The following is a 144,179-nucleotide window of genomic DNA, read 5'->3' as shown; positions in this document are numbered from 1 at the left end:
TCGCCCCGCGAGCCCCAGACCATCGCCCCGCGAGCCCCAGGCCACCGTCCCGCGAGCCCCAGGCCACCGCCCCGCGAGCCCCAGGCCACCGTCCCGCGAGACTTGTTTCCTGTGCTTAGGGGTGGACGGTATGGTCTAAAATGTATATCACGGTATAATTTGAAGCATAGACGGTAACGGTATATATCACGGTATCAGTGTTTCCGTTAGAATAATTTTTTTTGCCTGATGATAGGCAGGCTATATAAAGAATGACATCCTCCTTGGGAGCTCCAGTAGCTCACCGCGTACCTCGAACGCTATTTCGGAGTCGGGGACAACCGTGCGCGTCACAGATCTGGGGTAGCGAGTTTGACTCCCGGACAAGCCGTACTTTCTCAGAGTGTCTTTCCCCCCATCTATACCCCCATTCAAACCCGTTTCTGTCGGTCATACTTGACCAGGAAAAAGCGATAAACGCGAAAAAGAACCAGCTGACTGGTCAAAGTTTAAAAAAAAAAAAGACATCCTCAAGGCATGTAGATTTATAATATTTTAACTTAAAACTAGGCTACTTTTGCGTATAAAGTCATTATATTCCAAATAAAATAAGTCCCGAGTCGAGACTCCGTGCTGCTCCCATTGCAAACAGCGAGGCTGGATGCTGGATTTTGCTAGAAGCATATGTAGCTGCAGAGCCGCAGAACCATGGGCGCTTTCAGGAGCCATTGGCAATTCAGCCGTTGGGTGGGGGGGGCGCTGTTGAGCGGGCCTGTGACCAGACCTAAAAGCGCCCATGGTTCTGCGGCTCTGCAGCTACATGCTATTCGCAACTCCACTGCTGCAGCCGTCCTCCCGCTGCAGCCGTCGTTATCATAACACTACACACATATCATAATGTTTACAGCAAACTGTAGTTGATCACCAGGTATGTTTTATTAACGTAGAATAATTCATATAAGAAAAACGATAGGGAAATCCCATACCTTTCTCCACTGGTTAAAAATGCCAGGAACTGAAATTGAAACTTGCTGTGCGCCGCGGTGATATGTGTTTATTATGAAATGACAATTGCGTGTTGACACGCCCACTGCGCGAAGCCTCCTAAATAACTTTTTCCAGTTTGCACATATCTATTATCTATGACTAATTCTATCTATTTTTAGGGGCAAATGCGATTGAAATAGTCACGCTGTGGTTACATGACGTCATTGCTCTTTTAGAGCTGCTCTACCGGTTACACAGTATAGTCAAAATACATACCGTAGAGCAAATTCATACCGTTTATACCGTATACCGTTTATACCGTCCACCCCTACCTGTGCGCCTAAAATTCGACCTGGTCTCGTCCTGTGGGGCTCACGGGACGCCGGGGACGGTGGCCTGGGGCTCACGGGACGGTCCACACACCGCTATCAGTGTTCTTCTTCCCCGCCAATGAAGTATTCACCCAAAGACCCAATACCGTGGCAACAACTACCGCACTACCGGTAGAATAAGTGCTGAGCGAGAACTGTGGGAAGTGATGCAAACTGTCTTGTCATCTTTTGTTGTTATATATATTATATTTTGATTATATATTGTAACTATATTTATTGTAGGGCAAATATAACTGAGAGGGCATACATACCCTCATCTTGCACCTTGTTGCCCATATGCGCATGTCCAGATTTAATTATATTGTTAGTTTACACTGCCTTTTTATTCTATTTTTACTTCTCCACTGTACTATAATTCTATTATAATGACATGTACCTGTATGCAGGGAACAAAATAACTGGGCGCCCATCGCCAAATGCGTGTAGATTTACCGTCTGGCGTCTAAAAATAATAGTCTGCCCGCCAGCTGGCGTGTAATTCATATCGATACTCTTATTTTGAAAATCCTGTGCGGGTCTCATTGCCGCACCAAGCGCAGCTTCAGTCATAATATCTGGGCTCTGGCAGCTAGCAACGTTCAGGTTAATATGATACTCTTATTTTGAAAACCCTCTAGCAACTCCGCGAGTCTTATGATATCCGCCCAGTCCGTGTTGTTTCTTGAAAACAGAGCAGCGTTGTAAACAGAGCAGCGTTAACACAGCAGTTCGCCTACAGACGCGAAATAAGTCTGATGTTTTTTTTCTTCTCACAACGAGTCCAATGCAGCTACATGGTTTGCACCGTCGCCATTCCTTTATGCCCACATCGCCCGAAATTAACGTTTATGTACCAATCACTACAACGTTAACGTCAGCTAACAAGCTAATCCTGATGATCAGACGAGGCAGAGCCACAGTAAACAGCACTGAGGAAAGGGAAATGGGGGGGGGGGGGGGGGGCACTCTCCCCTTCCCTGTGTGTGTGTGTGTGTGTGTGTGTGCGTGCGTTTGGAAAGACGACAGAGTCACTAGTCAGGACTCAGGACAGGAGTATATTATAGTAAACTGAGGATTACTGAGGATGGACAGATAATGTTGATATTCAAATATAAAAATGTTTGAGAGGAGTGGAAGTTTGAAGACAGACTACAATATGATGCGGGGGTGGTGAGTTGAAACAGTGTGTGTGTGTGTCCCGACCCCACTTCTATGTTTCAATAAATTATTTGCATTTAAAACTATTAACGCTGACTCATTCCTTCAGTCCACTCAATTATGCAAATATTCCTTATGTTGTTTATGATATTAATTGAAAATAGCATATGAGAGTATTATATGTAATAATAACACATGGCGATATACTAAAAAGTAGGGGTGCACCGATATGAAAATTGGCCACCGATACCGATACCGATTGTTCAACTAACACAATCGGCCGATACCGATACCGATAATTGTGGCAAAAAATAAGTATTTTTAATTTTTTTAATTTTTTTTTTAATTTTTTTTTAATTTTTTAATGAAACTACTGTATATTTGTATGTGTGTTTGTATTTGTAGGCCTCTTTACTTACTGTAAAAAGGAAACATCAAGAAATATGTTTATGGTATCACTGATCCCTCTCCCAGTATCGTCTGGCGGCCTGCAGAGGGATACTATTTTCTCAACCAGAGCTTTCAACCAATGCAATGGAACCATTCTGGCGGCCTGCAGCGGGATACTATTCTCTCAACCAGAGCTTTCAACCAATGCAATGGAACCATTTTGATTGACAGTCGATTCGGCCAATTACGCCACACCGCTAGCACCCACCTCCTGCTTACCACCAAGCGTTTATTCATTTTTCTACTTCGGGGCATGCCGCCATTGATCTGCTTGCGAGAATGCGAGTCAAACTTAGAACCACAACAAGCTAATACGTTAGCTGCCCGGCAGTGCCCGCCGACCAGCGCGCTCCACAGGATGGCCAAACGAGACACAATGATTTTACTGCAACAAATTTTATAATAAAACAAAGCCTTTCTATACATTTGTCTGGTTGAAAACTTTATTAACAGATTGCAGAATGTGTAGTTGGGTACGGAATGAGCAACGGAATGTAACCGAGCTATGAATGAATGAATGAATGAAAACTTTATTTAACAGATTGCAGAATGGGTACAATACAGTACGGCTCAATACATACAATTGTTAAGGGGATGCAGACCTGAGAAAGACGTTTGTCTTGTTTCCATCAGGGTCCCCCATTTTCAATTCATATAGACATATATGACATACATGACATACAGATAGTCAGTACTGCTACATCTATACATTTATGACATACCAGATTTGCAAATACAGTACTGTTTGTGATACAGAAGGAGTCAAGAAAAGGGAGTATATACATTTGACGTAGAAACTGTACATTGGAGGTTGGGTGGGGGGGGTTGGGTACATTGGGATATTGACAACCATACTGGGTAATTTACATTGGAGGTGGTTGGGGGGAGGGGGGGGGCGGGGGGCATACTGTATAAACAAGTAACACTGTACATTGAGGGGGGGGGGGAGGAGACACTGTACAAACAAACACAATTGTACATTGAACTATTGACAAAACCATACTAGGTAAATGACTGTACATTGGAGGGGGTTGGAATGATTGGGTTAGGATATTTACAGGGGCCAGTGTTGAATTGCAGTCTCCCGTAGGTGTCCCTTGAGAGAGGTTTTGAAAGTGGGTAGTGATCCACATTCCTTTACAGCTTTGGGTAGGGCGTTCCACATTGATGTGGCATAATTGCGAAACGTGTTTAGTCCCTTATTTGAGCCGAATCTGGGTTTGACATGATTTGTGGAGCTCCCTCTGGTGTTGTGATCGTGGTATTCACTGACCTTTGGGAAGTATTTTGACATGTACATGGGTACCTTGGTCGTGTAGTGTATCTTGTAGACCAGGCCCATTGCAAGTTGTTGTACTCTGTCGTCTACTCTAAGCCATCCTAGGTTGTCGAAGTGGGCAGGGGTGAGGTGGGTTCTAGGAGTAAGGTCAAGCAGTAGTCTGACCAGTTTGTTGCACGGCTTGCACGGCTTGCACGGCTTGCTTGCTATCTTCGGGTAAATACTATGCTGATGTAATTGAACGTGTAACTAACTATAATAACGTTAATGCCACAAAACGAATGTTTGTGTCATTTTAACAGCAGATACTTTCTTAAATGCCATCCTCCCGACAGAGCGGTGTTGATGGGGAGCTCTGATGGATTCGCTTGGTTGTGTTATTAACATTGAACAGCTAACCGAAAGCTAGGGTTAACTAATGTTAAAGGTTTAGCCATAACGTTACGTTGGCTAAAGTTGGGGCTATTCTTAATCCAGTAATAATGGCTGCAGACCTGCAAGCAAAGTACAGCAAGTTGGCAAAGGAGTATTCCAACGTAAATCACATTTTCACCAGTAACGTTAGTCTTCTGCCTCCCGGCTATGAACGGACTCGGAGTAATGCCTTGCTGCTATGGGTAATAATAATATGCTGATGTTATTGTCCGTGTAACACTAACTATATAACGTTAATGCCACAAAACGAATGCCTTGTTAATCATAAATAGTAACTTTGATGCAGTAGCTTGTGTGTGTGGGGGGGGGCGGCGGGCGTTGTGCAGGTAGGTCGCGAGTGAATTTTTTTTTTTTGCCTTTTGACGCTACACAAATGGATGGTTAGTTATCGGCGACTGCTATCGGCACATTTGAGCTTATCGGCCGATAGGCCGATAGCAGTCAACAAGGCACTTATCGGCCGATACCGATACCCGACCGATATATCGGTGCACCCCTACTAAAAAGCTATTTATAATTTTTGGCTAGTAAAAAATCTGCCCGGCTGGTACTTTTAAAAATCTACCAGCCAAATGGCTGGTAAGTCAAAAAGTTAAGTTTGTTCCCTGCCTGTATGTCTTCTACTACCTGTACCTCCCCTCCCCCCTCCTGCTATGACGCCTGAATTTCCCCAAGGGGATCAATAAAGAAATATCTTATCTTATCTGGCAGCATGAAAGCCTACAATTCCACCCAGGAAGGCTTGGACTAGGCTATGTAAACACATTCAATCACAGGAAGTGACAAATAGCCTCAAAGGCTCAAAAAGTGCCCTTAACTTAATTGCAGGGCCTAATTGTTGGCACGTAGGCCTAAAGTTCCAGCCAATAGCTTACAAGAGCAACTTTGGCTAATATTAGGCTTGGAATAGGCTATAGTATTTCAACTTCAGTTACAGGATGTAATGAAGACTCAAAAAGTTCCCCTAAACCTATAAATAGGTTAGATAGCCTAATTATTTCATATAAGCCTTGCTTAGACCTCATCTGGTTGCACAAAGGGCAACTATTCCAGCCAGTAAGAAGAGATTTGGCAAAGGCTTGGACTAGGCTATTTAAACAAAAGTGGAGAATGCTTTGTTGTTGTTTTGGGTATGCCCTTTAAGTTATATAGAATGTTAAAGCTCATTACTGCAATTTTTATTTATATTTCTCTTGCTTCTTATCATTATGACCACAATACTTGATTTATTTTGTTATTATTTATATAACACATGTTTTGTTGAACGTTTAACTGATGAATACATGAACTGTGATGTATGCATTTTTGGCTGTTATTAAAGATTAGCCAGAAAATGAATACAAACAAGAGAAATTACCTAATATTGTTGTTAATAAAACAGACATTGTTCTTTTGTAATCCATGGAGAAATATTTAATTGTATACATTTCTTTCAGAGTCAATCACATTTTGTGGCAAGTTTCGTGACAATTTGGGTCTTAAGCCAAAGTTTAAGACTCAAGAGCCAAGACACTCTGGATTCAATGGTCCAAGAGTAGCCACTGCCAGTATAGCCTACAGCTAAAGAAGCTAATCTGCAAGCCAAGTCACCAAGGTCACTCTGAATGAAATCGAAACTGTACAGCTCAATTGTACACAGAATTCTGATAGTTGAACCGTCATCTGCCTGACTCAACAATTCAATATTTTATTGACCTCTCTCAAGCTCCGCCCTTCTTTCTTGATCCTCCAATCAAAACAGTTGCTTCCCTCTGAGGGTCAATTGCAAGGGGAATATGTCACTGAGGGAGGATGCGTGGCACACAAATTATGCCTTGCATCCCTTTTCCTTCAAGGAAACATTTTTAAATAAATAAACTAACCTTCTTACGGTCTTATACTATCATGCACTCTTCCTACTATACTAATATGTCTTTACTATGCACTCAATACTGCAGCACCCAAGTTTCAGCACTGTTTTATGAACATTATGTGCTCATTTCTGTTGTGAAGCACTTTGAGCTGCAATTCTTGGATGAAAGGTGTTATACAAATGAAGTGTATTATTATTGTTATTATTAACATCGTTACTCAGTTGTACCCTTCATGCTGGGAAGAGTTGTACATCCCATTTGTGGGAAGTTAGATGGTTGCTACAGATCATAAATCATCTTTGGTGGGTAGCTTGCATCAATTAGCATTGAGAAGAACCCATTATAATTGCAAAATGTATAAAAACGGAGGATGGGATGCAGAAACATTTTCTGTATTTCTGGATGGGATGTTTCACCCGTGAGATTTTCTATTACAGCTGCTTTTCCCACAAGACTTCCAAACCATCTTTTAACCCAAAAACGTGCCTGTCAACACCCACAGTCAATGGGAGTGACCCCTCTACAAACAGCAACTTGCCCCAGAAATGTGACATCAGTTTCCCAAGCCCTACACACTTCAATGAGTCTGAGCCCCCAGGACAACACTAAATTTGGCTGTAAAACTTTTAAGATGATGTGCTTTATTAGCAGAGCTGTTAAGTTTGAAATATAGCCTAGCCAACATTAGAACATTACAATAAAAGAAAAGAAAAAAAAACTAAAACATTTCCAGGTTGAATTTGTGATTTGCGACATTCATATAGCTTCTTGTTGAGCACTAAATCATAACAGGCTGATGTTGTTGTGCTTTTTGTGTGAATGTTGTATGTTGTGTTAGTGTATAATGAGTACCTCAGCCGAAGAACCTGCATGGGACTCAAGTCTTGTTTTCAGAGGAACAATGTTTTCAAACTGTATCATCAGAGCGTTGCGTGTACATTCACAGTTAAAGACTGTAGAGGTTGAGTACTTTCTTGTGATATATCACATTCACACGTCATTAGGATGGACTGCAAATTGCAAACACGTGGGCTATTAAAATAAATGTAATAAATGAAGACAAGACAAGAATATCTTGAGGGGTGCCTTTCTATTCTACTCTGTGTAGTACTTGCAGCTACCGCTTTTATACATTCAACTTCGAAACGAATCACTGAAGAGAGAACACAAGTCGTGAAGTGACAAGACAACAATCAGTCAGCAACATACTTGTTCATGTGTGAAGAAGACTCGGTGGCGTTAGCCCCAAAGGAGACAAAAGCTGACCCACTTTAGAAAACTTTGGATCTGCAGGGGGCAAGAGTCTGAAAAGTTGACCAACTTTCTCCCAAATCCAGTGGCCTTGCAACCATCCAAACAATTGTAATCGTGGCATAACACACCCATGATGGTTGAAAAGCACCCCGATCGACAGTATTCAGTTGAATGTATACGAACAACGTGCAGAGCAGAGAAAACAGGGGTGTTTACCATTGAAACGAGCCGAGCACACTGCTAGCTAGCGAGCTGGTTAGCTAGTATAGCATGATGCATGTAATGCTAGCGGCTCACACTGACATCCGCGTGCTGCTAACAACAAAGAATAGGTGACGTTAGTGCTTACAGCTTTGAGATCCAACACTCCGTCCTTCGCCTCTTGTAGTAAAGTGACGAATTTGGTGGTGAGTAAGCCCAGGCTCTTCTCGTGTCTGCTCGGGGTCTGTGGTTGTATCGCATCCCCCATCATCGCTCCCAGTTCGGTTCTAGTCGCTGCCGACTCGAGCTCCATCATCTGGGACCACAGCCCCGGAGATCTCTGCACAGTTGCGCGAATCCGTAGTTTGTTCCGAAACAAAGCTGAAACAAGCTGTCCCCAAGACGCAGTTCGTTAGCGAGAAGAGTGTGTGTTAAAAAGATGATGGGTTGGTAACTGTGCTGGTCCTGATTATTTGTCCAGATCTCCCCGAACAGGGCCGGATATTAATATCAATGAGCAGCGAGCAGACGGTCAGGAGCCGTTGAACACGCGAGGTATGCTGGGAGGCTGTGGCACCGTCGTCGAAGAGTCGGGGAGTCTGAAAAGCGTCAAATACACACAACGTGTAATAATAAATAACCTATGGAGTTTAGTAAGTCTTTCCCAACTTCATATTTGAGACTAAATGTCCGTAAATAGCCGTTAAAGTCGTCCGGTATTTTTTTTAGGGATAAAAAACATAATGTTTTCGTTATTTGAAATGTCGACCAGTTGTACTCTTTGACATTATGCCCTCACGGACTCAAACTTGTAGAGCGCACAAATATTAGAACTTTATGTGGCACGCGCGCACACACACACGCACGCACCATAATAAAATATGTGACATAGCCAGGCCTTTCATTTTTTTTTTTAATGTAGCAATTCATTCTTTTATAAAAAAAAAATGAATACTCAACTCACTACCCAGTTTACACTAGCAACAATGCAGTGATGGAAAGTAACTACCTATTTTTACTCAGGTAAAATCTTTAGGTATGTGTACTTTACTTGAGTATTTTCATTTTAGGGAACTTTGTAATTTTACTCCACTACATCTGAACCCATTAGTTACTTTGAAGAAAAATATTTCGCATAGAAAACATGGTGTACTGCTATGATGCCTGAATTTCCCCAAGGGGATCAATAAAGGAATATCTTATCTTATCTTATCTTACTGCCAACTTCAAGAGGACATAATCAGAGCAGCATAACTGTGGACCACATACCACTTTAACATGATTGATTGATTGATTGATTGATTGATTGATTGATTGATTGATTGATTGATTGAACACTTTAATTAACAGATTGCAGAATGGGTACATGGGAACTGCAATTAGAAACTGGCCCCTGTAAATGTCCTAACCCAACCCCCTCCAATGTACAGTAAATGACCAAGTATGGTTTTGTCAATATTCCAATGTACAGTTTTGCTTGTACAGGTGTACAGTGTTCCCCACCCACCCCTCCTACCCCCACCCCTCCTACCCAACCCCCCCACCCCACCCATCCAACCACCTCCAATGTACAGCCCCCCCCCCCCCCCCCCCCCACCCAACCCCACCCCACCTACCCAACCTCCCCTAATGTACATGTAGACACCTGAATATGTCTGACAATAATTCAATGTGTCTAACACTAATTCCTTGCATTCCCTGTGTTCACGAGGACGTTGTGTAACCGGCTGACCGTTCTTGATCCTCCCTACCCTAACATTGACACTTAACTTGCTACCTCTCTTGATGGGTCCCTATCCTAACATTGACACTTCATAGTGGATGGTGCCGCCAGGGGGAGCTGGTGACGACGTTGGGCAGGGAGATACAGGTGAAGAAGGATGGGCTCAGGGGCGGCGCCGACGGGAGGCACTTCCCTTTCAGCGTTTTCCACAGAGGGGAGAGGACGCACAGATCTGGAGCTCCGGAGATCAAGCACACGAGATATAAACCCTGTTACGAAGCGGGTTAGTAATGAGTATGCGATAGCTTAGCTTTTAGTTAATGCGGAAGAGACATTGTGAACGTAGAAGCAGTCGAGCGACTGCCGAAGAGTGTGGTAGAGATTGCCCACATTGCGTTTTAGTAAGTATATGCGTCATGACAGGGGGTTCACCACGACCCACAGCTTAGCTTTGTTTAGGCTAGCACCACAGTTTAGCCTGCATGTCGGCCCCCTTCAGCCCAGCAGCGGACGTCACTACACTACACGCTCCTCCAGCCCCTCCGAGCCGTTGCCCCAGCAGTCACCTGCCCAACGTCTACCCAGCCCGGCTGCCTGCTATCACAGGACCTCCAGACGGCCATCTCACCACACGGACGGTTGGTGGTGAGAGCGGGCCTGCCATTTGGATAAGTACAGCAAGCGCTCCGAGTGCTGAAGTTTTATCGGTAGACATTCGCCACTGGGCGGCGCGGGCTCTGTAAGGGCGAAGAGAAAACAGTGCTTTGAACTGATGCTGATAACAGTGTCTTGGGGCGCCCCGACCATTTATTATTTTGGGGAAAAGCCGGCTATATATAGGACTTTTATTTGTAACGTGGGCCCACTGTCATTTGGTTGAGTGTAATAATAACGTGTGTTCTTTTACAAAAATCCCATTGAACTCCTTTATCCCTCTCCCTCTTCTTCCCCTCTCTCCCCCACCTACGGAGAAGCGGAGCAGTAGATAACCCTTAACACTTTCCGTGCCACTCACGAGATTTCTCGGGTTTTTTTATAGGTGGTTGCGTGCCACTCACTTTTTTTTTTTTTTTTTTTTTGCGATCTGAAAAATTATTGCATCACCCGAGCCTACCCGAGTATAGCCGAGCTGCGCCGGTGATCACTGTGGAAAAAAGCGCCCCCTGTCGTCTCCCAGATGACATAAGTGATTTTGGAATGGACTCAATGAAAATGAATGGGGAAAAAAATCCGGTACTCCACATTTTCCAGTTCACTGATCCAGCCAGGGTTACCACAGTTCATTCTGGAGCCTCAGATCCCTGCGGATCATGGAGATCTACAGTCTCGCGTTGGATCCATACACTTATCGATTTTTTCGAATGGTGATCAGGAATTGGAATATACCAGTTGGATACCATCTGATGTCAGGTAAGGACTCTATGTTATCAGTGGTAGGATAATCAGAGTAAGTTTGATGAAGTTATAAGCTGTTTTGTGAAATGTCTTCTTTCGGTTTCACTGTAAAAGTCTGTGAGGAAATCAACGGAGCGATTATCAGTGCGCGGCCGTAATGTGCTTGCGTGCACGTATAATATTGATCATCTAGCGTTTATTTGAAAACGATTCATAAAAAGGCCGACGAATATCAACGTTGTGGAATATTCCACTAAAAGACGATTTTCATAGAATGCTCCAGAATGAGCTGTTTTTTATATCAAAACGGGGGCTTTTCTAACTGCTCTGAAATGGAAACGACGCGATAAAAAAACAATCTGCCTTCACAGAACTGACTGGAAAATAGTCTTTGATAATGCGATGGGCAGATTAGACACATAATTTAAAACATAGATTAGGCGATATTAACATTAACATTGGCGCCGATGGTGGCATTCAAGCGGTAAAACGGAAAACCAGGCGTGGCGCTCAAAGTGTTAAAGGGAAGAGGTTATTACTGTGTCTAGCCCAGTGTGGGAATAACTTGAGTCTGTAGTATAGAGCGAGAGCACTAGGTGCCCAGTGTGGAAATAACTTTCATAGGTGTGTAATAATCTGTAACGTGCATCAGACTTCCAGTAAAGGAGAAGTAAATGGGACCACTGTGTGCGTGTCTGTTAATGTGCATTCTGTCTAACCCTTTCCTTCCCGGGTAATGCTCATTACAGTTTAACCCTTTCCCCACCCCCTGCCTATAGTTCATTGTGAAAGGTCTCTACTCATCATTAAGGAAGGGTACTGCTTTGGGGAGCGAATATATCATCCATCTTTACTGCCATCGGGTGTGGGAGGGCCCAGGAAGTATTGGGGGAAGTGTGGGTGTGTGGGGAGCTACTGCTGATCGCCCTGGAGGGCAAGAAGGACCAGCGTAACATCCCTAGGTCAGTGAATCCTAGGCCCCATCCGCTCCTGCTGCTCGACCTCCACTTCAACATTCCTGGCCTAAAGTCGGGGACTCAGCTGGACCCAGCTCTGCTGCGTCCTCACTACCAGGTGGCCGTGTACATCTACTCCCATAAAGCAGGGATAATCCACCCTGCTACATACAGTTTTTACGTCAAATGTATATACTCTCTTTTCTGGACTCTTTTTGTATCACAAACAGTACTGTATTTGCAAATCTGGTATGTCATAAATGTATAGATGTAGCAGTACTGTCTAGTATCTGTATGTCATGTATGTCATATATGTACTGATGAATTGAAAATGGGGGACCCTGATGTAAACAAGACGAAAGTCTTTCTCTGGACTGCATGCCCTTAACAATTGTGTGTATTGAGCTGTACTGTACTGTACCCATTCTGCAATCTGTTAATAAAGTTTTCAATCAATCAATCAATACAGTACAATACAGCTCAATACACACAATTGTTAAGGGGATGCAGACCAGAGAAAGACTTTCGTCTTGTTTACATCAGGGTCCCCCATTTTCAATTCATAATGACATTTATGACATACACAATATACAGATATACAGATATAAAAATCTAATCTAATCATCTAATCTAAACTAATCATGACATTTATGACATACATGACATACAGATATGCAGTACTGTTACATTTGTTGTGACATACAAGATATGCAAATATGCATTACTGTTAAACAGAGATCCTAACAGTAAATATATACATACGAGGGGGAGGGAACTGTACATTAGGAGGGGGTGGGTGAATGAATGAATGAATGAATGAATGAATGAATGAATGAATGAATGAATTAATGAAAACTTTATTTAACAGATTGCAGAATGGGTACAATACAGTACGGCTCAATACACACAATTGTTAAGGGGATGCAGACCAGAGAAAGACGTTTGTCTTGTTTACATCAGGGTCCCCCATTTTCAATTCATAGTGACATTTATGACATACACAACATACATGACATCATGACATTTATGGCATAGGCCATAGGGACATACATGACATACAGGTATATAGTACTATATAGGTGCTCTTTGAGAGCGGTTTTGAAGGTGGGTAGGGATTCAAATTTTTTTACGGCTGTGGGTAGGGCGTTCCACATTGATGTGGCATAATTGCGAAACGTGTTTAGACCCTTGTTTGTGCCGAATCTGGGTTGAACATGATTTGTGGAACTCCCTCTGGTGTTGTGGTTGTGGTAGTCACTGACCTTTGGGAAGTATTTCAACATGTACATGGGTACCTTCGTGGTGTAGTGTATCTTGTAGACCAGGCCCATTGCATGTTGCTCTGTCGTCTATAAGCCATCCTAGGTTGTCAAAATGGGCAGGGGTGAGGTGGGTTTTAGGAGTAAGGTCAAGCAGTAGTCTGACCAGTTTGTTTTCTGATGTTTGTAATCTTGTTTTTAGTGCCTTTGAGGTGCTTTGGTACCATGAGGTGCAAGCATAGTCGTAGTACCCTTGAATGAGTGCTCCTGCTAGAGTCTTCAGGGTATTCTTGTTTACCAGAGTGGAGATCCGGTACAATTTATTTAATTTTTATGTTCTTCCATTTCATTGGTTGTTTTATTCATTTTAATTGTTTTATTCATTAAACTTTTTATCTTTATCTCCTGTAGCACTTTGAGATTTTCACAAATATAAAGTGCGGTACAAATTGAATTTATTATTATTATTATTATTATTATTATTATTATTATTACAAGAATCTTGTTCTTTGGTTGACTTTTTTGATTACATTGGATGCCATTTTGTCACAGGAAAGATTTGCCTCTAGGATGGAACCCAGCCCAGGTAATTTCATCTTTCCTTGTGACAATATTATCACTCACTGTAACAGTCACATCTGTAGAGGTCAATGGTTCAAGGGTTGAATGCTCCCAAAGACTGCATGGTGTAGGAGCCGCATTTAAGTTATTTTTGCCACTACAACTGGAATACACAAACATCATGTAGAATGGGTACCTTTGATACTTACATTCAAGATCAAATACTTCTGAACTTTTACTTAATCCAAATTTTGAATGGAGGACTTTTACTTTGACCAGAGTACTATTTTATCTGGGTATTTCAACTTTTACTTAAAGGTCCCATGTCTTATAAATGGCATTTTCCAGTGTTTAGCATTGTTTTCTAGCAATGTGGGGTTGTATCAATGAGGTCTGTGTCTCTAACTCATTTTGGCTCATCAGTCCAGTCTCGAGTTTTGATTTTGATTTTATTTTATTAGGGATCCCCATTAGCTGGTGCGATAGCAACCAGCTATAGTCTTCCTGGGGTCCACACACAAAAAAACATACAAAAACAATCACTATTGCAAAAACAAAATTATTAAAAGTCAGTACACACAATGCATAATGAAACTACTGTAACAATTAAGATAGCTAAAATTACATTAGTGTAAAACAAAAACAAAAAATTACTTTACAGTGTTAAAAACAATTTAAAAACAATTTAAGATTCTTTTTAAAAGTGAATCTATACTGTAAATGCAGCAGAGGTTCCGAGGCAGGCCATTCCAAAGAGTTAATGCTCTAAAAATAAAAGATCTCCCCAAAGCGCTGGTTCTAGGACCTGGCAATTCAAGCTGCCCACTACTGGAACCTCTAGTGTAATGCTCGTGCACAGTATTACTAAAAACAATCTGATTATGTATAAAAACAGGAGTTTTACTGCTCATGACCAACTTGAACAGCACAAGTATATTAAAAGACAATCTATTTTCAACGTTAAGCTAAGAGAGGCGGGCATGCATACAGCTCACATTAGACCTTAGTGAGCAGCCCAGTACCAATCACGAGATCCTCCCTCACTGAATTAAGCCATTCTGATTTGACTCGCTCCCTGACGTCAGTTAACCTCGTTCCCAGTTTTATCTCCTCCGTGAGCACTACGATCGAAAGTGTGAATTTCCGGTGTACTGTATGTACTTCCCCTGGAAGCTGCCTCCGAACGGACCAAACTTTTCCCGAATCCTGTCGGCAAACAAGCTAGAAAGTCCCGGTCATGTAGTATATTCTTCAGGCAAAGCCATTGCAGTGGCTTAAACGAGGAAATATTGTGCACTTCACACGTTTCTATAATTGTTTTGTCAAAACCGGAAAGCCTGTAGCCGGTACTTCCTGTACTTCCGTTTACACACTTTAGGAGGCATAGCTTTGCTTTACCAGCCTAGACGTCAGTAGGTGCTGCTGATCTGCATAACTACGCCCCCTCTATGGTTGTAGCGCACTCAACAACAGAGCAAGTGGAAATACTGACACTTCCTCAAACGGGTTGACGTGGCGCGGGTGCCGACTGAGAGAGCAGAGAACGAGCGAGCGAGAGAGAGAGAGAGAGAGAGAGAGAGGGACACGGAGCACCCCACACACACTCCCGACCGCTCGCAGAGAAACACACGCAGTCGGGAGCACTCGCATATCACTGTCAACCTGCTGCAAAATATCATTGCGCACGCTCCCGCGCGCGCGCCCGTATTCCGATCCGTGCAATAATATTCACAGGGGTATATATTGTCATTTGAAACAAGTTACCAATACATTGTCCCGTGGGATTATGCCCCTCCACGGCGAAATTAATTAGTATCCCCCTCAATCGCTCTATGTCTCTCTCTGTCTGCAGACTGTGGGTGACTGTCACTCAAAGCGCTTTGCGAGTATGGGCGGAGCCCAGCCCAAAACAGCTTGAAATCTTCAAGTGGAAAAATGCTGCTTTAGAGTACTTGATTAGACATACAAAACAATGAATTTTTTTGAAAAAAAACATACAGATGTGTTCCATAGACTCACAGGAATTGTGTAACATTGCCCAAATAGTGAAAGGAATAGCAAAACATGGGATCCAGTACAATGATGTTTGAATTCAGTCATAAATAGCTTATTGTGGAATGTTAATTTCATAAATATAATCTATTCAGCTTCAAATGCATAATTTGATTTGTTATACGTGTTTTAGTGCACCCTCTCTGGACATAGCCAACTCTCAATAGGCTGAGGGGATGTGGCCTTCTGTTTACTAGAAAATAAAAGAAAAATCGGAAGTTCCTCAGCAGTTCCTCTAAGATCCCCTGGGTTCCCGCAAGAACATAAGGGTGCCTCAAAGTATGAAATGGTTCCTATGAGAAACTTTGGAAGCACTGTCCTCTCGGTTAAATGTGACAGATGGACCAATCAGACATAGTGGGATTGACTGATGGGCCAATCAGAGCAGCTACAATAGATGTGACTAATGGGGCAATCAGTGTAAACTGTGTGTATTATGCAATATTTCAGAGGAAGCAGATTGGATATCTGAAATGTCTTTATTTTGTTTATATTCAGGGTATAGTGATCAAAGGGCTCATCATTTTCACAACAACAGTTCTGACAGAAGGACAGACACGCACTATAGCACCACCATCTGGCTAAATGGCACCATTATCAATACTGCACTCTTCTCTCACTCTCCTCACTCTCTAAGTGTGAAGTCGATTGGATAAACAGTTCTCGAGATATGTGAAGGAAATAACAGACATGCACACAGAGATTATTTCCTTCATAGTTAAATGGTTAATGGCTGCATATATATAGCAACTTTTATCCAAAGCGCTTTACAATTTGTTCCTCACATTTTAACCATTCACTCACACATTCACACACTGACGGCAGAGGGTTAAGTGTCTTGCTCAAGGACACTTAGACACGTTGCCCGGGAGGAGCGGGAATCGAACCGGGAACCTCCGGATTACCAGACGACTGCTCTACCTCCCGAGCCACTGTGCCCTAGCACTATAACCAGTGCAGGGAAGCAAAGCCCTCCAAAAGTACCCCCGTCAAACCCACCCATGTATCGCACAAGCATCAGTTCATGCAGGACAGGTTGGACAGGCTGGCTGGGAAAGACTCCTCACTGCTTATAAGAGTGAGAAGTCCTAAATTAGAGACCCCTATATTGTGTTGAGTTTCCAAGCCCTAGACATAAGTACATAAGCACAGTACTATCCCGGGGCTATACGCACTGCTTCACTCCCTGTCACATAAAACATATACAGTACGTATTCTATAGATACATGACATGTATATGTTTAGATGTACAGTATACCTGAAAGGGTTGTTGTGAACCCCAACCCGTTCAGTAGGTGCATACCAGAACAAGTCTCGGCAGGAGGAGAAAGTAACTCACGTCGTCTTCCAAAGTAAGTAATATTTATTTAAATAAAGGGGAATGGAACCCACAAGAAAGGCCTAAGGTAAGGGAGAACAAAACAGAAATACAATTAAACAAACAAAGCACAGCAAGGGGTAACACTACAGCAATAACCCCACTTAAATGGGGAAAACAAGGGGAAACACTAACAAAACATAAGTAACCCAAGTGTCACAGGGCACAATCACACTCACGTGGTAAATACACCAGCAAGAACACAATAAGGCTACTGAGCGTACAAATGTATAGTCCCACAACAGTGGCATAAGGCAATGAAGGTGTGTGGGATCTCAGGTTGTATCCACCTGCCCCTTAATGAGTAATTGCCCTCAGCTGTAGTCATCACCGGGCACTCAGGAGACTCTACAGGAAGGGGGGCGGGCGGTACCTGAGAAGGGGAAACAGAAAGGGGGATTACTAAAAGGTACTCAGCACCATACTATATACCAAATACAAAATCACTTACCTATACTAACCTGACCTGATGTTTAACATGTTATTATAAATACAATACTAATGACCAACCTACCTATGTAACACTCCCTCACCAAATTCAACACAGATTGCGAGAAGGAAGAAGATGACACATCCCTTAGGTAGACCTTGACAAAGGGACAGGGCCAAACACATGTCCTTCTCACTGATCCCAGGAATCATCAGTTCAAAGGGAGCCTGTGACATACCAGTAGCATTCAGGACGATGAATAGGTCTGTCTGACCACAGGCTTCATTCTCCTTGCACCATAGAGACGTCTCTTCACCAATGATTGGTTAGAGACTGATTTCTGACAGGAAGATATGGCACATGCATACATTTACATTTAGTCATTTAACCGACACTTTTATCCAAAGTGACTTACAAGTTCTGTGGGACAAGTCAGCAGGAACGGTACAATTTTTACAACTCTTTGAGTAACAATGTTCATCAAACAGTGCTGAAACTTGTGTTGGATTCTTCGGTAATCAGCCAGTATCACCTCGTCACCTGTGGTTCCGTGAAGTTTTCTGCGTTGTGTTTATCTCTTTCTTATCGTACTGACTGATTCCCTCTCTCCTACCCCGTGGATGCATTCGTCTCAAAAACAATTCGACACTGGCAACGTGATCTCTTTCCTTAGATTGTGATGTTATTTTCATAAACATAGACTTGTACAAGATGGAAACAGTCTGAAAGTCTTTGAAAGTCTTTGAAGGAACTAAATTCATTATTCTAATGATCTCTCCTGTTGCCTGCTCGGTGATTGTTGCGGCCTAGCTGTTATTGATTGATTGATTGATTGAAAACTTTATTAACAGATTGCAGAATGGGTACAATACAGTACAGCTCAATACACACAATTGTTAAGGGGATGCAGACCAGAGAAAGACTTTCGTCTTGTTTACATCAGGGTCCCCCATTTTCAATTCATCAGGACATGACATACATGACATACAGATAGTCAGTACTGCTACATCTATACATTTATGACATACCAGATTTGCAAATACAGTACTGTTTGTGATACAGAAGGAGTCAAGAAAAGGGAGTATATACATTTGACGTAGAAACTGTACATTGTAGGAGGTTGGGTTTTGATTGATTGATTGAAAACTTTATTAACAGATTGCAGAATGGGTACAATACAGTACAGCTCAATACACACAATTGTTAAGGGGATGCAGACCAGAGAAAGACTTTCGTCTTGTTTCCACCAGGGTCCCCCATTTTCAATTCATCAGGACATATATGACATACATGACATACAGATAGTCAGTACTGCTACATCTATACATTTATGACATACCAGATTTGCAAATACAGTACTGTTTGTGATACAGAAGGAGTCAAGAAAAGGGAGTATATACATTTGACGTAGAAACTGTACATTGGAGGAGGTTGGGTGGGGGGGGTTGGGTACACTGGGATATTGACAACCATACTGGGTAATTTACATTGGAGGTGGTTGGGGGGGGGGGGGGGGGGGCACACTGTATAAACAAGCAAAACTGTACATTGAGGGGGGGGAGACTCTGTACAAACAAACAAAATTGTACATTGGACTATTGACAAAACCATACTAGGTAAATGACTGTACATTGGAGGGGGTTGGGTTAGGATATTTACAGGGGCCAGTGTTGAATTGCAGTCTCCCGTAGGTGTCTCTTGAGAGAGGTTTTGAAAGTGGGTAGTGATCCACATTCCTTTACAGCTTTGGGTAGGGCGTTCCACATTGATGTGGCATAATTGCGAAACGTGTTTAGTCCCTTATTTGAGCCGAATCTGGGTTTAACATGATTTGTGGAGCTCCCTCTGGTGTTGTGATCGTGGTATTCACTGACCTTTGGGAAGTATTTTGCCATGTACATGGGTACCTTGGTCGTGTAGTGTATCTTGTAGACCAGGCCCATTGCAAGTTGCTGTACTCTGTCATCTACTCTAAGCCATCCTAGGTTGTCAAAGTGGGCAGGGGTGAGGTGGGTTCTAGGAGTAAGGTCAAGCAGTAGTCTGACCAGTTTGTTTTGAGATGTTTGTAATTTTGTTTTTAGCGCCTTTGAGGTGCTTTGGTACCATGAGGTGCAAGCATAGTCGTAGTACCCCTGAATGAGTGCTCCTGCCAGAGTCTTCAGGGTATTCTTGTTTACCAGAGAGGAGATCCGGTACAAGAATCGAGTTCGTTGGTTGACTTTTTTTATTACATTGGATGCCATTTTGTCACAGGAGAGATTAGCCTCTAGGATGGAACCCAGGTAGGTAATTTCATCTTTCCTTGTGACAATATTGTCACCCACTGTAACTGAGAAGCCGTCGGTCTTGCTGAGTTTGTTATTTGAACCGAAGAGAATGGACTCTGTTTTGCCCATGTGTAATGATAGTTTGTTATCAGCGAGCCATATGCAGATTCTGCCTAGTTCCGAGCTGAGGGTTTTTTCAACCTGTAACTTGTTCTTGTCAGAGACCAGCAGGGCTGAGTCGTCCGCAAACAGGAACAAGTTGCAGTCACAAGCTGACGACATGTCATTTGCATAAATTAGGAACAGTAGCGGTCCTAGTATGCTTCCTTGTGGAACACCACAGCTCACTGTGAGAGGGGGGGATAGGGTACCGTTTACCTCCACCATCTGTTCCCTCCCCTCAAGGTAGGATTGCATCCAGCTCACTGATAGACTATCAAAACCAATTGCTTTTAGCTTGTCAATCAGAATGGAGTGATTGACCGTGTCAAAGGCCTTTTGTAGGTCCAGCATGACCATGCCGCAGTATTTGCCTGCGTCCACCTCTTGTTTGATGTGGTCATTCAAATAGAGAAGGCATGTGTCAGTGGAGTGGGATGTTCTGAAGCCAGATTGGAATTCGTAGATTAGATTTTTTTCCGCTAGGTACTTTTCGACCTGTTCGTAGACTATTTTTTCCATGACTTTTGAGATGGAGGTGAGAATAGAAACAGGGCGGTAGTTGCCTGGGTCTAATTTGCTGCCCTTTTTGTGCAGAGGGGTCACCCTCGCAATTTTGAAGTCCTTGGGGACGTGTCCCTGTTTTATGGAGAGGTTTATTATGTGTGTGATGATTGGGGTGATGGCGGCTGCTGAGTCTCTGAGGAATTTGGAGGGGATGTTGTCATGGCCAGTGGCCTTGTTAGGTTGGAGGGCGCTCAGTTTATTGGGTGGGGGGGGGGTTGGGTACGTTGGGATATTGACAACCATACTGGGTAATTTACATTGGAGGTGGTTGGGGGGGGGGGGGGGGGGCACACTGTATAAACAAGCAAAACTGTACATTGAGGGGGGGGGGGAGACACTGTACAAACAAACAAAATTGTACATTGGACTATTGACAAAACCATACTAGGTAAATGACTGTACATTGGAGGGGGTTGGGTTAGGATATTTACAGGGGCCAGTGTTGAATTGCAGTCTCCCGTAGGTGTCCCTTGAGAGAGGTTTTGAAAGTGGGTAGTGATCCACATTCCTTTACAGCTTTGGGTAGGGCGTTCCACATTGATGTGGCATAATTGCGAAACGTGTTTAGTCCCTTATTTGAGCCGAATCTGGGTTTAACATGATTTGTGGAGCTATCCAAAAAGCCTTCCCTGTTAGCCAAAGCTAGCTCGTGGCCACCGGAGGGTGGGGCTATGCGTCCCTTCCCCCCACCCTCTAGCTCCGGAGGTCTCTGTCCACGTCTACACGTCTCAGCCTCGTGTCCTAGTCTGGTTAGTCTTCTGAAGAACTCACAGCTTACCGTCTTCAAGTCTCGCGATGTCGGACTCTCTCTCTCTCTCTCTCTCTCTCTCTCTCTCTCTCTCTCTCTCTCTCTCTCTCTCTCTCTCTCTCTCCCAAATCGAACTATGGTTCAAAATGTCCCACACCCTATCTCATCACCATAACAACGGCTTCTCAAGCACCTCAGCCGATGACCCTGAGCACTATCTCTAACACCATGCCTGCTGCTCTGAAACACACACTCTGGCTGTTGTCCTCCTCCTCTGAGATCTACGAGTAGATGCTGTCATCTGCAGATATTTACATTATATACACATTGAAAAACAGGGCCATTCTATCACTTGGGTGCTGCAGTTTTGAGTGCATAGTAGTAAAGACATATTAGTATAGTAGGAAGAGTGCATGATAGTGTAAGAAGGTTAGTTATTTTATTTTATTTCAGATATTAATCAACCAATCATCTTTATTAACAGACACAGGGTCCACAGAGTAAAAAAAAAAACACACAAACATAATCAACAGATTACATCACACTAATAAAAAAATAAACCAATAGCAGCTCTACAACAGGGCACTGTACCAATATTTCCAGATACAGGACTGGAACGAATGTCACTGAGACTAGGTTGAGTCAGCAACAGGATGATCCTGTTCTGAGACACATTGATTGATTGATTAATTGAAAATTTTATTAACAGATTGCAGAATGGGTACAATACAGTACAGCTCAATACACAGTACACAATTGTTAAGGGGATGCAGACCAGAGAAAGACTTTTGTCTTGTTTACATCAGGGTCCCCCATTTTCAATTCATCATAACATATATGACATACATGACGACATACAGGTAGACAGTACTGTTACATTTAGACATTTATGACATACCAGAGTACAAAAAGAGTCTAAAAAGAGAGTATAACATTTGAAGGGGGAAGAAACTGTACATTGGAGGAGGTGCGGTGGGGGTGGGGGGGTTGACGACAGATACATTTGATTGATTGATTTAGATGACAGATACATTTTGTACATCAGGTGTCTCAGCAGAGCATGAAAGGAGTTAACTCCAGCACCAGGGGCGGGGCTAGGGGGTGGCTACTTGGGCTCAAGACCCGAATGTTTTCTGAAAAGCCCCGAATTTATTTTCAAAACAAAAAACAAAACAAAAATTGTATAATTATTTTTATTTTTTATTTTATTTTGGACAATTAATCATTGTTACATGAAAATATGTTTGCACCAGATTTAGCAGAAGCTATAATTTCCATCTGTAGTCTATCCAGCTGCTAACTGTATTTGAGTGAGTTAAGTCGTGGTGTTATGGTAGACTCAGACCTAAGCTTTAAATCACAATCAACAAGTTGACAAAAACATAATTCTTCCACCTTAGAAACATAGCTAAAGTACGGCCATTTATAAATCAAAAGGACGCTGAAAACCAGATCCATGCCTTTATCTCAAGCCGACTCGACTACTGTAATGCACTCCTTACCGGCCTGCCGAAAAAATACGATGATAACTATTTTATTGCAATGCACTATTGCATAATTTTATTCTATTTTACTAACTATTTTATTGCACTGCACTATTTTACTTTGTATCAGTGATAATCAAACCGTAAACAAAGACGCATATTAACACTTTCAGCGCCAGATGGCGCTGTTTACTGTTACTGTTGAAAGGCCAGCGCCTTTTAACATGGGGATACGTGGCTGTGTTTGCAGGCCTAAAGCTATATTATATATTATAGCTATGGATCTAATAATATAGTCGATTGTCATTGAGTTTCTTCCGGTCAAGATGCAAAAAACAGATCATTTTTCCATCCATACATTTCCGTTTTATACCGTTGTGAATATGAGTGTAGTTTAAGGGTGGTCTGGTGTCATTTCCAAAATGACAGACACCAAGCCACATCATTTCAAATGGAGTGCAATAGCGGCCGCAAGGTGTTAGGCGGCGGTATTGGACTTTTGATATCTCAGACCCATCCCCAGTGATAACACAGTCTGCCGGCATGTCTTTATGAATGGAAATATCGAATAAAAGAAACAACGATGAAAACCCGACTATACTCTGGTTTTCGGGGGTCCTGGCGCTCAACGTTCGGCGAGTTAACCCTAGATCTTAGATCCTAATATGAAAAACGATGTGATTTAATGTTCTATGTCTTACCTTGACTTTGTCTATTTTACTGCTATCTATTTTATGCTTTATGTCTGCACTTTATGCATTGCTCTTGATCTGCCAATGTTGTGCTCATTTTATGCCTGTTTTTTTGTACTGCTGTGAAGCACTTTGAGCTGCAATTCTTGTATGAAAGGTGCTATACAAACACAGTGTATTATTATTATTATTATTATTATTATTATTATTATTATTATTATTATTATTATTATTATTATTATTATTATTATTATTATTATTATTATTATTATTATTATTATTATTATTATTATTATTATTATTATTATTATTATTATTATTATTATTATTATTATTATTATAAATTATTATAGTTTGCTTCATTAATTAAAGGGTGTGAATTTAAGTGTTAAATTCTAGTGCCTTTTGTCCGCTTTAAGGTGGTGGTATAAGTTAAAGGTTGTGGTGTCGAAGTAAAAAAAATCCGTGCCCGTTTACGCGGGCACCAATCTGGGCTAAGCCCCGGATCTCCTACAATCCTAAATCCGCGACCAGCACCACAAAACATTTCACTGGCGCTGCAGTACCTAGGCTTCCTCAGCAGAATCCTCAGGCAATCATTATAAGCAACCTGGAGCTTATCAAAGCTAGCCTGCTTAAACTTGACACACAAGGGGGCAGTATAGAGAGGAGTGCAATATGCCCTAAACAGGTTAATTTTCACCCCATCAGAGCAGAAATGGAACTTCTGCCTCAGCATGTTCGCTTGAGCATACAGTACTCGCCGTTGTCGGTACATGTCATCATCATCACTAATTTGATCAGTAATAATGTGACCCAAATATTTTGTACTACAGCAGACAGATAAAAAGAAGGAAAAGAAATATCCTCATCGCTTTTAGTCCTGCAAATCAGAATGACACTCTTCTTAGCATTGTATTTCACGTCATACCTTACTCCATAATCAGAACCGATATTGAGCAGCTCTTGAAAACCACTACTACTTGGCGACAGGATGGCCAAATCATCCGCATACATGAAGTGATTCACCACCATGTTACCACACACATAACCCGTTCGGCAATTACCAAGCTGTACAGAAAGTTAGTTCATATAAAAATTGTGCAGAGTAACCCCCCCTGCCGGACGCCATTCCCAACACCAGACGGAGCAGAGACAGCCCCTCTCCCTCAGCTTTAAAAACAGTTTCTGGTGGATAACTCGTCGAATGACTTAGAGGCATCAATAAAACCCACTAACACAGAGGACTTCTAGTTACCCTTATACATATTAATAACTTCTTTCAAAACATAGATACAAAGGTCAGTGCCATGCTTGGCTTTGAACCCAAACTGATTGTCAGAAGTGACTAAACGACTTAAAGGACTTAAACGATTCAATAAAATTCTCTCTAAGACTTTAGAAAGTACACTGGCCAGCGCAATGGGTCGGTAGTTGTCCAAACTCCCCACCGGCAGCAGCCCATGTGTCATGAGGCCTGTAAAGCAGATAGAGAGCAGGACATCAACCCTGGTTGATTGAAGAAGTGTGTTTTTAGTCAATGGCGAAAGATTGGTCGGGTTTTGGCTGTCCTAACTGTGGTGGGAAGTTCGTTTGAGAATAGCGAGGCCTGAGAATAGGCAGCTTCTCTTTGATGGCCCTCGCAGAGCTCGGATAGGAGTGGATCTGAGGCGGCCAGAGGATGCAGAGCGGAGGGGTCTTGAGGGTGTGTAGTTCGAGACCATTGACCGGAGATAGGTGGCAGCCGTTCCCTTCGCTGCGCTATATGCAAGTTCGAGGACCTTGAAGCGAAATCGTGCGGCGATGGGGAGCCAGTGCAGGTCCCCAATAAGTGGGGTAACATGGGATGACATTGGTAGGTTGGAGATCAGATGGGCGGCTGCGTTCTGAATGAGTTGAAGAGGCTTGGTGGCGGTGGTCAGTAGACCAGCGAGCAGTACATTGCAGTAGTCGAGGCAAGACATGACTGTTGATTGGACAAGGAGTTGGGTGGCTTCTTTTGTCAGGAAGGGGCAGATCCTTCTGACATTGCTCAGGAGGAATCTGCAGGTTCTGGTCGTTGCGGCGATGTGAGCGGAGAAGTTTAGCCGGTCATCAAGGACTACACCAAGGTTATTGGCAGTCAGGGACGAGGCCACGGCTACATTTTCCACTGTGATGGAAAGGTCGGTCAGTGGGGAGGATTTGGCCGGCAGGTGAAGCAATTCTGTTTAGCTTAGGTTCAGTTTGAGGTGGTTGGTCGTCATCCAGGCGGAGATGTCGCACAGACAGGCCGAGATCCACTCAGAGACATGGATATCTGAGGGAGGAAAGGAGAGGAAGAGTTGAGTATCATCAGCATAGCAATGATACGAGAAATCAAATCAAATCAAATTTATTTGTAAGGCCCGACAACACACGTTAATGTCCCCATGGGCCGGACACGTCTTTAAACAAGTCAAGAAGAAACATCACAATAAATCAAGAACAAAGCAAAAACACCATGAAGTCAAAAAAAGAAAAAAGAAAGTAAAATAAATGCAACACTCCCAGACATACCCCACGTGAAGGTAAGGAAAAACGCACTAAAACCTAGCAATAGGAAAAAATGCACCACAGGCAATGTGGAGGAGAGAAACCTTAGAAGGGCCGTTCAAGGGGGGATCTCCCTTCTTAGATGTCGGTGATAGTAGTGTTGCAATAAAACAGGCAAAACAGTTGGTAGGCATGCACACATACGTGTAATGAAACACAAATAAGTGCATGAGACGTGATAATGTTACCCAGAGATTTGATGTAGAGGGAGAAGAGGAGGTGTCCCAGGGCCGAGCCCTGGGGGACACCTGTCCGAAGGGGGCGGGGGGCCGACAGGGGCCCTCTCCATGATACTCGGTATGAGCGGTCATCGAGGTAGGATGTCAGCCATGCCAGCGCAGAGCCAACCACTCCCATTCCTGCGAGGGAAGCAAGGAGGATCTGATGGTTGACCGTGTCGAAGGCTGCTAGCTAACTGAAGAGCCTCTATGACCGCTATGAGGGCCGTCTCTGTGGAGTGACCAGTCCTGAAGCCTGACTGATTAGGGTCTAGGAGGTCATTCTGTAAGAGTTCATCAATGAGTTGGTTGGATACAACATGTTCAAGTGATTTAGAGAGGAAGGATAGAAGAGAGACAGGACGATAGTTGTCTATGACGGTGGGGTTCATGTTTTTTTTTTCATGAGCGGTGTGACTCTGGCTTGTTTTAGGGAGGTGGGAACCACCCCCGAGTTGAGGGAGGAGTTAATGGTTGCCATTAGGAATGGGAGGATGTCTGGTGCTATGGTCTGGAGGAGTGGGGAGGGTATCGAGTCCAGCTGGCATGTAGTAGGACGGTTCGTCGTCACCAGTGTCAAGGCCTTGGCGTCTGTAATGGGAGAGAAAGATGACAGAGTAAAGGATGAGGTTCTCGATTCAGCATTTTGAATGGGCGAGGGTTGGGAGAAGCAGCTGCGGATTTTCTCAACGAAAATTGCAGTCTTCGGCAGAGAGAGAGGAGGGGGGGGGGGGGGGTGGAGACTTTAACAGTTGAGTGCAAAATGCCTTCAACCAGTAGGTCAGAATGTTGTTCACCTGGCAGGACAGGGTTCACATTGTCTCTGGACATGATGTCCGCAACAATAATTTGTGATACCATGGGTACAAATAAAAAAATTCCTGCACCAGAATGCAGGAAATGAAGTCTTTGTAACAAAAAATGTCCTGGTGGGGGACCCCCAGACCCCCTGCTTAAAAGGTGGCCTGACTGGGGCTATATTTTGCACTATATTTCCTGGCCTGAATGATTTCCCCAGTCCGGCCCTGGTTAAAAGCCTCCAATGCTTATTAGTGTGTGCGTTTGAACGTTTGCATGTTTCAACCATACATTTTGTTAACAGAATTCGGCTATAGGGCGACAATAATGTGGTCAAGAGGCATGGTTTCTATCTTAAGCCTGAACTGGCGTGGTTTCTTTTATTCACATGAAAAGAGCAGCAGTAACATACAGGTCTTCTCTCACTGAGAGACATAGGGGGAGAGAGCGAAGTGGGAGGATACATTTGCTTTTATACTCGCCACAAGGTGGTGTACCTGGGTGGCTCCGCCTAGAGCGCCCTCTAGTGGGAACAGATATATATGCAACTAAACAGTCACTGGTGGAGACAGTTATATATGCAGTTAAACAGTTACTAGTGTAAACAGCCATATGTACAGTTAGACAGTTACTAACAATCCTACACAGAACCTCTGATCTCAACACTCCCACTTAGGTTTGTATTAGCACACTGGCTGACATCTTGGAAAAACATTTTACAGAGGAAATAATATAATTTCAAAAACATCAATAGGGTATGACAGTCAATATCTTCACATTAAACATGACCCTTGCAAATCCCTTCCATTTTTATTTGAAACAGGTTCCCTCATAGTATCTACTACTCTGTCGTCCATTGGACAGTAAACCGGTGTCATTCGTTCTTATCTGATGACATACCTGATGAGATGATATTATTTATAATGACATGTTTACATCTATATTGACACATTGGGTTCCTAGCAATCACAATGGTCCCCTGGTTGTCCTCATAAACAACCGTCTCCATATATACACAATGTCCATCATTTTAAACGGTTTTGACAGAACGCCCATTCTTTAAAAACACCATATTCGGTATAGAGGATACATTTCAATTACCTACTGCCTTTTGAACAGTTGCTCTAGATAAGCACATTGTCATAGCTAGAAACATATACTCAGCTTCACCGGCTGATAATATCGCTGTAGGCTTTAAGCCTTAAACCTTTGTTGTCTTTCCTGAAACACCGCTGTCCGTCTGCTGTACCTCTGGGATAATGAAAAACATATTTTTGACGTAGTTCAATGATTCTCTGTGGGGTCAACAAAAATACTATGACACTCTTACTCACTACAGAACATAGGTCAGGGCGAGTACAGGTTGTCCAACAGAATGAAGCTACCCACAGTTTATCTATACATTTCTTACTTCAGTCAAAAACATCTCAGGACCTTTTCCCACATATCTATTTTTACACAGTTGGCAGACTGTTCGAAGTCCATACCTATAACATGGTTTAACCTGCATAGGTCTTTCTTTTGTGGTCTGGAGCGATGATCAAATCCTCCACTTCTGTATTTTAAACATAGATCCTCTTTTGTATTTAAACATTGAAAACCACCCACCTCTGTACTTAAACATGGGGTTAAACATAAGATCCATTTCAGTATTTTAAACATGGTAACTCATCCACCTCTGTACTTAAACATGGGACCAAACATAGGACTCATTTCAGTATTCAAACATGGTCTCTAGTCAGACTCTCAAACCTGGATTCTATTCCTTCAGCATTTAATCAATTTTCTACGAACCATACTTTGTATTTACCGTGGTCTTCAATACCCTCCTGGATCGAATACAACCATTTCCCTCCCACTGTCTGTCTGTCCTCTGGTAACTTGGTTGAATACACCCATTTCCCTCCCACTGTATGTCTGCCCTCTTTGGGGGACAATGTGGCCTCCTTAAAGGTCGGGTTTACCCCACTGACTACCCTGTAGTAGTACTCAATGGGGGTAGGTGTATTGTCCTCCTCCTCACTCCCTTTCCTGGCATAGTCTGGCAGATATTCTGGGGGTTTGTGTTCCCTTGAGGGATACCTCCCACTGCTTGGGGCACTTGACGTCACCCTCAGGTGCTCCTCGTCATCGCCCTCTGGGGGTTGCTGACTGTCTGTCTGCACAACTGTACTAAGTACACTGGGGTGATGTGTTTCTGTTTCTACACACCTTGCTCTGGAGTCCAGCTCTGGCTCCTCTGTCTGTGTCTCGCTCTCACATGTTGTCTTTGTGACAAACTTGACTAGCATGTGTTTCTGCACTCTCCCTTTACCGGGATGATAAATTAGGAAAGCGGGGCTTCCCTTGTCGTACCCTACAAAGAGTCCTTTTTCACATCTGGACTCGGGCTTTCCCCTGTCCTGCAGGTACGCATAACACACTGATCCAAATCGGTGCATTCTAGCTAGATTACACTTCTTTCCTGTCAGTGCTGTATACGGGGTGGTGCCCGTGTGCTTATTAAAGCACCTGTTTCTGGTGTAAGCGGCTTCTTGCACCGCATAATGCCATAGGCTCTTAGGTAAGTTACTGTCTACTAGCTTACACCTAGCCATTTCGAAAAGGGTGCGCCATTTCCTCTCTGCCACTCCGTTCTGGTGTGGGGGATATGGACATGACGTCTCGTGTCTTATCTTGTACCTTCTCAACAGTGATTGGAACTCTCTGTTTGTGAACTCGGTTCCGTTGTCGGACCTCAAGCATCCTACGTTACCATAAGGGGCTACGTCTGCCAGGAATTTCTCCGTGGCCTGGAGTGTGTCACTCTTTGCTTTGAGAAAGTAAACAAACACTGCTCCTGTGCACACATCTGTAAAAGACTGTACATATCTAAAGCCTCCTATGGACTCGTTGCTTACTGGACCGGCTAGATCCGTGTTAACTAGCGCAAGTGGTACCTTTACTTTTTCTGTGGGATTTCTGTTTCTCGATTGAGTAAACGTCCCCGTTTTGCACACTACACATTTTTTGTCAGGTCTACGCTTTTCACCTTCAATGTGCATGCCTTCTGTCACTGCTTGCAGTTTCAGTAAATCCTCGTAATTACAATGACCCATAATCTCGTGCCATGTCTGAATATCGTGACTGACCGTCACGCTACACATATCATTATTATCATCACACTTGTCATTGTCATTACACTCTGTTTGCAGATAATACATTCTCTGGTACATCTTTATGTCAAACCGTGTACCGTCAGGCTCTACAAGAAAATGTTTACCTTTATCGAAGAATACCTTGGCACCGCTTCCAATAGCAGCTATTACAGAGAATAGTCCTTGTGGGAACGATGGTACGTAGAGAGCGTTCTTCAACGTCACTGTACGCCGGCGCCCCCCACTGTCCGTGAGGCATACCTGTGCGTCTCCTCTCTCTTGCGCCAACCCGTAGGTGTGCTTCCCGTCTGCCAGCTCCATGCTGTACCTCTCCGGGTGGAAAGTGTTGTCAAAGTTCTTGAACCGACTCCTGTCGTTGATGACATGGGACGACGCACCTGTGTCCACGATCAGTCCCTTCCTCTGGGCCCGCTGCAGCTGCGCCGGCCTGGCGATGCACGCTGTCCGCGCCCCGAAAGCGAAGTCTTCTTGTCCCGTTATTCTCCGGGCGTCGTCTCGATCCGTCTCATGTCGACCGTCGCCGCCATCTTGTCCACAGCCGCCATCTTGTCTATGGCCGCCGTCTCGTCCATGGCCGTCATCTTGTCCATGCGCGTATCGCACGCTCTGGTCGTGTTTCTTCATGCACGCTCTGTCTGTGTGCCCCGTGGATTTGCAGAAGCTACACCAGACAGTCTTTGTGCAGTCGCCTCTCCGATGGCCTTTCTCTCCACATCGCCAACACGCCAGCTCCGCCGTGGTCCTGGTCCTCTCCCTTGGCGTCACTCGGGCCTTCAGCACCCTCTCTCCCGCGGCGGCTGGGTGGGTATCTTCTGAGGCCTCCAAGTTTCTTAACTTGGCCTTGAACTGTCCCAGCGTCATGTCCGCTGAACCGTGTGTTACCAGGAGTGTGAACGGTTTGTACAGCTCCGGTAGTCCTCTCATCACCATCGCCATCATTAGCCCATCGCTTGGTGCTTCTCCTGCACTCTTCAATGCCGTCATGGACTGTTCAGCTCTGATGACGTATTCGGTCACCGTCTCGGTGTGTCCCTTCCTCAGTCCCGTCAGTGTTATGTAGACTAGGGCCACGACTCTGGGTCTTCCTCGCCCGATGTAATGCTCTCTCAACACCCCCAGGCTTTCTCGGCCTTTGTCTTTAGTGTCACGGAATATCAACCCCAAGCTTGTGTCGTCGAGCAGTGGCGCTAACTCACAGTACGCGTCTGCGTTACGCTGGTCGTCCAGGGTTTGCTCTTCCGCCGTCAGTGCAGGTTGAAAAAGCCCTCAGCTCTGAACTCTGCAGAATCTGCACCTGGCTCGCTGATGATAACAAACTATCATTACACCTGGGTAAAATAGAGTCCATTCTCTTTGGATCAAATAACAAACTCAGCAAGGCCAACGGCTTCTCTGTTACAGTGGGTGACAATATTGTCACAAGGAAAGATGAAATTACATACCTGGGCTCCATCCTAGAGGCAAATCTTTCCTGTGACAAAATGGCAACCAATGTAATCAAAAAAGTCAACCAACGAACAAGATTCTTGTACCGGATCTCCTCTCTGGTAAGCAAGAATACCCTGAAGACTCTGGAGCACTCATGGCGGCACGGTGGTGTATTGGTTAACACTGTCGCCTCACAGCAAGAAAGGTCCAGGGTTCGATTCCCGCTTTGGGATCAGGTTTCCGCGTTGCCAGGTACCCAGGTGGGGTATCTCCCAGGCCTTTCTGTGTGGTTTGCATGTTCTCCCCGTGCTCGCAAAGGTCCCCCCCCCCCCCCAATAAGAGAAACACAATGGAAAAACATGCACAACAGATTGCTGACGCTGCCGCGTCCATGACGAAGACGGGCAGGAGCACTTGGATTGGTCCCCGGGCGCGGTACCTCGCCGACGCCCTGTCTGCTCCCGGCTGCCCTTGGGGGAAAGGACGACGGGATGGGTCAAGCGCAGAGCTCAATCGCATCGGCGACCCTAAAAAAAGAAACAGTGCATGTGTGTGTGTGTTCCTGTGTGTGTGTGCCGCCGATCACTGCATGTCGTTGCATGCCGAATAAAGACTTCTGAGTTAAGTCCTGCATTATTCAAGGGTACTACGACTATGCTTGCACCTCATGGTACCAAAGCACCTCAAAGGCACTAAAAACAAGACTACAAACACCACAAAACCAACTGGTCTGTGCCGACCAACTGGCCCCGGTATTCACTGACATCTTCAACCTGTCCTTGGAACAGGCTGTCATCCCCACCTGTCTGAAGAAGTCCACCATCATCCCTGTACCCAAAAAATCTACGCCCGCTTGCCTCAACGACTACCGCCCTGTAGCCCTCACCTCCATAGCCATGAAGTGCTTTGAGAAGCTAGTGAAGGGCTACATCTGTTCCTCCCTCCCCATCAACCTGGACCCTCTGCCATAGCCCATGTGCTGCACACAGCAGCATCACACCTGGACAAGAGGCAGGGGAACTATGTGAGAATGCTGTTCATCGACTACAGCTCAGCATTCAATACCATAGTCCCCTCCAAACTCATAGCCAAGCTCAGGGACCTGGGCTTGAACTATGACCTCTGCCAGTGGGTCTTGGACTTCCTGACGGGCAGACCCCAGGTGGTAAGAGCCGGCAACTGCACCTCCTCATCCATCACGCTCAACATAGGGGCCCCCCAGGGCTGTGTTCTGAGCCCCCTCCTCTACTCCCTGTACACACATGACTGCGTAGCACAGCGGAACAACAACACCATCATCAAATTTGCTGATGACACAGTAGTGGTGGGCCTGATCTCTGCCAACGACGAAAGGGCCTACCTGGAAGAGGTAGAGAACCTGTCACAGTGGTGTCAGGAGAACTGCCTCTCCCTGAACGTCAGCAAAACAAAAGAGATGATTGTGGACTTCAGGAGGTCGGGGGTCAAGGACTACAGCCCCCTCAGCATCGACGGGGCACCGGTTGAGAGAGTGAACAGTTTCAAGTACCTCGGAGCCCACATATCCGAGGACTTGACATGGACCACACACATTGACAGTGTTGTGAAGAAGGCACGACAACGCCTCTACTTCCTCAGGCGCCTAAGGAAGTTCCAAGTCAGTCAGAAGATCCTTAGGAACTTCTACTCATGTACAATAGAGAGCATCCTGACCGGCAACATCACCTCCTGGTTTGGGAATAGCACTGCACAAGACCGTAGCAGACTACAAAGAGTGACACGTTCAGCCGAACGCACAATTGGAGGGGGGCTTCCCACCCTCCAGAACATTTACAACAAGCGGTGCAAGGGGAAGGCTAAGAGAATTATTAAGGACTCGAGCCACCCGAACAACTGCCTCTTTGAACTGCTGCGGTCAGGCAAGCGATACCGGAGTCTTAAGGCGAGCACAGAAAGACTCAGAAGAAGCTTCTATCCCCAGGCCATCAGGCTGCTAAACGAACAATAATCACTATGCAACAACCATCAAATGCACACAGCACACACACCCACACGCACACACTCACTCAAACAAACAACACACTGCAGCACCCACTCTCCACACTTTAGATCACACAAACACACTTACACTTTATATTTATTGATAAAGGATTTGCACTACAACTCGTACACCTACTGTGAATTGTACCTAAATTGCACCTCGTCCCATTTCTCCATTTCTGCCTTGCACTATATAGTATTGTATATTAGTACACTGCACAGTATTGTATATTGTATGGTAACTACGTCTATTCTGCATCGAACATTGTACATATGTCTAAACTGAACACTGTGACCTCATTTTTTTTACTTCTAATTTTACTATGTTATTTTATTTCATACTTATCTTGTCTTGCACAGTCTCTGGAGCGCAACAGTAAGAAGCATTTTGTATAAAAGTATTCTGTACTTCTGTATGACAACTATTAAAGAAACAAACAAACAAGAAACAACAACAAGACTACTGCTTGACCGTACTCCTAAAACCCACCTCACCCCTGCCCATTTTGACATCATAGGATGGCTTGCAATGGGCCTGGTCTACAAGATACACTACACCACTAAGATACCCATGTACATGTCGAAATACTTCCCAAAGGTCAGTGAATTCCACGACCACAACACCAGAGGGAGTTCCACAAATCATGTTCAACCCAGATTCAGCTCAAACAACCCGTCCAATCTTTCGCTGTCGACTAAAGACGCACTTCTTCAACCATTATCTGAATTAAAATTAAAATTAAAATAAAATAATAATAATAATAATAATAATAATAATAATAATAATAATATCTAACCCTAACTAACCTTACTGTCATGCACTTGTCCTAATAAACTAACCTACACTGTAGCACTCAACACTTTGATGAACATTGTTACTCAGCTGATAGAGTTGTGCCCTTCCTGATGACTTGTCGTACAGAACTTGTAAGTCGCTTTGGATAAAAGCGTCAGCTAAATGACTAAATGTAAATGTAAACAAGGGACTAAACACGCTTTGCAATTATGCCACTGTAGCCGGTCTCGTATTGCCATCTGTAAGTTGTGTTACAGTTCGACCCCTGTTAAGGGATTGCCCCGAGTGAGTCTCAAACCCCGGTCTCCCGCACGACATCGCAGACCACTATACCAAGAGGTGAATTCACTTCTTGGTAACGTGTCTGTGGGAGCTATTAACTATTTTTACATTTATTTGTTATGTGATTTTGTAGTATTAATTTGTTTACGGCCATATTATTTAAGTTATGAGTCGCAGCTAAATGCTTTTACTTTGAAGGGGTTCTGGGCAATTGGGAAGCACAGCTGGGTGTATTTAGGTAATTAGAGGCAATAGCACAGTGGGCATCAGGGAAGGTATATGGTTTTTACCAGCGTCAGGAGATCATATAGAATCAAACATAATTTTTCTGTATTCTTTGATTAACAGACAATAAACACCACAAAACTGTCAAATGCTGTCTGGACAATGGACTTCCTGATCTGCGTGAGATTCGCTGCCCTGGTGCTTCAGTGGCTTTTTAGTTTTTATTAGTTGTTGTTGACAAATAGCCACTACAGTGTCTGTATGCCATTTAAGGGGGAGTGAGTTTAACTTGCAGTACCGCTAACGTCCACAGTCACTTCACAACACTTGAAGTCCATCGTGACTGTGGATATACTTGCGGTACCTCCGTTACACTCACCTCCCTAAACTCACTCCACCCAGGGCATCCGGGTCTATCGGCACCACTGTAGCTGGTCTCGTATTGCCATCTGCGTTGTGTTTCAGTTTGACCCCTGTTAACACTTTGGATTCCAGCCACGACATAACACGTGTTATCAGCCGCCCCCCTGAATGCCCACCATGACAATTAGCATGATTTTTTTTTTATTAGCGATCTGAATTCATATTTCATCAACCGAGTCTACCGTTGGGAAACCAGCCCCATCAGGAGCTCAGATGTGAAAAAAGCGCCCCCTATCGTCTCCCAGATGGTAATGCACCCTTTTGGAATGGACTCAATGAAAATGGATGAGAAAAGAAAAATCCGGAATCCACATTTTACTTCTCACGCATGTAACCGGAGATGATCCCAGTCATTGATGTGGACCATCAGAACAGCGTGTAATATGTGTTTACAGTATGTAGCGTTGGATCAATAAAAGGATTGATTTTTGGAATGGCGATCAGGAATTGGAATAATCTTTTTGGATAACATTTGATCTCAGGTAAGGAATCTATTTGACCAGTCTTAGGATAATCAGACCTGTTTTCACGGAGATATAAGCTTTTCCCCTATGTGTGATGTGGCTGTTTGGCTGTGTGAGCGATCAGGAAATATATCAGATCAGATATCAGATCGCCTATATAGCGTGCATATGTAGACATATACTATCGATAATCTAGCGTTTATTTGAAAACGATTCATAAATAGGCCGAAAAATGAGAACGTTTTTGTGTATTCTAGAATATTCAGTTTATTATGGAATATTTTTATTTTCCTTGAAAACGAGGGCTTTTCAAGATGCTATAAAATGGAAATGAACTGATAAAAAAAACAATCCGCTTCGACAATGTTGACTGGAAAATGAGTCATTGATAAGCGATGGGCAGATTAGACACATAGCCATAATTTAAAACATAGATTAGGCGATATTAACGCTAACATTGAAGTGGATGGTGGGCATTCAAGCACTAAATCGTGCGCCCCCTGCTGGCACTGAAAGTGTTAAGGGATTGCCCCGAGTGAGTCTCGAACCCCAGTATTTCGCGCTGCGGGCGACATCGCAGACCACTATACCAATTCACTTCTTGGTAACGTGTCTGTATGCCTTTTAACTCAATCAGCGCCAGACCCGAGGATAGTCGGGTTATCTCGCCATGGGTTGAGCGCCAGGACCCCCGAAAAACCAGAGTATAGTCGGGTTTTCATCGTTATTTCTTTTATTCAATATTTTTATTCATTTCTCTCACACGGACCTCTGGGTTACCATAGGGAATCACTCTGAGATCACTAGAGTGCAATATCGTCCGCATCCAGGTAGGTGGCAGTATCGCCCACCCTTCTAAACCTTTTTTTCACACACGGTGTTACATTCAAATGTCTCCTGGGGCAGTTTTCTTGGTCAGGCGAGTCTAGCGGTTCACTCGATGGCACTGAGACGTGTCCAATGCTCCCGATTCATGTGTTGGGGATGGATTATGTTGGAGACACAATGGACACCAATACTGGAAATCGCGATCAGATAATTGGAATCTTCTTTTTGGAGTACCTCCTAGTGAAGGTAAGGACTATGATCCAACCATGATTTCACATTGATCGTTACTTGCGACCATGTGTAACATACTCCAGAACGTATGCCGTTGGTGATGATCAAAGCATCAAAAAACGACCCCCCCCCCTTTTGATTGATTAATTGATTGATTGAAAACGTTATTAACAGATTGCAGAATGGGTACAGTACAGTACAGCTCAATACATACAATTGTTAAGGGGATGCAGACCAGAGAAAGACTTTCGTCTTGTTTACATCAGGGTCCCCCATTTTCAATTCATCATAACATATATGACATACATGACATACAGATAGACAGTACTGCTACATCTATACATTTATGACATACCAGATTTGCAAATACAGTACTGTTTGTATAATATATAATATAATTTAGGACCTGCTCAGAGGTCATCAATCGGCACACATGCGATGCATGCATGCAATTCGTATCTGCGATTAACCCATCCCGTCGTCCTTCCCCCCCAAGGGCAGCCGGGAGCAGACAGGCGTCAACGTGAGCCACGCCAGGGGACCAATCCAAGTGCTCCTGTCCGTCTTCGTCAAGGACGCCACAGCGTTAGCGATCTGTTGTTGTGCATGTTTTTCCATTGGGTTTATCTTATCGGGGGGGAAACCCTTGCGAGCACGGGGAGAACATGCAAACTCCACACAGAAAGGCCTGGGAGATACCCCACCTGGGTACCTGGCATCACGGAAACCTGGTCCCCAAGCGGGAATCGAACCCTGGACCTTCTTGCTGTGAGGCGACAGTGTTAACCACTACACCACCGTGCCGTCTTTTTGTGATACAAAAAGAGTCCAGAAAAGAGAGTATATACATTTGACGTAGAAACTGTACATTGGAGGAGGTTGGGTAGGTGGGGGGGACTGTACATTGGAGGTGGTTGGGTGGGTGGGTGGGGGACACTGTACAACTGTACAAGCAAAACTGTACATTGGAATATTGACAAGACCATACTTGGTAATTTACTGTACATTTGAGGGGGTTGTGTTAGGACATTTTCAGGGGCCAGTTTCGAATTGCAGTCTCCCGTAGGTGTTTTTTGAGTGTTTTTGAAAGTGGGTAGTGATTCACATTCCTTTACAGCTTTGGGTAGGGCATTCCACATTGATGTGGCATAATTGCGAAACGTGTTTAGTCCCTTGTTTGAGCCGAATCTGGGTTTAACAGGATTTGTGGAGCTCCCTCTGGTGTTGTGATCGTGGTATTCACTGACCTTTCATGCATTCATGATGAAACATAATACCTATTATATACATTTGATTTGGAAATAGTAGCTGTATTGTATTGTACCCATTCTGCAATCTGTTAATAAAATTTCCAATCAATCAATCAATCAATCAATCAATCAATCCACCAATCCCTCATCTGGCACATCCGGATTCAACAGCATAAAGTCTGAGGCTGACGAGAGGAATGTGATGGAGGGACAGAGACGAAGTCATTTTCTTCTCTCCCAAACTACACATTGACAGAGAGAGCGCGAGAGTAAAGATATAGTAAGGGCCAGGGGTGTCAGAATTATTATGATTCCTCTTTATTCTCTGAATCAGCTGAGGCACACTTCTGTTCTGTATCCCCATTTCCAAAACGAAAATCCATCATTGACCATGACCAGTGATTATCATTCCATTCGCTGTAAGTCACAACAGCGCACAATATGATCAAGACAAAACTATTTTCATGTTTTTCGTTTGGAGAATAACATTGGGAAAATTGATTGGACGTTTAATACATTTCCGTTTTTAATTTGACAAAAGGAAAGAACGGTATTTGATCCGATATTTCATGTGGTTTAATAAGAGAGAAGACAAAAATGCATTGAAAATTAGACGTGAATTGAACATAGATTGGACACTCCATATACAGACCTATTTACGTTTATTCATGCAGCATTTGTTCACACGTTCAAATATGGTCATATGTCTAGAGTGTAAAACGACGAGCTCAAATGAGTAATATTATGACCCTCCTTCAGCCCAGAGAGCCGTCAGCTACGGAACTTAACGTTAGTGTTAGCAGCTAATTTACTAGCGCTAGTATATTAGCGCATATTATTATCAAAACTAAATGTATACGGGCGTTAGCTACTATCAAAGCAATATGCTAAGCTAAATGTCGTTATTATCATCTAAGGGGAGCCATTCATGAGAATCGTCCGATTTCGCCTGCGTGTCATGTTGTTGTCAAGAGCTTGTGATTATTATTCCGTGAATGCAGAGAGAGAGAGAACACCTAACGGTAACGTTAGCCCACTTGGCTAAGCTAGCTAGCGGGTAGCTAACGTAGCTCCGGCTAATTGAGCAAATTAGACTAGTTGAGCCAGATATAGCGTTATCTCGTTCGGCACATTTCGCAAGTCTGGCAACATTTGGAAACTCCTTTCGTTCACTTGGTGGCTAGGTAAGGCACATTATGTTTTGATACAGTTGGTTATTGTGTGACTTGTCAGCTAACGTGAGCCAAACATGAAGGCTTGGTGGCTGGCTAGCTAGCGAGCTAACTTTACAACCCTGTGATTGTCAACAATCAATGCTGCAAATAACCAACAGCGACAGCATATGACCAACATTTGGGTGAAAACAAAGTGTCCTGTTTTTCTAAGACATTGTTCGCTTGATAGCAACCGTACGGTTAGGTTATTGCTGTACAGTAAATGCCTCCTTATTTCATCATATATTGGCTGGCTAGCTACAGAAATATCAGCATTTATCTAATAGGATCTATTGGTCACGCTGAGATTTAGGTTGGCTTTGCTCAGATGACTTAACAGTAATGTAATTTCAGTGAGGTTATACCACAGACTGAACATGTATGTTCTTATCTTTCTAGTTTCACTTCCCCTGTTCTCTGTTTGGGGTATTCCTTCAGGTGTGTGCGCCTAGAGGAAGTGAGAGAGAAACGGCTTGGACCTTGGACTAGCAGCATTTATAATGCTCGGATCCTTCTATAATACGACATCTGACCCTTCCCAGTCAGTCTAAGCCGGCCAGTTACAATCTTCCGGTCCCACCATCCCAGCCTCTCCGTTTGGGACCAGTATGATAAGTGACACTGACCCCACCCGGCCCGTCGGGATGAGACTCCCCCAAACCAAGCGCTGTAAATGATATGATAGTTGCCGCTTGGTTAGCTTTCTGTGCCTGCAGGAGCCTTGTGCAGGTTCTGCTCCTCCTTTCCTCCACAAAACCCCATCCTCCATTCTGGGAGAACCTCGCCAACGCGGTCTCTGGCTCCGTAACCATGGGCAACAGCTGCGTGTGCCGGGAGGACAGTGACTTGGAGGATCACCATCACGGGTCGTCACGAGCGACCCGAGGCCAGGCCAGGCGGGTGGACCATGGCACCGGGGTCAGTGTTGATACTGAGGCACGGAGCAGCCGGCCCAGAGACCCGGTCCGTCCGCCTCGCAGAGGCCGTGGGCCCCACGAGCCAAGACGGAAGAAGCAGAATGTGGATGGGCTGGTGCTAGATACTCTCGCTGTCATCAGGACACTGGTAGACAAGTAAGTATCAATTCACCACAGCTTGGTTCTCTTTTTTTTGGCCATTGGGAAAGAGTTGTTCATGTTCACAAGTATTGATGGGCTGTCCTAGATTAATAGGAATAACATGAATTCTTCAGCTGAGTTGTATTCCCCATAGTGACAATGGGGTGGCCCATTGGAAAGGTTTAACGGTACAAGCAGAATCAGAAAAACATTGTGGTTTAGATGTTAGAGCATTTCCAATGTACAGTTTCTACGCCAAATGTATATACACTCCTTTTCTGGACACTTTTGTATCACAAACAGTACTGTATTTGCAAATCTGATATGTCATAAATGTATAGATGTAGCAGTACTGTCTATCTGTATGTCATGTATGTCATATATGTTATGATGAATTGAAAATGGGGGACCCTGGTGTAAACAAGACGAAAGTCTTTCTCTGGTCTGCATCCCCTTAACAATTGTATGTATTGAGATGTACTGTACTGTACCCATTCTGCAATCTGTTAATAAACTTTTCAATCAATCAATCAATCAGAGGTAAGCCAAACATGTTTCACTGTTATCAATACCATTGTTCACAACAATAGCAGTGTTTGCTCTGTAATTGTTTGATATCATTGGTGGCAGGGGGTAATTTTTGGTGTTGGTTCCACATCCATCACTGTTGCCTTAGTTTTGGTTCTAGTGCAGGTTGTAGCACTGCAACTGTTAATATTTGGATACTGAGGGAAATTTAACTAGATTATAATGTTTTGGTGATTTGATTTCCAATTTTCTCTTATCTTGCTATGGTGGTCCAGGTCCACCATGTCTGAAAGAATGTAAAGGAAACACTAATGTAGATACAACATGTATGGCACGGTGGTGCAGTGGTTAGCGCTGTCGCCTCACAGCAAGAAGGTCCTAGGATCAAACCCCAGCAGGGCCTTGCTATGCAGAGTTTACATGTTCTCTCTGTTTGCATGCATGCATGGGTTTCCTCCGGGTACTCCGGTTTCCTCCCACACCAAAAGACATGCATGTTAGGTTTCCTGCCGTTGCCCTTGACCATGGTACTGGCTTTACAACTGGAGTTGGTCCCCAGGCTCCGCACTATGTGTGGCTGCCGAGTGCCGACTGCTCCTAAATAGTTAGGATGGGTCAAATGCAGAAGACTAATTTCCCCAAGGGGATTAATAAAGTTTCTACTTAAAAAGTGTATTCGCGCTTAGGAGAGGAGGACTAAACACAGCCTCAACTGTTAGAACTGTTTACATAAAATATCCCCTCCACACATGTTTTTAACACTTTAAAAGTGTAAAAAAAATGTTTAACAATTTATTTGGTATGGTTTTGTCCACCAAAAATTGTCAATATACAACTGAAAATGTCTTGGCAGCATCCCTACACCTTTGCCCTCATTGAGAATACAAGGATCTATGAACGCCCGCCCCCCCTCTTGGTTATAACTAAGAGATTCGCTGAAAGAATACTTGTTTTATGCATATAGCACTAGATGTATCAACTTATAATACGAGTTTCATGTTAGCATTTATTTCACATTAGCAATTAGCATTTGCTGAATGACAGCGTGGCCAGCTGGGCAATAACAACCATGATAGGTTCGCAGGATTAGTTAGGTCACACACATTTTGTGGAAGTACAGAGAAGCCCCCCTCCAGTGGAAGAATGTGAAAAGGGTGCTCTGGTGACAAGTTCTGCACAAATACAATCTGTACAGTTACGCCTATCATCTCACCCCTGCCCACTTTGACAACCTAGGATGGCTTAGAGTAGACGACAGAGTACAGCAACTTGCAATGGGCCTGGTCTACAAGATACACTACGCGACCAAGGTACCCATGTACATGTCAAAATACTTCCCAAAGGTCAGTGAATACCACGATCACAACACCAGAGGGAGCTCCACAAATCATGTAAAACCCAGATTCGGCTCAAACAAGGGACTAAACACGTTTCGCAATTATCCCACATCAATGTGGAACGCCCTACCTAAAGCTGTAAAGGAATGTGAATCACTACCCACTTTCAAAAACACTCTCAAAAAACACCTACGTGAGACTGCAATTCGAAACTGGCCCCTACAAATGTCCTAACCTAGTTGTACAGTAAATGACCAAGTAAGGCTTTGTCAGTATTCCAATGTACAGTGTAAAATGTGTGTGTGTCCCCTACCCAACCCCCCCCCCCCCCCCCCCACACCTCCAATGTACAGCCCGCACCCAACCCACCCAACCCCACCCCACCCATCCAACCTCCTCCAATGTACAGTTTCTACGCCAAATGTATATACACTCCTTTTCTGGACACTTTTGTATCACAAACAGTACTGTATTTGCAAATCTGATATGTCATAAATGTATAGATGTAGCAGTACTGTCTATCTGTATGTCATGTATGTCATATATGTTATGATGAATTGAAAATGGGGGACCCTGATGTAAACAAGACGAAAGTCTTTCTCTGGTCTGCATCCCCTTAACAATTGTATGTATTGAGCTGTACTGTACTGTACCCATTCTGCAATCTGTTAATAAACTTTTCAATCAATCAATCAATCAATCAATCAATCAATCAATCTCCCGGATGGTAATGCACATCATTGGATTGGATTGGCTGGGGTTGTGCATCAGAAAAAAAGTCCGGTCCGGGGTTTTCCCATCTCGGGCATGCAGTATCGTGTTACCAGATTGACTGAGGACCCTCAGAGAAGCGTCGATTATGTGTTTCGGACTATAACGTTGGATCAATAAACGCGATCAATATTTGGAATGGCGATCAGGAATTGGATTAATCTTTTTGCAGAACATCTGATGTGAGGTAAGGACTCTATTTTACCAGTATTGGGTTAATCGGATGTTTTTTTTCTCAGCCATCGCAGCGTGTGTGTGTGTGTGTGTGTGTGTATGACGTTAGCGCTGACCAGGTCATGGATAATAGATTTTTCAGCCCGCTTCTCTAGCGTGCATAAGTACACATATACTATCGATAATCTAGCGTTTATTTGAAAACGATTCATAAATCAGCCGAAAAATGCCAACGTGTTTTGTGTATTCCACTAAAGAGCTATTATCACGGAATTTCTCGGGAATTACTAGAACTCTCAAACTATACTCGTATTCAAAACGGTATAAAACGGAAATGTACCAATGAAAAAACAATCCGTTTCTTACATGTTGACTGCAAGCAAGTCATTGATAAGCGAGGGGTGTTTTAGACCCATAGCCATAGCCATAATTTAAGATATAGTTTAAGCCTTCGCAAATTTCCCCGACCTCTCATTGACTTCAGCGCTGGCACTCTAGCCCATTATGGTCAAAGGGGTGTGGCACTCAATGTGTTAACAAGGAAAATATGATTGCATAATTATGAAAACATTGTTTTGGTGTCACTGGCACACTTAACGCTCAGTTAAATAGTCAAATTGGAACCCAGAGGGTCCGGGTGAATGAGACGTTAACATCAAACGGCTGCAGCAGAACTGATCCGTCACAAATTATATAACCCACACACACACATATATGATGATAACATGATGAACTATGGCTTAACCTGTTAACCTGTTAAATTGGAGTGGCTTAAATAGAAAGCAAACGAATACGTATTCACACACACACCAAAGATGCTAGCTATGCAAACTGTTTATTTTCTTCTTTCTTTCAGTGATCAAGAGCCCCCTTACTCCATGATCACCCTGCATGAGATGGCAGAGACAGGTGAGATACACACGCACACAGATTCTCTAATTATTTCTGCAGTGAGGCGTGTCTGACTGCATGTCTCCTCAATCTAACCCGCCCCCCATTTATCATTATGTATTTTAAGAATGGTCATATATTGCAGCCTTTGCAATATTAATATCCTGTCTTTTCATATTCTCTTTACCGAATTTCCCCAAGAGGGATCAATAAAAGTTATCCTTATCCTTATTTCAAAATCAAGCCGATACATTGTTCAGCGGTGTCTCTCTCATGCAAAAACACACTCCTCTTTTACTTTTGTCTCTTTCTCTCCCTCCCTCCCTCTCTCTCCTCTACGTTCTCACACTAATCTGAAAAATCAGCCTTGTCATACTTCCTATTATATGGTAGTTTAAGTATAGGACTTTATGTTCCTATGTATAACGGCATTGAAAACAGTTCATGTGGGTTGTATTTTATTGCAGGGGGCACAGTAGAGGAAACACTTAGTTTGCGTGACAAACGTTAATGCCATTGGTTGGTGACAAATGGTGAATATTCATATTTTACATTTAGTCATTTAGCTGACACTTTTATCCAAAGCGACTTACAAATTGTGTACAATAGCATAGTAGTATAGGCATAGTAGTATAGTAGATGGTAGTATAGACATAGTAGCATAATAGGTAGTAGTATAGGCATAGTAGGTAGTAGTATAGGCATAGTGCATGCATAGTAGTATAGACATAGTAGATGGTAGTATAGACATAATACATAGTAGCTAGTAGCATAGTAGATGGTATGGTAGTATATACATAGTAGCATAATAGGTAGTAGTATAGGCATAGTAGGTAGTAGTATAGGCATTAGGGCTGTCCCCGACTAAGGATTTGGATAGTCGACTTTCATTGGCCGAAATTAGCCGATAGTCGACTATTAGTCGACTATGAAAAAAATTATTTGAAAAAAAAGGTATAATTTTATCATTCCATTTGGGCTGTGGGGGGTGCTTAATGTCTGAAGGAGTCGACGGAAGGCTTCTTGTCCTCTGCAAAAGCATGCAATTGGTCCACTGATGGATACATCTTGATATTTGTCTAGTCTAGTGTGTTCATTAGATGGGTGAAATCCTCTTTCAGTGACTCTGTGCCTGTTTTCTTAGGCAGTTAGCCTCTGGTATGCGTGCCGTTAGCGTTAGCCACGCTTCTAGGCCTCTTTTCTTTTGGAAAGAATGATACAAAAAATATATAATAATAATAATAAAAGTATTATTTTTTATTTTTATTTTTGCATTCAACTATGAGGTTGACAGTCGACTACGGCTCCTTTCGATCGATTAGTCGACTATTCGACTAATAGGGGTCAGCCCTAATAGGCATAGTAGTATAGACATAGTAGATGGTAGTATAGGCATACTACATAGTAAGTAAGTAAGTATTTATAAAGCACCTTACATGTCATGTAGCTCAAAGTGCTGTACACAAACATACGCATATATAAAGCATCACATTAATAAGACGACAGTAATAAAAGTACGGCAATAGGCAAAGCACAGTAAAATAACATTTCAGTCAAAGATCAATACATAAAATTAAATTAAAATTAAAAACACAATAAAAACATTTCAATAAGATACTCACTTTCCCTAAGGCATGGTACACTATTTGTAAGCTAGACTGTATAGGTACGTTTTAAATTTTCCTAGTAGCTTAGTAGATGGTAGTATAGACATAGTAGCATAGTAGATGGTAGTAGTAAAGGCATAGTGCATAGTAGTATAGACATAGTAGCATATTAGATAGTAGTATAGGCATAATACATAGTAGCATAGTAGATAGTCGTATAGGCATAATATATCTACTTAGTAGTATAGTAGATAGTAGTATAGACAAAGTAGCATAGTACATTAGAGTTGGGCTCCATATTCCGATCGTCCTATCGTCACCCTGCGAGATTGCCAATAGCCGATGCTATTGCCCATATTTCTCCCCCTCTCCAGTCCTATGTTCTCCTGTGTTCCTGGGTCGACAGCAGCACACGAGATTCTAGGCTATTGTTCAAGTCATGTGATAACTAAACTTGATTTCTCCTGTGGATTGTGTCGACTGATACAGCCGTTCGTCAGATCGTTGCATTGTTAATTGTAGCTCAGCAAATACTTGTTTGTGTCATCTGACTGGATTGTCAAAACCTTGCAACCGCAAGAGAGACTTGGGCTGGAGGAGGTGAGAGAGATAGTGTGGTAGAGAGACATCCACTGCAACAACATTAGAGCGACCGGAAGAATGAAACTCACACAGTGAGCACAGTCAAAGTCCAAATTTCAAAACCGTCAAACCTAGGGGTGTAACGATGCGACCTCACAACGATTAAATTCGATTACGATTCTTCAGCCAACGATTCAATGCATCATGAAATCTCTTAATTTGACCACGATTCGATTCGATACATTTTCTATCAGTTAATTCCTAAAAAATACACAAATGTGGCAGGGGGAACTGATTCACTCAGCATGAATGGACTGTCTATAGGTCAATAAAAACAATACACACACAAAAAAAACATTAAAAAAAATCTTAATTTTCTATTTTAATTTCGATTATAATCTATTCTAACATTTTCAAATCGATGCAGTTGAATAGTCACATTAGGATCGATGCATCGATGCATTGTTACACCCCTAGTCAAACCTAATCAAAATATAATATATGCTTTTATGGCATTATAAATGCTCTAGTGTTTTATCTTACATATTAGATAATTTTATGTTAAGATTGTTAAACTATTGCAAATAGTAATGCAATGAACTTGTCAGTGCCACTTTTGCAGTGGTGCTCTCATTTCTGGTGAAAGAATCACAATTGATAAAAAAACATGACGTTGGCAATCGCTCTGAAGGTCATCAAGCCTCAAAGTCATTGTACATTGGCACCCATAGTACCCTATACTACATAGTAGTACTATAGTACCATATAATACATAGTAGTAACCATATAGTACGTAGTAGTAACCCTATAGTACCATAATAGTACATAGCAGTACCCTATATATAGTAGTAACCCTATAGTACATAGTAGTAACCCTATATAGTACATAGTAGTAACCCAAATTACCAATCAGGTCTCTGACATCAAGGCCACCTAATCATCCCTCCCCCCTTAATTGGCTGATATCAATCCCCGTCTCCTGAGCCGTTCAGCCATTGTGTAGTGTGATGTGTGCCTCGTGCCAGTGTATGGCAGCCATTGAGCCTGCGTAGCCCAAGGTTGGGTGCTACCAGTGGTGGTGAAGGAGGCAATTTCCACCCTACATTGTGGGGAGTGCTTTGAGTGTCTAGAAAAGCGCTATATAAATGTAATGAACATTCATTCATTCATTCAACCCGGCCTATAGTACCCTATAGTACATAGTAGTAACCCTATAATGCATAGTAGTAAAGACAGTAAGATGGTCCGTTTCTTTTATTCAGATATTGATTAAAAAACTGATCCTTTTGTCGAAGGTGGAAGATTGGGGAGGTTTCAGCTGTCCTGACTGTGGTGGGACGTTTGTTCCACCACCATGGAGCCAGGACAGAGAATAGCCATTCAGAGAATGTGTTGTACTGTATATGTGCACTCTCACGTGTGTGTGTGTGTGTGCGCGCGCGTGCGCTGTTCTCGATTTGTTGTCCTCTAATGAAATAATTAGTGTGTCCTGTCCCCTGCCTTGGCGGCTGGCCTCATTAGGGTATGTCTCAAACCAGCGGCATGCATCTGAGAACAGGGAGCAATGAGTTTTCCTTTTATCACAGTTGTGGTGAAAGTGCATTGATAGCCAGAAATGCCTGGGACATATTTTTTTGTTTGCTGTTTGTTCAAGAGACATGCCACTTCTCTGGATTAGTGGCCATTGATTCTAGTCATAAATTTGATTATTCAGTGAGGCTTACATAAACAAACCTTTGATCCTATTACGATTGCCATCACATAACAGGGAATGCATTTGGCCCTTTATTGATATTGGGTTAAATATTTTGACTAACAGACTCAACGACCCGGAGAGACCTGGGGGCCAGATCAATACGAGTCTCAGTTGCTTACTGACTGAGTCACTGGCTGGCTGGCTGGGTGTCTGGCATCCCCATAGTTGAAACATACATGTGTGAGTGTTGTAGCTACTGACCAGACCAGAGCATCTGAGTGTTGTAGCTACTGACCAGACCAGAGCATCTGAGTGTTGTAGCTACTGACCAGACCAGAGCATCTGAGTGTTGTAGCTACTGACCAGACCAGAGCATCTGAGTGTTGTAGCTACTGACCAGACCAGAGCATCTGAGTGTTGTAGCTACTGACCAGACCAGAGCATCTGAGTGTTGTAGCTACTGACCAGCCCAGAGCATCTGAGTGTTGTAGCTACTGACCAGACCAGAGCATCTGAGTGTTGTAGCTACTGACCAGACCAGAGCATCTGAGTGTTGTAGCTACTGACCAGACCAGAGCATCTGAGTGTTGTAGCTACTGACCAGACCAGAGCATCTGAGTGTTGTAGCTACTGACCAGACCAGAGCATCTGAGTGTTGTAGCTACTGACCAGACCAGAGCATCTGAGTGTTGTAGCTACTGACCAGACCATCTGACCAGAGCATCTGAGTGTTGTAGCTACTGACCAGACCAGAGCATCTTAGTGGCTGGACCTGCACAGACTCGTGACAACAGCATATTCTGTATACAAAATAAAGCAAAATAAAGCATGTCACGTTAACTTGGTACAGCAAAAATCTAACCCTAACTAACCTTACTGTCAGGCACTTGTCCTAATAAACTAACCTACACTGTAGCACTCAACACTTTGATGAACATTGTTACTCAGGCTCAGCTGATAGAGTTGTGCCTTCCTGCTGACTTGTCGTACAGAACTTGTAAGTCGCTTTGGATAAAAGCGTCACCTAAATGACTATGTATGAAATGTAAATGTAAAAAATTTAAGCAGTGTATTTCTGACAGTAGCTAACGCTACATTCACTCTGCATCATCTGAGACTTGGAGTTCTATCAGTTGCTTGCATTGGATATCAATTCATTGTCAATTTCATTGCTTTGTTTCCTTTTGCATCTTTGCTTAGTTAATTTGTATTTGATGCTATTTACTCGCCCTTATTGAAGCAAAGATACGGCCTGGGGGGTGACGTTGGCTTTGCCCACTTAGTATTGGTCGCCTTTAGCTTAATGTTAGCGATGGATGCTAGCTGGCGCAGCTAACGTTAGTGTACGGAATTCTGTACCAGGTATCAATTCATCAACTATGTTCCTAGCTTGGCTTTCTTTTCCATATTAGCAGCAAAGCACACATGGGTTGTGTGGTGGGTGGCTCAACCTTCGCTAGCCAGTAGCCCTCAAACTGTAGTGCATCAAGTACCACTGGGTGTTAGACAGGATATACAGTACAGTAATACACATGGTTGTTTACATTAATCATACATATATCCCCATTCCCCACTGGCACGTATCCAAGTCTGGCCTCGTCTTGTGGTCTTCCTGTCAGCCGACACAGCCCTGTCGGAGCCTGCAGGTTGTTGACTTATTATTGCAGATCTCGGCTGCATTTAGTAATTCTCAACATAATCTCGGCAGCTGTGGCTCCCCACTGCTCGAAACCCGCCTCCACTGTCACAAGAATAAGACAATGACAACAAAGCATAATACATTACATAATACATATACATTAGCCTATATCACAAAATGTTTGTAGAATATATTTGAAATCTATGTAGCTGCCTTTTTGGAACAGTAAATTAAATGGCGTGACTGGATCCAGAAGTGAAACTCTAAGATCTCCCAGAGAAACACTGGTCGTATTCATCCTAGCTGGTGTATGTTGGTGCTGCAGTGATCGGAGAGGAAGCTGATCATATCATCAAAGCATTTGCATCTGAAAGTGTTTCGTGTGGAACCTTGTCAACCATGTTTCTCCCCCTCCTAATGAAAGGTTGTCATCTGGGACTGTATCTATCTATGGCTTGACATTAGCCCATGGAACATTCTGTCGGGAGTATTGGGGAACTTGCTGATTCCAATGGCATAACCTTTCCAGTACCACTACCACAGATCAGTTTCTTGTTGGGCTTTATAAAATCTACGAGTCTGCTTATGTAATAAAAACATGATAGCCTGTATAAATAGTGTTGTTATTGATCAGCGGAATTGTGTGTGTGTGTACAGTACAGCCTCATTCATCTAAATCTAGAGAGATGGGAAGTGAGTCAACGGGCTTCGTGACTGATATAGAAACACAGACTCAGATTCCCAGTCGGTGTTCACTCATTGCGGACCACGGGTCGGGTCATAGCAAGTTCAAGTTCAAGTTTCAAGTTTCTTTATTAGTTGTCATACAGAAATACAGAATACTTTGCATGAAATGCTTCTTTCTGTTTTGCTCCTGAGAGTGTGCTAGATAATAACAAGATAGTATAAAATAGAAAGTCATGTACGTAAAACAAGTGTAAACAACAAATGTTCAATATACCTATATACAGTATATACAGTGCAGGGTACAGTAGAAATGGTGAGGTATAGTTTAGCTTGTGGTGCCACTTTGTGGTGGTGAGGTGCAATAAGGAATGAGATTGATGTGCAAATTTCCTTACCAATAATTATAAATATGGGCGGCTACGTGGCGTAGTGGGCAAGGCGCTCGCCTGTTCGAGCCCAGCGCTCCACATTGCTTTCAGTTTAGCTGGTCGTTCATACTAATACACATTGGCCGTATTAGGGGGTGGGAAACTGATGGGTGGGGATCGGGCGTTGTGGACAGCGACTCCTACAGGTCGGTTGGTGCGCCTGCGCAGTAGAATCAGGAAGTGTCGGGGGCAGCGTGAGCCTCCCACGCGTTACTCCTCGCCACTGAGAGATCGAGCTGCGCAGGTGAAAAGATGCGACTGCTGTTACCTCAAGTACCGGAGGGGACTTGTGCTATGTATGACTTAGTCCACATTGCAGCCGGCTTGTGGGAGGCAAGAAACAGCGTTCGTGACAGGGGAGGGTTGAATTGGATGATACGAAATTGGGATGGGAGAAAATATAGAAAATGGGAGAAAAAGTGGATAAAAAAAAAACCCAATAAATATAAATATAAAATGTGTCTAAAGTGGGTGCTACAGTGTGTTGTTTATTTAAAGCGATTGTGCGTGTGGATGTGTGTGCTGTGGTTGTATTGATGGTTTGTTATTGTTCATTGTTCATTGAGCATCCTGATGGCCTGGGGATAGAAGCTCCTTCTGAGTCTCTCTGTGCTTGCCATGAGACTCCGGTATCGCTTGCCTGACCGCAGCAGTTCAAAGAGGCAGTTGTTTGGGTGACTGGGGTCTTTTGGGTGGCTGGCGTCTGCATTCATGCCACACTTTCAGTTTCATTTAGCTAGTTTAAAGAGGAACCACGTCAAATTTCAGAATTCATACATGTTATTCCTCTGGTCTAAGACGGTACAAAAATATTAGTGAAATTTAGCAACTTTCTCCCAAATCCAAAAACTAGAGTGCTGAAACTTGATGTTATCAAGGATGACGTCTGAAGCTGCTCCATAGACAATGAACTGGGAAAGACTTTATAGATGATGCTGAGAGAGTATCTAGTGAATGTTCTTAGTTAATTACATTTTAGGTACATTTTCTGTTTCAGATCTGAGAACATTACTATAGAATAAATGTCATTTGGATATGAAAACATGTTCTGTGGGTCCACACAATTTGTCTCCCATTCATCGTCAACGGAGCAGCTCCAGACTTCACGTCAGATGTGACATCACAAGTTTGACCCGTGTGGTTTCTGGCTCTGGGAGTAGCTCATGTTCACAAATATTCATTCAACTGTCTTAGGCATATTGGGAATTTTTATTTTAGTGGTGTTTTCCTTAAGATGAGCTCAGCTCACTCCATTTTCATTGTTCTGGCTGTGTGTGTGTGTGCACTGCAGCATGTTAATAAACACGTCACAGGGACGGGAAGCCAAATCATTCATTCTATCATTACTGTTTGTTGCTGTTCCATTGTTTGCTTGTGTTTTGCTTTAGTATTGATTGCAATTGATGGGCCCGAGTCTGTTTTTGGTACTTATTCAACAGAGCAGCTTGAGTGTGAAGGAGAGTGAAAGTGAGAAGGAGAGTGTGTGTGTTGGTGATTGTTTTCTTGTGTTTGGGTGTCATGGGGTGATTATACCCACATAACGTGTGTATTATAATGATTTGCATGTTATGTCACTGTGTGTGAGTTTGTGCATGCAACAATGGAGCATAGCTGGGTATTAACCACCAACTACTGGACTCTACAGCCAGCCAGCCTCTTGTCGCCTCGTTGCTAGGCTGTAATGTTGACTTATATCGAAGGTCTGTTGTGGCTTTGATGTGTGGGAGCGATGGGGATGCTGGTGAACAGGGAGCTAGGGGAGGTAGAGGTTTGTTTCTGCGTCACCTTCTTCTACACAGGAGGGAAGCGGAGGCTTTCACATGTAGCTGACGCTCGTATCCAAGGCAGCTTAACACTTTGAGTGCCAACGACGCTATATGTCGTTAGTTCATGCCGACCGTTGAATGCCAGCGACAACATATAGCGTTTGTTTGTCGTTTTTTTTTTATTAGCGATTTGAATTCATATTCATCAATCTAGTCTCACGTTAGTGCTGCAACCTCTCTCTGAGCTCCATTGGGAAAATACCGCCCCCTATCGTCTCTCCCTGTTGTTGGATTAGACTGATGGGGGGGGGGGGGGGGGGGGGAATCCAGTTTCCTCATTTTACTTATCCGGCAAGCCATCCGAAGAGATCCAAGTCTTCGCCGACCCTCAGAACAGCGTGGAATCGGTATTTCCAGTACCCAGCGCTGAATCAATAAACGCGATCGATATTTGGAATGGCGATCAGGAATTGGAATAATCTTTTTGGAGAACATCTGATCTGAGGTAAGGAATCTATTTTACCAGTCTTAGAATAATCGGATCTGTTTTCACAGAGATATCAGCGTGTGCCATATGTGTGTGTGTGCTGATCAGGAAATGAGAGAATAGATTTTTCAGCTCTCTTCTCTAGCGTGCATAAGTACACATATACTATCGATAATCTAGCGTTTATTTGAAAACTATTCATAAATAGGCCGAAAAATTAAATTTTTTTGTGTATTCCAGAATATTCCAGTAAAGGCCGTTTATCACAGAATCTTTATATTTCTCTGAAACTTTCAAGAAAACGAGGATTTTTCAAAATGGTATAAAACGGAAATGACCATGTTTTGAGACGGGGACCCGTGGCATCCAAAGTGTTAAGAGACTATCGCCGCCTGTAGGAAAAGCTAACATGTAGGCAACATCCCAGGTATTACAGCTGTCTGAAAGATTAGAGTGTAAGAGATGGCAGAGGTAAAAGAGCCTATTTGTTTATTTTAGTTTTCATGCACCAGACTGTATTAATTCGTTTTTTGTTTTACTTCTTACAGCAGAAACATAATTTCCTCTCACAGCATCGCTAGAGCTCATATCTGTAGCCTCATCTCGCCAACTTCCTTTAAAAATGTATGCTTTCCCGTTGCCCTGTGGCTCGTAGTGTGAACTTCCAGTCACAGTGAGTCGCTGTTAGTCACTGTGGTTTCCAAACTGGTGCGTCATCAACTTTTACCCCCCCAAAATGTTGATGACGCCACATCTGACGAACGTGCTCTTGTTACTGAAGATCCTGAGTCAGCTCGGTGGGACACTTGGCCCGACTCCGGTCATGCTTCTCCTCCATGTTGAGCTCTCAGGTGGCCTAGTCAAGTCAAGAGTATTTATATTGTCCAATATCACTATTACATGTGTCCACGGGCCTCACAGGCTCACGTTACAATGGAACGGCAACCCCTGACCTTTTGTCTTCTGACCTAAAGAAAAATATCAACCATAACATGTCTTGATGGTCTCTCTCTTGCATTAGGGCTTCAGGATAAGTTCTAGTAACACTGTAATTGCACATAAAGGTTATGTGATGTTAGAGGGCATTCAGCCCTCCACAGCAAAGTACCCATCTCACTCTCCTCTCCTCTCCTCTCCTAGACGATGGTTGGCTGGAGGTGGTCCAATCTCTCATCCGAGTGATCCCATTGGACGATCCGCTTGGGCCTGCTGTGATCACTCTGCTATTGGATGAGTGCCCCCTGCCTACCAAGGTCGGTAACGGTTATGTGTGTCATGCACTTGTTTGTGTGTACATCCATGTGTATTAGTGTAGTAACTAGGGATGCTCGATATTGGCTTTTTTACCGATATACCGCTATTGTCCAACTCTTAATTTCCGATACCGATATCAACCGATACCGATATATGCAGGGTTTCCCCCCCCCAAAAAACGGAATAATTTCAGGTAATTAACATTACATATCTCTTGTCGTGTAATTAACACAACATTATGCATACTTTGACAATAAATAAAATAATTTTGTTCTTACTTGCTTGCCTGGGTAAATAAGGGTTAAATAAATGTTAAAAAAAAAATACATTTTTTTTGAAAACCGATACAGATATTTTCCGATATCACATTTTTATGCCAATATTGGCCGATAATATCCGACATCCCTAGTAGTAACCCATCTCTCTCTCTCTCTCTCTCTCTCTCTCTCTCTCTCTCTCTCTCTGTCTGTTCAGGATGCTCTCCAGAAGCTGTCAGAGATGCTGAGTCTGAGTTCTGCCGTAGCTCGACAGGATGCCCTCATCCCTGCTAAACACAGAAACACCACGGCTGTATTGGGATGCCTAGCTGAGAAACTGGCTGGTATGATGTATTCAAACACCTACACTATGGCAGGAAACAGTCAGCGGCTGATGTATTCAAACACCTACACCATGGCAGGAAACAGTCACTGGTGGATTCTTGAATTTACATTAATTCATTCAGTCATCATTCTACCTGCCAAATATAATTATAGAAGAGTTTGGTTGCTTACCTCCCAAAATAACGAATGGAGTGCGCATTACCAGCCACAGAGCCACAGCATTTAGCATCTGGTGTTAAGAGGATAGTTGTGATTTTTACTTACCAATGATGTTATTAATTGGTAGAGTCCTTTCTCAGCACAATCCATGTTGTTCCTTCCTTATACTAGCTCTGTCTAGTTTGCCGCAAAGTCAATGGGGTCACGCTCATGTCTGTAAGCAAACTGAAGCTCACTAAAATCTACATTGCGTGCAAACGGGAGTACATTTCAGTGAGCTTCAGTCAAGCTTGTACAGACGGGAGCTTGGCCCCATTGACTTTGCATTAGTCTGTGGCTAACTAGCTGGAGCCATTATGAGGAACAGCATGGATTGTGCTGAGAGGATTCTACCGATCAACAGTATTATTGGTGAGTAGGAAATAGGGCTAGGGTTCCAAAAATCACAACTATCCCTTTAATTTCCCATCTTGAGCCTCACACACATGCATTGGCACTGCAGCACACACACACACACACACACACACACACACACACATCTGAGTGTGTATCTGTGATTTAATTTCCCTTGGCACGCCCTTTGCTCCTAGCAGGTATCTATAGCATAACAAGTAGGGAGAAAGTGAAAGAGAGCTGTCTAGGCAGGTTTGAGCTGTACCCTTGTTGGCTTATTATCACACCACAGAAAGTCTCTCAGGGGACAGGACACACGTGTGCATGCACACGCACAGTATCCCAGGGCTCAGGCCCTTGGCCTAAGGAGAGAAGAGTTACTAGTTCACAACAAGTACATTTATTGAAGTGATAACTGGAGGCGTTGTGGTGTTTCTTTGGCCTGGACATTCGGTCACTCTTGGAATCTATTTATTCTACACTGTACAGACGGAGGTTACTAACAGAAAACCTCAGAGCCTACCTCGTGATTGCAAAACTTTCAGATGTGGGATATATATCGCACGCTATCGCATGCACTTATCTGTGTTTCATTACACATATGAGTGCATGCTTATTGCTTACCATTGCTTATTGCAACACTACTATCACCGACATCTAAGAAGGGAGATCCCCCCCTTTAATGGCCCTTCTAAGGTTTCTCTCCTCCACATTGCCTGTGGTGCATTTTTTCCTATTGCTAGGTTTTAGTGAGTTTTTCCTTACCTTCGCGTGGGGTATGTCTGGGAGTGTTGCATTTATTTTAAATTTTTTGGACTTTATGGTGTTTTTGTTTTGTTCTTGATTTATTGTGATGTTTCTTCTTGACTTGTTTAAAGAAGACGTGTCCGGCCCATGGGGACATTAACGTGTGTTTGATAAATTTGATTTGATTTGATATAAATTAGTGCTGTCAAACGATTAAAATATTTAACTCGATTAATCGCATGATTGTCCATAGTTAACTCGCGATTAATCGCAAATTAATCGCATTTTTATTTTTAATAAATTTTTTACCTTAAACAGATCTTTTTCAAGTTCCAAGTTTTAATACTCTTATCAACATGCGAGTCAACAAATGCTTGCTTTGTGCAGCCATTTAACACAAAAGGATGACCCTCATGCATTGCAAATTTGCATCAAATTCAAAACAGAGTGATGCACAAAATAACTTAAAAGAAAATAATAATTTAAAACAATGAATAAAGTGTGCATGAAATAATAGGGGAAAGAAAACGTTAGGAACTTGTTACATTCACACACACAAGGGCTGATTAATCACACACCCCCCTCTCTCCCTCACACACACACTCTCCCAGATCTTTTTCTCTTTTGCCCCTTATCTCTCTCACCCCCCTCTCTCTCTATATCTCACACACACACACACACACACACACACACACACACACACACACACACACACACACACACACACACTTCAGAAACAAACATAGTATCAATGAGAGCATCAATAATACACCTGAGTGAAGTCTAGTAAAAAGAAAAAAAAAAAAAAATTTAGTTAATCTTGAGTTAAAAAAATTAGTGGCATTAATACAATCGGGAGTTAACGCGATATTAACGCGATATATTTGACAGCCTTAATATAAATATATTTGTGGTGATCTTGTATTCACCGTGTTTTAGTCCACTATCAATAGCTTTGATAGAAGCATCACTCTCGTCCTCCTGCTCCTCCAACTGTTTTTAACTTGAGGAAGACTAGCATGGTTCAATATTAGGGGTGTAGCGACCGCAGTACAGTATTGAAAATTACATTGAATACAGTATCAACATTTTAAAACTATTGACGCTTCTCCTTCGCTCCTTCTCTTTCCGAGGTCTTTAGTTTTTTCCTCTCAGTTTATCATTACACCCTCTACTGAATTGAACGTGTAACTAAAACTAAGACCCAAATTACCCAGAACATTTAGTCCCAGGAACTACTTTAACTAAGACCCAAAGTACCCAGAACATTTAGTCCCAGGAATTACTTTTCAGGCACCGAAAAGGTTTGTTCAGCCCATTGTTGTCTGCGTTTTCACCTTGGTCTAAAGATCTGCCAAGATTAGGCAAATTAGTCCGTATGAAAAAGGTTCAGGCATTCCAGTGTCTGATTAAAGTCTGGTATAGTTAACTATACTAGAACATGACGGAAAATCTTCTCTGATCAGATCTTCGTGATCACGATTGAAATTAACAGACCAATGTTCCCTGCAGATTCTGGCAATATACTCTATTGGTCCTCGCATTGAACAGGAACAAGCAATAGACTGCACAATACACTGACAACATGGAGTCCAGATGACTCGTAGTGTATTTCCAAACAGGGCCTTGTAGATTGGCCTCTCTCCGTGCCAGTCGGGTTCCAAACCTTCATGTCATCATTGCCACACAGTTGTTGTTGAATTATTGGCTCTTTTCATCTTGCTGAATAGGCTTGAATTTGATCTTCAATCCGCTATGAAAGACGTAGTGTCCGTCAGTTAACAGCTCAAATTTTGTTGAGAATTTACTGATCATAACGTTGCCTTTCTCTTTGTCAGGTCCAGCCAGTATCGGTCTTCTGAGCCCAGCAACCCTGGAGTACCTCCTAGAGAGCCTGGTGAGAGAACATGAATGAATGAGTTTATTTATTTCGAACATAAATTAAAAACAAATGAAATAAATATTTATTTTTTAAAATAAAACAATAAAGTAATAAACATCCATATATCATTCATCTGTGCTCACTTATCTCCCCACAGTTCTGCAGTGTTTGTTGCTTTTGCAATCAAAATACACTTGACTTTGCTGTTGCTTTTCTAAAACTTTCACAGTATTTCAGAAAAACCTTTGTTTCTTTTTGATAAATTGTGGGGATTGGCAAAATGCTTTGATTAGACCATTTATTGTGATAACATTTAGGGATGCAGCTATCTGGATTCGATTTAGGCTTTTATTACTCTCTTTCTCTCTTTCCCTCCTATCTATCTATCTCTCCCCTTCTATCTCTCTTTCCATCTCCCCTTTCTATCCATCTCTCTCTCTCTCTCTCTCTCTCTCTCCTCTCTCTCTCTCTCTCTCCAGAGTTCTGAGGCTCACCCTACAGTGATGCTGTTTGCTCTTATCGCCTTGGAGAAGTTCTCACAGACCAGTAGGTTCTCACTCACTCACTCACTCACTCACTCACTCACTCATTCACTCACTCACTCACTCACTCACTCACTCACTCACTCACTCACTCACACTTCTCTTCCTTGGCTCACTGCGTCCTCTGCTGTCCCAGGTGAGAACAAGCTGACTGTGTGCGAGTCGTGTATCAGTGACCGACTGGCCGTCCTGGAGTCCTGGGCGGATCAGTCCGACTACCTTAAGCGCCAGGTCGGATTCTGCTCCCAGTGGAGCCTGGATAACCTCTGTGAGTATCTGTGTCTTCATGTATGCGTGTTCAGGATGCGTGGGGTCGTGATAACTGATGATTCGATGAATAAACAATAGATTGTGTCCACACGGTATCTTTTCACCACAGATCAACGTTTCCATCCAAATGATCCAAACGGACTCTATTATTTATTGATCTGTCCATCAGCCCCGCACCTGATACAGTTGGATGGGTGTTTGCCTGAGGCTGTAACTGAGGCATCACTGCGGATAGGGAGAGAAAGTAGAGAGTTATGGTCGTTCAAATGAGATGAAAGCATGGATGACCTCCTCAAGGTCAGCAAATGATAAGAAAGACATGATGTATAACCTCTCCTCTCCTCTCCAGTCCTGAAAGATGGCCGTCACTTTACTTATGAGAAGGTCAACCTCGGCAACATCAATGCCATGCTCAACAGCAACGATGTCAGCGAGTACCTCAAAATCTCCCCCACTGGACTAGAGGTAAGGGTGTGTGTAGTTGTGTGTGTGTGTGTGTGTCCAATGCAAAACTATGTTGGTGAAAAATGTGTTGGCCTCATAGAGATGCATAAAGTGAGCACTACCTATTGACCTAAAGTGTTCCCACTGCTACTGAGCCGTTAAGACAACACTGCTTCTTCCTCATTTGAGATTCAGTTGTGGTTGGAACCACAATTACTTCCACATAGCAGACAGAGCGATTGGGCTCTGTAATCTCTTTACAGACTAAACGGGAGCCTCTAGGTGGCGGTCAATCGCCTCCCCCACACATGTTGTAGAAGAAGATTGTCTGCCCCACATGCAGTCAGGCCATGAGGAATGGGATCTTTCAGAAGTACTCACTCTCTGTATCTCTATGGATGGCCTATATGGCCAGGTTATTAAATACCTCTCTGTCCCTCCCTATCACTCCTCACTCTCCCTCCCTCTCACTTCTCTCTCTCTCCCCCTCTTTCTCCCTCTCTCCCCCTCTTTCTCCCTCTCTCTCCCTCCCTCTCTTTCTCTCTCCCTCTCTCTCACTCCCCCCTCTCACTTCTCTCTCTCTCTCGCTCCCTCCCTCCCCCCTCTCTCTCTCCCTCACTCTCTCTCCCACCCTCTCTCCATCCCCTCTCTCCCTCTCTCTCCCCCCTCTCTCTGTCCTTCCCAGGCACGGTGCGATGCCTCGTCCTTTGAAAGTGTGCGCTGTACGTTCTGTGTGGACTCTGGGGTCTGGTACTACGAGGTGACTGTTATCACATCGGGGGTGATGCAGATCGGATGGGCCACCAAGGACAGCAAGTTTCTCAACCATGTACAGTCTTTCACTATCTTTCTTTTTCTTTTCCATATCTTTTTCTTCTGGTCTGTCTTACTAATTTATTTATTTGATATGTGAGTCTCTTTTGATAAGATAAAACATATATATTTAATATTTCCTACCTTAATTTATATATATTTCTTTTAATAAATGTAAATATAAACCACTGAACATAAACCAGTTGTACAGTATTTATATATATATAATATATATATATATTACACAGTCAGGTCCATACATATTTGGACTTCAACACAATCTTCCTCATTTTGGCTCTACACCACCACAATGGATTTTAGGGTATTTACATCCAAATCAGGTGAACAGTGTAGGAATTACAACCTGTTTCTACATGTGCCTCCTCCTTTTTAAAGCACCAAAAGTTATTGGACTAAAACTAACGATCATAAATCAAATTAAAAGCTGAAATCAAAGCTGAAAGTCTGAAAAGAAAATGGTGTCAATGTCCAAATATGTATGGACCTGACTGTATATAATATATAATATGGATACAAGTATAGTGTGTGTGTGTTCCAGGAGGGCTATGGGATAGACTAGAGTACGGTGTGGGTGTGGGGGTGGGTGGGTGGTTTTTCTTTTCTCCAGGAGGGCTATGGGATAGGTGATGATGAGTACTGTGTGTGTGTTCCAGGAGGGCTATGGGGTAGGTGATGATGAGTACTGTGTGTGTGTTCCAGGAGGGCTATGGGATAGGTGATGATGAGTACTGTGTGTGTGTTCCAGGAGGGCTATGGGGTAGGTGATGATGAGTACTGTGTGTGTGTTCCAGGAGGGCTATGGGGTAGGTGATGATGAGTACTGTGTGTGTGTTCCAGGAGGGCTATGGGGTAGGTGATGATGAGTACTGTGTGTGTGTTCCAGGAGGGCTATGGGGTAGGTGATGATGAGTACTGTGTGTGTGTTCCAGGAGGGCTATGGGGTAGGTGATGATGAGTACTGTGTGTGTGTTCCAGGAGGGCTATGGGGTAGGTGATGATGAGTACTGTGTGTGTGTTCCAGGAGGGCTATGGGGTAGGTGATGATGAGTACTGTGTGTGTGTTCCAGGAGGGCTATGGGGTAGGTGATGATGAGTACTGTGTGTGTGTTCCAGGAGGGCTATGGGATAGGTGATGATGATGAGTAGGGCTGGGTATCGCCACTGATTTCCCGAAATCGATTCGATTCACAAGGTCCCGAATCGATTCGATTTCTGATCAATTGATTCCGATTCACAAGGTCCCGAATTGAATCCATTTCCGATTAAATTCGATTCAATGCTATAAAATGTTGCGTTGTTAAAAATATCAATGTTTACATTAAGAATTTACTCTCAAGCAAGTTAAATGAATGTACTTTTTATTGGAACATTGGCTTTTGCATATGTCACGTCTGGGTGATGTCTCAGTAAGTGGTTTCGTAGATTTGTTGTATTTCCACAATCAGTATCCATGTCTGTCACTATAGCCAATGGAAATGCTAGAAATGGTCACGTGGGCTGGGAGAACAAATGGAAAATGCCTTTTTTTTACCCAGCCCTAATGATGAGACTGTGTGTGTGTTCCAGGAGGGCTATGGGATAGGTGATGATGAGTACTCGTGTGCGTACGATGGCTGCAGGCAGCTCATCTGGTACAACGCTCGCAGTAAACCCCACTCACACCCCTGCTGGAAGGAAGGTACATGCTACACACACACACACACACACACACACACGTGCCCCCCACCCTACACACACACACACACCCTACACAAACATAACGCCTGAAGTAACCCTTGTTATGCAACTCCTCCATGAAAGGATATGTGTGAGGCACATTGACACTTTATGTGTGTCTTTGACATTTCTGATGATGGTGTGTGTGCGTGTGCCTGTCTGCTAAACCTTTGGCGTGGGGTTGTGTGTGTCTGCTGTAGGAGATGCCATAGGGTTCCTGCTGGACCTCAGTAAAAAACAGATGCTCTTCTATTTGAATGGACATCAACTGCCTCCCGAGAAACAGGTCTTCACTTCAGCCACGTAAGCACACACACAATCACTCCCCCCCCCCCCCCCCCCCCCCCCCCCCCACAGGTGTGGTAGTGAGTAGAGCCAAAGTACCCAGATACACTGGTCTGATTAAATGCCAGCTTGCCTCACTTCACTTCTCTTAGGAAACATTTAATGTCCTCCATTCTGTTACATAACTCCACAGTATTAATTGCCTATAATTGACCCAATGGGTGCCTGGTGGTACTAAACCTTTCCTCTCCTTCTCTCCCCTCCTTCACTCTACCCATCCATTTCTCTCACTCTCACTCTGACTCACTCAGGTCTGGCTTCTTTGCAGCAGCCAGCTTCATGTCGTATCAACAGTGCGAGTTTAACTTCGGGGCCAAGCCTTTTCGTCATCCGCCCTCCGTCAAGTTCAGCACCTTCAACGACTTTGCCTCCCTGCTGCCCAATGAGAAGATCATTCTGCCCAGGTAGAGACCGACGCTGGAGGAATCATCCCATCCAGACAGAGATAGATGAGGCTTCTGTATCCTGCTGCTCACACTGCAGCAACCAGGATATCTTATAGCTATATCTTTATATGATAAAATATACAGTTGACTTAACCTCTTAACCTGTTCCACCCCACGGGGACGGTACCGACCCCTTTTGACATTATTATCATATATTAATATTTTTATGAGTGATGCAATAAATTAGCGTTTTTAAAATCAAACGTTTTCAAGTATTAATATCACTACTATGTTACAAATGCATGTAGAATGTAAAACGTTAGGTTGGCAATAGTTTAGCAATAGGTTAAAAGTGGACTTATATCGTTTTAAGTTTTCTATTTCCAATCGTTTTTTGAACCGGAAATGGAAATGTTGAACCATGGGAATTGGAATCTTTTTGCGGCCATTTTGTAGAGGACATCGCTAGCTATCGTTCAGCGTTGGAATTTCTCCGTTCTACACTTCCTGTGGTCCACTGATAGATTTATTTCACGTCACAAATAGATCAATACAGTCCGTATTAAGTGATGTTATGTTTCTTTTTCAAATGTAGCCAAGAGTAAAGACCCTAAGCCTATCAAAACAGCAGTCAACGTGTCTATTTCCAGCACTACATTTGTTTAGGAATGATTTTAAGTGTTCCGAGGATTTCAAAATTTCATAAAACTACACTATCCAACTCACACCAGCCGCAGACAACGGAAGTCCAACCATTTTCTTCTTAGAAATATTGACGTGATTGTTGTGTTTATATCTTACGGGTCGAACAAACCTCAGCGGTATTGCCATAAAATACAAACTATATTGTTTATTTACCTTTACTGTGAACGTCTAGAAAAGAAAACGCGTCACAATCCTGTATACCCTATACCGGGTGCCTGGTGGTACTAAATCCAGATTCAACTCTTTAATTTAAAGAGGAGATTTGCCCCGATCCATAGATGTATGACTTGGCCACAATAAGGTCATTTATATGCCTGATATTCTTTATTCATATTTCATATTGCATGTGTCTGGATTGGCAAAATTCAGTACTGTATCTACAAACACTCTTGTAAATCATCTGCCCTTTGTTCATTTGCTTAGGTTTTTAGTACACTTGATCTGAAGGAGGTCCTGAATGAGCTCACTTTTGGTCAATGTTAGCATGGTGTTATTCACCGTCAAAGATGGGGAGAAAATGAGCATTATTCAAGCATAGTAACAGACACAATATTTCTGACACTGGGAATACATTCCATGAGGTCCATAGATGTCCCTAGATACCAAGAACATGCAAATGGTCCTTGTAGAAGTGGAGTAATCTTCAATTTTTTTTTAAACAATATATTTATTGGGTTTTAGTTTGCAAATTACAACATGTATATCAGCAGAGCAGTATTCAGCAAACATTTTCACCCCGTTCTCCCTCCCCTAACCACACAAAATAATAATTAACTTCAAAAACAGGTTCACATAGGAAGGATACAGATTTAAATAATAAAAAATAAAAAATAAACATAAATAAATAATAATACAACCAAAATGTTTTACACATTAAGTAAAGGGTGTTTCTTGTCGTTTTTACACAATAATAAGAGTTGTCCCACAGTACTCCCCCTAATCCTGTTCTTGTTGAAGCAAGTTCCCAACATTCGTATTATGCTTTAAGAAGTACACAAATGGTCCCCAGGCATTATAAAAAATGTTTTGTTTACGTCTAACAATATACACCATCTTTTCCATTGAAGCCATTTCTTTAATCCACATACCAATTCTTGGTCCATCAACATTTTTCCAATTAAGAGCTATTACACGTTTTGCTTGTAATATGCACATATCTATAAATCTAAACTCTTTGCGTTGTAGATGTGGGGTGGTAGGATATAAACCAAGAATAAAAAGCTTGGGATTCAATGGCAACTTCTTTGATAAAATTTGATCGATCAGATCAATAACATCTTGCCAGAAGGTTTTCACTTTCACACATTCCCATATGCAGTGGAACAGTGTCCCCCTTTCCTCACTACACTTAATACAAGTATCTGGAATATTATCATTAAACTTGTGCAATTTAACAGGAGTTATATATGTACGCATCAGCCATTTATATTGTATACGTTTTAGGTTGCTACTGACTGTCTGACTCTGTGCCTCTTTACATTCCACGCTCCATTCTTCTAAAGATATTTCCTCCTCTATGTCTTCGTTCCATTGATTCAGTTTTGATTCAGATGATTCATCTGAACCAGATACAAATAAGTCGTATAGCATTGAAATTAGACCTTTACCATAACAGTGTCTAGTGACTGCTACCTCTAAGATGGAAATGTTCGGTATATCCAATGAATGGTTCTGAGATGATATAAAACTCCTTAGCTGAAGATATTTAAAAAAGTGATGTTTCGGAATATCATATTTTGTAGATATTTCCGCAAAGGACATGAATACTTCATCCTCCTCCCTGTATATGTCTTGCACTTTCCTTAACCCCTTTTCAGCCCATACTTTAAATCCACTATCGTTTTGCCCTGATTTAAAATTGGCATTGCCCCAAATAGGACTGAACCTGGATCGGGACGTATTTATATTCAAATATTTGAGTGTGTAAAATAATGGGGTTAGTAATCTTCCATTTACTTGGGTATGTACTTTTAGGCGAATCTTCTGAAAATATGGCTAGGGCTTAACAGGTTAAATTGGAAAGAACTGTCTGATACTTAATACTGTGCAGCAAACTCACTTTTAAATGATTTGGTGTGAATTGCAACTCACAATACCAACTTCTCTGTAGAGTTTCGTGCAAAAATAATATACATTATTTATGTTGTATTGCTGGAGGATAGATGCAAATGCTTAATTTCCCCTTATGTGCCTTAATTTATGTCTGTGAATAATACATGTTTTGTTTTGTGTGGGCCTGTGTGTGTTATTACTGTTAACTCATTCCCCGCCAACGACGATTATACTCGTTATTGGCCACCAATCGTTGAACGCCAACAACGAGTATACTCGTTATTTGATCGTTATTTCTTTTATTCAATATTTCTATTCATTACAGGCCCACTGACTCAGGGTTAACATTGGGAATCGCATTGAGAATGCCTAGGTGCAATACCGGCCGCATCACGCTAGACGGCGGTATCGAGCACCCTTTCTAACATTGTATCCTGGGCTGTGGGACGGTCCCAGGTCTCAGGTTTAATTTTTCCTTCTCGGGCGAGGCGAACGGTTGTCCCGGTTACATTGAAGCCCATCAAATATGCCCGATCCATATGTTATGGTAGATTATGCCGTCGAGCAAATGGACATTGGATATACCAGATGGCGATCAAACAATTGGAATATTCTTTTTGGATTACTCCCGGCCACAGGTAAGGGCGATTTGACATACATTTTAGCTTGATCCTGCAAGGCTTTTGTACCGATCGGGCTGATAACCGTTTTCAATGTTGTTCAAATAATCAGAAACAACCCCCCCCCTTTCATGCATTCATGCTGGAACATAATACCTATATTGTAGATTTTATTCCGGAACAATAGCGGGTTCAGGCAAGAAACTGCAGCGTCTACAATGGAATCGATACAACACGGGAACGTATAGATGGAAAAATTATCTCTTTTTTGCATCTTGACCGGAAGAAACTCAATGTCAAATGACTATAGTATTTTATCCATGGCTATAATATAGAACAGGGGTCAGCAACCTTTTTGACATGGAGTGCCTGTTTGAAATATAGTTGTAACTAGTGTGCCTCAACAATATTCCATGCATCGTAATTATTTTTTCTCATAATCAGGTATTTTTAATGATAATTTTTACATTATTACATCATTATTGTTATTGTTATTATTAACAATATTATTATGATGGTTGTATCAACCCTAAATCTGAGTTGGGGAGGGGGTGCAATGCAGACAAACAGTTTTGCTTTACTGAGCTCCGTTATCTGGGGGCTGTAGTTGGTCACTTTAAGCTGCACACCGGAGCATCTTTTAATCCAGCTGTTTGCTGTTCTCTGATATTTTCTGACATTTCGTTGATGCGTCGCTCGACACTTCAAGCTGACATGGGGATATATTTTATCCTTGATTTGATTGTCTCTTTGTTTGGCAAGCCTTCAAACAAAACATCTGAGCTACAGAGAAAAGCCTCCTTGATATACTCTATTTACAAAAAAGAACCTGTGGGAGGATTTCAACAAGTTATATTATAATATAAAAAAAAAAAAAAAAAAAAAATGTATTTATTTTTAATGCTGCCCCCTATGCCAATGAAAATGCCCCCGCGTGCAGGGCGGCTACGTGGCGTAGTGGGCAAGGCGCTCGCCAGCGCTCCACATTGCTTTCAGTTTAGCTGGTCGTTCATACTAATACACACACATTGGCCGTATTAGGGGGTGGGAAACTGATGGGTGGGGATCGGGCGTTGTGGACAGCGACTCCTACAGGTCGGTTGGTGCGCCTGCGCAGTAGAATCAGGAAGTGTCGGGGGCAGCGTGAGCCTCCCACGCGTTACTCCTCGCCACTGAGAGATCGAGCTGCGCAGGTGAAAAGATGCGACTGCTGTTACCTCAAGTACCGGAGGGGACTTGTGCTATGTATGACTTAGTCCACATTGCAGCCGGCTTGTGGGAGGCAAGAAACAGCGTTTGTGACAGGGGAGGGTTGAATTGGATGATACGAAATTGGGATGGGAGAAAATATAGAAAAAAAGGGAGAAAAAGTGGATAAAAAAAAAAGAAAATGCCCCCGCGTGCCTATGCAGGCACGCGTGCCTAGGGTTGCCTACCCCTGATATAGAATATAGATTTAGCTCTACAAACAAGGTGACTAACTCCCATCGTTTACAGCTTGACAGTAGCTACCACAGGATAAGGCTAATAGCTGGCAGCCAAGAGTTAATGTATGTGTGTTTGTGTTGATATTAATGTGTGTTGATATTAACTCATTCAGCGCCAGGGGGCGCTGTCTACCTTCTGGCTAGAACGCCATTGCTTTAATCAATGGGGAGACTGTGAAATTTGCGAGTGCATAAAATATATCTTATATTATAGCTATGGGTCTAATAACACCGTCGATTGTCAGTGAGTTGCTTCTGGTCAACATGCAAAAAACAGATTGTTTTTTCATCTGTACATTTCCGTTTTATACCGTTTTGAATATGAGTATAGTTTTGGTGATTCTTAGTAATCCCAGGAAAAGACGAGATAATAGCGTTTTAGTGGAATCCACTCATCACGTTGTAATTTTTTGCCTGATTATCGAATCTTCCTGAAATCAACGCTAGATTATCATTATTATGTCTCCTCGAGCATTATTATTATGTCCCCCCCCCCCCCCCCCCCCCCCACCGCAGCCAACGGTAAAGAGCCACACACGGCACACACAGACAGCTTTGATCGCGGGAGAAAGAAATATCAGATCAACGCAAGATTTGATATAGTGTTCTTACCTTGTCTCTGATGTAATGCAAAAAAAATAATCCAATTATCTGATCGCCATTCCAAATACTGCTTGTGGAGGTCCGTCCCACGTTGTCCGGCATTACATATGAAGGGGGGGGGCCAGCATCGCAGATGTATCGTTGTAAACGCTTGTCCAGCCGCAGTATTTAAACCCCGCCCGCACGACTCAGATCGGTCCAGAAAAGAAACTACAGCATTTCTAATGGAGTGCAATACCGGCTGGAAGGCGTAGGCGGCGGTATTTGCCCTTTTGCGAGCTCAGACCCATTCCCAATGATAATATCAGGCTGGATGGATGAAAAATTTATGGATATAGCTAATAAAAGAAATAACGATTAAAACCTGACTTTTCTCGTGATTGGCGCTGAACGGTTGGCGAGTTAACCCGACATTTCTCGTGACTGGCACAGAATGAGTTAATGTGTGTGTGTTTATATTAATGTGTGTGTTGATATTAATGTGTGCGTGTGTTGATTGTTAAACACTTTAAGTGCCGAAAACGTGTTTAGGCGTCTTTCCTAGCCATGCTAAAGTTGCCGAGGACGCCCTAACTCGTCTTTAATATCAATATTTCAAAAATCTGTGATCGGAATCATATTTCCCCTCTGCAGCCTTCACACACAGTTCTGAGCTCCTCTCAATCCTCTAGCGGTTCAAGAGCGCCATCTGGTGGCCGATCGGCAGAAGCGCCAAACAGGAAGTCATGTGGATGAAGTGGTGATCACCCATATTACTTCCGGGCACTTGCTATAGGTCCCGGGACTCGAGCTCGACACAATACATAGCGATCCGTTGCCAATAACTCGATAAACAACATGATTTGGACTTATATACTATTATACAACCTGGAAATGGACCGGGTATTTCGACATCCCATAATGGAAAACTGTCTACCCCACGCTGATCGCCCAACGGCCCGAGGAGACTGGGGTGAGTTTTAGCGTGTAATATTACCGTGTTCGATACTAACTGATCTAATGAACATATGACCCACATTAGATGAATGGTATAACGCTGCCCACGGAATTATAAACGCCCCCTCGCCCATCCGGTCAACATCAGATGACGTGTAGTAACTTCCAGAAGTACGTTCAGTTGGAATTTTTTATATCGCGCCGATTGCTATCAAACTGTATTTCATCATCAATATAATGCATTTGGGGCTATAAATCATGTTCTGGAGAAAGCTGCAGAAAGAGATGAAAACATACTTATACCTTAGACCATATTTTAGTATGAATATGTGAATGAAAAAGTTTAACGTTGCTACACCATGAACAATACATATAGGACCTTGAATGGGCCCTAATAATGGCAATCTAGAAATAGAATTTAAAAAGTTATATCCCTGCAAAGAAGGGGAACTTCTCCATCTTAAATAGAGCTGGCAACGGATGGTATATCATGAATTTAGCCTTAGGCAATCAAAGTGTTAATGTATGTGTGTGTTTATTAATATATATGTGTGTGTGTGTTTTCCAGACACCGACGTCTGGCGCTGCTGAAGCAGGTGAACATCAGAGACAACTGCTGCACGCTGTGCTGTGACATCATGGCTGACACCGAGCTACGGCCCTGTGGACACGGGTATGTGTGTGTGTGTGTGTGTGTGTATATTTATTAGGGGTGGGAATCGCCAGAGACCTCACGATACAATCGCGATACTTGCGTCACGATACTAAATATATCGTGTTTTTTTTTTTTTTTTTTTTTTTTTTTTTTATTTAATTTATTATCTTTTTCAACTGCAAAGTAAAACTTTGTCAACATGTTTTATCTAATAAAATAAAGTTCAGTCTGTTCATCTCACTTGAATAATTTTTTCTCAAGCAGACAGATGTAAACACTGTAATCTGTGTTGCACGTACCTGACAAACTGAACTGTTTGTATTACAGTCATATTCCAACTTAACTGAATGCACATGTGTGTGTGTGTGGACTTGTACTATTACAGGTATTAAAATGAACAATGCAACTTCCTTATACAAAAAAAATTTATTTAATTTTTATGAATAATTAAATATCGATACTTGGCGATTTCCCCCCCCCCCCCACCCCTAATATTTATATGCATGTGTGCACATGTGCAACAAAAACTATATATTCCCTTTTTAGATTTTGAATAACTTGCATGTTGTTGAGAGGTTCACTAATACATTTTCCAGAACTGATTACTTTATTAACACTTTGATTGCCGTTCACGTAGATCTACGTTTCTGTCGCCCGATCGTTGAGTGCCGGAAACGTAGATCTACGTTTCTGTCACAGTATTTATTTTATGTGTTTTATGTGTATGACTGTGTGCCGTTGGGTTGCAGGAGGGGGGGGGGGGGGGGGGGGGGGTGCGCCGGTCTAAATCACATTGCATGCGTGCATGACAAAGGATAATAGTGATCTAGCGTTGATTTCAGGAAGATCCGATAATCAGGCGAAAAATGTCAACGTGTTTATTGAATTACACAAAAACGCTATGTTTTGACTATGTTCATATTCAAAACGGTATAAAACGGAAATGTACGGAATAGCATAACGGAATAGCCAGAAGCTCAGCCCTCCCCTCCCTTGGTAGGAGTGACAACCTCTGTGTTGTCCTTTTGCAAAGCAGGATCATGTGCAGTAATTTGTGGGTTTGTTTTCCTCTGTGGTAAAACAACTCTTCTAAATACAAGAGACCCAGAGTGGAATTCCCTTTTTTAATTGTATCCGCGATCTGAGAACGTTCATGGTGTCTAGTTTCTCTGTTTTAATGAACTGTCTCTCTCTCTCTCTCTCTCTCTCCATCCTCCCAGTGGTATGTGTATGGAGTGTGCCTTACAGTTAGAGACGTGCCCCCTGTGCCGCCAGGAAATCCAGACTCGCGTCAGACTCATTGCGCATGTCTCCTGACACACTTCCTGCTTCTCCTCCAATCACGGACACGGACGTGGGACCCTACCGGCCTGCCTCTCCTGCGGTCTTCTCTCGCCAGTAATCAAATCGACCAATAGGACTGTGAGGGCGGCGCCAGAACTTTGTGAAGACAACAGAACCCTGGGCCCAGCCACAGGGGAGAGTGATTGAGAGACGGAGATAAGAGCGAGAGAGATAGAGAGACATCGTCAGAGAGAGGAGGAGAGTAAATCAAGGGTTGGATTGCACAACCGTCTCCTCCTCCTCTCCCTCCATTTTCTCTTTTGAATCCTTCCAGGGGGAACTTGTGGAGGAGGCTAAGGAAGTGTCAGCCTCCCCGTGTTTTTTTCCAAGGAAAAGAGAGGAGAGCGGGAGAAGCAAGAAGAGGAACTATTTCATCCATATATATTCAGAACTGACAAATCACCTGCAGTCCACTTCTGGAGCTTTCATCTGTAAGAGAGGAGGAGCCCCACATTTTATTTAAACCCGGTCCAGAAACGATCGATTCCCACTTTCCCAATGCATCTTTTCACATGTTCAGATCTGAAGGGGTTGGATGGGTGAAAGCTCTGAGGGGGGAAGCATGAACACAGCCTACTAACAACTGTAGATCTACAATCCCCAGAGATGACAGATTTCATATTGTACAGTCGTTCTGTATAGGTGTAGGTACAACAATTGGTGAGGCTCTCTCTACGTGGTGTGCTCATTCTCTCAGCTCATATCTGAATGGAGGAAACCTCTCCATCTCACTCTACACGCCAGATGTAACCGACAAGCTGTTTCTCAGGCAGCATCAGCCACCCCCAAAATATATTCTGCCCAGACACATGAAAGGCAGGAGAAAAGAGGAGAATTAGGGGGGGGGGGGATAAAATACTGAGAGCATAGGAATGTGCCTAGTCAATTGATTAGTTGATTTAAATTGATACATTTCCATCTCCCACTCTCAATCGTACACAAGGCTCTCTTTAAATCCTGTGCTTATCAGATATGTGCTTTTTATTTAGTAGGAAATCACTCATTTAGAATGGAGGGGCATGAAAGTGACTAATCAAATAAATTGTTCTTAATCGACTAAGACCTAAACAACTGATTACTTAATGAATGGGTTAAATGGTGTGGTGGTTATAGGTTATTGTTTCAGTGTGGACCAGTGGTCTGGTCTCCCCACAGCTAGTTCTCTCCCTGCTCTCCATCTATCCAATCCTCTCAGATTCAGTGTCTCTACATTCTGCTATATATGTTCCTGTCATCTCCAGTCTGCTGAGATCTTCATGTTATCTGTGATGCTCCCTTTTCAATCTCCATCTCTATATAAAGACCACAGCAGATCGAAAAGCCGCTCATTCACCAATCAACCCTTCTTTTAAGGGGGATGTACAGAGTGTTGCCTGATGCTCAGGCTGAAATGCATTCTGCTTCACTTCATTATTCGACGAATGAATGAATTGCGAAAACAACTCGGCGGTGGGCGGGGCTTGCGGCCAGCGAATCGGGGGACTGTATCCTGGTCCAAGTACAGAGAGAACCTCTGAACGAAACGATGATGTAAAATAATCTTCACCCTGATCTACTACACTCGTTCAACAGCTTAATTAGAACTTTCTCTCTTGACATGTCCACCCAAGACGGACACGACTCGACACCGTATTGGTCTCAGACCAACACTGTAATTGCCAACCGAAGGGCAGCCAGTTAGGAGTGAGCAGCCTGTTTTTTTTTTGGTGTTTTTTTCGGGTCAGATATTCTGCATGTATCTGTAATACTCTAAATACTCTGTATACCTTTAAATCTGGACTTGTGGTGACGACACAGTCGGCGGGTATGCAGTCATTCAGTACAGCAGTTAGATGGACAGTAGGCTTTAGCTACCGGGCTCCTTACAAGTGAAAGTGCTTTAAGTTTGAATCGACCCGTCTCAACCCCCCCCCCTCTTCTCTCAACCCTCCCACCACTATCGTTGCTCGCTCCAAGGGAAATTAACGGTTGTGAATGGAGGATCAAGAAGAGAGGGCGAAGCTTGAGATAGGCGAGTTGAGCAACATGTGAGTTTCTGTTAATTTTTTATGTACCAACAAATCTCTTTCCTGTTGTCTCTCCATTCAGTCTCCTCTCCATGACTCCCTTGCTGTCTTTGTGTCGTCGTCGTCGTCGTCGTCCCCCCCCCATCGCTCGCTCTCTCTCTCTCTCTCCATCTTTCACTGTCCTCTACTTGAATCATCTCTGGGTTGATTGAATAACAGTTTGCAAACAGGTGGGGTCATTAAAGAAAAGCTCATTCAAAAAAAGAAAAATTTACACAAAGAAACCCTCAATCAAATAGACATTTTGAGACGAATGACAACGAATAATTTAAAATGTTCTTTGGTCAAATTGTTATCAAAAGGAAACCTGGAACACTTTGTACTCTGCCAGTTTGCATGGACTGAATGTTTAAAATCATTCAAACATTTCCAGAATGATCTCAGAAGATATCTCTCTGTTTGATTATTTAATCGCCGTTTGCTCCGAGGACCGTGTATATCAAAACGAGAAAAATTTATAAGTTGTCCCTTCTGCTGGAGAGGTTAAAAAGAAGTCTCAGACCAAGTTGTATTTAAACATCTTTAAAGGAACTTTGCCCCAGGGTTCCCAAAGATGTGATTTACGGAAGAATTGTTGTTTTCTGGATTGTGATATTTGTAATAAATGTATGTTCATGTGAACTATGTAGCATTTCTTTTTATATTCCAAAATGACCCAGCTCCATATCCCTCTAAAAAAAGAAGAAAAAAAAATAGGGTCACAGTGACCTCCAGTGGCCAGTAAGCATAAAGACATGACATTACATGTGGGGACAAGGACAGGAGAGAATAATTCATTTAATTTAAGTTAACATATTTGTCATTTAAGAAAATGACAATGACTTTCTACTGATAAGGCATATTCTTTTATTGACCTTGAAAGATGAGGAGAGGGTGTTAGCAATCAAATATTTATTACAGAGTGAATATTCAATATTACAGAGTATTTACACAAACAGCTGAGAGTGGAGAGTTCCAACTTAGCTTTGGTGAAGGCCAAGCAGAAGTCTCCCGATCCGAATCACATTGTCATTTTTATAGTCAGGTGGTTGGTGTTCTGAGCGAATGAGGTGCCTTCCTTCCAAATTAGCATGAAGAAAGGTTCTGGACTTTAAACAATGTCTATATAAGGTAAACAGTTGAAATGACAAGGGTCTAGAATTACATCTGTCTCCTGGTAGTTTCAGACAGCTGGGGTCATGGTGACACATAGGCCTGTTTTAATACCATATCATAATAACACATTTTAATGGTACACACATTTGTAGATATCTTATGGTTCTTACAATAGATAAATGGATTGATTCATAGGTATTATACATTATTCTAGATCCTGACAATGCTCCCTGTCAGTGGTCAGCCAAACCCGTCACCTCATCAGTTCTTGGGGCTGTGTGGCTTTTTACCAACAGCTGCGCTGACCCTTCCGGTAACAAATAGATTGTGACACCTCAGTCAGGCCACAGACATGCTAAAATAACTACAGGCTGAGACCTGATAATAGGAATACATTAATACATGTATCTAGGGACATAAATTGATTGATTTTATCCCACAATCCCCCCTTTCACATCATTAATGATGTGAACAACCTAAAGATATAAAATAAAATGACCAAAACTCTCAGAACACCAACCATAATGATATGAAAAAAACCTCCAACCCTTTGTATGAGCGCGAAAACCCCTGCGACCAGTCGTTACTTTTGCAGGGGAAACTCTTACTCACCATCCCACTGGCCTTAGCGATCGTATTCCTCAGAATACACAAAGGGTGAGACTGCATAAGCAGTAGAACATAAGGCATAAAACTGAACAATAAGAGCATCAATAGTACACAATAAGAGCATCAATAGTACAGTTGTATAACACATCCATAATACAAGGAAATAAACACTGGCTCTATAAATCATCAAGGAAAAGGGAATGGAAAACCGGGGACCCTCATAGTTATGTATTGAAATAAAATACCACCCCCCTTTTGCGTGGTGAATCAAAATATAGCAATGATAATCAATATGAGGAGAACTTTCATTCACTCAAAAATTCCTTTCATTTTACCAGTAGGGCAAGCCTGGGGTGGAAAAATGTTCCGGAGTCTTTATTGACTTCCCATCTGGTTCACTTTCATACTTTTCATACTCACTTTCAATCGATGTAAACCTTTGTATGCAACAGTGATATCTGTTTCCAAATTTAAATGAAAAGGCATAAATAGACTACATCTGCTTACCTATGTACTGATAATATAACGTATATAACTCATATCATAACTGGTTGCGTCAGTTTAATTCATATAACATATCAAACCTTATATCGGATTCCAGGGGCAGAGACATTTTTATAAATGAAATAAATCCTATGATCTCCTACTTGTTATAGTATAGTCTTCTGCTGTTGATAACATATATACTGTATGTAACTCCTGCAATGTAGTTGAGGGTCCAAGGGTTACTGGTGATGAAGGGTCCAAGGGTCACTGGTGATGAATTGTCTATATCAAAAGTGGTCAACATTGTTCTTTTCACAGTCTAGCATGTGTTGTGGCCGCTCTTACTCACACCATACTCCTTTCCCAAGTCTGCAATCTGCGGGAGACAACATATTTTCCCCCTTCATGTATTCTCCGCTGCTTCGTGCTGAATGTATAGCAAGGAGGTCGCTCCGTGTGACACCGGGCTGTGTCCAGGCTGGAGACGTCCACGAGTGAAGAGTAGTCCGCGGTTTGTGTGATCCACGGTGGTGAAGCCTCCCTTGGGTGGGGAGTGGCAGGGGCACAGGCCTCATATCCAGCCTCGGTGATGATCTGATGAGCCTCAGGTGTGTAGGTTGACCAGGTAGATGGCGTGGAGAAGGAGGGACAGGAAGCTGCCCATATAAGGGCGTGGAGACTGCTGCCAGACAGGGGAGAGAGAGAGAGAGAGAGCCTGGCTGTGGCTGTAACATGTATCGGATTCTTCTCCCTCCGGTGAGCCAAATGTTCTAGATGTGTGATGACACTAGCAATGGGGCAACCAAACGTTTCTTGGTCCTTTTCCTCTGGGCAGGTATAGTGGCTCCTCAGCTAATTTGATTATATTCTAGAACCATTCAGGATTGACCTCTGAACTTGTTCATTATTTTGTTGAGTACTAAACCAATCTATAAGTCTAGTAAATATAGTGAAGTAGGAACTATTTTCCATAAAGTCTCCTATTGTGGCATTCTCTGTCTATATATTCTTAATTTTCTAAATTAATCTAATTTAGTATCTGTCCCTGGAATCCCCCCCCCCCTTTAAATTTACCTTAAATTTACTCCCACTGAACACAGTAACCCGAGAATTTAATCTAAACTGCGCGGTAACGGAACAACCATGTCAAATTATTATTGTTAATATTATTCCAATCGTTCTCCTACTTGAACCTATCAATAAACAAATGTAAAAAGGTGCTACAAAGGTTTCTATATTCCTACAATACTCTCCTCACACTCTTTACTTTCAAGCTTCCTCAATTTTTCAAAAGCAGAAGGAACAAAACAAATAAGATACACATTGAAACACTTATTAATGACTCACTTAAAGAAACAAACAGACAGACAAAACGGAGCACAATAAGGTAATTCAGGGTTTACCCCCCTTTCGTGATGACCTTATTATTTAAACCTAAATGAAAGATACTTAAGCTATTTATTCATTCCAAATTATCCCTGTGGTTTTATCTTATTTTAAATGTATTGTCTTTCCAAGCATCGCAATACCGGTCTTAATTAAAATAACTTAATTTTGGCCAAAATTAGGTAATATCAATTATTTTATCTGTCTTCTAATTTGTATCGGAACCAAGTCTTAAGATATGGAATTATAGGACAGGATGATAGGATGCACTTTTTGATTGATTACCCGATCCATGAAAAACCTAAATTCAACTGCAGTATACCTTTTCCCCAAAAGAGAGTGACATCGATCGTGCCATGACTACCAGAATGGTCTAATCTAAAGGAGACCAGGTCCCTGGACACTGGTCAGCTGCTGTTGTCAACCAGCCTTAAACCCAAACACCTATGCTAATGTTGACTTACAGTATTTACCCCCTAATCAGAACCCCTCTTTTACCCTGTTTTAATGAACAATTGGACCAGTATAGTAAGTTAGGATGGGCCAGTATGGGTAGGAGAGTTTTTGATGAACCAGTACAGGTAGGTTAGTTTGGATCTTTTCCGGCCAGAATAGAGGCTAAACACGCCCCTTTAACTTGAATTTGGTTGCCGGCGGCCATCTTTTCACCAGAAAATCCTAGCTCCACTGTAGTCATGAATTTTTGGACTCGTCCAGACAAAACGTCTTGATAATTGTTCCCTTGAAAGGACATTCGTTTTTTGGTAGAAAGAAAATGTTGAATCAAAGCGGTACCGTCTGACAACATAACGCCCATCCCTGACATGGTTTGAACATGCAGGGCAAGAGAGAGAGAGGCAGGACAACAACTGACTACTTCCATTGTAGTCCATCATATTAATACATCTCTTATCAATAGTCCCCCAGAGCTGTAATTCCGTGTCAACCAGGTTGAACACTTCATAATGAGATTTAACTATGCCAAGAATGACAGCATCTAATCAGTACAACAGGAAGCCGTCAATATATAAATTATGATGTAAATCACTTATCCGCAATGCACTACTTACTCACAGTTGATCTAAAAATATACTCAATTACTTTCTGTCACTCAATTGTCAACCACTCATCCATTTATCAATCAGACACCCCATTCATCAAGTCAGCAGTCAATACTCAATCACTCAATCCACCCATCAAAGTTGTGCTTCTATTGGTTGTAACTTAATAGGCCAGGTTACATGATTAATGAATTATATTTTATATGTTAATATCGATTATTGTTCACATTTACATTACATTAAAGCCAAGAGATACTATTATTTACGTCCATCGTCACATTAGTTGGTAGGAATACAAGTTCCAGAATGCCTTGCGTCTATTTGTCTGCTCAGAGCTAGAGAGACACACAGGCGCGAGGATAGTGTATTGGAACTTGACGTTTGGACAATCTATTATTTTTGGGAAGTAGTTATTCTACACGTCTATCTTTTGTCCTTTAAACTTCTATTAATTTCCCAGGCCCTCTTTTAAACAAACACTCACCTTAACACTAACTTTAAGCACTTTAACACTACATTTTATTTATCTATTATTGAAGAGATTTGTACTATATTCATAACCCATTTGCACCTTACCTTAAAGTTTTGTATTGTCTGCATAATTGTACCTCACTGTATTTAGATTTTAAGTCATACTTCAGATTGTATTTTGTATTGTATAGTATACCGTATCTTCTCTAATATTGGACAGGTCTTGTATTTACCTCAGCTGCAAAGAGCACCAGGCCTTTAGAGGCCTATATAAGAGGCAGGCCTTAATTTCATTTATTTAGACTAACATTATTTAAATATTGATTAATGTAATTCACACACTGAAGTTGGAGAGTAGGGAAACCCGTTAATGTGGTCAGAGTGTAGTGGGAACGATAGAGAGAGTCAGTGCTTGACCTGAATTTTCCAAGAGTTTATCTCATTCTGTATCACGGCATGATCATGCAACCTTGTATTGGAAGCCGGCCTATATTTATTTTGTCTGCATTTATCAAAGAGGCCCGTCCTCTCCACTATTAGAGGATTTACGGCATTCCTTTTCTATTCACTGTTTTCTATACTGTAAAAAGCACTCTCTCCGGGGCAAGCATTTTACCGTAAAGTACATGTATTTTATTGTGATAAGTGATAAACAAACAGCCTTAAAAGTCTATTAGATTAACTAAGGGTTATTGAGTTTATTCAGCACCGCATGACTAATGTCCTATTTTGTGTGATTTTATTACTGCACCTTAAGTTTGAGTCAGAATTTTGTATGCATATATAATGACAATAAAGTATAATCTAATCTAATCTGGGGGACCCTGATGTAAACAAGACGAAAGTCTTTCTCTGGTCTGCATCCCCTTAACAATTGTATGTATTGAGCTGTACTGTACTGTACCCATTCTGCAATCTGTTAATAAAGTTTTCAATCAATCAATCAATCTAATGGTGGGACCATAAATGTATTCAAATTGACATTTTGATTGCAGTGTTGAAATAACTTTAAACAATTTTATTCCTAAAACATATGGTTTGGCTTGATTTATGGTGACATAAGATGCTTATGATATAATAATTTACCATTCATATTACATTGGACACAAATATATATTCTAAAGCTGGATTCTAATACAGAAAAGGTATTCATATTATTTCAGTTCTTTATTTTGTCCAGTATAAAAAGAGCTATTATTTTGTTATATAAATAATAATAAGGTTTCATCCATTTGGTTAGGAGAGCTGATGTCCTCCTTTTTAGAACCCACCACTTGCTCCTCACACGTGACTGACCCATTCACTTCACACCCTTGCACGCTGGTTACATTCAGGGCATTCTAAAATCCCCACATGCAGTATTTCGGTGTGCATCTGTCACAGATTTCTAGGAAGTTCTTGATAATGAAAGATTTAGCCACACATCGCTTATCGTAGCGCCGCGGAAAAGGAGGTTATTTAACATTTAAAAGGCCAAATACATTCTTAATTGTAGTTGCGAGAGGCAGTTGTTAGTGTGTGTTATTCTGGTTAGCCGGACCCCGATCCCCTCTCTTAAACTCGGATGATATTTGCGCGAATGGTCCACTCTGATTATGTTTCCACGTATCATATATTGGCGCAGTTAGCCTGCTTGTTTGGCACGGGGGGGGGCAGACGCTGCGGCAGAACACCCCATCCTCCAGACGCGATTAAATATAGTTTAAAAATAAAAAGCGAAATGTGACTTCTGTTTTAGCTAGAGGCGCTGTGGCCTGACGACAGCTGCGTCTGACGTCCACAAATACAACCAAAACACAATAATGGATTTAGCCCCCACCACCACCTCCTGTTGCGAGGGGGGCGATTGGAAAACGACGGAAATAAATGTTTTGAGTGATGGGACCAGCGAAGAAGGAGAACCGTTAGCACAGCCATTCAGATGTGCGCATATTGCTATAATCCTCTCATGTCATTGCACAAACACACAACAGGAACCTTATATAATGTTATTTACGGACTGATTTCCAATGTTTTAGTTATACGGTGTAATTATCTATGGCCGGGACTTTTACTTTGTTAAACCGGAAGCTTGATGTGTGCTCAATTTAGCAAGGCTAAACTCTGGTTTGGCTGCCTTGTGTCAGAGTGGAAGTACGTTTGAAGAATAAAGTGTGACAGCGTGAAAAGTTACGACGGGCACCGGAAGTTATGTTGTTGTTGTATATACGCAAGCGAACAGTTGTGTGGACTCTTAACAAGCGAGTGTTTTGGACATGTATGTACGTTTTGGTACAACCCGGGTGTGATCATTGACTCACACATAACAGAAGTCCATATTAACATTGCTTATACCGATTGTGAAAGGGTGATTTTGAAGAATACAGGGGAGGTGTGAGGTGTCTGAGGTGAGTGACATCTGATACTCCCTGTTATGAGATCGTTTACTTGTGGCGCAAATAACTGCTTTTCCTGCTTACAGTGTATACACTGACTTACTGCACTGAGCCATGCTCAAAATAACTAATAAAACAAGGCTTGATTATGATTAGTGACTATTCAATTAACTAAGGAGCTTTTTTTTTTTTACATTTATTCACGACTAAATTGTTCCCGGGATCTTCTATTCAAACACAGGCAGACAAAAAACAATTTCCACATTTATTCACACTCACCATGCATTCCAGACTCATGAATCTCACTGTCATGCTATAGATGTGTGTTCCTATATGTAATCTGTTTGCACTATAGGCTAGTAAGGGCAATAATGCCCTGTGTGTGTGTGTGTGTGTGTGTGTGTGTGTGTGTGTGTGTGTGTGTGTGTGTGTGTGTGTGTGTGTGTGTGTGTGTGTGTGTGTGTGTGTGTGTGTGTGCTTGCTTGTTAGAAAAGACAACAATTTATGCCAACTTATGCCAATTCGCCAGTCAAGCCTATGCTATTCCCCCCTTTCCCCTGTGTAAATCTTGAAACCTCTGAATGCTTTTGACTTCAATTCTATTAATATTTGATAGAATCAAATACATCAAGAATGTCTATTTCATCCAGTCTTTCTTGTTGAGATTTGTCTCTTAACCCACCCTTCCCTAATCACTGCAATGTAACCTGATCTTGAGAACTCCATGAGTTTTCAAGGCATAGACACTGTTAGGTTTAAAAACCACTGCTTCTGAGCCATTGCTCACACCATCAGAACAACATATAATAATACCTACCCAATTACTCTCTGTTTACACAAGTCATGCAGTTAAGATTATCAAGATTATCAACTAACCTTTTTAATCGACTAAGTTTACTTTGAAGACTAGGATTGTTGGCTGACGCAATTTAGAGACTAATACAGGACTAAGCGAGGCAGATCAATCGCTCGCTCGTAATCTGCTCGTAATTCCAACGCATTCCAGAACAGCAATCCTATTTTTTTGTCTACCTAATAAACTCTGGCCAGGGTTCAAGTCCCTGTATTACAGCCAGGCCCTGAGGGTCTTTGGGTTACCGGTTTACACTGACTATGGTCTCCTCCTACCAGGGTTCTAGTCCCTGTATAGAGCCAGGCCTCCGTGAGGTCTTGGGTTACCGGGTTACACTATGGTCTTTTCCTATAGACCTCTGGAGAGATTTCTTAATTGTACTGCTGCAGGCCTTCGACAGGACTTAAAAATAGAAAATAAGAAAACCCGGGGTTGTAATATTGTCTATTCACTCCTTTGCTGATATGTCCATTTTGCTTAAGCCAATTATAGAAATCACCCCACGGACAGGGCCTCTGACCAACACTCGTAGATTATAATGTACAATAGTTAATCTATGCAGATTTTGAGTTTAAACAGGCTCTGGCTCACCGTTTTTATATGGATCCGTTTCTACGAGTGTTTGCCAGTTGCCTTTCGTCCGTCCTTAACGTCAAGGTCAATCACGTCAGGGTCACCATCTGATAAGGCATATTCTTTTATTGACCTTGAAAGATGAGGAGAGGGTGTTAGCAATCAAATATTTATTACAGAGTGAATATTCAATATTACAGAGTATTTACACAAACAGCTGAGAGTGGAGAGTTCCAACTTAGCTTTGGTGAAGGCCAAGCAGAAGTCTCCCGATCCGAATCACATTGTCATTTTTATAGTCAGGTGGTTGGTGTTCTGAGCGAATGAGGTGCCTTCCTTCCAAATTAGCATGAAGAAAGGTTCTGGACTTTAAACAATGTCTATATAAGGTAAACAGTTGAAATGACAAGGGTCTAGAATTACATCTGTCTCCTGGTAGTTTCAGACAGCTGGGGTCATGGTGACACATAGGCCTGTTTTAATACCATATCATAATAACACATTTTAATGGTACACACATTTGTAGATATCTTATGGTTCTTACAATAGATAAATGGATTGATTCATAGGTATTATACATTATTCTAGATCCTGACAATGCTCCCTGTCAGTGGTCAGCCAAACCCGTCACCTCATCAGTTCTTGGGGCTGTGTGGCTTTTTACCAACAGCTGCGCTGACCCTTCCGGTAACAAATAGATTGTGACACCTCAGTCAGGCCACAGACATGCTAAAATAACTACAGGCTGAGACCTGATAATAGGAATACATTAATACATGTATCTAGGGACATAAATTGATTGATTTTATCCCACACTACCATTTTAATGTAGCAGTTTTACAATCAACTGATCATTTCCCTGCTTATACCATGACAGACATATTTTTGTGTGACTAAATTAACATTAATTTGTCAGTCGGGTAGTTTTTAAATTGTATGACTGTATGACAGCATGAAGTCAGGACATCTCCCTCAACTTTGATACCTGTCATGTATCCCAGAGCTCCACCATAAAAAACCTCGGAGTCATTTTTGATTCCTCCCTCATTTAATGCACATATAAAAAATGTCACCAAAATTGCATTCTTCCATCTTCGTAATATCGCAAAAATACGCCCCATTTTAACTCTGGCTGATGCTGAAACCCTGATTCATGCTTTTGTCTCATCACGTCTGGACTACTGTAATGCACTTTTTTCAGGCCTACCTAATTCAAGCATCAAAAATCTTCAACTCGTGCAAAATGCGGCTGCACGGATACTAACTAGAACTAGAAAATTTGATCACATCACACCAGTTTTGTCCGCCCTACATTGGCTTCCTATCCAAGCCCGCTCTGACTTTAAAGTGCTACTCCTCACCTACAAAATTTTAAATGGGCTTGCACCGCTCTATCTATCCGATCTCATCTCCCGATACTCGCCCGCTCGTGCTCTGCGCTCACAAAATGCGGGGCTTCTATCGACCCCTAGGGTTAAAAAGAAATCCGCCGGCCACAGAGCCTTTGTCTACCGCGCTCCCTACCTGTGGAACAAATTACCTGCCGTCATCAGGGGCGCCTGCTCTGTCGAAGCTTTTAAATCCCTGCTTAAGACTCATCTTTTCTCTCTCTCCTTCAACCTACCTTGATCTCACCTGGTCGGGGACTGACCTTTAGATTAATCTGTGTAGTTTAGTTATGGTACAGGGTACTACATGGTACCACTGGGTAGTCTACTATAGGGTAGTTTAGTTAGGGTACAGGGTACTACATGGTACCACAGAGTACTACATGGTACTGCATGGCATTACAGGGTACTACATGGCTTACATAGCTCTACATGGCACTACATGGAACTACATGGCACTACGGGGTACTACATGGTACCACAAGGCACCACAGGGTACTACATGGCACTACAGGGTACTACAGGATACTATGGGGTACTACATGGCACTATGGGGTACTATAGGGTACTACATGGCACTACGGGGTACTACATGGCACTACAGGGTACTACATGTCTGCTCCTTTGCAGCACCACAAACATGGGAACTCTCTAACTCTTCCCCCCCCCCCCCCTCCCTCCCCCTTCTCTCTGAGTACCCGTCTCCTGGCGCTGACCAAGGTGATGGATGCCTCAGGGTCTTGGCCAAGCTTGTAGTGACTGCTCTACATGCACCTCCGAGGCCTTGGATCAGTTATTCTCCGCCGTCTGTCCGTGGTCCTGTCAACTGATTAACAGACTGTTAACAGATTAACAGTCAACGCGGTTTCATTGCTGGGTTAAGTACTTCTATTCTATTCACATAATACGCTTACTTCATATATCTACTCCATTCACATATATGCCTACCACTTGTATCTATTGCTATGTCCGCCTACTACAATCTCATGAGCTGTCTAACGCCTGTCCCGTCTCCCTGTCTTCCTATGACTTGCTGTCCTGGAGTGTTGACCGGAGTGTTGGACGTCCCGTGACGAAGGCCGGGAGATTGCGACCCCCTCTGCGTGCCCTCCTGTCTCCGGAGGTCTCGTAGTGGTGACCGGAGTGCCGGATGTCCCGCGATGATGTCGGGGAGTTCGCGACCCTCTCTGCGCCACCCCCTATCTCCCTGTCTCCGGCTGTCCCTGAGCAACGACCGGAGTGTTGAATGTCCCGTGACTAAGACGGGGAGGACGTGACCCTCTTTGCGCCGCCCCTGTGCCTCAAATAGATCCGCTATCAACTCTATCTTTAATCTTTCAAAATGTTCAGTTGCTATCGCTATTAGCTCTATCTTTAATTTTTCAAAATGTACAGTTGCTATTGCATGCACTCATCTGTGTTTCACCACACACATGAGTGCATGCTTACCAACTGTCCGTCTGCAACACTACTATCACCAACATCTAAGAAGGGAGATCCCCCCTTGAATGGCCCTTCTAAGGTTTCTCTCCTCCACACTGCCTGTGGAGCTTTTTTCCCTATTGTTAGGTTTTAGTGAGTTTTTCCTTACCTTCGCGTGGGGTATGTCTGGGAGTGCTTGCATTCTTTCATTTATTTGCATTCATCTAAAAAATGTTTGGACCCTATGGTGTTCTTGTTCTGTTCTTGACTTATTGTTATGTTGTCTTCTTGACTTGTTTAAAGAAGACCTGTACGGCCCATGGGGACATTAACGTGTGTTGTCGGGCCCTATAAATAAATTTGATTTGATTTGAAATAAATTTGATTTAAGTGCGTTATGAAGTGTTAGAAAGACTCTCCAACAGCCTGTGTTTTGCTAATAGCTGTTTGGTCAGAAACATTCCTGTTCCTGTTCATCTTGGAGCCTTGTTGAATGACCTGGTTCAAATACAGTTGTCTCGAGGCCAAATTAAACCACATGCACACGTTAAAGTTATCAAGTTTTGTTTTATTTGTCACATATAAGGTACATGTACTGTACATTACAGTGCAATGCTTGGTTCTGTATGAGCCTCCTGAGATTGTGCTTCATACAGTAAAAAAAAATAATAATAAAGACCAAACGCTACAAAATATGCAATATACAAAACTAAAGTACAAAATGCAAAAATGAGGTAGAGATGTAGTGCAAGTCTTTTAGAAATAAATTTATAAAATGGGTCTAAAAAAGTGTCTAGATTGAATGTTAACACTTTAATCGCCATGGGTTAAATTCATAATTTACCATCCCTCGCCAGCTCTATTTGTCTATGGAGAAGTTCCCCTTCTTTGCAGGGCTATAACTTTTTAAATTCTATTGCTACATTGCCATTATTATGGCCCATTCAATGTCCTATATGTATTGTTCAGGGTGTAGCAACGTTAAACTTTTTCATTCACATATTCATACTAAAATATGGTCTAAGTATAAGTATGTTTTTATCGTTTTCTGCAGCTTTCTTCAGAACGTGATTTATAGCCCTAAATGCATTATATTGATGATCAAATACAGTTTGGTAGGAATCTGTGCGAGATGAAAAATTTCAACTGGACGTACTTCTAGAATGATCTACGTATGATCTGATGATGACCGGATGGGCGGGGGATCGTTTATAATTCCGTGGGCAGCGTTAGATGATTCATCCAGAGTGGGTCATATGTTCATCATAGCAGTTTATATGGAATACGTTAGAAAATAACGCTGAATCTTACCGTATGTTCCTCGCGCCGTTGGACGATCAGCGTGGAGTAGACCGTTTTCGATTATGGGATGTTGATCCTGATGAACCATTTCCAGGTTGTATAATACTATATACGTCCAAATAACGTTGTTTATTGAGTTAGGGCGAGCGATTGATCATCCAGTTTGTTGAGATGGAGTCCGGCTACCGATCGCGAGTGCCCGGAGCACATATGGATGAGCACTTCCTGTTTGGCGCGCCCCTCCCTCTCCACCAGATGGCGCTCTCGAACCGTTAGACAGTTGAGTGGAGCTCACCAGTACATCTCAGGGCTCCGGAAAGGAAATATGATTTCGATGACAGATTTTTGAAATATTGACATCAAATACGAGTTACGGTGTCTTCGGCAGAATGAGCATGGCTAGGAATGATGTCTTAACTCGTCCCCGGCGATCATAGTGTTAAAGGTGAGTGTGTGGATGGGTTAGTGTTGCATGGAGTCATTGAGCATTTTAGAAGCAGAAACCGACTGATGGCCTGCGGATAGAAGCTCCTTTTGAGTACTGGCCATGAGACTCTGTAGTGCTTGCCTGACTGCAGCAGTGTAAAGAGGCAGTAGTTTGGGTTGACTATTCTCTTAGCCTTGGCCCTGCAACGTCTGGTGTAAATGTCCTGGAGTGTCTCAAACCCTGCCCCTTTTCTTGATCCTCCAATCACAGCTGTCGCTTTGTTTGTGCGAGGAAGTCAGAGGTAAGCGACAGCTGTGATTGGAGGATCAAGAAAAGAGGGCAGGGTTTTGAGACAGGTCCAGTGCGTTCGGCTGATTGAGCCACTCTGCAGTCTGCTGCGGTCATATGCGGTGCTATTCCCAAACCAGGAGGTGATGTTACAGTCAGTCAGTCAGGATGCTCTCTATTGTGCACGAGTAGAAGTTCTTTAAGATCTCTCTATGAATTGAAAATGGGGGACCCTGATGTAAACAAGACAAACATCTTTCTCTGGTCTGCATCCCCTTGTGTATTGAGCCGTACTGTATTGTACCCATTCTGCAATCTGTTATAAATAAAGTTTTCATTCATTCAAGATCTTCTGACTCACCTTGAACTTCCTAAGGAAGTAGAGGCGCTGCCGTGCCTGCTTCACTACACTGTATGTGTGTGGTCTATGTCAAGTCCTGTAGTAGAATAGTTTTAGCTACTAGTATACTGGTATCCTACTAAAGGGCTGTTAAAGTGGAGACCGTCATTAGTGTTTTGACAGGTTTCATATCGAGACTGCGAGGAGACCTGTAGAGTGTCCAATATAGTCTGAAAATGGCACTTTGAGTGTAATATATGTGGCTTTGAGGGCTAGTTTGTACTACACAGCTTTTGCTTCGATGATACTTGGTTGTTGAATGAGATGTCTTCACGTGTTAGGTTTGACATAGGTTTCATGCAACACACTTTGACTTATGCAGTCAGTCTCCAATGTATTGTGTGCATGGCTACTAGACAGTCTAATCCAGGGGTCAGCAACCTTTTTGACATGGAGTGCCTGTTTGAAATATAGTTGTAACTAGTGTGCCTCAACAATATTCCATGCATCGTACATTTATTGTCTCATAATCAGGTCTTTTTAATGATAATTTTTACATTATTACATCAATATTGTTATTATTAACAATATTATTATGATAGGGCTGGGCGATATGGCCTAAATATGATAGCACGATATTTTCTGACCTTTCGGCGATACACGATACGCATCACGATGTTTTTCTTTTTTTCCCCAAACAATTCATTATGAGGCTTACCAAGACAGTATTTGAGTTTGCAAGCTAACATTAAAGACAAAATAAAATACCCATGCATTTAGCATTTTTATATATTAGATTTAGATTATTGGATTATTAGATTATATATTGCATATATTTAGCAATGAGATATTATATGATTTAGAATCAGATATGAAATATGATGAATTGAAAATGGGGGACCCTGATGTAAACAAGACGAAAGTCTTTCTCTGGTCTGCATCCTCCAGTCCACTGTTGACTGTTGTTGTATTGAGCTGTACTGTATTGTACCCATGCTGCAATCTGTTAATAACGTTTTCATTCATTCAGACCGCAAACAGAATCATTTTGATTGACTGTCGCGTCTGCCAATTACGTCACACCGCTAGCACCCGCCCTGCTGTTCTTAGCACCAATCGGCAAGCGCGTATTCATTTTTTACTTCCGCCATTGGAGAGCTCAATGACAACAACAATGGCAGCGGTAGCTCGCCGCGGCCGACGTTTAGCTTTTAGCTCCGCAGAATGACTAAACGACTGGAGGCATAATGATTTTACTGCAACGGATGTTATAATAAAAGCCTTTCCATACATCTGTCTGATTGAAAACTTTATTAACAGACCGCAGAATGGGCACAACTGAGTCAGCACGGGCTGAGATATGAACGACTAATGCTTGCTATATCTAGGTCGACCTCGGACGTTGCTATGTAAATACGCTGATGTTATTGAAAGTGTAACTATATAACGTTAATGCCACAAAACGAATGCCTTTGTTATCATAAGTAGTAACTTTTGATGCAGTAGTGTGTGTGTGGGGCGGCGCTGTTCAAAAGTGTCAACGTGTGGACCAGATTGACGCGACACAAGCCTCTTGGGCAAAACATCACGATATCCACGATACGTTTAAAAAGTGTATCGTTAATGAACTGTACCCGATATTTATATAATATCGTCATATCGCCCAGCCCTAGCGGTATCTTCCCAATTGAGCTCAGAGAGAGTCTGCAACACTAACCTGAGGCTCGATTGATGAAATATGAAAATATGAATTGAAATCGCCAAAAAAAAAAAAATACGACAAACAAATGCTATATAGCGTTGGCGGCACTCAACGGTCGGCATGAACTAACGACAAAACGTGTTGCTGGCACTCAAAGTGTTAATGATTGCTATGATTCACGCTCTTTCAAGGCAGCCCATCAACAAAAGGTAATACAAAATAGGTTGTTACAGTTTGTAGAGATATGCCTTCAATGCAAAATGCCCTTCTCAGGGAGAGTAGCTTGAACCACTAGTGTAATCAGTAAACAAACTGTAATCTCATTCGCCAGTGGGGTTAGTTTATTTTTAGAAATACAGCGGCAATGCTGCCACCTAGTGGCAAGACATTAAATGGCAAGTTGTTAAAATATATAATCAAATCGACAGCCATGTAAAATATTGCATTATTACAGAGATAACAGACAGACAAATTTAAAAACTGTATCAAAATGGGACTCCTTAAAAATGTGTCTTCTCATATAAACCCGCCCCTACCTGAACCCTAACGTTAAACTCATTGGACCTCTCGCCCGTCTTAAACCACCCATTGGACGCGGTACATGAGATACCAAGCTTTTAGTGAATCCTGTATCAAAATATGCAAGATCAAGTGATATTGATCTTCTACAGTGCATGTAGAAGATCAGTGCAATGAAACCTATCGATGGCATCGATCCTATCGGATTCTTTTTTAGAAAGTGTTGTTTTCGTGTTTTTTCTTGCAGAATGCTATTCTTTAACTCATTGACTGCCGGGGATTAGCCATGGCCCTGTGGTCGCATTGCCACGCTTTAAAAGATAGGACTGAGTAACCTTGTTTGTAGAGCTATAACTATATTCTATATTATAGCTATGGATACAATACTAGTATGGCCCATTTGACATCACCCATCTATCGTTCAATATGTGAAAAATAATGAATTTTTCCATCCATACGTTCCCGTGTTATACCGTGGTGAATATAAGTATGGTTTTAGAGCGGTCTAGGTTTAGGGTAATTCATGAAATGCTGAGATAAAGCCCTATACGTCGATTCCACTATAGACATTGCCATTTCTTGCCTGTATACGCTATTCTCCTGAAATCAAATCTATATCATAGGTATTATGTCCCATCATGAATGCATGAAAGGGGGGGGGGGGGTCGTTTCTGATTATTTGATTGTCAGTAATGGCATTCGCATTGAACACTAAAAACGCTTATCAGCCCGATCGGTGTAAAAGCATTGCAGGATCAAGCTAAAATTGACGTCAGATCATTCTTACCCGTGATCGGGAGTATTCCAAAAATAATATTCCAATTGTTTGATCGCCATCTGGTATATCCAATGTCCATTTGGCCCACGGCATAATCCACCACAACTAGGGATGCTCGATATTGGCTTTTTTACCGATACCGATATACCGATATTGTCCAACTCTTAATTTCCGATACCGATATCAACCGATATATGCAGGGTTCCCCCCCCCCCCCCAGGTAATTAACATTACATATCTCTTGTTGTGGAATTAACACAACATTATGCATACTTTTGACAATAAATAAAATCAGAATTTGTTCTTACTTGCTTGCCTGGGTAAATAAAGGTTATAGAAATGTTAAAAAAAATTTAATAAATTGAAAACCGATAGATATTTTCCGATATCACATTTTAATGCCGATATCGGCCAATAATATCGGTAGGCCGATAATATCGGACATCCCTAACCACAACATATGGATTGGGGTTATTTGACACGCTTCGATGGAACCAGCAGAACGGCTGCCCTCGCCCGACAAGGAAACATGAAACCGGAGACGTTTGGCCGTCCCACAGAGAAAGATACAAGGGTATAAAGGGTGCTCGATAGCTTGATGCGGCGGTATTGCACTTTTACATTCTCAGGCTGATTCCCCATGTTAACCCCGAGTCCGTGTGCCTGTAATGAATAGAAATGTTGAATAAAAGAAATAATGATCAAATAACGAGTACCGTACTTTTCGGACTATAAGCCGCGGCTTTTTTCCCCATTTTTCAACCCTGCTGCTTATATAACGGTGCGGCTTATATGTGGACAAACCCGAAAATCTAAATATTGCTTTTTTTACTGCATTGAAATGTTATTTATCTGTTCCCTTATTTGCTAAACTTAATACAACTTGTAAATGAGTTAATGTTATTTGTCCGACAGTATTGTGTCCCAATGGGAGTCATTCTCTGTAGAGGTGGGAACTTAAAGCTCAATATAAGAACGGCCATGCACCACCACTCACAGAATCGAGAAAGAGCAATCAATCTGTCAATCCTTTCCGTGTCCGGGCCGGGTGAGGTTTCCCGTGTTGAGTCAAATTAAGCCGCAGGCTCCACTCCTTACATATGGTAATTAAACATTAAAACACATGCGGCTTATAGTCCAGTGCGGCTTATATATGTACACATCATTCAATTTAGCTGCTGCGGCTTATAGTCAGGTGCGGCTTATAGTGCGAAAAGTACGGTATACTCGTTGTTGGTGTTCAACGATTAGCGCCCAATAATGAGTATACTCGTCGTTGGCAGTGAATGAGTTAAGGATACCCAATACAATACAGTACACTGTTTTTGGACTATTACTATATTATGTGTTAATAATTAGGGCTGCAACTAATGACTAATTTGGTAGTCGACTAATCTGCCGATTATTTTTTCGATTAGTCGACTAATCGAAAACCAATGTAAACAACAACAACATTTTTTTTTAATTTTTTTTTAATTACCTATCTTTGTGAAAGTGGCTTCTCAGCTCTGGTCCAGCTGAAGACAGAGCAGAGGAACAGATTGGACATTGAGCATGACCTCAGAGTTGCTTGTCTACCATCACCCCAGACTGAGACTCTTGTCAGGACCAAACAACAACATCATAACATGATGATCCCATAGCAAATTAAAATAATGACTCATGAAACATTTGAATTTGGATCTTTAAGCCACTTTAAATGAAAATGTATTTGAAGAACAATACAGCAATCACTCATAACAAGATAAATAAATTAAATAATACAAATTAAAGTGGAAGTGTACTTTAAATAACTTTTGTTTGCTGTGTGTGAGAGGAGTCCGTGTGTGTGTGTATGTGTGTGTGTCTTACTCTGATCGCTGTGTGAGTGAGAGGAGTGTGTGTACTGTGTAATTTGTGTGTGTCTTACTCTGATCGCTGTGTGAGTGAGAGGTGTGTACTGTGTAATTTGTGTATGTGTGTGTGTCTTACTCTGATCGCTGTGTGTGAGTGAGAGGAGTGTGAATGTGTGTGTGTCTTACTCTGATCGCTGTGTGTGAGAGAGAGGAGTGTGAATGTGTGTGTGTCTTACTCTGATCGCTGTGTGTGAGTGAGAGGAGTGTGTATGTGTGTGTGTCTTACTTTGATCGCTGTGTGTGAGTGAGAGGAGTGTGTATGTGTGTGTCTTACTCTGATCGCTGTGTGTGAGTGAGAGGAGTGCGTGTGTAATGTATTGTGTGTCTAGTCTGATCATCTCCTGCAGGGGAACAATGTTTTCAATGTCCAAAATTTGCTATGGGATCATCATGTTATGATGTTGTCTGGAACCCTGAGAAGCCACTCTCACAAAGATAGGTAGTGCACAAAAAAAAAAAAAAAAAAAAAAAATTAAATAAATATTTTTTTTTTTTTTTTTATGACTAATCGACGCAACAATTTCTCGTCGACGATTTTTTATAATCGACGTCGTCGATTATGTCGACTAATCGTTGCAGCCCTATTAATAATACTATTAGTGCAGATACGAGGTTTCTCCCCAAAAAAAAATGTCCATGCAGATCAGAGGTGTTGTTCTTTGGCCATCATCATGGAGTTTCTCTATTGTAAACAGCATAATACACTTATATGCTTCTGACTCTGTCGAACTCATGGGCGATCTTCAGCGCTGTGCCGTTGAGTCCCACAGACTGCATGTTGGTAATGATGGTTACCACTACCCCCCGCGGGGAGGCGGGACTCTGTCCTCGGGCCTGAGGGGTCTCATCGCTGGGCAACACCAGGAGAACGCTGCTCGCCCCTACGGCGCCCCCTGTGTGTGAGACATAGTGCCTGCGTCTCCTGCACTGGCCGTACTTGTGCAGCTTCTCCACCACCAGCCAGCCCTGGGCGTACAGTCCGTCCTTGTCCCAGCTGGCCTCCGTCCGGTCCGCCGGGGCCCACAGATCCCGGGCAGTTTGGGGTCTGAGGAAGCCGGGCAGCAGGCCTGCGGTGTCTGTCAGGTGGGCCAGCTGGTAGCTGTAGAGTAGGGCGTTGCCGAACAGCAGCAGGTCTCCCACCGTGGAAAGAAATCCACCTCCGGCCCACTTGTAGGAGTTGTCCACGTACGGGCAGTTCACAACGCGCCCCCTCTTGTTGAGATGGTAAGACCTGAGAGACGCACAATCTGTATTTAAAATGCAGGCTACTCAAAGAAAAAAATTGTTTCTGCACTATTCCTTTCTATTCTAATTAAATTGACCTGTCCCAAGCCCTGCTATAAACAGCTGGTGGGGGTGTGGGGAGACATTGGGGTCTCTGGTCACATGACCTTCTATAGCGACTTGCAGTAGGAGGGGCAAGATGAACAGCCTGTTTATAAAACTTAAAGCTGAGACAGAACTTGGAGGACGACCAGACCAGACCAGGACATATTGGGTGAAACTAACCTCTCTTCTGTTTCCCGTTGTGTTTAGGCTGCTTTAACAGTTGAGTTGGGTATCAATTAATTCAGTCTCTTCAATCACTGATTTGTTGTTTAGCATGTCATAAAGTCATGGCCTTATTATAGTAAAATGTTCATAAAATATGAAGTGATTACATTTGAATACGATCAAGAGGAAAGTAGTTTGTGCATCTATTTTATACGCATCACCTGCCCTTTTTTCTTAATCCTCCAATCACAACCGTTGTTTTTGAGGCCAATAGAATGCTATAGATCTGAGCGGAGCTCGGCCACTGGTTACCTAGAGCGGTGATAAATGATGGGGTCATTCTCGTCTGGCACCGTGTTGAGCATGCCCAGTTCCCGGAACATGTTCATCATGTGATCCAGGAAGCGCTGGCCGGCAGCTCGTTCCAGAACAGCGCTGAGCAGGGTGAAGGCGTGGGTGGAGTACAGGAAGGTGGTGCCTGCAAATGATGAAAGACGAGTCCCATTATGACATAAGACACAATCATAGGAAATAGAGATGGGCATTGATTTTCAAATAATTTTCATTAAATTATAAAAAAAATCAAATAGTTTATGTCTAATTAGTCCCGCCACAGTTGTATATATGTAATTTGTCAAGTAACTGGTCAAGTATATTATTATACTTATTGTTATGTGTCTTGTAAGCCCATATGGGCTGGGCATACACCTATATGTAAGACACGAAAATAAAAAACATCAAATCAAATCAAATCATGTATAATGAACAAAAAAAAGAAAAGTAATTAAAAAGATTTTTTTTTTTTTTTAATATAAAGTTTGCCAATAGGGATGTATCAGTAGTATTGGCAGTGGTAGTAGTCGTAATAGTAATCCACTATTTTTTTATTTTCTAAAAAATAAACCAGTTCAACACAGGTAACCACTTTTGCTTCATTTCTTTGATGGCTCAAATGTATGCTCTAGTCCAGTGGTTGGCATGAGCGGGTCGGAGGTTCACCCCCCATAGTCTCTGAAAATCCTGTGGGAAACACTGATATCATGTTAACTGACGTACCTCAACTAGCAAGCAAGTTTGTTCCTCACCAGGTTTGAAAACAAGAGGGTCGTCCTTGAATAAGTCCAAGGCCTGGATGACGCTCTCAAAGCTGTCTTTCAGGTAGTATTCCTCCTGCTCAAACTCCTTTTTCCTCAGAGGTTGCTTGGCATCCTTCCCCTTGGCATTGTCATCTTCCGTCTTGGCCGCCTTCTCTTTACTCTCAGTCACGCTCTTCTCCTCTTTCGCCACCGGCTTCAAGGGCCGCCTGGCTTTCTCCCTGTCCTCCCTCACCTTCTTACCGTCTTTCTCATAATGTCGTAGGCCACTCAGGTGGGAGAGAATCATACGAGGGGTTATTGTGACCTGAAAGACAGGCATGGAGAACATAACGTGCATTGAGATCTCGGTGAGCTCCGCAAAAGAGGAAGATAGATGGGATAATTGTGCAAGATGTACAGTACACTATGGATTACGTTCACATAGTGAACGTAATTTCACTACTGCTTGAACTGCTGCGGTCAGGCAAGCGATACCGGAGTCTCAAGGCGAGCACAGAAAGACTCAGAAGAAGCTTCTATCCCCAGGCCATCAGGCTGCTAAACGAACAATGAACACTACACAACAACAACCACCAAACGCACATAGCACACACATCCACACGCACACACTCACTTTAAACAAACGCACTGTAGCACCCACTCCACACACTTTATAGCACACACCCACTTTAAACAAACACACTGTAGCACCCACTCCCCACACTTTATATTTATTGATGAAGGATTGCACTACAACTCGTACACCTTACTGTAAATTGTACCTAAATTGTACCTCATCCCATTTCTGCTTTGCACTATATAGTACTGTACATTAGTACACTGCATAGTATTGTATATTATATGGTAACTCAGAACATTGTACATATGTCTATACCGAACACTGTGACCTCATTTTCTTCTTCTAAATTACATGCTATACTATGTTATTTGATACTATCTTGTCTTAGCACAGTCTCTGGAGCGTAACAGTAAGAAGCATTTTGTATGAAAGTATTCTGTACTTCTGTATGACAACTATTAAAGAAACTTGAACTTGAAACACTTCAAGCCTTAATGCTCAATTCTGATTTATTGCTCAGAGCCAATATCAGATTGCAGTGTGAACTGGTCACACTCCTGAACTGACCTGCATGTTCAAATGAACAATAATGATGATGGACATGAACATGGAGGACACTGAAGTCACCATTTATGGTTTAATTTACAAGTTGAATGCAGTAGAGGCCAGCTAATTAAAACAAATCAGACCTGTATCTGATTTAAGACCACATATGAAAGTGGCCAAAATCTGAATAAAAAAAGATCAGATTCCATGTGATTTGTACCGTTCACAAAAAAACAGATCCGAGTCACATATGAGCAAAATAATAATCCGATTTGGGCCACATTTGCCTACAGTGTGAACATAGCCTATGACTGTATGGTTGTTATGATGCTGATGACATACATCTTCTCCATCAAACTGCTTTTTGGGGAACTCTGGAACATATTTCTGGACCGCTACATCAAGGTCTAGTTTCCCCTCCTCACACAGGCGTGCAGCAGCTGCGGTTGTGAGCGGCTTACTGATACTGGCGATACGCATCACTGTGTGTGGAGTGCAGGGCACGCGGTTCTCCAAATCAGCATAGCCAAGCCCTGTAACACATTAATAAGAATAATATTATGAAGGCATACATTCAACATTTGAAGATACACACCTCTTCAAACAATAGAAAAAACTACAAAAAAAAACGAAAAAGAAGACAAACCTGTACTATTATGTACCTTACTTCTATGCTACTATACTTATACTACTACCTATCATGATAATTATGTCTATACTACTATGCACTCAGAGTGTAACACTCAAGTTCAACATTATTTGACGAACAATGCCACTGACTGCCAGAGATATTCATGTACCCCTCCTGGTGACTTGTTTTTCACAATTTGTAAGTCGCTTTGGATAAGAGTGTCAGCTAAATGACTAAATGTAAATGCAAGATGTTTTCAAACTAAACTATGTCATGGCTGACCAGGCAGACAGACACACACCTTCACACCAGACTTGACAGCCATCCACAGAAACAGCTACCACTAGCCCCGGGGCTCCAACCTCATCCTGACAACAGAAGAAAGACATCTGTGAAAACTGAGCCGATAATGAAACCTTGCAGAGGGTGTGAATATTATTAAAAAAAAACAACAGAAAAACTATGTATACCTTTGTGCCTACCTTTATCCGCACAGCAAGATCTCTGCTAACTTTAATGGCAGCAGCATATCGTTCAGTCCGGTTTTCATCCGTTATTTTATCATCGCATGTATAACTGTGAGCTACATCAGTATGATACTTCAGTGCTAAAGCTAAAACTATCCCGGCGCCGATTCCGTAAATCCAAAACATGGATTTGGAATGATAGTTGAAAGCTGAGTAACCTGTATTTCTGACATACTGTCTCTGCTGCTGGAACAAAACAAACGTCCATTGTTGCTTGGCTCGCGCTCCAGCTCGCGGTGTCAACAAAGACGCACTACGCACGTGCGTAGGCACGGGCAGCTTTGGACAATATTTATTACACTTGGCACATAACCGGATTGGTAATAATAATAACCGTGACATTGTCAACAAACGTTGCTCTTTTGCTACCTAAAAATATCTCACGCCAAATAGCCTCTTTCCTGGCAGACAGAAAACTGCCCGTCGATAACAAGTGACTTCCTGTGAGCGTTCCTGTCCCAGAGTCAGACAAAACTAAGCAATTCATAATTCAGACGGACAGACTAATCTATAGTTTACATTTGTATGTGGCAATAAATCTCATTCTGATTCTGAATACATAGTCCAAAATGGTATCCCCATTTAGACACTGGCAGGGAATTCATCCCAAGTATACGGACTAGTATAACGCCTTTATTTTGAAAAACGTCGGCCCGGAAGTTGTATTCTTATTCCTGCTGGCTTGTAAAGTTGCGGGTCGGAAGAAGAAGAAGAAGAAGAAGAAGAAGAAGAAGAAGAAGAAGAAGAAGAAGAAGAAGAAGAAGAAGAAACCCGGCTGTCACTCATTTCATTCAACAAAAAGGTACGTTATGTTTCAACGTCTCGTGCCACTTTTCGTGCACGGGCACGCGGACAGTGTATGATGAAGGCTGGCCAAGGTTTACAATCAGAATGTTTGTAGCTCCATTTCGGCTCCACCACAATTAGCTAACGTTAGCTTGCTAACGCTGCCCGGGAAATGTTAGCTAACTGCAAACCTGTTCGTTTGTTAAGTGGATTAGTAGTGGTGCCAGTTTACTAGTTGCCAGCTAGATTGGTCTAACGTTAAGTTAGTTTGACCAAAGTGACGGCACGTAACGTTAAAAAAGCAGTGACGTTAGCTCGCAGTGCTAACCAGTGCCAGCTACGTTGATTGGTAACATTAATAACCACTGATGATCATACGAGGAGATGCGCCCAGTCGAAATAATATTAAAGTTACTTTCAGACTCTTTCGTTTAACCTTTAACCCCCTGATGCATAACATGGGTCAAAACCTGACAAAGTTACCCGAGCGAATTATTTAGCTTGTGTACATTCTGCATTCCCTTAACAATTGTGTGTATTGAGCCGTACTGTATTGTACCCATTCTGCAATCTGTTAAATAAAGTTCATTCATTCATTCATTCATTCAGCTATCAAATAATATTGAACATTAACAGGTTAATCTTTGACCCATGTTGTTGTGCATCAAATGGTTTCTAAATGTGTGCATCGGAGGATTTAATCTAGAGATCCTCCCACATGTATTTCTAAGCGTCCCTCTCTCTCTCTCTCTCTCTCTCTCTCTCTCTCCTCCCAGGCAGCAGCGTGGCGGTCAGCCGGGTGACGGACTACGTCAGGAGAGCTCTCAGCAGTCTCACTGCCACGGAGATGTCTGGACGTGTGTGCGCCAGCATCCTACACAGAGCCTCAAGCACACTGACGTTTCCCTCTGCCGTCTACCCCCAGGTTATTGATATCATTTGATTGATTGGTTTGATGTACTATTACCTACTTGTTCAGTCTCTATACCGATATCTGGGCTTTGGGTATCGGCCGATATTGAGTACAGATCCGATTCCATTACTTGTAATGAACAGTGTATGGTGACTATCCAAAACATACTGCAGTCACCGAGAGACTAACGCGGGGAAATAATGGTACCTGCCAGACGCGCCGCTCGCCACATAACCACGGATCCAGGATACTGTGTTTGGTTAGTTTATTGTAGTTAAAACAGTTCATATAGTATCATAAAATAGAATGAGTCACGGTTTGATTCATCATAGTGTAGCGTACGTGCGGTCAGCAAAGTGTGACTTCCCCGTTCACCCCCTCATTGTTACTGTTTTCGAAACCCGCAGGTGAACAGCTGACTTTACTACTACGACACCACGTGACCCATTTGTGAATGACGTGATCAATGACGTGACCCTAACAACCCGAATTGTGTATACCTGTCACCAACAATCCGGCCCCTAATTATTACATAATCTCATTTCACAGTAATAATTACCAATACTTCAATTAATATAAAACACCACAATACAAATTTCATTCCAATTTTTTGTCTTTTTTTCCCGATTTTTTTTTGTGCGCAAGGAGTTCATAGTTCATACATAAGGTCTTGATATAAGGTCTTGATACTCTTCTTAAATCAACCAAAGTCAAGTCAATTCAAACGTCAGTCACGAAAAAGTCAAAATAATCCAAAATCATGAGAAAGAAACAAAGCCTTCATGACTGTCGACTCCTGAAGAAGGCAAATCTTTGTCACAGGTCTATAGGGAAAGCTGCGGGTCCGCGTCTTAATCCAGACCTTTCGCACAGGTCCGATCTTGTCTGGCATCGTCTCTGTAATCCTCCCAATGATTCAGGAATTCCGTGGTGCGGAATCGTCCATTATTGAGCACTATGTCATCGGGGATGAAGTTCCGCTTGATCCTTGTTCTGTCGTTCCTGTAATTGTGGCAGGTATGTGAGATGTCTACTGTTGAGAATTGATTCCACTTCGTGGAGTACTGTCTGGAGTCCCTCCTCATCCTCTTCTCTCTATACCATCCTCCTCTCCTCTCCTCCTCCATCCTCCTCTCTGTCCTCTCTTCCTCCTCCTCTTGCCATCCTCTCCTCTCTTTCTCCTCCTCTCCTCCTTTCTCCATGTGCTGCTCTCTCAGCTTCTGCAAGTCGATTCTGAAACTGTTCAATGGATCCATATCTCTGAGACACCACGTCACTGAGGCTGCGTTGTTCTCTCTCCGCCTGCTCTTTCATCCTCTTCAAATTCTTCCTCAACCAACCAACACCTCCATCATTCAATACTGAGGCTTTATGCGCTGCAGTACCAGTCTTATGCACTGGGGGAAGATCACTCCCTCCATCTTTCCAGTACGGGTTCAACTCCAGCTTATGCAGACCAGCCTGTTGGATGGCCTCTGCTTTGGCTTTCTCCTCCTCGTGTCTCTTCTTCTCCCTTTTGATCTTTTTTGACCTTTTCTTCTTCTTGGTCTTGAAGATGGTCTCCTGCTGTATCTGATGAAGACGTTGGTCGAGCTCTGGGAGGAGCCATGTGTTCTCTCCTCTCTGAATCTTTAACTCCTGCTTGGCCTCGTCGATCACCTCCTGATGAATTTTACGTTTATACTCCATCTTATTGGTGCTGCTCGAGCTTTCAGAACTAGCTCCGAACGCTGCCATGACACTGTCGTCTCCTCCAACTGGTCCATTTACAGTCCATCCAAGCATCGTATTGACTGCATATGGCCCTCCATTCACACTTCGGATGACTTCCAGTGGTTCTAAGGCTCTGGGAACGTTCAGACCAATCAACATCTCCACGTCTGCATCTATCTGTGGCAGATAGACATGCTTCAGATGAGGCCATTTTTCCAGATCTTGCTGTTGTGGGATGTTACCTCGATTGACAGGCATTTGATGTTGTGCAAAGATTTTTGGTATTTTACAGTATCGGTCACCGTCCAATCCAGCGACTTCCAAGTCAGATGTAGTGCAACTGTCAACCACCTTTTCTTGACCCATGGTATGTAGAAGGATCCTTGTTTTACTCCCAGATAGTCCCAGTTTATCCATCAGCCCCATTGTGCAGAAGGACGCTGAGCTCCCTGGGTCTAGAAAGGCATAGGTTTCCACTGACCTTTGACCTGTGCTTGATCTAACCTTAACTGGTACGATGGCAAGCTTGCAATCTTGGTCACCGGCCCCAGTAAGGCCACCGGTATGGATCTCGACTAGAGTTCTGTCCACTGCTCTGTCTGAGTTGCTCCTGCCTTTCTCTGCATCTCCATTCTCCTTAGAGTGGATGTGAAGCAAACTGGGGTGGCGTGAGCCACATGTCCTGCAAAACAGACGTTCCCTGCACTCTCTGCTGATGTGCCCAGTGCACAAGCATCCAAAGCAAACTCTATTCTCCTTCAGGAACTCCATCTTCTTGCTGTGAGCTCTCCTCTCCAGTAGAGTACATGACTCCAGTGTGTGTCCACCCTCTTTGCAGAAAAGGCAAGTCTCCTCACATCCATCCTTAACTCTGTTTTCCCAATGAGCATCTCTTTCAATTGTGGAGAACGTTGTGGCAAAACTACTCCCTCTAGCCTGAAGACGAGGCACAGGTCTAGCTCTGCCACTTTCCTTGAAAGCCCCCGTCATTGGAGCATCTTGTATGTCTCCAAATACAGGGTCTGTAGCGATTCTCGCTTCCCGCTCAATAAAAATCACTATCTGTGAACGTAGCACGACAGATATTCGCGATCAGTGGAAGGGTAAGGGGTCGGGTGAGAGTAGGGGGGAGGAGAGTGGGGGAGAAGGGAAGAAAGTGCGGGACGATAGCTCAAGTGGAAGAAACGATGGTGACATGAAGGGGAGTGACAACAAGTGGTGGGAATTGATGAGCCTTGACGAGCTGAAGACGCGTGACGACGGGTGGGAATTGTTGAGCCTTGACGAGTATAACTCGGTCTTGGCGAGAATGTCGTCGCGAGCTAAAAAGGAGCTGCAAGCAAGGAGCGACAGCGATGGGGGTGAGAATAGCCAGGGCAAAGAGTCGGGTGGTGACGGAATGGAGTATAGTGGGGAGGAGAGGGAGAGTGAGAAAGAAGAGATTGAGAGGGAGGTGTGGGAAACGGCGGGGAAGAAGAGGAAGAAACAGACGGAGAGGAACGACAGCGATGTTTCAAGTTCAAGTTCAAGTTTCTTTAATAGTTGTCATACAGAAGTACAGAATACTTTTGTACAAAATGCTTCTTACTGTTGCGCTCCAGAGACTGTGCATGACAAGATAAGTATGAAATAAAAACATAGTAAAAATAGTAAAAATTAGAAGTAAAAAAAAAAGAGGTCACAGTGTTCAGTTTAGACATATGTACAATGTTCGTAGACGTAGTTACCATACAATATACAATACTGTGCAGTGTACTAATATACAATACTATATAGTGCAAGGCATAAATGGACGAGGTGCAGTTTAGGTACTGGGGGTGAGAGTAGCCAGGGCAAGGGGTCGGGTGGTGCCGTGGAGAGTAGGGGGGAGGAGAGTGGGGAAGAAGGGGGGAAGAGGAAGAAAGCGAGGGACGATAGCTCAAGTGGGCCGGGAGGCGAGGGTGCTGGAAATGATGTGGCAAAAGAGGAAGTGATTCATATAGTGGTCAGGCTTGAGGGGGAGAGGGGAGAGGGGAAAGTAGGTAGGCTTGAGTGGCCCAAACTCATTGCCGAGCAATTAGGGGAGGTAAAGTACGCGAGAGTTTTGTGGGATGGGAATCTGGCTGTAGGGTGTGGTAGTGAGGGGCAGGTGGAGAGGGCTAGGAAGATGGGGAGCATTGGTGGGGTGGGTATAAGTAGGGTGGCAAGAGTAGGGGAGGGGGGATGTAAGGGGGTGATAGCTGGGGTACCGGTCGAGGTTACAGTAGAGCAGCTGGTGGAAAAGCTAAAGGAGAACGGGCGTAATGGCATAGTTAAGAGTGCAGAAAGGATGAAGAGGGGAGCAGAGAGGGCAGTGACTGAGACGGTAGTGATTACGTTTGAGGGTGGGGTTGTTCCTAGGGAGGTGTTTGTAGGATGTATAGGGTTAGGGCATTTGTCCAGAATCCTCTTAGGTGCTATAGGTGCCAGGAGTTTGGCCATATAGCTACCACGTGTAGGAAGGGGCTGAGGTGCGCTAGGTGTGGCGGGGAACATGAATATGGGAAGTGTGGAGAGGGAGTGAAGCCGAAGTGCTGTAGTTGTGGTGGGGAGCATAGTGTAGCGTTTAGGGGGTGTGAGGTGATGAAGAAGGAGGTCGCGGTTCGGAGAGTGAGAAGGGAGGGTAAGTTGTCGTATGCTGAGGCGGTTAGCAGGGTAGGACAGGGCAGCCAAGAAAGGGTGCTGGGGGTGGAAGGAGGGCATGTGGCAGAGAGGGTAGAGCAGGTGGAAAGAGAGAGGGGAAGGGAGGAGAAATGAGGTATTGTGGCCTTCATGGTAGGGGTAGTTACTGGTATGGCAGAGGCTAAGGGTAAAACAGCGATGGTGAAGATGATTGTTAGGATAGCGGTTCAACATCTGGGATTGGAAGGTCTGGGCAGGGAGGAGGTGTATAGCGAATTGGCTGAGGGGGCTGAGAGGGACAAAGCAGCCCAGAATAAGATCGCAGGGGGCAAGGAGGGTCCCGCGGAGGGGGGCTCAGACAGGAAGTAGCAGCATTAGCTGCACTCCAATGGACAATGTAGTTGATGACGGGGTCCAGTAGAAGGAGAAAAAGACGGTGAAGAAGGAGAAGAAGAAGAGCCCATAAAAAGAATTGCGGAGGGCAGTAATACGCCACGATGCGTCTACACTGCCGGAAATTCAAATAAGAAGAAGAAGAAGAAGCCAGTTCTTTCTCCTCGACCTCCGAACCAGCAACATCACCCAGACGGACCGGACTAATCAACCGACTGGAAGCCGCAAGTCTCCACCAGCATCCCGGAGCAGTCCAGACCACCCATCACCAAGCGTGCTCAGCTGGATAGATACCCGATGGCGAGCCAACCCCGGAACATTTGATATACCTCCAGACTAATGCCAGCCTGATGTGAATACCCCTGATGCTCAACTAGTGCTCAACTATTGCTACACCACTAGTCCGGTAGGATTGAACTGAACGAGACTACAAGGACTTCCAAGGGAGTCGATCCCGTTCCTCTTGTGTTATTTTGATATTGTATTTTGTATTTGATTTGATTTAACTTGATATATGGATACAGATATTCTCCTATAAGAATTAGAGGGTAAATGCTACCATTGTATGATGTTATAATAGAACCTTCTAGAACATAGAATCTTCTAGACTGTTTGTGGTGATGTCATAATAGAACCTTCTAGAGGACATCTCGGTAATAGCCGAATCACTTCCTGTAAAGAAAACGAGTTTAAAGGGCCAATTCACCTAATAAGGTATTTGCATTCCCTGATAAACTAATATAGAGTTACCGATGATAACCTCAGAGACGTCTGAACGAACCCCAATGTGTTGATCCAATCGACCTAGGCCTTGATATCCTAACCCTCCTGCAAGGAGAGGTTACTGATCTAATCTAAAAGGGATACTTCAAAGCATAATTTGTACTTTACGTACGTATGTATTATTACTGTTTATCTAGCGCGCTTTTAATTAAAACACCGGTTATTGTTATAACTCTGCCTCTGGTCTACTATTCTTTTAATTGTGCATATTACTCCTTGTTGCATTCGAACCTAGAACTGTGCCCGTGGCAAACAGCTGTTACTGTTATTAACACAAGTGCTACAAGTGACCCTGGGTTCCAGATTCATAACTAGCATAGGAACATAAATAGTTAATGTTAGTAGGTAAGAACTTTCTAGACAGTAAAACATTCTAGGCCCAGACTCTCCAAAACCCCATAGGATTGTGATAATGTAGTCCTGGGATAATATGCACAGGGACGTGCATTAGGATAGAAGGGGAGAATGTAACCCAGGGTTCAGATTCATAATTATCAAAGGAACATAAATAGTTCCTGTTTATCTCTGAGCTACCACTTCCTGTTTTACCATGAGGTCCCACTTCCTGTATATAGAATGTAAACCAGCGTATGATGTCATGATAGAAGGTTCTGGAACCTTTGTGATGTCATCCTATGATGTCATATAGAACATTCCGGAACATCTTGGTTTCATATAAATACAGCTAGCTCTCAAGAAGCCAGTTCTCTTTCTCCTCGACCTCCGAACCAGCAACATCACCCAGACGGACCGGACTAACCAACCGACTGGAAGCCGCAAGTCTCCACCAGCATCCCGGAGCAGTCCAGACCACCCATCACCAAGCGTGCTCAGCTGGATAGATACCCGATGGCGAGCCAACCCCGGAACATTTGATATACCTCCAGACTAATGCCAGCCTGATGTGAATACCCCTGATGCTCAACTAGTGCACAACTATTGCTACACCACTAGTCCGGTAGGATTGAACTGAACGAGACTACAAGGACTTCCAAGGGAGTCGATCCCGTTCATCTTGTGTTATTTTGATATTGTATTTTGTATTTGATTTGATTTAACTTGATATATGGATACAGATATTCTCCTATACGAATTAGAGGGTAAATGCTACCATTGTATGATGTTATAATAGAACCTTCTAGAACATAGAAACTTCTAGACTGTTTGTGGTGACGTCATAATAGAACCTTCTAGAGGACATCTCGGTAATAGCCGAATCACTTCCTGTAAAGAAAACGAGTTTAAAGGGCCAATTCACCTAATAAGGTATTTGCATTCCCTGATAAACTAATATAGAGTTACCGATGATAACCTCAGAGACGTCTGAACGAACCCCAATGTGTTGATCCAATCGGCCTTGATATCGACCTAACCCTCCCGCAAGGAGAGGTTACTGACCTAATCTAAAAGGGATACTTCAAAGCATAATTTGTACTTTACGTACGTATGTATTATTACTGTTTATCTAGCGCGCTTTTAATTAAAACACCGGTTATTGTTATAACTCTGCCTCTGGTCTACTATTCTTTTAATTGTGCATATTACTCCTTGTCGCATTCGAACCTAGAACTGTGCCCGTGGCAAACAGCTGTTACTGTTATTAACACAAGTGCTACACCTACTCTTACCAGTATATATTATATATAAAAGAGGCTGTCTTTTATTGCTTTTACTGTGATGACCAAAAGCCAACGATTGCAATGTTGCCACTCCATTCTTATTTAGGTATTCATGACTACTGTTTTGTGTCAACCAGTATGCCCTCACAGGTGTCTACCCTTCCTCTAATTGGCCCCTGCTGCAGCGGCCGGGCTTCTCCTTGAGCGGTAACATAATGGGATCTGGGTCTCGGGGCGGGCGCTCCCTTTCCACCCATCAGGATTTAGACTTCCAGCTCAGCCGTGTCCAGATTAACAGCATTCTGCGAGCCAGTGAGCAGGTAATGGACATGATGTCCCGCAATGGGAGGGGGAAAAGACATTAAACGCCACGCCAAAGCCTACACCTGACACATTACCACTATCTGTATTAAAGGGGAACTTTTTTGGAAATTAGCTTATTTAACATCTTCCCTGGAGTTAGACAAGAAGATGCAGTGCCTTACAGTGTATTGCAAGGTCTGACATTGACCAAACTTGATATGCATGACCTTGGTGGGCTCTAGGTCAACTCCTGAAAAGGGGGTCAATGTCAGACTTTGCAATCAAAAGTTAGGGGGCTAATAACCCTTGCCATAATTTCAGTGCGCCCCCTAACTTTTGATTGCAAAGTCTGACATTGACCCCCTTTTCAGGAGTTGACCTAGAGCCCACCAAGGTCATGCATATCAAGTTTGGTCAATGTCAGACCTTGCAATACACTGTAAGGCACTGTAAGGCTACTGTCCTGCCTCACTTCCAGTGATGAAGCTAAGCTATGCTAACGGAGCGTCTATTCCCAAAGCTAAAATGCACGCACAGAGACAAAAAAGGTATGCATCTTCTTGTCTAACTCCAGGGAAGATGTTAAATAAGCTAATTTCCAAAAAAAGTGGAGTTCCCCTTTAAGCTTTGGAATTGTAGGACAGCTGGAGAAGCAATGGGATGAGTTAGGGAAAGAGAATAAGATGACTGAAGTGTTAAACTAGTGAATAGCAGGACCACAGAATTCTTTATTTATTACATTTCATTACATTTCTTTCTCAATTTTCTTTATTTTAATATTATTTCATAAATGTATGTATGTTTTGTTTATAATGATCAATACAAATATTATTGAAAAGAAAAAACACGATCAGTATGGATGGGTTGGATACAGGGAACACATGCAGTAATGTTGATACCGGGGAAGGGAAAATGCTTCTTTGTCCAATTTACATGTGTGTAAGTAAAATATACTACTAAATATACAGTCACTGTTGGCTGACGACACGCTCAGCGTATCTAGTCTACAGAAAATCTGGACAAGCATACAGTGAGTTTGCTGTACAGCATCAACCATTTAAGTGAAGTTGTATTAGGGGGGCTGGGCGATAGAAGATATCAACATATTTCCCTTAGTCTTGGTTAGGGGTGTGGACATTTCTCGATTCTAAGATGCATCATGATGCAGACGTGGACGATTCTGCATTGATGCAGTGACATAAAAGCTAGTTTTTTTGCTAGCGTTTATGTTCTTTTACAATGTAGTGCTTTGGGATTTGCTCCACAACTATAAAGCGCCCTACAAATCAAATATATTATTATTATTATTATTGTTATTGTTATTATTATTATTTTTTCTCCCTTCAATTCTCCCCTCCCCTGTCTCGAACGTTGCTAGACTATGCCTCCCACTGGTCGGCTGCAGTGAGGACCAAGCCTTGCATCACATGTCCCCTCCGGTACACGAGGAGGCAGCTGTCGCATCTTTTCACCTGTACAGTGCGATCTCTCAGTGGCGAGGAGTAGCGCGTGGGAGGCTCACACTGCCCCCGATGCCTCCTGATTCTGCTGTACAGGCGCACCAACCGACCTGTAGGAGTCGCTGTCCACAACGTCCAATCCCCACCCACCAGCTTTCCCACCCCTAACACTGCCAATTGTGTTAGTATGAACGAGCAGCCAAGCTGGTAGCAACGCCGAATAAACCCAGCATCTCCTGCGTTGGTGGCGAGCGCCTTGCCCACTACGCCACTTAGACGCCCTATTTATTATTATTATTATTATTATTATTATTATTATTATTATTATTATTGTATTATTAAAGCTAGTGCTCTGGTCATGCATCGACTCAACTCATAGAAAATACAGCATCAGGCTATTCTAAAAGTATTGATACTAATACTGATACTAATAAAAAGAGTATTGAACCATTTTTAACAGCTGGGTATCGAGATACCTTTCTAGTATCTGTATCATGCAACACTAGTAAAGACATTTATTTTGACATTCTGATTTAAGAACTTTCTAAATAAAAGTGAATGTATCTGACTGCTTGTCAAGTCAAGTCGGTTTTATTTGTATAGCACATTTACAAATGACTAAAAGCCAAACCAAAGTGCTTATATGTGTGTATATATATATATATATATATATATATATATTGTGGATGACGGTTTAACAGAAAAATCCATACCTTTGCATGGATCCATGACTGTATACTTTCATATTCAGTAGACCTCCCACTAGCCCTAAGTTGTATGAATGAATATTTTATTTTCATGTCATGTCCGACGACCCATCCCTTACAGGATTATAAGACACCAAAAACAATTATTTAATATAACTTTCACTTCCAAAGGTTTGTAAGTTACACCATGCACACCATCAGAGGCCAAAATAAATACATCACATACCGTAATTCCTCTAATAGTGACCGGTATTCAAATACAAGCCGGGTCTCTATTAATGGCCGGGTGCGCTCTTGAGCTAAGCAATTATAAGCCGGCCTCCTAATACAAGCCGGGTTACTAATATACTGAGCTGCATACTGAGCGAGTTACTTGATTTCACTTTGAAAACGTTGAAATGACCAGTGACCACCTGTAATTGCACTGTTTACTATTTCATACAGTACTTGGTTTCAATAAATGAACCCAGTACATCTTACTGGGTTCAAACTGACACAAAATGTTGATTTATTCATTATGATCCGTTTGAAAATTTGAAATATAGGCCTCCCTCTTATACAGGCCTCCTCCTAATACAAGCCTGGTACCCGCTACAGTTGAAACAAATACAAGCCGGGGTTACTATTAGAGGAATTACGGTATATGTTATTTTTGTACGTTTATCCCAAGCTATCTCTAAATATTCTGCAAGTGCAAAATACCCTGTGATAAAAAATCCATTTGAGTCTTTCTGCATCACTCAACCACTTTAACTCAAGGTTTTTACACCTGTCAAATAACTTTTGACACAACTCATAATATAATGGACAATAAAACATCAAATGAAAACTCATTCTCAATATTACATACATTGTATGTATGTTCTATGTCTCTGTGGTTCTCAGGCTGTGTCTATACCAGAGTTCGATGGCAGAGGACTCAGTGCTGTGAGGTGGTTCGAGAGCAACCAACTACCTGCCAACACTCCTAATGAAGACCGTCGCAGCGCGGCCACCTGCCTCCAGGTCTGCCTCTACCTCACCACCTCCTCACTGCATATGGAAACATCAGGGGTTTCCCCAGGGTTTACAAACAAGGTGGTGCTCAGTCGCAACCAGGGGGTGGTCTGGAGGGGGGCTGTGCCTCAACCAGGGGGTGGTCTGGAGGGGGGCTGTGCCTCAACCAGGGGGTGGTCTGGAGGGGGACTGTGCCTCAACCAGGGGGTGGTCTGGAGGGGGGCTGTGCCTCAACCAGGGGGTGGTCTGGAGGGGGGCTGTGCCTCAACCAGGGGGTGGTCTGGAGGGGGACTTTCTCAACCAGGGGGTGGTCTGGAGGGGCACTGTCTCAACCAGGGGGTGGTCTGGAGGGGGTCTGTGGCTCAACCAGGGGGTGGTCTGGAAGGGGACTGTCTCAACCAGGGGGTGGTCTGGAGGGGGGCTGTGGAGGGGAGGGGCGCTGTGGCTCAACCAGGGGGTGGACTGGAGGGGGGCCGCCACAAAAATAATTGCAATAAAGAAAGCAATTTGCTGTAATTTCCTGCAACTTCAAAACATAATTTCAATAAAATAGCAAACACAAGGCAAACTATTTAAGTACAGTGTATAAGCTTGCACAATAGTTTAACGTTGAACATGAAAACACACACACACAGAGGACCGAGCAATCACGTATTAGACAATGATGAGTCTGTTTCTAAGCTGGTCAAGCTTTCGCTGCAAGAAAAACAATTATATATATATAACGCATTGTGGCGCTGGCGCGTTGTCATAGCAGCGCTGTGCCCCTATATACCATTGTTTAGGGAAAGCCCTGCATTTATTAAGACTATGCACATTTGTACCTCTCCAGACGAAGGGCATGCTCTTTGGAGTGTTTGACGGCCACGGGGGCTCGGCGTGCGCTCAGGCGGTCAGCGAGCGTCTGCTGTACTACATTGCCGTCGCCATGATGCCCCAGCAGAGCCTGGAGGAGCTGGAGAGGTGCATGGAGCACGGCAGGCCCGTCCCGCCCATCCTGCAGCTTTACAAGCACCACAGCGACTTCAACTACCGCGAGTCCGCCTCGCTCTACGCGGAGCACCTGAGAGTCTTCTGGCAGGAGCTACTGGACAGCGAGGAACACGGAGACGGCATGGGGTGCGTGTGTGTGTGTTAACCCTTTCACTACCACACGGTTAACAGTCTGTGGTGTGGTAGTGGAAGGTTAACCCGTTGTAGTGTGGTAGTGAAAGGGTTAACCATCTGTAGTGTGGTAGTGGAAGGTTAACCCGTTGTAGTGTGGTAGTGAAAGGGTTAACCATCTGTAGTGTGGTGGTGGAAGGTTAACCTTTTGTAGTGTGGTAGTGAAAGAGTTAACCCTTTGTAGTGTGGTGGTGAAAGGGTTAACCGTCTGTAGTGTGGTGGTGAAAGGGTTAAGGATGGGTCGGTAATAATAAGTATTCAAGAGCTTCATAATCGCCATTAAAATTTGGACATTGACTTGTCCTTTTCAGACTGTCAATAGACGGGCTATTGGAAATAGGTTTTGTTACTAAGAATGAAAAGCTATTCCCAGGATTCTCAATTATAAGTTCAAACTAATTAGCCTACAAGCTAAGCTAGGTATCATGTATTCAGTCTAAAGTCTAAACAATGATAATGGACACCTTTCTCATGCTTAGGAATACATGGTGAATAATCCATTATTCTGTTGCAGCAATTATAGAATATAATTATGTGCACACATCCCTAATAATAATACACTTTATTTGTATAGCACCTTTCATCCCTGACATGTGTATTGGTTGATTGAATTAATTTTACTAATTCAAATACAGCACTTACCCACAAGCATATTACATTAAAATGATCAGCATAATGCAAAAAAATATAAAAAATAAAACGTATTTGCCTTGTGGTTCCAGGCATGAATCGCTAGCAGCATCAACAATGGAGCAATTTGTATTATTATTATTTGTATTATGAATTTTATTTGAACAATTTAACATTTTATGTAACCAGGTTAGTCCCTTATTTGATGGACAGATTGGAGTCAAAGAAACAAACTGTCCTTGGATTTCATTTGTGTTCTCACCTCCCTCAGGGACTGATGCTGTGCATTAAATCCGATGAAATTGGTGCTATCGAGCCCAGTAGGAGGAAAGGGTTCCCCGTAAATGATGTATTGCATGTTCTTCCGGCATGCGCATGAGGATGCCACGGGCACGGGGGGTGCAGTGGATCAATCTATACGATCTTCCTCGGAATCTTAACCAGCTAACTGCCTGTCAATTGAAGGAGGTTGGACTCATTACAACTTTGCCAAAACAGAAAGTGAAACTTAACACAGACGGAATATGAACATTGCGAGAGCAAAGAAAAGGGCGAGAATGGACTTTGCAAAAGTAATTTATTCAGCTTGTAGACTATAGAACAACAACAGAAACCGCCATCTGGTCGGGTGACAATGTGAATATAAACAAAGGCTGTTAACAAGAAAACTCTGTTGGGTACCTTTTAAATAAGCATTTAAACGTATTTTGTAAGTGTGGACTTTTCCTTTTTCTGAGTCTGCACCTGGTATGAAATCAAGTGAATCAAACTATAAACAAGGTGGCTTGTTGGGATGTTAGATCCTAATGTGAAAAACTGTGATTTTATATGTCTGCACTTTATGTGCTCATTTTATGCGTGTTTGTGAAGCACTTTGAGCTGCAGTTTCTGTATGAAAGGTGCTATACAAATAAAGTTGTATTATTACCCAAGAAATTCTTAGTTGACTAATAGATTAGATTTGATTTATTTTATATATATATTTTTTTACAGCTGCACAAATGAATGTAAGCGGATACGGACCACTAGCCTAGCTTAAAACTCGGGGAGAGGTGTGTCTGGCCGACTAGCTTGCAGTCGGATAGCTTTCTACTGAACATCTATCTTCTTGTCTGACTGTAACCTCATTTCCCATAATGTTGGCATGTTCGTTTAACGGCAATACGCTTCATAAATGAGTAAATCGGGTCTGTTTCCTCTCTCCTCTCAGCCCCCAGGAGGCTCTGGGCCGTGCGTTTAAGAGACTAGACACTGACCTCTCCTTGGAGGCTCAAGTCCCTCTTTCCAGTGATCTGATGAAAAGCACTGCCATACAGGTAGTAATTAAACGTCTGATTTGCAGCGATGTCTTCCCCAGGTAGCATACAGTACATAAGATGCACACTCTGCTAATGTAGGTCTGCTCCATTATGGCAAATCATAATCATGATTATGAAGATGACAAATTTGTTTGACTTTTTTCTACTTACTGCCTTTCTATCATCTTCTACAAGTTACCAAAGACGTTTCAAAATGACTAAATGCACCGTGGCTCCTTCTCCCTCTCAACACCAGCTGAAACTACTGTTTGGGCTTGAGGGGAGGGGCGGAGTGCACCGCTGTGAAGGAAGGGTGTGCTGCATTTACAAAACGAGAGCAACACGCCATGCTGCACAATAATCGTTTAATGACGATTGTCTCTTTTTCATGATCGTGGGAAGACAAAATCATAATTGAAATTGTAACAGCCCTATGCTAATGTGTATCCATACCATCTCCCTATACATATAACATCTCCCTATACATCCATACCATCTCCCTATACATCTATAACATCTCCCTATACATCTATAACATCTCTGTTACAGGTTGCGTTTGCTGGCTGCACTGCCTGCGTGGCTCACATCGGCCCGGAGGGGATCCACGTGGCCAACTCTGGAGACAGCCGAGCGGTGCTGGGGGTTCAGGAGCAGGACGGCTCATGGAGCGCTCTGCCGCTCTCCCGGGACCACAACTACCAGAACCGGGCCGAGCTGGAGCGCCTCCGGGCCCAGCACCCGCCCTCTGAGAGAGACACGGTGGTCACGGACGGCAGACTGTTGGGGGTGAGAGTTCAGTAGAACACCGCTGTTTAACTGAGAACGAGATGCTCTCTTGCTCTTAACACTTTCCGTGCCGGCCGCATTTTCCTATTTACCCCCTTGAATGCCGCCACCCACTTCAATGATAGAGCTCTCATATTTGCGAACGCATAAACTACATCTTAAATTATGGCTATGTGTCTAATGTGGCCGGCGCTTATCAATGACTTGTTTGCAGTAGGGATGTCCCGATCCGATCACGTGATCGGGATCGGCGCCGATCACGTGCTTTTCAGAGGATCGGGATCGGGAAAAAAAATTTAATAAAAATCGGCAGTCAAAAAATAATAATAATTTTTTTTATTCAACAAACATGACCATGTTCACGTCTTAAACTCATACGGAGGCCTTAGTTTTGGTTTTAAATTACATATAATATATCATTAATGTATTTATTGTCACACAGAGCAGAATAATTGTCCACAACAAACACAATCCCTTTAATTTACACCGTTGCAACAAACACCTTCCCTTTAATTTAGACGCTCACATCACAACAACACGTCGCTCCCAAAACACGGTTATCCACTGACTTGAGCAGCTAGAGGTTTGGAACTAAGCATTTTAAAATAGAAAGTCAAGCCAGTCCAACAGCAGTTGCAATGTTTGCAAGGAGGACATTCCGCGTGGAGGAGAAACTCATGAAGCAGCAGCTGGAGGGCAGTTTTCAGACTCACTCTTCACCTGGATAATGTCAATTACTTGCTGTATGACTGAGGATTATCGTCGGCGTTTCAGACCAGAATGGAGCGAATCATTACGTAAGTCAAACACTGAATGTATACTAATGTGCAAACATATATTGAAACTTTTAATATTATATGAAGCACATTTCTCAGGGTGAATGTATAACAAGAGCCGCCGCGCTTGCGCCCCTCGAGGGACTATAGGCAACAGAGGGGCTTGTCTCGCTCCGCCAGTTTCTGACAAAAATGCGTCCAAATTTATTACTAATGTGAAAGATCGGATCGGGAACGATCGGGATCGGTAGATATTTAAAATCACATGATCGGGATCGGATCTGGAGCAAAAAAAGGCGATCAGGACATCCCTAGTTTGCAGTCAACATTGTCAAAACGGATTGTTTTTTAATCGGTTCATTTCCGTTTTATACCATTTTGAAAAACGCTTGTTTCTTGAAACTTCCAGAAGATTTCAGAAGATTCTGTGATAAACGCCCTTTACTGTAATCAGTGTTGTGCTAGTTACTGAAAAATAGTAACTCAGTTACTTTACTAGTTACTTCATTTCAAAGTAACTTCGTTACTGTACTAGTTACTTACACCCAAAAGTAATGAGTTACTGTGAAAAGTAACTATTTAGTTATTTAAAAAAAAATTAAAAAAAAAAATTGCTCAAGTCCCATGCCCCATATACTCAAAATCGGTTGATCAACTTGACAGTTTCCATTCACATCACCGAACTCTGCTAAGCAATGTGGTCTAGAGCGTTTCATTATATATTCCCTCCCCGCTGTATGTATATTTCTCTCCCACCCACCCACCCCCTCCTAATGTACAGTCCCCTCCCCATCATATGTATATACTCTGTCAGGATCTAGGGGTAACAGTACTGTATATTTGAATACCGCTTATGTCACAAATGTATCAGTACTAAATACCTATATGTCCCTATGCCATAAATGTCATGTATGTTGTGTATGTCATAAATGTCTATATGAATTGAAAATGGGGGACCCTGATGGAAACAAGACAAACGTCTTTCTCAGGTCTGCATCCCCTTAACAATTGTATGTATTGAGCCGTACTGTATTGTACCCATTCTGCAATCTGTTAAATAAAGTTTTCATTCATTCATTCATTCATCCATTCATTAATTCATTCATAACCATCTTGCAGCGTTGTTATCAAAGCATTGCAACGTTAGAATAGTTAGGATATCAATTGTGCATGAAAGGACTATATTTATATTGTTTGATTAGTATTATGAGATTCCCTGGCAGATTTCGTACAGTCAAAATCCGTTGATCTTGAGTTTCAGTGAACACATTGCACTCACCGTCACCAGTCTGCGGTGGTCGAGATGTAACGTTAGTCCAGTTGACTCCAGCAGCCCTTCAAACACGTTCTTTATCTCGTTTCCATGTTGTATATTAATTATCTCTCCAAGTAGTTGCTAAATGGTTTGTTAGTTCGTTATTATTACTGCGTTCTTATTATGTAGATTCATAGCGAGCGTCCTCTTGTTGTTTACTGTAGAGAGCGCCTATTTCTTTCAGAACGTCAGTGGCCAATCAGAAGTGCGAAACCAGAATGAGGCTACGGAAAGAAATAATAATAATAATAATACTTTGTTTTATATAGCGCCTTTCAGTCTACAGTAAACAAAACAAACGCAGGCGAAATAAGGACGCTCGCTATGAATCTACATAAAAAGAACGCAGTAACGAACTAACAAACCATTCAGTAACGTAAGTAGCGTTACTGAATTTCAAAAGTAATGCGTTAGAGTACTAGTTGCGGCAAAAAGTAACTTTAACGCGTTAGTCCCAACACTGACTGTAATACACAAAACACGTTGTCATTTTTCGGCCTATTTATGAATAGTTTTCAAATAAACGCTAGATTATCGATAGTATATGTGTACTTATGCACGCTATAGAAGCGGGCTAAAAAAAATCGATTCTCTTATTTCCTGATCGCACACACACGCACACACATACACGCATATGGCACACGCTGATATATAGGTGAAAATAGCTCTGATTATCCCAATACTGGTAAAATAGATTCCTTACCTCAGATCAGATGTTCTCCAAAAGGATTATTCCAATTCCTGATCGCCATTCCAAATATCGATTGCGTTTATTGATCCAACCCTGGGTGCTCGAACACATTATTCCACGCTGTTCTGTGGGACCACAAAGACTGCAATCGGCTCCGGTTACTTGCCTGAGAAGTAAAATGTGGATTCTGGACTGTTTTTTCCCCATGCGTTTCATTCAATCCATTCCAAAGGGGTGCAGTACCATCCGGGAGACGATAGGGGGCGGTATTTTCCCAATAGAGCTCAGAGTTTGCAGTGGTAACGTGAGGCTAGATTGATGAAATATGAATGGAAATCACAAAAAAAAAAAAAAACGATAAAAGAAACGACATATCTCGTTCCTGGCACTCAAAGGTTGGCATCAAATAACGAGATATCTCGTCCGTGGCACTCAAAGTGTTAACGACGAGAGGTGCGACCTTGACCGTGAGACGATAGACGCAGTCGGGTAGGAGAACAAGACGTGACACTCGGATTAAAACCAAACCGTTAGAATTAATCCAATCTAATCTGGTACCTCAAGCTTGGCCCTTTTCCTCCTACATGGATATCTGTGTTGGCTGCGTCAGGTTGTTGAGTTTCACATAGGGTTGTCAAAAATATTGATATATATATATATATATATATATATACAGTATATATAATTCTAACACTAGTTTGACATAAGCTTTGGACTTTCAGTTCCTCGAAGTTTAAATGTCAGGGTTCGTACGGGTGCTGGAAATCCTTGAAAATGCTTGTATTTCAATGTGCTGTTTTCAAGGTTTTAAATGTGCTTGAATTGTGTAAAGTGCTGGAAAGTTATTGAAATTGTAATTGCACTTTATACTTTCATAATAAATCGCTATCTGACTGAATAGTTTGGTTTTTAGATAAAGAAATAAAATAAGTCAGAGCGTCTCGAGCAAGCCTAATTGCGTTCGCCTTTCACACAAAATTAAATGTGGCTGGGCTCAACCCGTAGTGTTTTATATTTTTTTTTTACCTGTGCCATATGAGAACGGCGCGCGCGTGTGTGGCCAACATGCCGGGAGGCTGTCGTTTTAATGAGCTCTGGCTTGGAGATATAAAATATAATTCATGGTTAAAAAGAGGAGAACATCCCAGAGTAGCCGTGTGCAAAATATGCAGAAAGGACTTGCAGATTTTTACCATGGGGGAGAGTGCACTTTCGAGCCACATGAAAGGTGAGCCAATGAGCCATGGGTGTTATTAACGTGTCTTGGCCTGGCTCGCCAGGTACTACTAAGTTCGAGACTACAAGTGCTCCACACCTGTCTCCGTAAATGTTTGTTATAAAAGTACCACTTCAATAATCGAAATAGTCAAGTAACAGGCAGAATACACGATTTGAATTACAAACTTGTGTTTACCGGACTCTGTTTTTCATTGCAGTGTTTTGAAATAGGCAGCATGTAGCCCTAGCCTAACATTAGCTAATTCCCTTCCATGTATTTCAAAACATGAAAACTTGTTGTGTATTGAAATGGTATTTAATTTTTATAACGGAACATTTATGAAAATGGGGGACCCTGATGTAAACAAGACTAAAGTCTTTCATTATCCATGTAATTTACTGTAAAGTTCACCTTCGCTGTTAGATTGCATACCGTAATTAACCGGGTCTCAAATACAAGCCGGGTCTCTATTAATGGCCGGGTGCGCTCTTGAGCTAAGCAATTATAAGCCGGCCTCCTAATACAAGCCGGGTTACTAATATACTGAGCTGCATACTGAGCTAGTTACTTGATTTCACTTTGAAAACGTTGAAATGACCAGTGACCACCTGTAATTGCACTGTTTACTATTTCATACAGTACTTGGTTTCAATAAATGAACCCAGTACATTTTACTGGGTTCAAACTGACACAAAATGTTGATTTATTCATTATGATCCGTTTGAAAATTTGAAATATAGGCCTCCCTCTTATACAGGCCTCCTCCTAATACAAGCCTGGTACCCGCTACAGTTGAAACAAATACAAGCCGGGGTTACTATTAGAGGAATTACGGTATTCCATAAATTAACATGCTAAAATTGGCCTGGCTCGTAACGTTTGATTGATTGATTGAAAACTTTATTAACAGATTGCAGAATGGGTACAATACAGTACGGCTCAATACACACAATTGTTAAGGGGATGCAGACCAGAGAAAGACGTTTGTCTTATTTACATCAGGGTCCCCCATTTTCAATTCATAGTGAGAGAAATATGCAAAGTTTCAATCTGTTGCAGTGTTGGCACTTGGTTGGCTAGCAGTGTTAGCACTGAGACTTGGATGGCTAGCAGAGCCACTTAGCCAGTTAGCTCCCACTAGCAATCCTAGCACTAGTAGAATACGGCGATTCCACTCAGAAAAACAGTCAACATTAGCGTTTGCACTTTCCTTGAGTTGACTGCATCCTCCTGATGTACCACGTCGTGTGTATCCCTCTGTCTCGGTCCCACCTTGACGTTGAATCGATATCCCACGCGGGCACTTCTCTATGCGTATTGGACTGGCTTCGGTTTCAATTTTAAAATGCTTCCAAACTTCTGACATTTTGTCTAGCTGCTCAGGTGTTACGAGTTATCAGGTGGACCTGCCGGTGTTTTGGGAGCGACGCATTGTGAGGTCTCTTATTTTCGGCCAACGTCACTGTCGTGCGACGGTGTAAATCAAAGGAAATGCATTTGTTTTGGCAAATTCTTCTGCTCTGTGTGACAATAAATAAATTAATGATTATATGTAATTTAAAACCAAAACGAAGGCCTCAGTATGAGTTTAAGACATGAACATGGTCATGTTTGTTGAATAAAATAAAATGTATTTATTTATTTTTACTGTGATCGGATCGGGACATCCCTAGTAACTTATGTTCAGATGACTGACTACAAAGCTACAAAAGGCTCAAGCTACAAGGATGTTGAGTTTCACCTCAGGGGTTGCTGGAGTTTTTTTTTTTTTTTTTTTTTTTTTTTTTCCCCCGTGGTGGTGACATCATCTTACAGTAAAAGGTAACTTGCATACCTGTAACAGTGACGGGCGCCTGGTAGTTCTATTTCTTTTGGCAATGTTGTGATATTTAATTTGAGTTTTTGTTAAAGTACAAGGATCTGGCTGTTTCTCCTCTTATTTAGAATTTTGTTTCTTTGATTAAACACTTTCAGCAGAAACATAATTTAGAGTGGGTGGAAAAAAAGTTGAGTTCAACTCATCTTCACTTTGAAGCTGCGCTCGTCCTGTTCCCGTGTTGACCGCACGGTGAGGCAGAGCCAGTGGTGCGCTTCATTCTTTGTCCTTCCGTTGACCAGGTGGCCCATCCTTTTCTCATTGCCCATGTCAGGTCCTGATGCCCCTGCGCGGCTTCGGCGACGTCCGATTCAAATGGAGCCGTGAGCTGCAGCAGAGCGTCCTAGACGGCCTGGACCCCGGAGTGGACCTGGACTCTCTGAACCTCCATTACACCCCGCCCAATTGCCTGACGCCGCCCTACCTGGACGTGACGCCTGAACTGGCCTATCACAAGCTGAGGCCTCAGGACCGCTTCCTGATCCTTGGCTCCGACGGGCTGTGGGATGAGATGGGGAACGAGGAGGCCGTGAGACTTGTCGGGGAACACTTGAGCGGGATTCACTTACAGGTAGGAATGTGTGTGTAGGACGGAAATGGCATGTCTGGTGTTTTCTTTTGGTCCGTAGTGTGGCACCGCAGAAGTCTTTTCCTTCTGATGTCCCTTTCATTTTCATTTAACCTTTAACACCCCTTCCTGACAGGCAGCGACGCGAGCGAGCGTGATTGCGAAAATGATTAAAATGTATTCGTTTCAATCAGACTATCCTGACCTGCCGCGAGCGACAGCGAACTGAGCAGCGATGTCGTCCACCCCTCAGATATTCGCTCGCTGTGTCTCTAGTTGAGCGATTACGCGGCAGAGTCCCGCCCCTAAACACTTTTTATTGGTCAAGAATCGCAGCCCCCCCCCACGTGTGCTTCCAGGTAACACACACACACACAGACACACTCGGACACGCGCCGCCTCATATCAGGACAGTGTCGCGCCGATTTCGTCTCTAGTTCGCTCGCTCGCTCCCTGTCAGGAACCGGTGTAACGCTCATTTGCAATGATGCCGAGATTATAATACGCAGAAATAAACAAAAAGAAAGATAAGTCGGACAATAAGAACACGGATATTAATATTGGTTAAAACAATTCCTAGTTAAAACAATTACATTCAAAAACATTAGGAAGACATTTAAAATATTACAATATTTAAAGTGTGTTGTGTGATAAGCTCCTACATTGAAGTAATGTAAATTGGTAATTTCTTTAGGAGTGCTCTGTAAATAAATATACCAATGATGATCTTGCCTCACAGAGAGAGGGCCAGCAATGATGGGTACTTAAAGAGCAGAGTGATATACTTTATCACGGTATCACTGTATCTAAGGGCTTAAGGGTGGTAACATGTCTATATATTATCCTAATTATTTTTCTACTGAACATGGGAAAACAGGTTCTATTTCTATAAAGAAAGACAAGTTTCGTCATGTGCCCTAGTAATAAGGATAAGCGCTCAATGAAGAAACCCACTCCCATTGCCAAAAGAAAGTCTAACATGCCTATAAATACTTACCATGAAATGACACACTATGAACGTATTACTGCACTTTAGTTTGTATATTTTGTAGTGTTTGCACTTTATTCTTTAAACTTTTTTACTGTATGAAGTAGGGATGCACCGATATGAAAATTTGCGACCGATACCCATTGTTCAACTAACACAATCGGCCGATACCGATATTTGTGGCAAAAAATAGTAATTTTACAATATTAAAAAAAAAAAAAAATTTACATTTTTTTTTATGAAACTACTGTATATTTGTATGTTTCTAAATGTTTTGATGAATTGAAAATGGAGGACCCTTATGTAAAAAAGCCGAAAGTCTTTTTCTGGTCTTCATCCTCCAGTCTTAGCACTGTACTGTATTGTACCCATTCTGCAATCTGTTAATAAAGTTTTCAATCAATCAGACAAATGTATAGAAAAGCTTTTATTATAACCACATAACAAAAAATTATAATTGTTTATGAAAATGTTTTAGCCCTATGCTTGACTATTATTTTAGGCATGGCAACAAATGAAATAAATAATAAAATGAATAAATAAAATATTAAATAAATAAATAGGCTACACGTCTCTTTTTGTGTTACAAATTGTGCTCACAGATATGAACATAGGCCTCTCTACTTACTTAAAAAAGGAAACATCAAGAAATATGTTTATGGTATTCCATCATGCCATGGTTGTTTTTTATATATTTTATAATGCTCATGATTATTGCTGAAGTCTGAGTCATACAATACCCACTGGCTTTCATAACCTAACAGACTAACTTGACTAAAAAAACGAAATTTTATGAGTTTTAAGAGACAGCACTCACTGTATCTCTCTCAAACAAAGCTCCATGTTCTCCAGTAATATCTCCATAATCCAGTGGCGGCTGCTGACCAAATTTTTTGGTGAAGCACAAATTATTATGTTATATTATATATTAAATTATATTTTTAAAACATCCCCCAATGTGTGTGTCAGTGGTGGCTGGTGAGTTCAGAAATTGGGGAGGACGGGAGAGACACTCACAGCTTTACTCCCAAGACACAATACAAGTCAAGAACGTATCACCAGATCAATCAGAGGTTATACAGCAGGCCAGGCACATGCCCAATAGCATTGATTAGGCAATCATTAGGCAACTACAGTACAGCTACAGCTGTACAGTCTCCTCACCACCAGATGTATATTTCTCTCCCACCCACCAGCCCCTCCTAATGTACAGTCTCCTCCCCATCATATGTATATACTGTCAGGATCTATGAGTAACAGTACTGTATATTTGGATACCGCATATGTCACAAATGTATCGGTACTAAATACCGTACTTTTCGGACTATAAGCCGCGGCTTTTTTCCCCATTTTTCGACCCTGCGGCTTATATAACGGTGCGGCTTATATGTGGACAAAACCCGAAAATCGAAATATTGCTTTTTTTACTGCATTGAAATGTTATTTATCCTTATTTGCTAAACTTAATACAACTTGTAAATGAGTTAATTCTTGTTATTTGTCCGACAGTATTGTGTCCCAATGGGAGTCATTCTCTGTAGAGGTGGGAGTCATTCTCTGTAGAGGTGGGAGTTATTCTCTGTAGAGGTGGGAACTTAAAGCTCAATATAAGAGGCCATGCACCACCACCCACAGAATCGAGAAAGAGCAATCAATCTGTCAATCCTTTCCGTGTCCGGGCCGGGTGAGGTTTCCCGTGTTGAGTCAAATTAAGCCGCAGGCTCCACTCCTTACATATGGTAATTAAACATTAAAACACATGCGGCTTATAGTCCAGTGCGGCTTATATATGTACACATCATTCAATTTAGCTGCTGCGGCTTATAGTCAGGTGCGGCTTATAGTGCGAAAAGTACGGTACCTGTATGTTGTGTATGTCATAAATGTCAATATGAATTGAAAATGGGGGACCCTGATGTAAACGAGACGAAAGTCTTTCTCTGGTCTGCATCCCCTTAACAATTGTGTGTATTGAGCCGTACTGTATTGTACCCATTCTGCAATCTGTTAAATAAAGTTTTCAATCATTAATTAATTTGCTGTCTCGTTATAACACAAACAGCTCACCATGAACCATGACCAGCTTACGTTAGTTAGCATCCAAGCTAGCCTGATAACGTTAGTAGTTATTAGCATCCAAGCTAGAAACTGCTAGGCTGCCTGCTTACCTGCAATAATGTGGTCATCCTCCTGGACAGATAGACTTGTTAAATCATAATATCCACAGTGGTGTGTTGTGCTGGTCCTCAGTAAATGTCCCGCCGGCGAAAAATAAGTTGCTATTAAAGTGCTAAATGTTAGATACACTATCATAGAGGTTTCGAACGTGCCCGCTCTGTTAATACAATTTTCAATCAATCCCGCGAGGGGATGATGTTCATGTTGGCACGTTTCAGGCGCCGCCCCTCCGCGTAGCAATCAACAGTATATGCAACTGCAGAGCCGCAGAGTTGGCACCATTCTCTGATTGCATTTCAAGGCTGTCAATCATTCAATCCCCCATTCAATGGCAAGAGCTTAGATGCACGGACCGGGCTTAGATGACGTTAATAGCCTATTTTGATTGGCTTTATATTCATCCCGGTCAGCCCGTGCAGGGAAAGTTAGCCATTACTGACTGCAGAGGCCTGATCAGAGCGCTCAGAGCTGTCACTTTTGGCAATTTTTGAAGAAAATGGCATTTTCTTTTACAGAGGAAAACATTTCTAATAAAAAAGAAATACTAATAATAAAAAAATTTAAATGTAAATTAATAATAATTATGAGTGAATTTGTGTTTCACGTGTTGTCATGGTGAAACCTCCACTGCCATAATCTGAGTTTGCAATGCATGTGTCGTGTCAGGTACAACAGAACAATTTTGATTGACAGTCGATTCTGCCAATTACGTCACACTGCTTGCACCCACCTCCTGCTGTTCTTACCACCAATCGGCAAGCGCTTATTTGTTTTTTACTTCCAGGAAGGCCGTCATTGATCTGCATGAGAGAACCACAACAAACTTACCGTAGCTAATAACGTTAGCTCCCCGCTGCCCACGAGTAGGCTACCAGCACTCCGCAGGAGTACTAAACGAGGCATAATGATTTTACTGAAACGAATGTTATAATAAAAGCTTTTCTATAAATTTGTCTGATTCAAAACTTTATTAACAGATTGCAGAATGGGTACACTTCAGTATGGGCTCTCTGAGCAAAGGAAGGAAGTGAGAGATATGAATGAGTAATGCTTGCAATGGTCGGGTAAATAATATGCTGATGTTATTGAACGTGTAACTATATAACGTTAATGCCACAAAACGAATGCCTTTGTTAATCATAAGTAACTTTGATGCAGTAGCGTGTGTGTGTGTGTGGGGGCGGGGTTGTGCAGGTCGCTTGACTGAAACTTTTTTCAAAGTTTGAACGTGTGGACCAGATTGACGCGACACAAATTGACGGATATTTATCGGCCACTGCCATCGGCAAATCTGAGCTTATCGGCCGATAGGCCGATGGCAGTCAACAAGGCACTTATCGGCCGATACCCGACCTATATATCGGTGCACCCCTAGTATGAAGCAGATTCTCAGTGGACTCATACAGAACCAAGCATTTCACTGTAATGTACATGCACTTTATACGTAACAAATAAAACAAAACAGCATTGGCAACTTCAACAGACCCATGCCTCTTTGATGTGAACTCCAGGTATTGACATGGCGATACCCTAACACATGGCCCCTAATGGCCACCACAACTCAACTTGTAGATAGATAGGCAGTGACAGCCAGCATATCACCAGGGTTTTCTAGTGGGCAACTCCCTTCACTGATGTTTCGTCAAGTTAGGCCCACGACACCTCGGGAAGGCTCAACAGTTAGTTTCAGCGTCCCAGAACCACCCCCCTCCATGCTAGCTCCCATTTTCCATGATATATTATCCACACGCCAAACTTCAATGTTCAAAGATGTCAAAAATGGAACAATTCCTGATAACAGAGAAGAAAGGGAATACTCTTACCCTTAGTTTACTTTGTCCCCCAGCTGACATCATCTCTCCTCAACCAAATCCACTGGCTCCTCCCTTTCAATGCTTCTTCCGACATCTCACTTACCGCTTTTCCCCAAATTTTGATAATCCCAACGCCTCTCCTGCCCTCGCTCTCTCTCCCAGGCGCCCGTGTCTCCGTCCGAGAGGCAGTTCAAATTGGGCCGGATGCACGAGCTCCTGCTGAAGCGCCTCGCCCGTGCCACCCCCGCCCTGGACCCCAACGCCGCCACGCACCTCATCAGACACGCCCTGGGCACCGGGGACTACGGAGAACTGTGTCACGAGAGACTGGCCTCCATGCTCTCTCTGCCGGAGGACCTGGCCCGCATGTACCGAGACGACATCACGGCCACCGTCGTGTTTCTGAACTCCGATCTGGTGAAGATGCACCACAGCTAACGACATCAACTTTCTAGAGCAGTGGTTCTCAAGGCGGGGTCCGGGGATGTTTAATTTCACTAACACTTTACTCGCTAGAAGTTAACCCAATGAGGGAATACAAGAATGACTATTCTGATCATCGGTCTCGCTCTCTCTCTCCCTCTCTCTCCACCGGTATCTCCCCACCTACACACATTATAGACTACGGAATTCTGGACTAAAACAATGCTCTTCTCAGATGGGGGTTCCTGAAGACAAATCGACGTGTCCATTTGGGTGGTCCTCGACATGACAACGTTTGAGAACCAATGTTCTAGAACGCTAAATGTACTTCAGCTCACTCCACATCAGACTTGACTGTCTTCTTGTTGTTCCGCTCTCCGCTGAGGAATAGTTTTTTAGAATCTGCCATAGCAAACGATCTCTCGCACCATTTTCAGACACGGTTGATGGGAAAGTGAAAGCTGTTGCGCTCTGTATGCCGTCAGCTGCTCTGTAGACTTCAGAGGACGTACACACGGGTCAATGTCACTCAGCAGGTTACTACGGAACGGTTAGTTGTTATAGTACAGATTTCATATGGTAACTTTATCTTGTCATAAAGTCATTTTGCCCGTCTCTAAATTATTTTTGAAACGAGTCCATGTGGGATATGTTCATTCTTATTATTAGATACATGGTATTTATTGCACATGGAGAACAACAATAGAAGGTGAATTATGCTGCATATACCACTTCAATGGACAAAATCATGTTCTACTATGCCTATGGAAATTGGCTATCAATCTATTTTCTTTTGCACAGTTTTAACCTTTGCTGTAGACAATCCATTGATGAGAGAAATGCTACATCAGTATTATGGATGAATGTAGGTATTCATTACACAACATGAAATTACAAGGCATGTCTGCCTTTCTAAATTCACCTTGTTCTTTTAGTTATCGCTGCAGTCACCTGTGTTGTCTCAGAATGTGAAGACTTTTTACACGATTCCCTCTCAACCTTTCTACCATGATCACAGTCATAATAGTTGGTACACTTTTAAAATTAAGGTCTCCATGGATATACTTGTCCTAAAGTTTTTTTGTTTTTATGTAACCTGTTCTGTCAGTGTTTGTTTTTAAGTTGGCCCTTCACCAAAAGGAAAAGAGGGATGTAAAGTTACAGATTTATATTTTAAAGTCCTTTTGTTTTACTTATGTGTATTGTAATGTCATACTTAATGTGTATTGTGATGTCATTTGAAATTATGTGTGATTAAAGTGGTATGTCAGTCTCCTACTGGTGAACAAAACCTGTTTGTTTCGCTTCTAGGCGAAGGTGGTCTTGCAAATTACTCCCAACTAACTAGTGAGCTTGAAGCTTTTTTTTCTCAGAAATGATTTGAATTACACTATGAGGGCCGACGTTCCACTCTACTGGTTAAATTACTTACTTGTGAGTAGTACGTCCGTTGATAAAGAAAAATAATGTCCACAGCCGCTCCAGTGTAAAACAAAGCTATCCAAATGGTTTATTTCTCTTCCACAGCGAAGTCTTTGTTTACAGAAGTGGTCCTAAATTTACTTTCCTAAATATTCACGTCACCACTACAAGGTAAGAAAACTGTATTTTCTCAGTCTCCAAAATCACAGCCGACTCGACGCATGAAAATTCCTCCACACTGGAAAGCCGTAAATCCACTTGCCGGCTCTTTCCACAGCAAACCGGAAGGCTTGGCACCTTGGTTGAGAAATGCAGGCTTCAGTCTTGGTTGTTGAGTCCATCCGTTCAGTCCTGTTCAAGCTACACACTGCCAGAGAGAGAGAATCGTGGATTATATATAGAGATACAAATGTTCGGTTATGACATCATACGGTGACATCATGAATGTTCCATAACGGTATATCATGACGTCACTCAACCATGACCTCATACTGTGACATCACAAATGTTGACTATCTAAATCCAATCTATTAAACATTCATATAATACAATAACCTAAATATATAGCTTTGGCTCCTACATCGGCCCCTAATTGTTCTTCTAATCTAGAGACAATTACTAACTACTAAGAAACAAGGAGCTAAACCAAACACTATTTTAACTGGTAAGTGTCTCTGCTGCTGGATAACCAATACCTGGTGCCAGAGGTCACTAGTACATGGCACACCGTAGGAGGACGGTCTTTACCACCACCTCATGCAGCTTCTTCTTCACGAAGAGCTCGAGCTCTGCTTCCTTTATATTCTCCAGAGTGAGGTTGGTCTTCTCCAGGCTTGCCTTGAAGATCTCCATCTGTGTCTGTACCTCAGACTGTGTGAGCGAAGCATTCATCTCCTTCCTCTGGCGACACAGCCTCAGCAGAGTGCTTCTAAGCTTCAGCATCCAACCGGCTGCCTTCTTGAGACGGTTCCAGTTGGAGTAATATTCCAGGAACTGCTGAACTGTGTCGAACTGCTCTTCAGCTGCAGTCGCGCTGACCACGGCGTTCTTTACCTCTGGGTCCTCCGTGGTTAGGTCCCCATGGTGTTCTTGGTTCTGAGGCCATTCCTCTTCGCGCTTGGTGAGGAAGTCCGGCCCCTGTATCCAAGTCTCATTGCGCAGGAATGATTCCACATTGAGTCCTCTCGACGCGTGGTCAGCAGCATTTGTTGCAGTATCTACATACCGCCACTGTCCTACTTCTGACAGCTTCAAGATGGTCTCCACTCGATTCGCTCCGAAGGTGCGAAACCTACTGGTTCTGTTTGCGATGTATTTGAGCACAGTGGTGCTGTCGGACCAGAACAGATTTGTTTAGTTGGAGCTCCAGCTCGGATCTCAAGGTCCTGTCCATGCGCGCTGCCATGGTAGCGGCTGCTAGCTCCATGCGCGGCATAGTGAGGGGCTTGAGTGGGGCCACTCTCGCCTTCGCCATGACGAAGGCAACATGAAGCTTGTTGTCATCACTCTTCTGTAGCAGATAGCTGTAGTTGAGAGCTCACTGTTCAGCTACTCTTCTGCTGTTCGGCATCTTGAAGACTGCGTTCCTCACTGGTAGGCCGCTGCTGTAGTGTCCCTCTGTAAGTTTCACGGACTGCGAGACCAGTTCCAGAAACTGGATGTCGTCCCTCCACTTCTCAAACCGGTCGTCTTGACACTCTGGAAAGTCGTTCTTGAACTGTTGACTCCAAAGTTCATCTAGCGTGGCCACGGATGTGTGGTTGTACGTGGCTTGTATGAGTCCACTGGTAGCTTCATGGCCATCTTCTCCTCTGAGGGGGCCATTGACAAACCAGCCCAATCGCGTTTTCACCGCGTACGGCCCTTCTTCCACGCTGGGTACCACCTGCCCTGGTTCCATTGCCTTGGTACGTCAGTCCCGATGAGAAGGCCTATCTCCGCCCTGGATCTTTGGTATTTGTACTTCACTGAGATGGGGCCACTTATCGACTTCCTCTTGCAGTGGGATGTTCTATTTACGAGCAGGTATTGACTTCTGAGAGAAGGTGTTGGGTAGCTCTAGGAAGTTGTCACTATCCAAGCTACAGACTTCTAACCCAGACACACTCTGGCCGCTCATGACCTGCTCGCCTCCCATGGTCCTTAGCAGGATACTTGTTAAGTGCTGCCATTAACCTCTCTGTGCAGAAAGTGACGTTGCTGCCTGGGCCGAGAAACGTGTAGGCCGCCACCATCTTGTTGCCCTTGTCTTTGATGTGGACTGGAACGATAGCCAAGATGCTTTCGATGTTGCCGGCCCCAGTAGCTCTGCAGGTCCTCTTTCTGCATTGATGCATCCACCGACCATAGAACTGGCTTCGCCCTCTTCTTCCCCGCTCCTGTGCTTGTACGGAAGCTTGGCTGTGATGGCACGCATATTTGATATGCTGTCAAGCTCCTGCATGTACTCCACGTCAGCCATAGCGTTGAGGCATCCAGTGAGATAGAGGCCAAAGGAGTGGAGCGCCTCTCCGTCATCGGACTTGATAGGCCAGTTCAGTGCCTTGTCTATATACGCCATTGAGCTCTTGTATCCATTTCCAAAACGCTTTTTCAAGAGCCTTCTTGCCTCGTGATAGCCTCGCTCTGGTTCCATGTGAAGACTACTTATCAGCTCTCTTGGCTGTCCATCCGTGTACTGCTCCATGAAGTACAGCCGGTCTCTGTTACTATCTGTCTTGTCCTCCACTCTGTGTTCAAAGGCCCTGATGAATAGCCTGTACTCCATAGGGTCTCCCTTGAATATAGGAATCTGTTGAGGGGGCAGAGTAGCATGGTTTTGTTGCTTCACTAGGAAATCCACCATGGCTCGTTTGGACTCTTGTTGCGGATACTCTTGTTCTTTCGGTGTAGCACCGCCAGGTACTCTGGAGCTGCTACTGTAAGCAGGTTCTCCTTTTATCGCTACGGCCTGGGGAGTCGGTGTAGCCTGCTTGTGATACGAAGGAACTCTTTCTCTATGTGAGAGTTCATTCCATCCCTACGGGACACTGGATGAGGCTCGCTGGCTCTTGTACTCTGCCAGTACTTTGCACTTAGCCTCCAAGGCAGCTAAAGCGGCCTGGACCTGCAACTCATCTATCTCTGCTCTTAGATTAGCCTCCTGTTCTTAGCTTAGCTGAGGTAGCTAAGAGCCGAGCCTCCTGTTCCTGCCTCTCTGCTCTTAGCAGAGCCTCCTGTTCCTCGAGTTGTCGTTTTTGTTTTAGAGCAGAAGCCTGGGTTAGCAACTCTCTAAGTCAGCCTTCAGACGCTGGCTTGCAGATGATGTTCTGGAAATTGCATTGGTGCTCTAGACCCTTTCCCTTTTACGACGCCGGATGCATCATCACAAATGCTCTAGAATGCTTGACCATGTTTCAATGACTTTATCTAAATCCAGTCAATATTAAACATTCATATAATACAATAACCTAAATATATAGCTTTGGCTCCTACATACACTTTTAAAAACATGGCTCCTGACGTACTTAATTTAGCCGACTATCCTGATGAGCCTGTCCTGCCCACTAGTGTTGTGTAAACACCCGCACAGCGTCTTCTGTGAGAAAACCTCAGCAGTCTTGCAGACAAAGCTTAACCGGGGGCACTAGCAGAATGTAAGTATGTAAAATGACATAGGCTATGTTGTGGAGGATTACTTGGAAGTCTCTTTCTCGTTTTGAGTGGTTCTAATTCACTTGTAGGTCTGTCCTGGGAACACCTTTCACGGGAATCAGGTGAGTGTTGCATATGAACGACACACCTGCGTGTCTGTCAGCGCTGTCGGGTCACCTAGACCCGTTGCCTTTTGTTTTCCTGTCAGCTTCCCGTCGATCTGATCAAACACCATTTATCATCCACCACTAGCGGGGATCCACAGGAAAGATATAATCAACAGAGCGTTTGCAGTTGGGAACTGTCATGCATCCCTGACTTCACAGAAAGAAGAAGTTACTTTTAACGTTTGGAGGAAGGACTATTGTAATAGAAAGTAACGATAGATAGATCTGGAGATAAGCCCGGAGAGAGGAGCGGCAAGCGGAGCAGTCCCAGTTTAGTGAGAAAACCCGAGGTGCGGACAGAGCTGTGGATATGGAGGACCGCAGGACCACAGGGCTCATCTTTCTGCTGGTCCTGTTCCAGGTAAACCTGTTTGACATCTTGCAGATCCGCATTAGCAATGCTTGTGAATTATTAGAGAAATGGGTAAAACACAAGTTTACAAGTGTAATATCAATACAGCTAATAAATGATTCTTTGGATAAAAAAAGTGAGTCGGCATGTATTCATGAATCACACAGTGTAAACCGCAATTATTTTCTTATGCCGAATATTAGGAAAAAGGCTTGGCAAATGAGAAAGATAATGATTATCTTTCAGTCTGCATATGTGTATATTTTGTATTATGTGTATGGGGCTCCAGGGGTTGCGATGCCCGAGTCAGAATAACAGTAATATGGGCCTCTATTTATTCACCTGTTGCCTCACTAAAGATCTTTGTACCATGGGGTTGTGTCTGTATGAGGCTGTGGGCTCAGGACAGTGGAAGCACCGGTCCGCCGACTTGTAGCTTTTTATTTTAAATTTTTTTTATCTACTTTTTCTCCCCATTTTTTTCTATTTTTCTCCCGTCCCCAATTTCGTATTGTCCAATTCTACCCTCCCCTGTCTCGAAGTTGTTAGGCCATGCCTCCCACAAGCCGGCTGCAATGTGGATGAAGCCTTGCATCACGTGTCCCCTCCGGTACTTGAGGAGGCAGCCGTCGCATCTTTTCACCTGCACAGCGCGATCTCTCAGCGGCGAGGGTCTGCGTGGGAGGGACACGCCGCCCTCGTCTCTTCCTGATTCTACTGCGCAGGTGCACCAACCGACCTGTAGGAGTCGCTGTCCACAACGTCCGATCCCCACCCACCAGCTTCCCACCCCCTAATACTGCCAATTGTATTGGTATGAACGACCAGCCAAGCTGGTAGCAACGCCGAGAGCTGGGCGCAAACCCAGCATCTCCTGCGTTGGTGGCGAGCGCCTTGCCCACTGCGCCACCTAGCCGCTCCGATTTGTAGCTTTTTTCTAATCCCATGTGAGATGGGCCTCTTAATGCAGCACATTTATTCATGGTTACAGCCTTACTTTAGCTTTTGTTAAGTTTTCACTTATAGAACAGACCCTTTAATATTCGTGGCAAAGTAATGTAGTGAGTTCTACATATTATGATTACGACTTTTGTATCCTATAGTGTTGTTGGGCTGCTTTGGCTGAAGCAGAGCGCCTCATCAGCTATCAAGTCCCAAAAACAAAAAATGATATCCAATTACAGGTAACACATTGTCTTTACACTTATTTCATGTGTGTGCTTGAGCTTGCCTTACTTAAATGTGTTTTTCATTCAGAGCCACGGCCCTTTGACCATATTAGGGCTAGCGTGCCAATAAGGAAGTCAATGGGAGGACGCGGAAATTTGCGAACAGTTAAACTATATCTTAAATTATGGCTATGGGTCTAAAACACCCCTCGCTTATCAATGACTTGCTTGCAGTCAACATGTACAAAACGTATTGTTTTTTCATTGGTACATTTCCGTTTTATACCGTTTTGAATACGAGTATAGTTTTGGAGATGTCTAGTAATTCCAGAGAAATTCCGCGATAATCGGCCTTTACTGGAATACACAAAACACGTTGTCATTTTTCGGCTGATTTATGAATAGTTTTCAAATAAACGCTAGATTATCGATAGTATATGTGTACTTATGCACGCTAGAGAAGCGGGCTGAAAAATAGATTATCCATGCCGTGGATACGGCTAACGTTACGCACACACACACGCTGCGATGGCGGAGAAAAAAACATCTGATTAACCCAAGACTGGTAAAATAGAGTCCTTACCTCACATCAGATGTTCTGCAAAAAGATGAATACAATTCTTGATCGCCATTCCAAATATTGATCGTGTTTATTGATCCAACGTTATAGCACCAAAACACATAATCGCCGCTGCTCCCAGTGGGGGGACTCAATGCAATAGTATCCAGCTGCATGCCCGAGAAGTAAAACCTGGACCGGACTTATTTTTTTGATGCACAGTCCCACCCAATCCATTCCAATGATGTGCAATACCTTCCGGGAGACGATAGGCGGCGGTATTTGCCCTTTTCGAGCTCAGATCCATTCCCAATGATAACGTCAGGCTGGATGGATGAAAAATGAATGGATATTGCTAATAAAAGAAATAACGATTAACACTTTGAGTGCCAAGAACGAGAAATCTCGTTATTTAATTGTTAATTTTTTTATTATCGATTTCCATTCATTTTTCATCAATCTAGCCTCACGTTACCATTGGGGATCTATCTGAGCTCAAACAGGGAAAGTACCGCCCCCTATCGTCTCTCCGGATGGTATTGCACCCATTGGATTGGACTGAATGAAATGGATGGGAAAAAAAGAGTCCGGAATCCACATTTTACTCGTCAGGCATGTAACCGGAGACTATTCCATTAATTGCCGAGCCGCAGAACGGTGTGGAATATGTGTTTCCAGTACCCAGCGTTGGATCAATAAACGCGATCGATATTTGGAATGGCGATCAGGAATTGGAATAATGTTTTTGGAGAACATCTGATCTGAGGTAAGGAATCTATTTTACCAGTCTTGGGGATAATCAAGAGTTTTTTTTTACCTATATATCAACGTGTCCCATATGTGTGTGTGTGTGTGCTGATCAGGAAATAAGATAATAGATTTTTCAGCCGGCTTCTCTAGCATGCATAAGTACACATATACTATCGATAATCTAGCGTTTATTCGAAAACTATTCATAAATAGGCCAAAAAATGACAACGTGTTTTGTGTATTCCACTAAAGCGCGATTCCTGCAGAATCACTTTTTTTTGGAAGTTTAAAAAAACGAGCGTTTTTCAAAATGGTATAAAACGGAAATGTACCAATTTAAAAAAAAAAAAAAAAAATCCGTTTCGACTATGTTGACTGCAAACAAGTCATTTATAAGCGACGGGCGTATTAGACACATAGCCATAATCGACCCCACCCGTGACTATAGAATGTGACGATACACGCGGAATAAGGGCAATAAAACCTCACCTCGGAGTGTCGTCCTGATCTTGACATACACTGACCATTCAGCACCCAGTCTTTAGTAATCTAATTGTGAGTAGTTTTCTCTGGTTATATTTTTCTATTTTATTTGAAACAATGTTTTTATACAGTGTATAATATAGGAGGGCATTATGCCACATAATACCACATAATATCACCAAGATTATTGGTGGAAATGATTAATTATTATTTCAAGAAACCCTGGCAAGACTGAAGGCCTACAATAGACAATGTTGAATGTAAGAATCAAATTCAGTGACATAAAGTAGTATAATTATGCTTATGGTATGTAATTACTCAAACAGAACAGTTCCAAACTGGGCACCCATCAACTTCTAGTCCTGGAATTTCCACATGTTTTCAACGGTTTGAATCGGAGGAAGAGGGCTTGGGTTATTCCAGATATAAACTTCCCAGAAAACGACAACGGCCCGTATCCAAAAGTCATGGTGCAGGTAACTACTATTCACAATGTAATCTATGACCTTTGCAATAGTAAAACATATATTTTTGAATCAATACTTAAATTGTTTGTAGCACATGACTAAAGCCTTTTTTGAATAAACTTTCGGACTTTCTTGTCCTTATTTTCTAATTTAGATCAGGTCAAGCTTGGACAGAAATGTTGCTATCAAGTACACAATCTCTGGGCCAGGGGCTGACGAACCTCCGGAGGGCCTGTTCACCATCAACAAGGGATCTGGATGGATGTACGTGACCAAGCCACTGGACAGAGAGAAAAAGGCTGTATACAGGGTGAGTTGAGGCAAAATCCAGAGAACCGCGTAATAACAACATCACACAGTATAATTATTTTATATTGTTCATCCATCACCAATCCATTACTTAAAGTAATACGGCAACATTATAGGGAATGTGATTACCGTCTTTTCCAGAGTCCGACAAGAAGATGGACACCAATTTCCTGCAAGCTAGTTTACTGTAGCTTAGCACAAATGAATGGAAGCGGATACGGACCACTAGCCTAGCTTAAAACTCTGGGAGAGGTGCTTTTGGCCAACAGCTCGGCTAGCTGGTCCGTATCCGCTCATTTGTGCTAATCTAGGCTAGTTTGCAGCCAGATAGCTTGCTTCCTGAACGCACAGAGAGGAAATCTTCTTGTCTGACTCTGGAGAAGACGCTAAGCACATATCCCATAATGTTGGCGTGTTCCTTTAATGTAGCATGTTTGTTTGTGCTCTGTGGTGTTTCCTAGTTGTTGGCCCATGCCCTGGTCCAGGGAGCCAAGGCTGAAGAACCCATGGATGTCATTATCAAAGTCATTGACCAGAACGACAATAAACCTGTATTCAGCCAAGACCCCTCCCACGGCAACGTCAGCGAGGGCACAGCCATCGGTGAGATCGTTATTTAACCCTTTCACTACCACACTACAGATGGTTAACCCTTTCACTACCACACTACAGATGGTTAACCCTTTCACTACCACACTACAGATGGTTAACCCTTTCACTACCGCACTACAAAGGGTTAACCATTTCACTACCACACTACAGATGGTTAACCCTTTCACTACCACACTACAGATGGTTAACCCTTTCACTACCACACTACAGATGGTTAACCCTTTCACTATCACACTACAGCTGGTTAACCCTTTCACTACCACACTACAAATGGTTAACCCTTTCACTACCGCACTACAGATGGTTAACCCTTTCACTACCACACTACAGATGGTTAACCCTTTCACTATCACAATACAGCTGGTTAACCCTTTCACTACCACACTACAAAGGTTAACCTTTCACTACCACACTACAGATTGTTAACCCCTTCACTACCACACTACAGATTGTTAACCCCTTCACTACCACACTACATATGGTTAATCCCTTCATTATCGCACTACAAATGGAACCATTTCACTACCACACTACAAAGGGTTAACCCCTTCACTACCACACTACAGTTGGTTAACCCTTTCACTACCACACTACATATGGTTAATCCCTTCACTACCACACTACAAATGGTTAACCCTTTCACTACCACACTACAGAAGGCGGAAACCCCATGACAACATACCAGGGATGGTCCTAAACAAATTCTCAGTCCACCAATAGTTATAGGATTTGTCAACTAATTGATACATTTATTTCATCAACACATCTGTCAAATTTCTATTTCCCTGCGTCATACAGAAGGACCTGTTTAAATCTAGTGCTTACCAGAGATATGCTTATCAAATCTAGTGCTTACCAGAGATATGCTTATCAAATCTAGTGCTTACCAGAGATATGCTTATCAAATCTAGTGCTTACCAGAGATGTGCTTATCAAATCTAGTCCTTACCAGAGATGTGCTTATCATTTATCAGGAAATAACTTGTTCAGCTTGAAAAGAAAAGCATAAAAATCAACTAATCGACTAGCAACATCTTGACTGAGACCAAACCTAGCGATTACCTATGAGGGAGACAGCCTTACACCATACTTCATTTCAATATGTAATACACAACACATCCATATTACAAAAAGTGCTACAGATTTGAGACTTGAGTAACAGATGGTTATTGGATATGGTCCGATTTTGGATACCTAGCCTTATTTCCTACTCATTGGTGATATTGCTGAATGGTAGGGTCCTTTCTCGGCACAATCCATGTTGTGATATTGTTGAATGGCACTTAACATGTTTACACATTTAAACATACTCAAAAGGTGCGCTTGCTTATTTCAGGGGTTGTACAGACTGAAGTGTGGCCCCATTACTTTATATTGGTTTTGTGGCTAACTAGCCAGAGCTGCAGGTATCCAGTGTGAAGAACAGCATGGACTGTGCTGAGAAAGGACTACTGATCTACAATATGATCTGTACGTAGGAAATAAGGCTAGGAGTCCAAAAGTGTGTGTGTGTGTGTGTGTGTGTGTGTGTGTGTGTGTGTGTGTGTGTGTGTGTGTGTGTGTGTGTGTGTGTGTGTGTGTGTGTGTGTGTGTGTGTGTGTGTGTGTGTGTGTGTGTGTGTGTGTGTGTGTGTGTGTGTGTGTGTGTGTGTGTGTGTGTGTGTGTGTGTGTGTGTGTGTGTGTGTGTGTGTGTGTGTGTGTGTGTGTGTGTGTGTGAATCCGCGTAATCTCTTGCAAACTATGGGGCCGATCAGCCTGTGCTTTGGCACAGAATGTTACAGAGGCACAAGGATGAGCATGTGGGAATATGTTTCACATCTGGCGACGGGAAGTATTTTTGGGGAATTCATTTCCAGAATTCTCCATTGACTTTCACGTAATCCTTTGTGTAGTTGTGGTACATATTTCTACCGCCAGAGGGCAATGGTGCAATGCTGGAGATGGTTGGCCAGAGGGTCAGCACAGAGACATGAGTGTGAGTGTTATTTGAAATAACCACCTCAGCAAACACCTTGTGTGCTAAAGGCACATTCAGATTCAGATTCCTTTATTGTCACAGCTTTTAAAATGTACATACATTTTGAAAATGTGAGATGCTTGTTTTCCTTGGCTCCTCAACCGTAGTAGTGTGCAATACAGTGCAATACAACAAATAGACTTAAAATAATCCTATACTATACAATATAACTTTACTATGGTACCCTATGCTATGTTGCTATCCCTATACTATCTATACTCCTATAATCTATGCTATACAATCCTATGCTAAGCTATATTACTATACAATGTAACAGTGAAGTTAAAGTCAAGTTAAACAGTGAAGTTAAAGAGCAGCGGATGATAAATACACATATCTTGAACGTTTTTTGGAAATAAAAAAGAGATTTTGTACATGAGGTAGCAGCAGTGTGTGGTGTGCAAGTCATCTAAGTGCTTTGTGTTTGTGTGTGTGTCCGTGATGGTTCAGAGTCTCAGTCAGTAGCCTGTAGGCCCGGTGGAAGTAGCTGTTCAGAGCCTCTCAGTCAGTAGCCTGTTGGCCCGGTGGAAGTAGCTGTTCAGAGTCTCAGCCAGTAGCCTGTTGGCCCGGTGGAAGTAGCTGTTCAGAGTCTCAGTCAGTAGCCTGTTGGCCCGGTGGAAGTAGCTGTTCAGAGCCTCTCAGTCAGTAGCCTGTTGGCCCGGTGGAAGTAGCTGTTCAGAGTCTCTCAGTCAGTAGCCTGTTGGCCCGGTGGAAGTAGCTGTTCAGAGTCTCAGTCAGTAGCCTGTTGGCCCGGTGGAAGTAGCTGTTCAGAGTCTCTCAGTCAGTAGCCTGTCGGCCCGGTGGAAGTAGCTGTTCAGAGTCTCTCAGCCAGTAGCCTGTCGGCCCGGTGGAAGTAGCTGTTCAGAGTCTCAGTCAGTAGCCTGTTGGCCCGGTGGAAGTAGCTGTTCAGAGCCTCTCAGTCAGTAGCCTGTTGGCCCGGTGGAAGTAGCTGTTCAGAGTCTCTCAGTCAGTAGCCTGTTGGCCCGGTGGAAGTAGCTGTTCAGAGCCTCTCAGTCAGTAGCCTGTTGGCCCGGTGGAAGTAGCTGTTCAGAGTCTCAGTCAGTAGCCTGTTGGCCCGGTGGAAGTAGCTGTTCAGAGTCTCAGTCAGTAGCCTGTCGGCCCGGTGGAAGTAGCTGTTCAGAGTCTCAGTCAGTAGCCTGTTGGCCCGGTGGAAGTAGCTGTTCAGAGTCTCTCAGTCAGTAGCCTGTTGGCCCGGTGGAAGTAGCTGTTCAGAGTCTCAGTCAGTAGCCTGTTGGCCCGGTGGAAGTAGCTGTTCAGAGTCTCTCAGTCAGTAGCCTGTTGGCCCGGTGGAAGTAGCTGTTCAGAGTCTCAGTCAGTAGCCTGTCGGCCCGGTGGAAGTAGCTGTTCAGAGTCTCAGCCAGTAGCCTGTTGGCCCGGTGGAAGTAGCTGTTCAGAGTCTCAGTCAGTAGCCTGTTGGCCCGGTGGAAGTAGCTGTTCAGAGTCTCAGTCAGTAGCCTGTTGGCCCGGTGGAAGTAGCTGTTCAGAGTCTCAGTCAGTAGCCTGTTGGCCCGGTGGAAGTAGCTGTTCAGAGTCTCTCAGTCAGTAGCCTGTTGGCCCGGTGGAAGTAGCTGTTCAGAGCCTCTCAGTCAGTAGCCTGTTGGCCCGGTGGAAGTAGCTGTTCAGAGCCTCTCAGTCAGTAGCCTGTAGGCCCGGTGGAAGTAGCTGTTCAGAGTCTCTCAGTCAGTAGCCTGTTGGCCCGGTGGAAGTAGCTGTTCAGAGTTCTTTTGGAGGTGGATCATAAATCTCAATGAAAACCACAAACTGCATGAAAGCACTTGAGACTTACACACATCCTGAAAAGGCCACAAGAGACGACATACAACGTATGTGTACATGCCATATGTCCTTCATTCATTGGGGGGGAACTATACATTACCCACTATCATGAGGACATAATGTGCTCCAATGATTCCTCATTAGTTCCTCCTGCTTGATCGCTATTATTGTGTTTCTGATAAAGGTTTCAACTTGAGTCCTCCAAACTTGATTTCATTTCAAATATAATTTGCCAGTTCAAAATAATCTATTCCCTTTGCTTCAAACCACCCAGATCATTCCTTCATGAGGGTCACGGCTGTGGATCTAGACGACCCAGAGACGTATAACGGCATCGTTAGGTATCGGATACTGACTCAGGTGCCGGCGCTCCCCCGGCCAGAGATGTTTGATATAAACCCAGTGAGTGGAGTGATCAGTGTGGCGGCAGCCGGACTGGACAGAGAGGTAAAGTAGTTCCTACAGCAATGTCCTCTTCCACGCCTCTATTGTTCACTTTGTCATCCATCCATACTAGGGGTGGGACAAAAGGTCCATACTGCGATATATCGTCGTACATCCTCCACATGTTATCGATACTTTTCTCTCTATATATATATTTTTTTTAAGAAGATGTTTTCTTTTTCTTTTTTCTTGACAATCCCATTTTACTGCAACAAAAATGATTGGAATGAGGTGAACAGACTGAAAACGTTATCTTATTAGATAAAACGGATGATGTATATATTTTGTTTTTATTGCAGATGGTAACAAAATTCTCCGTTGGGCACATAATTCATAATTAATAATCAAGTTGTGGTCAGTGTGTATTAAAGAGCCACTATGCAATTTGTTGTACATTGTTTAATATACAATTGGGCAGTTTGTGATGCACACTAAATAATCTGATACGCTTTCATGTCAATTCTGTGAAAAATACATAATTCCTGCTTTGTGCCTTTTCATCTTTTCTTCTTCAGTTACATATATTGTGTATATTGTAGATTACATTTCTTGCAATATATTGATTCTCGCAGATATTGTGTATCTGAGTGATATTATCAAGTTCAAGTTCAAGTTCAAGTTCTTTAATAGTTGTCATACAGAAGTACAGAATACTTTCATACAAAATGCTTCTTACTGTTACGCTCCAGAGACTGTGCTAGACAAGATAGTATCAAATAACATAATAACATAATATAGCATGAATTTAGAAGAAGAAAATGAGGTCACAGTGTTCGGTATAGACATATGTACAATGTTCTGAGTTACCATATAATATACAATACACAATACTATGCAGTGTACTAATGTACAGTACTATCTAGTGCAAAGCAGAAATGGGATGAGGTACAATTTTAGGTACAATTTACAGTAAGGTGTACGAGTTGTAGTGCAATCCTTCATCCATAAATATAAAGTGTGGGGAGTGGGTGCTACAGTGTGTTTGTTTAAAGTGGGTGTGTGCTATAAGTGTGTGGAGTGGGTGCTACAGTGTGTTTGTTTAAAGTGAGTGTGTGCGTGTGGATGTGTGTGCTATGTGCGTTTGGTGGTTGTTGTTGTGTAGTGTTCATTCATTGTTCGTTTAGCAGCCTGATGGCCTGGGGATAGAAGCTTCTTCTGAGTCTTTCTGTGCTCGCCTTGAGACTCCTGTATCGCTTGCCTGACCGCAGCAGTTCAAAGAGGCAGTTGTTCGGGTGACTGGAGTCTTTAATGATTCTCTTAGCCTTGCCCTTGCAACGCTTGTAGTAAATGTTCTGGAGGGTGGGGAGCCCCCCTCCAATTGTGCGTTCGGCTGAACGTGTCACTCTTTGTAGTCTGCTTTGGTCTTGTGCAGTGCTATTCCCAAACCAGGAGGTGATGTTGCCGGTCAAGATGCTCTCTATTGTACATGAGTAGAAGTTCTTAAGGATCTTCTGGCTGACTTGGAACTTCCTTAGGCGCCTGAGGAAGTAGAGGCGTTGTCGTGCCTTCTTCACAACACTGTTAATGTGTGTGGTCCATGTCAAGTCCTCGGATATGTAGGCTCCGAGGTACTTAAAGCTGTTGACTCTCTCAACCGGTGCCCCGTCGATGCTGAGGGGGCTGTAGTCCTTGACCCCCGACCTCCTGAAGTCCACAATCATCTCCTTTGTTTTGCTGACGTTCAGGGAGAGGCTGTTTTCCTGGCACCATCCCGCCAGGACCTTGACCTCTTCCAGGTAGGCCCTCTCGTCGTTGGCAGAGATCAGGCCCACCACCACTGTGTCGTCAGCAAATTTGACGATTGTATTGCTACTCCGCTGAGCCACACAGTCGTGTGTGTACAGGGAGTAGAGGAGGGGACTCAGAACACAGCCCTGGGGGGCCCCTATGTTGAGGGTGATGGATGAGGAGGTGCAGTTGCCTGCTCTCACCACCTGGGGTCTGCCAGTCAGGAAGGCCAGGAGGGCCAGATATCAGTATCGTATTGTGAGTTACTCGTATCATCCCATCCCTAATCCATACTGTACATAGATCTGCTCTTCATTCTAACCCCCCCCCCCCCTTCTTACATTTACAAGACTCATCCCAAGTACACGCTGGTCATCGAGGCTGCTGATCTGGAAGGGGTAGGGCACACAGCTTCCTGCACCGCCATCATCACCATCACTGACGGCAACGATCACGCCCCGCAGTTCACCGTGACGGATGTGAGTAAATGAGTGTAAAGCGTCTAGTCTACACACAGTAGAGATGGGGCTCCAGCCAGTAGCCTGTATTGACACAATGGTAAAAAACGGAACGTGGGTAAACTGTGACCTCCAGTTGATGATTGCAGTAATGCCAAAAATCACCATTATGCAATTGTATTTGCTAAAAAATACCCTATTTTCATATTTGCGTAAATCAATGTCTAAATCGAAACAATAAGCCATACTATGAATTTCAATTATAAATCTTAAAAAGGTAGATAAACTATTTCACAAATAAAAAGGTGGGTAAACTGAGTTACATCCCTGCTCAAAAGCACCAGTAGCTCCTGAGCAGCTCCTCAGGTATTCATTCTCTGAACACATTATCATGAGCCACAAGGTAAAACAAATATATATTTGGGTGAATTTGTCCTGGCAGAATATGAATGTGTGATTCCAAACAAAAGCTGAACTTGCCTCTCATGTCTCCATCAGTGTATAAAGAGTCATAAAAGTCAATCATAATCATAATAATAATCTTGGAATAGACAGCTATGATTAGGCCATCTGTGGCTCTGATTGGTAGAATCCATATAAGGTGTGCTGTTTAGATAACATGCCCATAAAAAAATTATAAGTAGTAGCTAGAGATCTATCTCGAGCCCGCCCTCTTTTCTTGATCCTCTCATCACAACCATTACTTCAGAGGGATTCCGAGATCAACTGAGTTCACTAACTATTATTTATGACTGATTTGATTTGATTATGACTGGAAGGTAGCGTTGCGACTCACTGCCACACCTGTTACATCTGAACCAGGTTCCTATGTGTGCACTCGCCCTCGAGTGAAGTGATCATTAGCCTAAACAAAAAGGGGCATTTCACCATTCTTTTCCATCCATGTTTCACACAGTCACACAACGTCTGTCCTCGTGGGCCTAAACAACTCCCTCCATCTCCTCCACCTCTCATCAAACCTTGCCTTCCGTTGTCTCAGTGCGTACCTCAACCTTTCCATCACATAGATCTCATGAATCACTTCCATCCATTCTCCCTCCGTCGGCACCACCTGACTCCTCCACTTCCTTGTGAGCCTGTTTGGTTGCCACCCTTAATAAGTAAAAAATGTACTCCTCATCATTGTCCCTTATGTTGAAATCTATTTTCCCTAAATACATCACTTTTTTAATGGTATTTCGACTTCAAATTATTTTCATAGAGGGAGAATGGAGGAGCAATCCCAGATGATATGATAGTGGTTGGCGTCTTTATTCCAGTATTCCCTCCAACAGCTCCTTCATCTCTATTTTCTTTGAGAGGGTGTGATCAAGAATCTGACAGTGTTTTTCATCTCAAATTCTCTCCAAGTGTTTCCACTGTTGTTTACATATTTCCCCCCATTCATCTATCATTATAGTAAAATGCACTCCCTGTTCCCAGTTCTCCTTGATATATGTTGTATTTATCAATTTCAGGTTCTGTAGTCCATTTCATACTTTTCGCTATAATCCTTCTACACGGCTCCGAATTGTATGCTGCTATGAATACCTTCAATACGCCTTCTTCTATGATTCTTCTATGATCTTTTGTAATGGTTTGATTTAAATAGTGACATGCTTGGAGATATCTACAGAAGCCATGGTTTCCAAATCCATGTCTCAGTTCCAGCTCCTCAAAACATTCTATTACCCCCTTGGTATACAGCTTATGGAATGCGAGACCTTCCTGCTTCCATCTCTCAAACCCCCCATCTGTTTGGGATGAACGTATCCTGTGTATTCAGGGTAAATGACTGTGATAACAGACACAGAGGGATGTGTTTCTGTCCTGCTCTTCTCCTCAGATGTCTGCGTCAGTCCCTGAGAACGGGGAGCCAGGTGTGGAGGTGGCCAGGCTGAAAGTGACCGACCAGGACGAGCTCGGCTCCCCTAACGCCAACACCAAGTACTCCATCATCAGAGGCAACAAGGGAGGACACTTCGCCATCAGCACAGGCCCCGGCAACATGGAGGGGATCCTGACTACGGCCAAGGTGGGGGTGGGGGGAATGTCAGACTCTCTTATCTGTTCTCGGTATTAACTGTTCAGCTGATCTTCCTGCCGGATGTCTGCTGGGAAGTGAAAGAACTCCATCACAAAAGAGCATTTTTTTTACGGGCTATAACGTACTGTATATTATGCCAGTTAGGGTACAGCCCCTCACCTGCACCTTGTGTCTACTGTTTACTCTTACTCATAGTATATATTCAGATTAAAATGTATTGCCATTATCATGTCATTATTATTATTTAATTTTTTTATTTTATTTGTATCTATTGTCGATATTTGTAACATATTGTAACATATATTATAACCTTTGTTTACACTGTTTATTTCTCTCACATTTTTATACTCAGATATTGCATTGCCTATATTTATGTCTTTCTTACCCTGCCCATACCCCCCCCCCCCCCTGCCCCCTCCCCCATGCTGCTGTGATGCCCACATTTCCCCAATGGGATCAATAAAGGAAAGGAACATGTCTTCCTTGTAGAAGCCACATGGCTTTGGGAAGAGAGGGTGACCTGAATCTGAATGATCGCACTGTAAAACTCCTAAAGGGAATGGACTCTCAACCCCCCCCCCACCCTCTTTTCTCTCCGCCCCTCTGAAGGAGCTGGACTTTGAGAGCGTCCCCGTCTTCACTCTGCTGGTGGTGGTGGAGAAC

At 42.9% G+C, this 144,179-nt stretch overlaps 5 protein-coding genes across 9 annotated transcripts in view; 3 read left to right on the top strand and 2 right to left on the bottom strand.

The window, feature by feature from the left end:
- Positions 1-8,495, bottom strand: part of e2f4 (E2F transcription factor 4) — a 31,497-nt gene extending 23,002 nt beyond the window's left edge. Inside the window, exon 1 of the mRNA XM_084335621.1 lies at positions 8,116-8,495. Within this exon, the coding sequence (XP_084191747.1) occupies positions 8,116-8,283 (168 nt within the window). The 5' untranslated portion in view covers positions 8,284-8,495. The remainder of the gene's footprint in view (positions 1-8,115) is intronic.
- Positions 8,496-39,126: 30,631 nt separating this feature from the next.
- On the top strand, positions 39,127-73,854 carry rspry1 (ring finger and SPRY domain containing 1). Of its 3 annotated transcripts, none has more exons than XM_084334581.1 (15): positions 39,127-39,516; positions 39,985-40,619; positions 44,271-44,323; positions 54,338-54,450; positions 54,926-55,052; positions 58,191-58,249; positions 58,714-58,780; positions 58,913-59,044; positions 59,396-59,511; positions 60,176-60,319; positions 61,891-62,002; positions 62,241-62,343; positions 62,637-62,789; positions 69,743-69,847; positions 71,050-73,854. In XM_084334581.1, the coding sequence occupies exons 2-15, from the start codon at positions 40,225-40,227 to the stop codon at positions 71,144-71,146; spliced, it is 1,776 nt and encodes a 591-aa protein (XP_084190707.1). In that variant the 5' UTR covers positions 39,127-39,516; positions 39,985-40,224; the 3' UTR covers positions 71,147-73,854. The 3 variants fall into 3 exon arrangements, with proteins under 3 accessions (XP_084190707.1, XP_084190709.1, XP_084190708.1); XM_084334583.1 differs by having other exon boundaries at positions 39,946-40,619; XM_084334582.1 differs by having other exon boundaries at positions 39,127-40,619.
- An 18,939-nt stretch (positions 73,855-92,793) lies between these two features.
- Positions 92,794-97,461, bottom strand: lactb (lactamase, beta). 3 transcript variants are annotated; one of them, XM_084334769.1, is made up of 6 exons: positions 97,007-97,461; positions 96,838-96,904; positions 96,248-96,438; positions 94,789-95,104; positions 94,016-94,181; positions 92,794-93,440 (listed from the first exon to the last, which is right to left on the bottom strand). In XM_084334769.1, exons 1-6 carry the CDS (start codon positions 97,403-97,405, stop codon positions 92,915-92,917), a joined length of 1,665 nt encoding a protein of 554 aa, XP_084190895.1. In that variant the 5' UTR covers positions 97,406-97,461; the 3' UTR covers positions 92,794-92,914. The 3 variants fall into 3 exon arrangements, with proteins under 3 accessions (XP_084190895.1, XP_084190896.1, XP_084190897.1); XM_084334770.1 differs by having other exon boundaries at positions 97,019-97,461; XM_084334771.1 differs by lacking the exon at positions 97,007-97,461 and having other exon boundaries at positions 96,367-96,438; positions 96,838-96,853.
- A 305-nt stretch (positions 97,462-97,766) lies between these two features.
- pdp2 (putative pyruvate dehydrogenase phosphatase isoenzyme 2) lies at positions 97,767-126,369 on the top strand. Its single transcript, XM_084334822.1, has 9 exons — positions 97,767-97,865; positions 98,626-98,774; positions 106,048-106,230; positions 109,266-109,385; positions 110,209-110,495; positions 112,381-112,486; positions 113,018-113,254; positions 119,406-119,702; positions 124,842-126,369. The coding sequence occupies exons 2-9, from the start codon at positions 98,697-98,699 to the stop codon at positions 125,115-125,117; spliced, it is 1,584 nt and encodes a 527-aa protein (XP_084190948.1). The 5' UTR covers positions 97,767-97,865; positions 98,626-98,696; the 3' UTR covers positions 125,118-126,369.
- A 3,831-nt stretch (positions 126,370-130,200) lies between these two features.
- Positions 130,201-144,179, top strand: part of LOC311245181 (B-cadherin-like) — a 23,556-nt gene continuing 9,577 nt past the window's right edge. The window contains exons 1-10 of the mRNA XM_084334991.1: positions 130,201-130,279; positions 130,410-130,685; positions 131,780-131,860; positions 133,964-134,113; positions 134,259-134,414; positions 134,875-135,016; positions 139,114-139,286; positions 141,362-141,490; positions 143,316-143,504; positions 144,126-144,179. The exon at positions 144,126-144,179 is cut by the window's right edge and continues 191 nt beyond it. Coding sequence (XP_084191117.1) covers positions 130,635-130,685; positions 131,780-131,860; positions 133,964-134,113; positions 134,259-134,414; positions 134,875-135,016; positions 139,114-139,286; positions 141,362-141,490; positions 143,316-143,504; positions 144,126-144,179 — 1,125 coding nt within the window. The 5' untranslated portion in view covers positions 130,201-130,279; positions 130,410-130,634. The remainder of the gene's footprint in view (positions 130,280-130,409; positions 130,686-131,779; positions 131,861-133,963; positions 134,114-134,258; positions 134,415-134,874; positions 135,017-139,113; positions 139,287-141,361; positions 141,491-143,315; positions 143,505-144,125) is intronic.

This window comes from Notolepis coatsorum (assembly GCF_963971535.1).
Source record: "Notolepis coatsorum genome assembly, chromosome: 18".
Taxonomy (NCBI): domain Eukaryota; kingdom Metazoa; phylum Chordata; class Actinopteri; order Aulopiformes; family Paralepididae; genus Notolepis; species Notolepis coatsorum.
This window is presented reverse-complemented; position numbering and strand designations above follow the sequence as displayed.

Bases quoted from the DNA above. Each gene is read 5' to 3' on its own strand.
- rspry1 (XM_084334581.1), top strand. From the start codon at position 40,225: ATGATAGTTGCCGCTTGGTTAGCTTTCTGTGCCTGCAGGAGCCTTGTG. The intron at 54,451-54,925 runs GTCGGTAACGGT...CTGTCTGTTCAG, and splicing joins AGTGCCCCCTGCCTACCAAG to GATGCTCTCCAGAAGCTGTC. The intron at 55,053-58,190 runs GTATGATGTATT...TCTCTTTGTCAG, and splicing joins CCTAGCTGAGAAACTGGCTG to GTCCAGCCAGTATCGGTCTT.
- lactb (XM_084334769.1), bottom strand. From the start codon at position 97,405: ATGTCACGGTTATTATTATTACCAATCCGGTTATGTGCCAAGTGTAAT. The intron at 96,905-97,006 runs GTATACATAGTT...TTCTGTTGTCAG, and splicing joins GGATAAAGGTAGGCACAAAG to GATGAGGTTGGAGCCCCGGG. The intron at 95,105-96,247 runs GTATGTCATCAG...CCTGTCTTTCAG, and splicing joins AGCAGTTTGATGGAGAAGAT to GTCACAATAACCCCTCGTAT.
- pdp2 (XM_084334822.1), top strand. From the start codon at position 98,697: ATGTCTGGACGTGTGTGCGCCAGCATCCTACACAGAGCCTCAAGCACA. The intron at 98,775-106,047 runs GTTATTGATATC...TGTGTCAACCAG, and splicing joins CCTCTGCCGTCTACCCCCAG to TATGCCCTCACAGGTGTCTA. The intron at 109,386-110,208 runs GTCTGCCTCTAC...GTACCTCTCCAG, and splicing joins GCGCGGCCACCTGCCTCCAG to ACGAAGGGCATGCTCTTTGG.